This window comes from Periplaneta americana, chromosome 6, assembly GCF_040183065.1.
Source record: "Periplaneta americana isolate PAMFEO1 chromosome 6, P.americana_PAMFEO1_priV1, whole genome shotgun sequence".
In the NCBI taxonomy this organism is placed as follows: domain Eukaryota; kingdom Metazoa; phylum Arthropoda; class Insecta; order Blattodea; family Blattidae; genus Periplaneta; species Periplaneta americana.
In genome coordinates, this window is record NC_091122.1 from 142,899,354 (window position 1) to 143,043,532 (window position 144,179).

General features: G+C 35.1%; 1 protein-coding gene across 4 annotated transcripts; it reads left to right on the forward strand.

Annotated features, from left to right (window-relative positions):
- Positions 1 to 6,677: 6,677 nt before the first annotated feature.
- TBC1D16 (TBC1 domain family member 16) lies at positions 6,678 to 54,524 on the forward strand. Of its 4 annotated transcripts, none has more exons than XM_069829211.1 (13): positions 6,678 to 7,062; positions 9,013 to 9,156; positions 15,832 to 16,072; positions 19,954 to 20,552; positions 22,322 to 22,453; positions 24,252 to 24,474; positions 28,180 to 28,303; positions 30,627 to 30,766; positions 32,001 to 32,144; positions 35,444 to 35,630; positions 36,752 to 36,858; positions 36,953 to 37,169; positions 38,772 to 54,524. In XM_069829211.1, the coding sequence occupies exons 2-13, from the start codon at positions 9,054 to 9,056 to the stop codon at positions 38,946 to 38,948; spliced, it is 2,394 nt and encodes a 797-aa protein (XP_069685312.1). In that variant the 5' UTR covers positions 6,678 to 7,062; positions 9,013 to 9,053; the 3' UTR covers positions 38,949 to 54,524. The 4 variants fall into 4 exon arrangements, with proteins under 4 accessions (XP_069685312.1, XP_069685313.1, XP_069685310.1 ...); XM_069829212.1 differs by having other exon boundaries at positions 9,032 to 9,156; XM_069829209.1 differs by having other exon boundaries at positions 6,680 to 7,062; positions 8,928 to 9,156.
- The last annotated feature ends 89,655 nt before the right edge of the window (positions 54,525 to 144,179 follow it).

Consider the following 144,179-nt stretch of genomic DNA (forward strand, 5'->3'; position numbering starts at 1 on the left):
ATTTAAATTGGAAATACTTGTGAATACATAGTGTAAAATAAGTCCATTTTCTGCTCTGATATCCCTGTGAGATGTAAAATTAGAGTGCAAACACCAATGACAAAAAATGTAAACATTGCCGATTTTATAATATCAGTAAGCAATTTTTATTATTGGAGAATAAAGTTCACACTAACATTTTTCTTTTATCAGAAACTTTTTCTTCAATATATCCTTATGGAAACGTTGTCCAAGTATGTTGCAACATGTAGGCTAAGTACCAGTATGTAAGCAGATGGAATGCCAGTGCATCATGCAGTTCATTATATATATGGGTGAATTTGTGAGAGAAACATATCAAATTTGCGGTAATAATGAAGGTGAAATTATACAAGATCATCTACCTATAAGACTCACGATTTGAATGCCATTAGTAACTTTTCATGACAAGGGATCTTCGATATTCGCGAATAATTTTTTTTCACGAATTTATGCTAATTGAATCAAAAGAGTTAAATGTATGAAAGAGACCTGTTCTGCTACAGAATTGCTCAATCAGCAGAAATTCGTGAAAAAATCACTCACGAAAATTAGGTGTCCCTATTTATGACATATCGTAACTTACTTCTTGATAAAATATAATGTCGTTAGCACGTGTGAAAGGATGTAGCCTATTATAATGGCAGAAAACTTGACACTGTAAAACTCACTTTGTGACAGGAATTATATACATTCTCTGCGGCATCATCTGTACCTCCCCACCCTGGAATCATCAATGAATTGTCAAGGAATTTTCAAGATAATGAAAGTGTATTGCAAAGAATTGATCCATTTGCTCCTACTTCAACTAATTTCCTGAACTGTGAAAAAGTCCTGCTGTTCACCTCTTTCTACAAATCTGACTTAATGGCCCTAAAGGCAGAAATTCAATTGTTGCCAAAATGGTAGAGAGATACCACAGTCTAGATATACAGTCACGAAGCTCAATATGTAATAAAGATGCATCCAAAGGTAGTTGCTAACCATTAGGATCGCTACTATCGCCTCATTACAGACAATGCGAAATAGTACCTGCACAGTCTATTGTTCCTAGCAACCTCAACAAGCCAAGCTTCGTGACTGTATATACTAGACTGTGGAGAAGGTAACAATGTGAAGACACTTACTGATTTCGTAACAATGATCACGAAATTTAAAATTGGATTTAACGAAACATATGGCCATGATTTTATTGGCTCTCCCAGTTTCAGGTGCTGCCTGTGAAAGAACCCTTTACTGCCTCAAGAAAATCAAAACTTACCTGCAAACAACCAAGACATTGAACCCAAGATTGTCTCTTCTTGCTATTTTGGTAATTAAAAAAGAAGAATATCGTCGGTGAAGAAACAATACCGCGTAACTGACTTTTTGACGATTTTTTGGTTTTTGGTGCGTTGGCATCCCTAACACTGCGAGCACCATTTGATAGCGCGGGAAAGTGTAATTTCACCATGTAAATGTGAGAAAAAGGAGTTGAAACAATACTGCATATCTGAATCCCTGAAAATATTACTGAAATTCCGCGTAACTACATTACATGCAATACCACCTAACTGCATTCAGGGTACATTTGTTGGAAATACCGCGTAACTGAATAAGAAAAATTTCAACACAGAAGAATAAAATAATGCTGTAGGCTATTTTATGGACAAAGTGTGCGAGCTGTGTACCTCCAATTAGATATTTTCTTACAGTAATGCGTACGGCAGAAAATAGTTTAATATAACCAAACTGAATTAAAGGAGTTTTACATTTCTTTGAGTAACAAACTGAAATGTAATACATGCTCATTTAATATGGGTAAGTTGATATGGGTCATCGAAGGAAAAGACTGAATTTAATGTTTCTCAGTTTCTCAACAATGCTACGGATACACGCACGTCAATCTGTGTGCCGCAAAGCATCGTTTTTCCAGCCAATTCGAGCTGTATGCACTTATCTGACACATCAATACCGGTACTTCTGTACCTATTAGTTACTGAGTTTCGTTGTAATAAGTGTACACAATATTCTGTGAAAACTGCAAGAAAGGGAGAGCCTACGTTGGGTATAAAAGACTGAAAACTGGAAAAGTAACGCATGACACATACAGGGAAGCAAGGAAACTAGAGGCATCATGTAATTCCAAAATGTGTCAAAAATCAGAATTCAGACAATGCAATGTAATTGAGAATGTTGAAAGACAAGAGATTTTTTATATATCTTGGAATAAAATGACCTGGGATCAGAGAAAACAATATGTGAACGGTCTTGTGGATGTAATCCCGACAAAACATCCTGGAAAGAGTACTAGTGAATCAGAAGAAAAGGTACTTTGTTGTATCATTTCCATGTGGGCAATGAAAAGTTTCAAGTGTGCAAGAAACTGTTCTTGAATGCTCTTGCAATAAAAGATTGAAGTATCAGGTATTGGTTAGAAAATTCAAAGCATGGAATGTCCTTTTGTTCTACTATTTTCCACACTCATGCCAAAAAGGACAAAAAGGAAGAAGGTACACAATTTCTCTGGACATGTTTGACAGTCTCCCTAAACTACCTTACCATTATTATCGACAGTCATCAAGCAAACTTTATTTAGAGCCTACAGTTCATTCCAAAATTCAGTACACGATTTGTATAAACAGAGATGTGCACATGAAAATACTGACCCTCTGAGCAGAGATATTTCAACCTGCTTTTCCAGGAAAGTAACATCAGCATTTATAGCCCGAAGAAAGATCAATGTGACATCAGTTGTAGTTACAAAACCGGGAAAAAAAGGTGAAGCTGTATGGCTGCAACATGATGGAAAGAAGAAGGAACCTCGAAAAGAAAGAGAAAAGGATAAAGAGGATGCTGAAATGGAACTGGGCAATGTATTCACCATGGATCTCCAGGCAGTCAAAATAGTTCCATACATACAGGCAAGTTCTGTGTAATATAAGACTAAGTTATGTGTGCATAACTTTACAATTTACAACTTGAAAAATCATGATGTCGTATGTTACTGGTTCGACGAAACGCAGGGAGAACTGGTGGCATTGGTTTTCGCCAGTTGCGTCATAGATGCATTGACTGACTGCATAAAAGAAAATCCTCTGCCAGTAATTTTGTACTCTGATGGATGTACATACCAAAATAGAAATGTAGTCATGTTTAATGCCCTCCTTGGTCTAGCAATTTCTGTATTGATTACTCAAAAATATCTAGAAAAGGGTTGCACTCAGACGGAGTGTGACTCAGTTCACAGTGTAATTGAATGCAAGTTAAAATGTTTCAATAACAAGAGAAGCAAGAAAGAAACCCACACCTTACTATGTTAAGCATTTAGATTATTCTTTCTTCAGAAATTATGCTGACAAAATATTTTGGATTTATTATTCAATTCGCCCAGGAAGAGGAACTAATGAACCCACTGTAACTGATCCGAGGGCAATACAATATCGTCCTGATGGTACAATTTTTTTTTTTTTTTTTCAAGTTTCGTTTCACTTTAGAGTGGTATGTAATGCCAAGGCGTCCCAGAAAACAAAGTACGTATGTGACTACAAGAAAAAAAGTCAAAGTGAAATCACTTGCAGCAACTAAAAAGTGTTTTGCCAAAGTACTGTCATGCATTCTATGATAACATTGGTTATGTGTAATTTTGTTAATAAGCAAGGTGTATTTCCTTATGTCATAAATGACAATCTTAAAAGCAACACTATAATTCATTAACACGTCTCACAAAATAATAAACATAATTATAATTACATCATATTGATCTTTTTAAAGGTGATTGTTTTACAGGAAACCTTTCCAAATATTGTTTAACAAGTACAATATTTTTCTGTAAAAAACTTAAGCAATATCAAAAATAAAATTAAGAGTACCAAAACATTGCTTACTTCTTTTAATTATAACATTTCTTCACTTTAAAAATGTTCTATCATTGAAAATTAAGTGAAAACTAATTTAGTGGAATACCACGTAACTGACATAAATCTTCTAATACCACGTAACTAACATAAATAACTTAAAATTGGAATATAATTTCATTTTCGGATACCGTACACATTTCTAACGTTATTTACTAATGCCATGCCGAATTTCACATTGCGGAACTGATTAGTTTTCTTTTAAATTACGTTTTTTGTTTGCCCTGTAAAATTTGCATTTTGTTATTTACGCGGTATTGTTTCTTCACCGACGATATAGAAATATGAATGTTAAAAGTACTGGTAACACTATTTTCGCGTATAAATATGAATATATAAATTATTTTTTTCACTGATTAACTTTATAAATTTTTTACTGTGTTAACTAAATTAGGAATTTACCTGGCTGACTAGTTTTGAAGTGACATTCTTCATTGTCAGAAGCCTAGTGAAGGTCCTGCATTATCTTTTTTTTTTTTTCTCTATTTCTATCAAACATAGACTAATGTCCTTTGCATCGTGTGATAAACAAATGTTAGTAAGTTGTGAGCTGGCCACAGAAACAAATTATCTTTCATTGTTGTTTTAATACAGGAATGGTAGAAAGAGTATTGAAAAAATAATAATTTTTATTGTTCTAAATTCAGGAACCATTTACTGAGAAACTACTGATGTAAACTATATAGTTCTTCAAAACGAATGGATGACTGTTTTAAAATATCTAATTCAAGTAGTGAAACTGTGGAGAGGCATGTCATATTTTTAATATGCAAAATAAACGTATGGGGATTTGTCACATTGTGCTTGTGTAAGTAAAAAAGTAGCGTACTATTTTTATTCCACTCATTTTCTCAAATAATATGTTTTTGATATGGGAGGGAAATTAATATTAGAGGAGAAAAATTCGCTCCGGCGTCGGGGATCGAACCCGGGTCCTTGGTTCTACGTACCAAGCGCTCTGACCACTGAGCTACGCCAAATTCAATCCACAGCACCGGACCGAATTCCTCTCCTTCAGTGTTTCCCTTTGTGGCCTTACTTCTAGTTAGGCCAAATAAGTCACTCAGCTGAGTGTGCCCCTAGTATAATGGCAGTTGACATTGGACATAAACGTCAACATATATGCCTAACTTAGAGTAAGGCCACAAAGGGAAACACTGAAGGAGAGGAATTCGGTCCGGTGCTGTGGATTGAATTTGGCATAGCTCAGTGGTCAGAGCGCTTGATACGTAGAACCAAGGACCTGGGTTCGATCCCCGGTGCCGGAGCGAATTTTTCTCCTCTAATATTAATTGTCAATATCACAGATATTATTCTGTAGGAGAAATTAATAAATCCATAATATGGGAGGGAAAGTTCGAAAAGTGTGAGATTAGAACATTTTGTAATATGTGTTTCTAACTGTTGGCATTCACAAATTCAGTACACTTTTGTTTGTGCCATGCCTATATTAAAACAATGAAAGATGATTTCTTTCTGTGGCCATCTCACAACTCACCAACATTTGTTTATCAAACAGTGCATAGGACCATTAGTCTGTGTTTGTTAGAAACAGAGAAAAAAATAATTTATACTCGAAAATATTGTTACCAGCTCTACCCAGTAGCCTTAAGTGATGATGCGTTTGCAGCAGCTCACACAGTAGGATCATCTTCCAGTAAAGTAAGCAAATTAAGTCAGTATAGCAGACTTAAATTATTTTTGTCTCTTTTCTGTGATTCCGATTCAGTGTTCATTAGTTTTTGACATAAAAACTAATTTGTCCCTCCCCCCTCCGCGGCAAATGCTTGACCTCCTCCTTGCTTCCCTTCCTTATTGCAACTAGCAATGTCTCTGAAATAAAGGTACTACCCAATCTGTCCTTATATTTGATGGTGTTCTATTATACAATTCATCAGTTTTTGACAGTACATTATTCATTTTCAGAAAACCACAACTGATACAAGGACTGTTCTGTTCTGTATGGTAACACTTCTTCAGTTCTTGCTCATTAAAACATACAAATCAGCATTACCCACCACGTCTTCCCTAACCCTAATATTTTTATAAACCCTAAAAAAAATTTAGCATTGTAATTGTTTATGGAATTACTAGCTCATTTAGAAAGTTAACAGTGGTAATATTGTGAAAAAATTATGGATCATTTTGTAAAAGCTGTATGTACACAATTATTGTCTGGCAAACAGATTTGTTGAAATTGTGCTCCATTTAAATATCAAGTAGTTCAAATGAACTGAACATCACACTGCACCATTTTGGATAAATATTATTAAAATGATACTGGTAATGAATTCGAAGAGTGACAGTAGAGTGATGGAAGGAAATGGAACAAACTCTAAAAAACCTGTTAGAAACTTCGGCTTCATGTACCGTAGATACGACTCCAGTGCCGCCGAGATTCGAATTTGGGGGTTCCTACACTCATTGCAACTTAGTGCTCTGTCATCTGAGGTATCAAGGGGACTAAATGATTTCATTTAATAATAATTTCATAATGCTACTACAATTGAAGACTGGTAATAAAATAAGACTGTAAGTGGCAATATATTTGAAAATTAGTTTTTCCAAAAAAAAAAAAAGTCTATGGTCCAATCCACTAAGAAAAAGGATGTCCCATTGTAAATTGTAATTTTACTTAGAGCCTAGCTTCTCCTACTGATGTGCAAAACGTATGATATTACATTTTACGAGTTGCACAAGAAAGCTCTGTTTTCTACTGTTTGTCTCTTTGACATAGCCTTTTTACGTCCAGTCCGTGATCACATCAGGGTCCAGTCTTCAATTTTAGTTCTTGCGTTAAATGTTGGCTACACTTGTATCTAATAGTGACTTTTTAACCATTAAATTGTGTTGGTACCTTGTGTGCAACAGTTCCGGAAGTAACAACATTAATAAGCGAAAGGGAATTTTTCCCTCTACATTATTTCTTTTTGAAAATTAAAACATTTTGTGTATGTAATTTAAATTCTAGTACATACATTCTCATTTTATACTACTTTATCATATCTCTTGTTTGCATTTTTAGTAAGTGTTAGGTGTTTACTTTATTTCATGAGACATCATTGTACGCCTACGCAAATCTAAATTTCCCAAAAATTTTGCCAGTGTGAATGTACAGTACCATATGTTATAGGATGGGCGTTTGAATGTAAGTAAATTAATAACAAAGGAATTATTTTTAAGATTAATTTGACATTTTAATACGTACTGTGTTGTCACGAGACTGAGGTATAGTGATAGAATTTTTTTTTTATAAATGTTTAACCTCGGGTTCTTTCTTTATATTTGATGAGTGATTTCATTCAAAATAATTCTTAACGTGGTAGAGACCGAAAGCACAATGTAGCACTTGTAAGACCTGTAGAAAGCTTGGATTTATAGTTTCACAAGAACGAAACACAGTGTTTTTAATTATTCAAAGATTACTGTATGGGATTACCAGTGGAATAACTTGTGGTTTGATGAGCTTGTCACTTCGTATTAAAATAGGGGTTAATGTAGTGCCTAATTCATTGTTTTAAATTAATGTTACAAATATAATTTTAATCTTGGACCTAATCTATATTCCCCAAAATTTTATTTTTATCTATGATGCGAAAAAGACGAGCTCTTCATTCTTAATGAGTATATTTTCATTATAAAAATAATTGGTTAAATTTCGTTACCTTCCCCACACAGCACTCGGGAGAGAAAACTTACTTAAATTATTGAAACCTTTTCACATTCTTCGGCCTCACGTCTCTTATATATCCCCTCAACTAACCCACTAACCTTGTCACATACCTCGACCTATCGCCTCATTTAACCCATCTAACCCATAACGAAACGCAGATCAGACGTCAGTCTCATGTGTGGTGTGGAAGATATCGAAGATTCGCCAAATAATTATATACATAGGCCTTCATAAAATGTGGTGAAACTTGATATCTCCCCACACTACACTCTGGAGAGAGAACGTACTTGTCGTATATCATTAAACTTTTTCACATTCCTCGGCCTCATGCCACTTAAATATCTCCTCAACTAACCCTCTTACCTTGTCACATACTTCGGCCCATCGCCTCTAACCCATAACGAAATGCAAATCAGACAACATGAGAAGATATCATGTTCATGTGTGGTGAGAGAAGATATCAGAAATTGGCCTAAAAGATTTTTGGGGAAAATTTCAGCATACGGATTCCTCACTGACAATTATATCTTAAAATACTAAAAAGAGCAGATTTGTCTGAGTTTGTCGAATGCGCATCATCATGCTTACGAAAAGGCATTTTTCAGTGTCAATTTATTTTGTGTGCATAAGGTTGGAATTCTGAAGTAAGAGGGAAAAGAAGGAATCCATGTTCTGAAATTTATCCGATTTTTGTTCATAATTTTATTTTTCATAGCAAGGTCTGTTGAGTAGAGAAGCCTGTCGAGAAGCCATTGTATAGTTGTTTAGTCAACTGTTCGAAGATAGGTTCGAAACTCACAAGTGATACCCACCACTTATGAGGCAACTATGCCAGGAGATAACCCTCTGCGGTGGCTGAATGGTCAGACTGTCACGCAGGCGGCCCGGGTTCGATTCCCGGTTAGGTCTGGGATTTTTTTCATTGAAAAAATCCATAGTGACAATTGTGGTGGACAAGGTCGCAGTTGGGATTTTTCCCAGGGTTCTCCCGTTTTTCCCCAAATTAGGCATTTACATCATTCTGTCACCATTTTTCCATTTCGTTATCATTCTGTGGCATTCCCCGAATGCCCGCTGGCGGCTTATGGAGGGTGCTGGCCTAGAGACGAGTGGGGTTGCCTGCTCGAAATCTGGGCACACAGGGAACCTTAGTGTTGTCAGCCGGTGTGTGTTTGGGAATGCGTCACCAGAGGGTCAATGCAATATATCTTAACAAGTCGCAGTGCTGGGCCATAGTTACATATTACACTAATCAGATTTTAGATGTATGCTAATAATTGTTCCTCTGATGCATATCGTCAAGTGAGATGTACATGACAATGAATATTCATTTATTACAGGTTACTTAACTAGAGGACTGGTGATATGAACTGATTACATAAAGTGAAATAAATAATATTCTGAGCTCATTTGCTTAATTTAAAGGAAAATATTGTCACCATAGATTTACGAAGATAGCTGAGGAGATGCCACTCCCCAGCATCTTGAAGAAAGCTTCCACTTATATACTTGGAGTACAGACAGGCACTCCTTCACCACCACCATTTACTGATGGAGAAATTATATTTTGTAAGTTTATACATATTTTAGTAGGATATATAATTAAATCAGTTGTAATGTGTAACAGTTTCTGATATTCACTGTACCAGTAAGAAACTTGACATAAAGCTCAATTTAATTTGTAACTGTTATTTTATTACAAGGTCTGTATTGGTAACAGTTTCTGATATTCACTGTACCAGTAAGAAACTTGACATAAAACTCAATTTAATTTGTAACTGTTATTTTATTACAAGGTCTGTATTGGTAACAGTTTCTGATATTCACTGTACCAGTAAGAAACTTGACATAAAACTAAATTTAATTTGTAACTGTTATTTCATTACAAGGTCTGTATTGGTAACAGTTTCTGATATTCACTGTACCAGTAAGATTTGTAACTTATTTTATTACAAGGTCTGTATTGGTAACAGTTTCTGATATTCACTGTACCAGTAAGAAACTTGACATTAAGCTCAATTTAATTTGTAACTCTTATTTTATTACAAGGTCTGTATTGGTAACAGTTTCTGATATTCACTGTACCAGTAAGAAACTTGACATAAAACTCAATTTAATTTGTAACTGTTATTTTATTACTAGGTCTGTATTGGTAACAGTTCTGATATTCACTGTACCAGTAAGAAACTTAACATAAAGCTCAATTTAACTTAACATAAAGCTCAATTTAATTTGTAACTGTTATTTTATTACAAGGTCTGTATTGGCCATAGTTTCAGATATTCACTGTACCAGTAAGAAACTTAACATAAAGCTCAATTTAATTTGTAACTGTTATTTTATTACTATAGTCCCGTCGCTCTAATTTCCGGCAGCCAATCGCGTTGCAGGTCGGCTACATTTAAACGTGTGCGTCTTGTGATTTGCTGATTCATTTCTTAAGGCTCGATAAATGCTTAATATAATCGCCCGCCATTTTAGCTCTTTCGTTTGCGTTCGCAGAAAGCATACAAAGACGTTATTTGCCGCTCAATCATTTGCTGAATTACATTGCATTTGATTTATTATCATAGGAGCTACGACATGATAATGTTTAACGGTGTGGCAAATAGATTCCTCGTATGGTAGCTCGGCAACGTAAGAACAAAAATGGCGAACGATACTACCTACCTAGACTTTATAGAGCCTTCACGTTCTAAGACGTAAGCAAAGAGGCGGAGTCACGCCGGAAATAACAGCGTCGGGACTATAGGTCTGTATTGAGAAAAATTCACATTACAGAATTTATCTTGCAGAACTTCATTAAGTATTATGCAACATTCGCAATTAATAATATTTATATTTATTTGATACTGAATTTACCGTAAGCAAATATTACGCATCATTTGTAAAGTTATATAGCCATCACATTCAATAATTATTAACTTGAGTAACCATTATGGATAAAAATTAGGCCTACATACCGGTAATCATTTAGTTCCCAAGGCTAGTGGTAGGATTCTTATACACATGTCAATTAAAAGAAAAATAGTTATAATGGAACCATGATTTCAAGAGAGAGCTTCTCCGTGATGTCTGTTTCGTATTAAGCTACCCTTGGACTGACGCCAGTAACATTGCTCTGTAGCCTACTATGTTATACCCTAGATCATATATACCCAGATTGCTCGGCATTATAGGCTTTGACGGTAACAACTTTTGTCAGGTTTACTATGCTGCCATCTAGTTGTTACATAAGGAGTCACGTCATAACTCCCATTTGAATTGCATTAGTGACTATACTGCCATCTTGTGTTTGTTTACGGCGGACGGGTGGCGATCCTGGCGGTTGTTCTCTTCAAGAGCAACCGATTTTAACATAGGAATGAGCAATCTATATGTGATCTGGGATTATACTCATCAGTTTCTGTAACATAATTTAATATCTTAAGTTGGCACCCCATAATTTTCCTTGCGAACAAAAGGATAATAGATCACATTTAGGCTACTTGTAGCTCCTCCTTATCCTCCTGTGTGATAAATAGCCTCACTATGAGTGCAAATTGTATCAGCTTTTTTTGTTTCTGGCTAAGTGGAAGAGAAGGCCTGATGGTCTTAACTTCGCCAGAATAAATAAATATTATTATTAATTTATTATTAATCTTAGCATGCAGGCTTTCACGGCCGGTGTCTAGTTGAAACGGAGCTTTCGGGCTAAGATGCCATGGACTACTGGTGCAGATGTTACCAGACGTTTCGTCTACTACTGCGGCAGACATCTTCAGTGGTTAGGTATCCTCGGTCAAAGTCTTCTGCTCGGGATACCTGTAGCAACTGATAACCTGACTGGTTGCTTGTCCTTATTTATAGAGTTGGGGGTTGGACTTGGTGTTCCGTTGTCGCGGCGGTCCGCACCCGTCAGATCTCTGTGGCCTTGGACTGGCCGTGGTGTTGCATTGTCGCAGCAGTCCGCACCTGCTAGATCCCGGTGGCCTCAGGCTGGTCGTGGTGTGCCATTGTCGCGGCGGTCCTCGCTCGCTAGATTGCGGTGGCTTTGGACTGGTTGTTGTGTTCCATTGTCTTGGCGGACTGCACTCGCAGGATTTCGGTTTCCATCTGTCGTACCGTCACTGTGCACAGGTTTAGTACGAGTCCATTTCAGGACAGGATGCCAGCAGTTGTTAAGTTTCAGACCCTCTGCCGCGCGCCACGACCAGCACGAGGCCACCTGGATCTAGCAGGTGCGGACTGCCGCGACAATGCAACAACAAAACAACAGAGATCCGATGGGTGCAGACTGCCATGACAATGGAACACCAAGTCCAACTCCTGGCTCTATAAATAAGGACAAGCAACCAGTCAGGTTATCAGTTGCTACAGGTATCCTGAGCAGAAGACTTCGACCGAGGATACCTAACCACTGAAGATGTCTGCCGCAGTAATAGACGAAACGTCTGGTAACATCTGCACCAGTAGACCACAGCATCTTAGCCCAAAGCTCTGTTTCAACTAAATTATTATTATTATTATTATTATTATTATTATTATTATTATTATCAGTGATAATGTTAGATAGAGTTTGATGAGGAGATAGATTAGTGACAAGTAGCCCACTTTCAGTGGCAAGGTTAGGTAAGGTTTGGTGAGCAGATAAATTAGTGACAAGTAGTCCACTTTCAGTGAGAAGGTTAGGTAGGATTTGATGAACACTGTCAATGATAAGGTTTGATAAGGAGTTTAGTGACAAGCAGCCACCATTAGTGATGAGGTTAAGTAGGTTCAATAAGGAGATAGATTAGTGACAAGCAGTCACTGTTAGTGATGAGGTTAAGTAGGTTCAGTGAGGAAATAGATTAGTGACAAGCAGTCACTGTTAGTGATGAGGTTAAGTAGGTTCATGAGAAGATAGATTAGTGACAAGCAGTCACTGTTAGTGATGAGGTTAAGTAGGTTCAATGAGGAGATAGATTAGTGACAATCAGTCACTGTTAGTGATGAGGTTAAGTAGGTTCAGTGAGGAGATAGATTAGTGACAAGCAGTCACTGTTAGTGATGAGGTTAAGTAGGTTCATTGAGGAGATAGATTAGTGATGAGGTTAAATAGATTCAGTGAGGAGATAGATTAGTGACAAGCAGTCACTGTTAGTGATGAGGTTAAGTAGGTTCAGTGAGGAGATAGATTAGTGACAAGCAGTCACTGTTAGTGATGAGGTTAAGTAGGTTCAGTGAGGAGATAGATTAGTGATGAGGTTAAGTAGGTTCAATGAGGAGATAGATTAGTGACAAGCAGTCACTGTTAGTGATGAGGTTAAGTAGGTTCATGAGGAGATAGATTAGTGACAAGCAGTCACTGTTAGTGATGAGGTTAAGTAGGTTCATGAGGAGATAGATTAGTGAAAGCAGTCACTGTTAGTGATGAGGTTAAGTAGGTTCAATGAGGAGATAGATTAGTGACAAGCAGTCACTGTTAGTGATGAGGTTAAGTAGGTTCAGTGAGGAGATAGATTAGTGACAAGCAGTCACTGTTAGTGATGAGTTAAGTAGGTTCAGTGAGGAGATAGATTAGTGACAGTCACTGTTAGTGATGAGGTTAAGTAGGTTCAGTGAGGAGATAGATTAGTGACAAGCAGTCACTGTTAGTGATGAGGTTAAGTAGGTTCATGAGGAGATAGATTAGTGACAAGCAGTCACTGTTAGTGATGAGGTTAAGTAGGTTCAGTGAGGAGATAGATTAGTGACAAGCAGTCACTGTTAGTGATGAGGTTACGTAGGTTCAGTGAGGAGATAGATTAGTGACAAGCAGTCACTGTTAGTGATGAGGTTAAGTAGGTTCATGAGGAGATAGATTAGTGACAAGCAGTCACTGTTAGTGATGAGGTTAAGTAGGTTCATGAGGAGATAGATTAGTGACAAGCAGTCACTGTTAGTGATGAGGTTAAGTAGGTTCAGTGAGGAGATTGATTAGTGACAAGCAGTCACTGTTAGTGATGAAGTTACGTAGGTTCAGTGAGGAGATAGATTAGTGACAAGCAGTCACTGTTAGTGATGAGGTTAAGTAGGTTCATGAGGAGATAGATTAGTGACAAGCAGTCACTGTTAGTGATGAGGTTAAGTAGGTTCAGTGAGGAGATAGATTAGTGACAAGCAGTCACTGTTAGTGATGAGGTTAAGTAGGTTCAGTGAGGAGATAGATTAGTGACAAGCAGTCACTGTTAGTGATGAGGTTACGTAGGTTCAGTGAGGAGATAGATTAGTGACAAGCAGTCACTGTTAGTGATGAGGTTAAGTAGGTTCATGAGGAGATAGATTAGTGACAAGCAGTCACTGTTAGTGATGAGGTTAAGTAGGTTCATGAGGAGATAGATTAGTGACAAGCAGTCACTGTTAGTGATGAGGTTAAGTAGGTTCAGTGAGGAGATTGATTAGTGACAAGCAGTCACTGTTAGTGATGAGGTTACGTAGGTTCAGTGAGGAGATAGATTAGTGACAAGCAGTCACTGTTAGTGATGAGGTTAAGTAGGTTCATGAGGAGATAGATTAGTGACAAGCAGTCACTGTTAGTGATGAGGTTACGTAGGTTCAGTGAGGAGATAGATTAGTGACAAGCAGTCACTGTTAGTGATGAGGTTAAGTAGGTTCATGAGGAGATAGATTAGTGACAAGCAGTCACTGTTAGTGATGAGGTTACGTAGGTTCAGTGAGGAGATAGATTAGTGACAAGCAGTCACTGTTAGTGATGAGGTTAAGTAGGTTCATGAGGAGATAGATTAGTGACAAGCAGTCACTGTTAGTGATGAGGTTACGTAGGTTCAGTGAGGAGATAGATTAGTGACAAGCAGTCACTGTTAGTGATGAGGTTAAGTAGGTTCATGAGGAGATAGATTAGTGACAAGCAGTCACTGTTAGTGATGAGGTTACGTAGGTTCAGTGAGGAGATAGATTAGTGACAAGCAGTCACTGTTAGTGATGAGGTTAAGTAGGTTCATGAGGAGATAGATTAGTGACAAGCAGTCACTGTTAGTGATGAGGTTAAGTAGGTTCAGTGAGGAGATAGATTAGTGACAGTCACTGTTAGTGATGAGGTTAAGAGGTTCAATGAGGAGATAGATTAGTGACAAGCAGCCACCATTAGTGATGAGATTATGTAAAGTTTTATGAGGAGACATAAGTGACAAGTAGTCCCACTAATGGCAATAAGGTTTTTTTTTTTTTTTTTTTTTTTTTTTTTTTTTACGGAGAATGGCTCGAAAACTTACACTGCAACCTGAACCTTATTGTGATTATCTCCTTGATAGACATGGTTGTTTTATCTCCTTAGGACCACATTCCTGTAAGTGTTGTGAGTCGCTCTTTGGTGTCATCTATTGATTCAGCTACATAACATTCAGTTTCGACTGAGCTTGCATTGGCATCCATTTTCCAGGATCGTCCCTCCATGCCCTTGGGACTTATGCAGCTTCCTTAGATCGATGCCTTTTGTATGCAAGTCACGGTCTACACCCTGCTGCATCCTTGATCGACTTAAAGCTATTAAAAGACAATAGATGAAGTTGAAATTAATGAAGATGAAATGGATCCGAAGTCTAATGCCAAACGTTATCTAGCAATTCTGCTTCACTTGATTGAAGAGGAAAATTATTTTTATTTTATCTTATTTTATTGGGTTATTTTACGACGCTGTATCAACATCTAGGCTATTTAGCGTCTGAATAAAATGAAGCTGATAATGCCGGTGAAGTGAGTCCGGGGTCCAGCACCGAAAATTACCCAGCATTTGCTCATATTGGGTTGAGGGAAAACCCCGGAAAAAACCTCAACCAGGTAACTTGCCCCGACCGGGATTCGAACCTGGGCCACCTGGTTTCGTGGCCAGACGTGCTGACCGTCACTCCACAGGTGTGGACAAGAGGAAAATTATGGGGAAAAAAAAATCCAACTTAGTAACTTGTCCCAACCAGGATTTGAACCTGGGTCCACTCGATTCAAAGTCAGACAAGCTGTTACTCCACAGTGGTGGATGCCAGTGATAGTGTTAGTAGGGTTTGATGAAGAGATAGATTAGTAACAAGTAGTCCACTGTCAGTGATAAGTATGTTGTGGAGACAGATTAGTGATTGCTTCATGTAAAAACGACACAAATGAATGTCATTATCCCTCTGTTCCTGTTTGCTAGCAGATAAAGATAGTAGCCTATATTATTATACTTGTTTATCAAATTTAAAATCATCTTTAAGTTTAGCAGAATGCTTATTATTTTTCTTTTAGGTAAAAATAATGTATGTGTGCATCCACCAACACTCCTTCGCCAGGCTTGTGATATTGTTCACCATCCTGGCTACTTGACCATCATATGTCAACAGCAGCAGCAATCACAGCAGCAGCAGCATGGTGATGCAAATACGAGCCCTCGGCCCACATTGCAGCTAAGTTGGATACCAAACACTACTTTGCGACGTAATCCCTGGACAATCGAGAAAACCTGTCCATTGTTCTCATATTCTTCAAGGTAAGAAGAATATGTTTATATAACTTCTTTATAAGATAAAATTTACTAACGCAGGTAACATAATACATTACAGAGAAGAATATATGCTATTTATATTTAATGTTAATGTTCATCATAGCACGAAAAATTGAAGAATTTGTTATCCATTCATTTATTCGTACTTTTCTGCCCAAGGAGAGGTCTTTCACGGCAAATCCAGCATTCTCCAATCTTTACTATTTTCTGTTTCCCTCTTTGTCTCTCTCTGCATTTGATCATATATCTTAATGTCGTTATCATCTGATATCTTCTTCGCCCCCGAACTTTTCTCCTATTCGCCAAATTTATTATTAAATAGGCGTATATCAACAATGTACACCTATGTTGCTAGCCAAAAGTTTTGGACAAAATGCAAAAGTTGTATTTATTGCTTGACAAATTTTAGTTTTTCTGGCATGCTAGGACCAAAACTTAAGATATACATTTACGGACATGTGTTGATCAATTGACTCATGCTTGGATCTATGTGATTACAATATAAAAGAAAATCAGAACTCTTATGTCAGTCAATTGGTTTTGCTCTGTTTGTATAGTGGCAGTTTTTGTACTGTGTTTCAGTTAAATCCAAAAGCAATAAATTTCTTTGTCATTTGTTGTAAGGGAAGTATTCCACATACCAAAATTCCATACATGTTATAAGAAGATTTACAGGACACTATTTACCCATTGCTGTCTGTACTGATGTTATAAATGTTATTGGAATCTGAAGAAATAATGAAATTTCGATAAGAGAAACAGGACTTACCCTAGAAGACCTACCCAAAACACAGTTTACTTAATGTAGTAATCATATGGATTTGAACTAAAGCCCAGTATATAAACCACTCACCTAACAGTATACCATATTTTTATATATAGAGTGTTCAAAAAGTATGGAATATTACTCATAACTTCTTAAATTTTAATGTCTTTGTATCCACATCATCAGCAATACCATCAACTGTTACAATTATTTTATACTCTTGAGCTCTCTGAAACTTTTCACGAAAACTCTAGTCTCATTTACAGGACTGTAACTGTGGAATTGTTGAGTACTCTTTATTCTTTTGCTGATTGAAACCTACTCTTCAGGATTTTTTCCTCTTTTTCGTGGTATTCCTTGGTGGGATACAAAAAATTAATGTTTGTGATACTGTCTTTAGCCCAATCATACAGTTGGTGAGGGATCATAATTTGTTCATTTTAGATCATAGGAAGACTTGCCAGTGCTGCTAAATGTTTCATTGTCCCTCCGGCACCATCACACGCATTCTTCTCACTCAATAGTGATTAGTGTGACGAGTATACTAAAAACAAAGCACGTGCTGAACTGTGTTATCGCTATGTGTAAGTACATATATTCGCCCAAAAATGTTTACAAATGATCAGGTGAATCATTTGTGGAAGAATTTAGTGAGTGCAGTGTAGCTTCAGTATCAAAGAGTTGCCAACTTTAACCTTTCGAGTGGGACGATAATTAATTAGATCCCAGTTATGTTGTCCTTCAAGTTAATCTTCTGACATGCAATTGTCTGGACTCTGGGGCTATCCATATACAGTGAGACCTCTCCTTATGGACACCCCCAAGATACGGACACTCCTCATATACGGACTTATTTTTATGTCCCAGCTGAAATAATATAGAAATAATGATAAATTTAACTCTCGTTTACAGACACTCTCAGACATAGACAGCTGTTTCACAGTCCTAAAGCTTGCTTTATCTCTTGACTATGGACAGAACTTTGATTTCAAGACCTAATGTGTTACAAAAGTTGAAACAGAAATTTCTTAACATGAAAGAAGATAATAAGGGTCTTGTAGGCTACCACTAGCCCAGCTGGCTATTCCTTGTTAGCTGGAAGTGGGTGGATAAACAAAGTCATAAAATTTAACCTGTCTGATGGCTCCAAGGTTTCCGCGATCGTGAAATTGTATTTGACACATGATAGGGTTAGTAGGATTATTCTCTTCACTTCAATCAGTTGTTCTGTTTCCAGAGACTTGGCACCTGAACGTAAAGCATAAGTTGTAAACTGTAAATTGCAATACTGCATAACTGTAGACATAGAATAAAATTGCATGGCACAGTACTTTATTTTCCTTTTTCAGTCTTATCTACTGTAGTTCAAGGTTGCAAAGAATGTACTGTAGTATACTATATTTAGAATTAAACTACAGTAATACATTTCATTTAAAGCATGAAGGGATACATAATGCATATTATAAATTTACTGTTAGATTGGGGAGCCTCCCTCCCAATAAAGGACACCTCCCAGATGCGGACAGATTGTTCTGTCGCTTCGATGTCCGTAAATGAGAGGTTTCACTGTATATACATCAGTCACCATTGCTATGAGTCATATAATGGTCGAAGATGGCAATTTCTTGAAGCTATAGTCACAGTCTGAACCAGTGGCGAACTTGTCACAGTGACAAAATCACAGGTCTTCAAATCACACCCCACCACTAAAAGATGTATACACTACTACTTTCAGTTTATAATTAAAACTCATTTTCTTAAATTTTGTGACTTGACCGGTTTTGATATTAGACACTCAAATATTTAAATGGTAATAAAAATCTTAGTGTTGCTTCCTTTGGAAAGGAAAAAATGCTGGAGATCAGAGAGTGTGTGAAAGAACGTTGTCCCTGACTGAGAGAGCTACAAACACAATTTACTGGTTAGACGTTTCTTGCCTGCATTCACTGTTTTGCTGTTAGATATTTCTGGAAGTCAGCATCTAGACTGAGATTGCAGATGTTTTTGCAGAACATCTTGAGATACTGTAGAACTCTCTGTCAATCAAGCAGGAACAAGAATGTATGAGAACAGACACAGTAAGCCAGTAGGCCGCATTGTGTCCGAGGCTGAATAGCAATGTACACTTGAGAGGGGGGGGGGATATTCTTGATGTTGAAAATAGTAGAAAGTATTTTCATTATATGATAACGCCACAACACTAACACAATGTGCTTGCTAGATAGAATATATTCCATAGAACAAATAAATATGAAGAATTACTGCAGTCATCACTAACTCTTAGAATCGAACATGACATTTGAAGGAGAATGCAATATAATCCATGCTTTGTGTGATAAATTTATTTTAAATCCTCAATGAATATGATTGGTTTAAATTTAAAAATTTACATATGTGTTTTGAAGGACCTATGTAATGGTTGTGCCAAAGTAGGATTAAAGTCGAACTTAGTTATCTGTAAACTAAAATATGCGTAAATGTAGTTAATGGCGATTATTCAAATATTACTAGATGATGAATTTATCAGTAGGTATTATTAACTTGAAGAAAAGTTTATTGTTTTAAGAAATGTAATGTAATTATCGAAGTATTTGAAGTTGAACTTACGTATGTTTATGTCTCAGCGTGTGTTACGTGTTTTTGTTGCTGGTTTAATGAATACTGGAACAGAATGGTTGTGTGAGGTTTGGTGTTTACTGGCGTAGTGATTTAAAGGGGATTATTTTAGGTTGCGTAAAGTCGGAATTTTACGATTTTATGTGAGGATGCAAACGGAACTATTTTAAATTGTGTATAAAGGATTCCGGAAATTTAGTAAGTTTTCATTAATTATAGCTTTCTCTTTATTACTTTGTACAATATAATGGATTAAGTTTAGATTTCGTCAATTTTTAAATATCTGATGATGCCGAACAGGCGAAAACGTTCATATCTATTTGAGATGTAATAGCAAATAAAAAAAATTTTCAAATAGATAAACCATATTGATTGAGCATTTAAAGTAAATTTATCATATTCAATAGATTTATCTGAAAACCAAAATGAATTGTAAAATACATGTTTTGTGTGTTAAAACTATACTATGCTTTTTATATCACAGATCAGAGGACCAGGAAGTCACTCCAATAGCAACAATCCCCCATCGTGAGAACAATTGTGAAGATAGTCGTCTTGCACCAGACTATCAGCGACAGAGTTCAGCAGACAGCAGCAGTAGCAGTTGTAGTAATATGTTAGTGCAACATTCGCATGAGTCTAAACCAGATCCCAGTCCTGGACAGATATCTCCCTCCGAGCAACAGGAAGATCCTGTAACAAGCTCAAGTCATTGCTCAGAAAAATCTAGATGTCAGCACACAGAACAAAAATCACACACAACCACAGTATGTACCAGTGAGATTACATCAAATAGTGATAGCAGATGCAGGTCGACATGCAGTGGACAGCAGCCGAAAACAAGACCACATTCACTTGAATGCAAAAGGAGATGGAGTAGCCAAGAATCTAGTTTGCTTGAAGTGCCAGAAGTAGACAGTGAACAAAACAATGGTACAGTCGTCAGTCCTGTTATCAGTATAGAAGAGAGTCAGGAGGACGACACTGCAACCATTCACACCGTGAGTCAGATCAGTCGATCCCCATCACTCACATCTACATGCAGCTTGTCTATTCCTCCTATTGGTGCAGGCACAGGTGGAGGTAAAGTGTGTTGGTCATTTTTGGGTGTTGTGTATCTAAAAAGTTTTATTTTTGCTATTAACATTTCATAAAGAGGTATTAATTTTATTGCTGGTATATGTGTACTACTGTATTTACCTGCATAATGGACACACTCCAATTTTTTGCGTTAAAATTAAAAAAAAAAAATCCTCCGTCTAATAGATGCATAGAGGAGTGTGAATCTGTGACAAATGATAGCAATGATGCTGAACCTAATGAGGTAAGGCTAGTGTTAATAATAACAATAAAGTGTCTTGTCTTATTGTCCCAGTATTCATTGTTACAAGTTATCATCTGTTTATACAACTGCTGCTAACTCGATTGTCTTAAGTGTGACGCAATCGATATATAAATTAGTCGCAGCTTATATATTGTTACATATTCTATCGATTATTTCAGCATTTGAGCTGGCGCATCTTTAATACATGTTCCCCCCCCCCCCCACTAAAATTTTTTCCTCGCATGAAGGATGCACACTAGTTTTTTGTTATAAAAATCGAAAAAAAAGTGTATTTATTATGCAGGTAAATAGAGTAAATATGGATAATAGAATTTGTCTTTACCGGTACTGGAGACTTAATGTTAGTAACAAGATTGATCTTGATATTCAATATTCACTATTTAATACCGTATTGTCCACACCTGTGGAGTAACGGTTAGCGCGTCTAGCCGCGAAACCAGGTGGCCCGGGTTCGATTCCCAGTCGGGGAAAGTTACCTGGTTGAGGTTTTTTCCGAGGTTTTCCCTCAACCTAATATGAGCAAATGCTGGGTAACTTTTGGTGTCGGACCCCGTACTCATTTCACCGACATTATCACCTTCATCTCATTCAGACACTGAATAATCTAAGATGTTGATAAAGTGTCGTAAAATAACCTACTAAAAAAAAAATACCGTATTTACTCGATTATAATACGCACCTCAATTTTTTTATCCTTAAATCCAGAAAAAATTACTAATTGATAAAATAGGGCACCTGTACTAAAAACCACTCAAGATTAAAATTATATTATCAAGATAGGTTATAAAAACACCCTTTCATGAATAATTATTGCTGATTCTTTTGGTTTATTTAGAAGGAAGATAACTGAGTATTAGATACACACACATGGTTTGTTTAGAGACGTGTGTTTATTAAAGGTTGTATACATAAAATCTCAGAATAAAAGAAAGAGTGTCAGTTGTAGTTAAAAATAATATTCGTTTTAATAATGACTGTCAGAAATGGACATGAAATTACAAATGAAAAATGCTTAAAAGACTAGAAAACACGAATCTGCTATAGTCGTTTCCATCAGCAGTTTCCTAGTGAGTATCTCGTAGCATAAATAGAGCATTAATTTAAATTTGTTCGAGTCTGGGTGTTTGCATGTGAATGTAATATGCACCCCAGTTTTCAAGACTGTATTTTGTTAAAAAAAATTGCGTATTATAGTCATGTAAATATGGCATATATATCTTTTCTTTCGTTACACAAGTATAGAAAGTATATAGCGAATCCCTGCTATCCTTATCATCACTTTGACGTTAATGTATGTGCTTGAAAAAGAACATGCATTTCCTATTGTTTATAAAGTAATTAATTAATTTACATAGTCATGTTACTTTTCTTCTCATTTCTCATATTTGTAAATACACTTAATTGACTTCAAAATTTTAAGTGTTATGTTTGAACAATCTTGGTACAATTAATATTTTCTGTGACTTGTCTTCATCTTTATAACTTTTGTTTTAATTTCTTCTTGTAGATGAGATACCACCTTGGATGAGCTCACCTGAATTGTTGGCGCTTCAACATAATCTTACTTTTCCTGAAAGTGCAACAGCATCTCCCATTGTTCGTCGCACACATCGCTGCCGTCGTTTCTCTGTTGACCTCAGTATGGTTCAGTTTTATTGTAATATATTTATTAGCTTTTAAACAAATTTTAAAAAATGTTTTCAGTGTATTAAACACTTGTTAAAAAACTTTTGATTAATTAGAATATAGGTAATTGAATTTACAGCTATAACTATGTTACTTAAGGGCTCCATACACACAAAAACGTACCTGGAAGTAAAATAATCTATACAAGCAAATAATTATGCAAAAAACCTTCATTTCACTGCCATAGAAATGAAGGTTTTTTGCATAATTATTTGCTTGTTTATATTGACTCATCAGTTCAATATGTTCTCAAAAAAAAAAAGTCTGTACAAACTTAAATCCACAGGCAAATCCCCTTGTGTATGGGCGAAAAGTATTAAGACTTTCGGCTTTTCATAAATTGACCTACTTTATTCACGTATGATGTTATTCTTCTCTATGTTAATATTATATTATATAATTTCATTGCCGCTGTAATTTTAATTTTTGTTCCTATTTTATTTTATTTTCTATATTCCTCTTATATTAATATATATTATATAATTTCACTGTAGCTGTAATTTTAATTTTAGTTCCTATTTTATTTTATTTTGTATATTCTCTTATAGGCCTATTAATAATATATCTGAACTGCGACCGAACACGAGCGCTGCTCATTCAGTCCTCAAATTTTATTAATATTACTGTATCTCCTTTTTATATTGATTGTATTATTTTATTTCTGTTTCTCTTGTTGTAATTATATTCTGTATTCTGTATATTTAAATTTAAATAATGAATGAATAAATAAATCAATTAATAAAATAATAGTACATTATACAACGAGCCTATAATGATAGTAATTAAGAAAGCGAGTATGGATGTTTATGAAACGAGCGTAACTTGAAATTACCGGTATTCAGATGTATACATTTTATTTGTATCTGACAAGATCGGAAGTGACCTTGTTCTAGGTCGTGAATTGTGAGATGTGCGCAGACGCGAAAGTATTGATTTTTTCCGAGGAACAATAATGCCATTGACCTTGATGTATAATCCTGTTAAACTTGATAATATTATAACCTTGATTATTGAATTCGACATTGAAAAATGAGATGACAAATTGAATTTATTTGAATATTATTTACAATTAACGCTAATTATTATAGTAACAGAACATAACCTTCTGTGACAGTATTGGATTTCAGCCTCCGTGACTTTTCGCTAACTCTCTTTCGATTGCATATCCGAGAATAATCGATACTTGCGGTTTTATAACAGTACAAAGCTGACTTCTCATTGGCTGAACACATGTAAGCTGAGTTATCATTGGCTGAAGACCTGTACTTTAATGAGTAGGTGTACTTTAATGACATGCATTAAAGGACTGGTACCAGATGTATAATTAGTACATTTTGGCATGGTCGAGCATAAAATAAAATAAAATCTAGCTAGCACTGTTTTGTTGTCATTGACTGTAGAGATACAGATGTTTATTACTTAACGTCCTTTCACTCCAGATATGTAACCATAATCAGGTCCAATACAATAAATATGCCGGAATAAAAATATGGTAATTAATTGTATTAGACAAAATATTCCTGTCATTAATGAAACTTCATAAGAATTTTGTATATAGAACTAATCATAGAATGAAGTCCATATCATTATTTATATTTTGTGTAAATATTAGAATGTTAACAGATCTGTCTGAAATAATCATAATTACTGGAAAATTAACTTAGAGTATTATTAATTGCAGTTCTGATTTGTGCATGGAGTGCTACTGACTAGTATAATTCCATGAAGAAATGAAGAATTCTTTGTTACAGGTCAGATGAGATCACTGCGTCTTTTCTTCAATGATAGTGCATGTACATGTGGCCAGCTAGTTGTTGCATCCAGAGAGAGTCAGTACAAAATCCTGCATTTCCATCATGGAGGATTGGACCGGTTGGCCACAGTCCTCCAAGAATGGAATTTCTTACTCCACAGCCCACAACCTAGAGCAACTGACCAAACTCAGCTTCCATATCGACACTTCATGGTGTGCAGGTATTCATCTTACAGAACAAACTGAAGTATCTGCTGTATGATAACTGATAACCGAAGAGCTAAGGGTTAACATTGGTTACTTAGTGAATGTTGCACTTCCAGGTCTTTCTTCTTCACCAACCTGATCATTGCAAATACGTAATTAATATTGCTTTCGATCGTTCAAAATATTTAATCAACTAACTATTTGAATTTAATCGATTAATCGAGCTTTGATGGATTTGAAAAAAAGTTTTAATATACTGTAACATACAATTATTGTTAAATTTAATTTGTGTTTGGTGATAAGCATAAGTATAAAATGTAAAATGTTTCGTTGAATTACAGAACAATACTATTTTAGTCATTTACTAACATATATATTATGTAGGCTTACAATTCATTGTGTCAATTCTCTGGGGATTTTTGAGATAAACACAAATAAAGAAGTATGAAGACTCGCCTAGTTAATACTGCTTCATCCATGATTTTAAGCATGTGAGTGCATTCACATGGTCTGAATTAAGTGCTGCTCTTCATTTGGTAACTATGTTTCCTGCATCACTATGCACGATTTTTTTCTGTTAAGCACTTCTCCGTGATCGTTCAATTTAAATCCAAATGTTTCACCGAGTTTACTTCTCAAATTCTCATAGGCCTATGACATAATGGACTTTTCACTTCTTTCACAGACCAAAGAAATCTGATTTTTTTCTTTAGCAAACTAAATACACAAGCTTCGTCTAGATACTCAGTAAAGAAACTGCAACAGAACAGCAGACTGGCCCCTATTGTAATCAGGTTACAAAATTTTAGAAAGCAAAGAAGGTAGTTACTCTCTCACTTACACACAGTGTAGCCATGGCAAGGGATGAGGGGGGCGAATTCCAGAAAATATGTAGTTCATATGCGCCATTCAGAGCAGAAGTGGTGTAAGTCAAAAATAGGTAATGAGAATTAAAGTAAACATTCTGTAAAATACAGAGCAAAGTATCAATTAATATTCAATTTATTTAAACTATTAATAGTCAGTGGATAGCAAGAAGGCCATATTAATTGCTACTTTGCACTGTATTTTACAGAATTTTTACTTTAAATCTCATTACCCAATTTTGACTTACACCACTTTTGGTCTGAGCGGCTTATATGCTAGAAAGACGAACTGACAAACTTAATAAGGATTTCGCATTGTGTCTCAACTTTCAATAGGGGTAGACCAGGTCACTTCCTCATATCTTAATCTCTTTCTGAAGTGTTTGTGCAAAGATTTGCCCTATGCTACCTGCTTTGCAGTTACAAAAATAATGGAATTATCGTGTTTGAAGTAAGCAATTTCTGAGAGACGAATATTGTCGGAATTTTTACTCTGAGTTTGTATTAATAAAATAATAATTAATATCAAGTACAACCAATTAATTTTAACCGGCTCGAATATTCGATTAAATATTTTGATCTATTAATCTTAAAATAGAAATTGATCAATTAAGTCCCGCAACACTAGTAATTAGTGCTTCCTTTGCAGTCATTGCAAGCTGTAAATCAGCAATGATGACAAGTTATTGTTTGTTGTTAGAGTCAGTGCATATGCTTTTCTATGCAATACTCTACTTTAGTTCTTCTTATAAAAGAGAAATTACATTTTACAATTTGATTTTACTAATGTACGTAGACCTCTACTGTCTATCCAAAGGAGCACCTAAGGAATATGTGCATTGTTCAAGTAAGTGGGTTGCAGAAGAAAGTCCTAATGTGCAAGACTCATTTTCACATAGACGCCTTTTGCCTTACTTGCTACTTGTATGTTCTAAATGGGAGGCTTTGGAGTATTTACAGCATATTGTACAGATCTAAACTTACAGTTCGTCTTTGCAGGGTATGCACATAATGATTGCAGGGCTTTTATTTGTGTTCTCTTCCTTTTTCTCTTGTCAAATTTTTATACTTCAGAAAGTATTTCTTTATCTTTTTTTACATATATCATCAGAATCATATATTGAGTTGTAATAATAGGTTGAAAGCTGGGGAGAAAAAAGATCAGGATCACATAAAGTAAATTTTTTCAAGAGAGCAAATTGAAAGTTCAGCCATGATCATTCTTTCATACAGTGCTCAAATTTAAACTCTGTGTTTCTCGGACTCTAATCATTTATCCTCAGTAATTTTTGATATGATACACTCACATATTAGTTACCTATTATTATTTTTGTGTATGGGAGGATAATATTAAAATGAATTTGAGGGATGTGGGATATAATGATAGAGACTGGATTAATCTTGTACAGGGAAGGAACCGATGGCGGCAATGAACCTGCGGGTTCCTTAAAAGCCATTTGTAAGTAAGTTATTATTTGTGTGTGCGTGGGTGTGTTTTTTTTTTTAAATAAATAATACATTAAACACTATCCAAACTGAGAGCAACTCAATTCCTACATGAATACGTACAATTATTTCATATCTTAACTACTGAAGCTTTCCTGGTGACGTGATAACTTAAAATTTTCTCAGGTTTCCAGCCAGGTCATAAGTTGGTGATCCACCGACGTTTCGAGGATGTTCATCTTCCTCATCTTCAGGGTTAAATAATATCTAAGGGTACCCAGCATCAGATTAATGCAGCCCGAAAAATCCGGATTGGCTGAACATTCTATTGAAAAAAGCCATTGGGCTAATTTTAATAACACCGAGGTCCTGGCGAAGTGTTCGCGCTACTGGGATAGAAGAGTAAAGGAAACCCTGGCCATAGCGGCGGAATGCAGTAACCTGAATCGGGACTAGGGTCTCCAACTAAGCGCGGCGTGGGCACCGGCTATTAAATTTCTCAATGCCCAGACGACGGGCCGTCATTTACGGAGGATACATAAGAACTCGTCCGCCAAGCCCATTGTGAGACCCGCGGTCAATCAGCCGAACAGCACAAAGCAAGACAACACGTCGGCCACGTTCACGCCGCAGTCCGCACTAATAAGAGCCAATCAGCGCACAGTTCTTCAGCTGACTCCTCCCTCTGGCACTATAAATTAAGGAGCTGGGTACCCTTAGATATCATTTAACCCTGAAGATGAGGAAGATGAACATCCTCGAAACATCGGTGGATCACCAACTTATGACCTGGCTGGAAGCCCGAGAAAATTTTTAGATTTTATTTCTTGTTTATTATTATCACTTAGTGGTGAATCTTTTGGTTAGCTAGTAAGGAAAAGGCTCTACCTTTCGTTATACCCTAGATCATATATGTAACATAATTCACGCTATGTTAAAATTGGTAGCACTTTGAAGAGAACAACCACCAGGATTGCCACCCGTCCGCCGTAAATGAACACGAGATGGCAGTACAGTCGCTAATGCAATTCAAATGGGAATTATGACGTGACCCCTTATGTAACAACTAGATGGCAGCATAGTAAACCTGACAAAATTTGTTAATGTCAAAGCCTATAAGGCTGACCTATCTGGGTATATATGATCTAGGGTTATACTCTGGAAATGTGATAAATAACTGCATGTATATTGCTTTCACCATATAGTATGATCTACTAAAATTATGGCTAGTAACTAATCTTATGTTGGGTGCCATGTACAAACTGGTCTGTATTTTGTGCATTTCATTCTTTGCTGGCTTAGAAATACTGCACAGCTTGTTACAATTACACCATTCATCTCTCTTGTAAGTAACAGCTATTTCTTCACTATTAATAATTTTTTCTGGTGGTGATCATGGTGATCAAGACCAGAGGTGAGCCAGGAAGAGTTGCATCCTGAGGAAGGCTTGGTGCCCGCTGTTGGGCAAGAAACCTGGCTCAGCCTCCTCAATGAGGATGGGCAGCTGGAGGATGACTTGACCCTGAGGAAGGTACTGCTTATTTTAGAGGTTTGGTAGTGATGATAATCACATAATGCAAAGCTTGTAATTAACATTTGGCTTCATTCTAATGCACTAATAATTAATGCATGAAGAGTTGTATTTTTAGAGCTTATATTAGTTCATATTTATCTTCAAGATAAATATATGCTTTAATTTATATTCCTTTCTTTTAATAAAGTGGCATTGTTTAAACTAGCTAAGTTGATTGAATATTCAATTGAAAGTTGTTATTATTCTTTCATTAAGATTTACTTTCCATATTCGAACAGCTTTGTGGTGAAACATAATGAACTGTATGTTCAGCCATTGTACTTAGGAATATTGTAGTTGTACCTGTACATTTTTCCCCTTCAAAATAAATGTGCTTTCATTCCAAATGTGACCTATTATGCTGTACAGAAATTGAAGTAATACAAAAATGTGCTTTCTTAAGTGAATTATAACTTAAATCTCCAAATTATCAACAGAAGTAAAGAAAAGTTTTAAAAGTTGCAGTTCAGACATTGAACAGATGCATTAGTATTTTGTTACGTCGAATTTATGGCGTCATTATATGGGAGTTGCCCAATAAGCAATGCATCACATTTTTTCTCAAGCTACAAAAATGCTAGAAATGCGAAATTTTACACAGTTGTAATTTAAAAGTTTCCCGCGAAAATAATTCTAATATAGTACTGCTGGAAGATATCGGAATCTGTGAGTGATACACATTACAAACAATGTACCATGGTTGAGTTTCTTGTTGCTAAACAGGAAACTATGAGGAATATTCACAAACGTCTCTGTGAACTATATGGAACATTTGCAGTAAAGAGACATTCTACTGTCAGACACTGGTTTGATCTAGCAAAGACTTCAGGAACAGCAAAACTGTGATCCATTATTTTCCGACTTCTGGTTGCCCCATGATAACTCACAACTATAATGGCAGAAATGTTGCGTCATGCTGATGTTTTCATGAGTTGGGAATGACAAACCAGAAGCCAAGAACTGAAACTGGCCCTTTCAATCAGCTGAGAGAATGTAAACAAGATTTTGAAGTATATTAAGTACTGAAAGGTGTGTATGAAATATATTTTACAAAACATCACAATCAGTCATAAAATTCAAAGAAAACTAATTCTATGAAATTACGAAATGAAAGACGAAATAATGTCTGAATCTCCAATCAATCAATCAATCAGTCAATCAAAGGACATTATGGAGCATGTCGACTCCATGTCAGTTTCACAAAAAGCTTTCACTCTGTTCTGTCTTTTGCTAGTTCCTCCTAGTTGGTAATTCCCATTTGCATGCATTCCTTCTGAATTTCATCTTTCCATCTACTTCGAGGTCTTCTCAGTGGCCTTCTGTTGTTAAAGGTGTTCATATATATTTGTTTTACGCTGCTGCAGTCATCCATATGTATAACATGTCCTGCCCAATTTAATCTTCTGGTCTGTATTACATCTAAAATTGACAGTTGATTATAAAGTTTGTGAATATCATTATTATGTTGAATTTTCCACTTATTTTCAAGTGAGTCAAAAATCTGAATATCCTTAGAAGAAAAAATTCAAAACTGAATTAGCTGAAAAGATTGTGGGTACTATATTTTGAGATTGTGAAGGTGTGATTTTTATGAATGTAATGCATAAGGAAGGAGAAACTATCTATTCAGACGACATATACACACATTAAAACATTTGTGGCTAGTTTGACCACACAAGAAACTGACAGAAATTGTGCTTTACTATGTCAGTGCCCATCCTTACACAATTTTGAGGACTCGTGAAAAAATTATATTGACAGTTCTGTCTGTCCACCTCACAATCAGACTTTCATCTCCATGGGACCTTGAAGGATGACTTTTATCATACAACATTTTTAACTGGTGCATAAGTATGAGTTTTTAGGCTTTCAAATTGACAGGACATGATGGATTACACGGAAGCCTAATTCTAATGGTGTGGAAGTGATTTGTAAGTAAGAGCTAGGATAATTATTTAAGCAGTGCAAGAACTGTATTATCGGGACATATATCCTGTTGTTTCTTATTGACGCAAGGCCTTACAAAGTGACGGAAATGTTACAGAAAAATTATGTAAGTAAGTGTGGGAAACGAAGCTAACTCAGTTGTAATTTTCATATTTACTGTATATATGTGGTGCATTACTTATCAATCGGCATATTTATTGTTTCAGAACAGTGGAACTAAAATTGTACATACTTAGAAATTTTTATTGTAAATACCAGATTTTATTGTCATTTTATAGTTTGTTTGTTCATTAGAATAATACAAAGATATAACATGCAATATTTAATTGTGCAGGGCATCTTTTTTGGAGGTTTGGAGCGAAGCATGCGGCGCATTGTTTGGCCATTCCTTCTACACTGTTTTACTTTTCAATCAACTTATGAAGAACGTGAACAAATCCTCGAAATTCGTCATCAAGAATATCATGAAATTACGTAAGTAAACAAGCTATACTGGACCAGTATAATAATGATTGAGAGTACTCATTCATTTGATGTGGTTTCTGAAGTAAATAAAGCTTAATTATTTATGACGTGGTTATGAAATGTTTAAAAGTATAATTATCCATCCATGAAATGTATTCATGAACTTAGCCCAACAGATCCATGGTTCTCCCCCCCCCCCTAATTTTTTTTAAAATCCAATGACAGGTAGTTGATTTTGCGTAATTCATCTAAAGGTAAGCGTTCACTGCATCGTATCGCACTCCTTGTACGAATCGCACGCAACGGATATTTTAAGTTCAGTGCGTTCACTGTAACGGCTCCACCTCATCGCCTCATCGGATTCCCCTATCAGCTGTTTAAAACATGACGTCGTACGATATTGACATTGCTGAAAGCAGAGGAGTTGAGGTTAGGTCTATTAATTACGTCTGTTAGCGAATAAGAATTTGTAATTGCTTCATGCGTCTTAATTGAAGAGCAAGAAACGAAAGAAATATTGGTTACATAATATATTTGCAAGAAACGACTTGATTACTGTAATGGGAACGCCTCAAATTGCATAATTCTTCGCAATTTTCTACACGCGAAATAAGTTTTCCGTCTGCATTTTGGCGCGACACTGAACATGGCACGACATAATAGTAACAGTTGACCAATTAAAATTGATTTATTAAAGAAGGCCATGATCGCTCGCATTGGAAAAGTTGCCCATCCGAGAAACGTGGACGGATTTGCCGAGAGGCGATGCGTCCAATATGATGTAGTGAACGCGGTTACATAACAATTACAGCAAAGATAGTTTTTTTCCGATTCGTCCGATGCGTGCAATACGATGTAGTGAACGCTTACCTTAAGAGTGAGCAATGCACCAAAACTGTAGATCTTTTTGCTGCCACTGGTGTTGCCCACAGTACACCATGGAAGAACGAATTACATAGCACTACGTGATGATGTTGATTATTGAAATAATAGTGGAAAAAGTTGGTAGGTGAAATAGGAGTACCCCGCAAAAAACTACCACCAAGTACCATCTCTGTCCACTTGGACCTGCAGGGATTCAAATCCATATTATCAGCATGGAAAGCTGATGCTCTAGCCATTCAGCTAATGGTGCACCCTGTCTTAAGTCGAAAACTGGATTTATTATGGAATAATGTTGTGTTTATGTTAGATCTGTATAAAAATGTTAATAAGCTAGTTTTAAACTTTGTTTCTTTTACAGTCGCAGACGCTTGGAAATGGAGCCAGAACAGCAGCAAAATTTCTGGCGTAATGTACAGTGCATTGTAGAGAAAGATGTGGTGCGTACAGATAGAGGAAATCCATACTTTGCTGGCGAGGACAATCCCAACATTGATGTTATGAAGTAAGATATTTTTAAGAATTCAATTCCTCAAATTTGAAAAGTTCAATCATTTAAACGAAACCTTTTCACAAAAGTTCTATGAATCATTCCACAGTAAATGCGATGAGAAATTTAATGGAAAAAATTGTGGGGCAGATTTGACCCTACATTTTGATTTTCCCTGCAGTTCTTCATTTGATAACTAGTTCGTTATTACCATATCGTCGAACATATTTTGTGAAATGATGTTCTATATTAATTTTTGCATATTTGGAATCTGCATGAGATTTCGTGTATGAAAACATCAACATTTCATTCATCTCAATTATTATTCTTTTAAATAATATATTAATGAAATTTCGGCGCCCGGGTAGCTCAGTTGGTAGAGCAGCTGGCTACGGATTGGAAGGTCCGGGGTTCGATCCCAGATGGCGACAGGATTTTTTCTTGTTGCCAAACTTTCAGAATGGCCCCGAGGTTCACTCAGCCTCCTATAAAATTGAGTACCGGGTCTTTCCCGGGGGTAAAAGGCGGCCAGAGCGTGGTGCCGACCACACCACCTCATTCTAGTGCCGAGGTCATGGAAAGCATGGGGCTCTACCTCCATGCCCCCCAAGTGCCTTCATGGCATGTTACGGGGATACCTTTACCTTTTTTTTTATTATTAATGAAATTTCTTTCAGCAGACTTAAAACCTTACACAAAATAAATAAGTGTATTCATATAGAGTAGATCATGAAACTAAACAAAGCTACAACTGGTTATACTTCCAGATATGAAGGCAATTAAATTGAGCCGTCAGAAGCAGAGGGGTGTAAGTACAGAGAAAATATGGTTAAAAGTTACTAAACTTCATAAATTCCGTGAAGTTTTAATTTTAAATGTTAATATGTGATGTGGTTAAAAGATATATCCCCAGTGCCTGCTTGTGAACTTGTGGATTGGGGGAGCTGCAGTAGATTTTGGTAGTCTACATACAAATTTCACTTCTTGATATCATTACTAATAAGTATAGGACAAAATAAATGCACTACATATCGAAAAACCAAAACTTCTTGACTTAGTTGGGAGATGTCTGTGGCATCATTTGCCACAATCGCTAAAAAAAACTAATACCATCGATTTCAGTCTAAATTTCAGATCGGCAGACACTCAACATGCAATCTAACAGTTCATTCTGAATTGTTTTAGAATTACCTTTAAACAGTGGCATGTTCCAAATGATTTTAGAGAGGCTCGTTTAGATTACTTGCGAACTGTAGCAACCCACGACATACACCAGGCTTCTTCGAATCGTTTTTTCATCATGTCCCCTAAGGGGAAGTTCATATTGGCCACAAAATTTGATGCAATCAATATTTTTTTAAATAATTTCCCGATTTTTTCTCACTTCATTACGTTTGAGAATATTTGTTCTGTTCGCTTCACTTAATTGCGCAGCAATATTAGTTTTTCCTAACATAGCCAATGAAACAACATTTTTCAGGTGAGATTGCGAAGATTCGTGCTTTTTAATTTTTAGGAACAAATGTCCTAAATCTGTCACACCACCCCTAGTCCATGCAGTATCACCACCAAAGAGGAGACAAGGAAAACAAAATACAGCATTTTTTTGTTCAGATCCACGTAACCACAAATGCTTAGCGTAAATTTCATTGTTAAACTTCCTTACATATGAACTATTTCAGCTGGATGAGGCTTGAGTAAGATTTAAGTCGGGTAACGGACGACCCTTTAATTTCACATCAATCATCTCCGCAAGGGGAAGCTGAGAAAAATAAAATTAATATTCTGTAATTCACACACACTCATGCTTGCACATTTGCACTGGTTAAGTTATGGTACTGAGATATCACACCAAAGCAATACTCGGATATACTGATGGTCAACAATTTTCTGAAATTGGAAAAGTAGTCTCTCTTGTATTTTAAGCGCTATATCTTATTTATTTTATTGGGTTATTTTACGACGCTGTATCAACATCTCAGGTTATTTAGTATCTGAATGAAATGAAGATGATAATGCCGGTGAAATGAATCTGGGGTCCAGCACCGAAAGTTACCCAGTTTGCTAGTATTTGGTTGAGAGAAAACTCCGAAGAAAACCTCAACCAGGTAACTTGCCCCGACCGGAATTCGAACCCGGGCCAGACGCGCTGACCGTTACTCCACAGGTGTGGGCTATGTGCTATATCAAAAGGATTCTACTCATGCAATCATTTTAAGTTAAGGCAAATATTAGATTCTGCTGGAGGCTGGATATATACCTAATAATAAGGCAAAAGAGAATATTAATTTCATTATATTAACTCGATAAGATTCTACAACAATAAGTATGTGACGAGAAAATAAAAATTTTGCCATTTAGTTTCAAGGAAATACAGAATCCATTTGATGTAGCATTATAATAGCAGTGTGGGAGGGAAGGAAAGGTCTTCCCTTGTGGCCTGGCTCTGCAAGCCACTGCAACGAAATATGGGTTTTAAACAGCGGCATTTTACCTCTGCCTCCCTTCACCTCTCTACCCCCTGACAGTGCAAGACACACTCACTGTGAGTGTCTCACCCTGCAGATCCCAAGACGGCTGAATGCAGTGTCCACTCCAGTACAGTCGACGCACAAAAAGATTATGTACAAAATAATAGTACAAATTCCCGGCCAGATGAAATATAAAGCAATTTACCAACAAAAGTTGTAACAATTCTTTTACAAATTAAAATAAATATTATTTTTATTTTCCTGTCAAAGTAGGGAGTGCTGCAGCTCCACAGCTCTTATGGACAAGCCGCCCCTGTATATCCCTTTACCAATAAAATTTTAAATGCTTTAGTTTACCCTGGATGCTCTCAAATATTTTTTTTTAGAAATGTCACATACACCTGTTTACTTCTAACTGCCTCAATTGAAATAGGCTGAATTGAAACTTGTATTTTTAATATATACCTTAATTTTCGCAAAATTAGTAACAAGTGTATGAAATCAATGTCATTGACAGTGTCTCCAGGCACAACCATTTACATACTCTCTCTATTTCAAAGTAAAAATTTATGTTGAAATGCTGTCTGAAGGATGAAAGAGTAAGAAAAATAAAATTATTCGTTTTATTTATTTTCTTCTGTTTTTATTACAACGTTCTAATGTTACTTACCACATTCATGTATTCAAACAGCTCTTTTATGTTCTGCATCTTTTCTCTTTCACTGCACTCAATTAATAGTTAAATTGCTCTTTATCATAAAGCAAACATTCACTTATTGGTGCTTCTTACAGACATTCCAGTTTATAGCTGTTTATACATTTCGTCATTACTTCTTGTTGCAGGAACATCCTACTTAATTACGCAGTTTACAATCCAGGGTTTGGATATACGCAGGGTATGTCAGACCTTCTTGCTCCTGTGCTAGCTGAGATACAGAATGAATCTGATGCATTTTGGTGTTTTGTAGGCCTCATGCAGAAAGCCATATTTGTCTGCACACCCACTGATAATGATATGGATAAAAATTTGGTGAGCATTATGTCTACATTTATAATTATGTTGAAATTAAATCTTCAAGTATTGGCACTGGAATCTGTAATATCTTACAAAAAATGTTCGTCATATTGTAAATCTTGAATGGAACCCAGTAATTTCTAAATAAATCACACGAAATTTAAGTCCGTAGTGGGATAATTAGGAGCCAAACAAAGGAGACAGAAAATATGAAATTAAAATTGTGATCTTGCAAGGCATTTTGGTTCATAATTATTTTTTGTAGACGAATTATCTGACAGAGGGGCTTCATTGTGGTCAGTTTTGTAGATAATATGTATGTAAACATGCAAAAAAAAAAAAAACTTAATAAAATTCCCTTCAGTAGCTTCAGAATTATGATGTAAGTGAATTTTTAGAATGTAGTTAGCAGGAAAAAGTAGTTAAAAGTATAATATGCAATGCAGTACCATGTGCAGCATCTTACATTAAAGATCGTAACTTTAAAGGTATCGTAATACAGATATTGAAATAATTGTTTTACCAAAATAAGCTTCAATAATGTGTGCATATTTTAAAAATTATTTTGAAAAAAAAAATTTTTTTTTTTTAATTGTTACTCTGTACCTACTACGTACGAATTTCTGTTGATTAAACAATGTCCAACCAATGTTTAGTAAGACATCTTTAAAGTTACGTCATCAGCTGGGAAGAAGTAGTATGGAGTAACTTGCATTTAGATTCTTTGCCAATCAGCAATCACTATGGCTAAATGTGTAAGTAACTTCTCATCAGAAGAAAGTCTCGTGTTATCAGATATGGTGAAAAGTTATGATGTTGAGAGCAAAGCATACAACAGTGATACTGGTAGCCTAGTTTAGAGAAGGAGAAAGCAGCGAAAAATAACTATGTTTTCAACCCCACGTGATAGCAAGACTTTATTGAGTAAGTTATAAGTAATTTTGCTATTTTATTTACAAGAATGACAATTAGGCCGCTCAGCTGAAATACTGAAATAAACATAAACGCGTAAAATTGACTGTTAAATGAGTAGGTGTGTACTGAATGTCAGAGGAAGCTGTTGTATGATAGGTACATTATTATGCTCGTATAAACAGTTAATGTATTCATTTCTTACATATATGCATATGCTCCAGAGCTATTTGAGGGAACTAATTCGCTTGATGGTACCTCACTTCTACGCCCACCTAGAGAGCCATGCTGATGCTATGGAACTTCTTTTCTGTCATCGATGGATTCTCTTGTAAGTAACCTAATTCATTCATAGTGTTCTGCCCAAGAGCAGGTCTTTCACTACAAATCCTTCCAGTGTAAGTGTACTTTCTTTTCTATCACAGATGCTTCAAGAGGGAATTCCCAGAAGCTCAGGCTTTACGAATGTGGGAGGCATGTTGGGCAAACTACCTTACAGACTACTTCCATCTCTTTCTGTGCCTTGCCATTATCAGCATCTACTCAGATGATGTAATTGCGCAAGATCTCCGCACAGATGAAATGCTTCTCCACTTCAGTTCTCTGGCCATGTTCATGGATGGTGAACTCATTCTCAGAAAGGTAAAATTTTTAAGCTACATATCCTACAGTTTATGCTACATCAGTATCAAATTACAATGAAGTGGGTATTTTGATAGAATCTTTTTTGCATAGGGTACTATATTATTTCATATTCTTATGGCTTCTGCCTTATCAACAGTCTGCAACTTCACACTATTTCATATTCTTATGGCTTCTGCCTTATCAACAGTCTGCAACTTCACACACAAAGGTTAATAGTGCTTATTTTGACACAAGAAAATAATGTATACTCTGGGAGTTGGGCATATTCAGTAAAAGACATAACAGATCATTTAAAATTAAGATTTTTTAGCTATTCCATCTCAAATCGACCAAAATATGGAGAAAATTGACCTTACAATATCTAAATACAATGAAACTTTTTTTGTATGTAGAGAACTGTGACACAATGCTTTGTGCAAAGTTTGAGGCATCAGAACTTCATAGTGTTTAAATTAAAAATATTTAAATTTATCGTATTTTCATAAAATTAGCGACTTTAAACTGTTGTAGCTCCGAAACCCTTTCACCCAATGATCAAAATCATGGTTTATTTTGATGCTGAGAAATTAAAGTTTATATTGACATATAAACAGATTTTCTTACTTTTTATGGAAATGCAGAAATTTAGATTTTTCCTCATTAAGACGCCTTTGGCTAGGAAAAAATATTTTTTAAATATATAGTTAGATTCTGCATTGAAAGTACAAATAAACTCACATTTTTTACTGATGGTATGTTGATAAGAAAGTATTGAAAATATCAAATAAAGAAAATAAATAGTACGCACGTGAACTAACCAGCTGACTGTGAGACGGGAGCTAGCCGAGACAAGCAAGGCAGGAGACAAACACGTGAGTGTCGTCTAGCAGTCATGGCTGTGCTAGCTTTATCACAGGTTTTCATAAACACAGGAGTAAAATGACGCCCAGCGCTCGCTTATCTTCAGCTCTCGGCCAGTGCGTGCGGTACTGCGCCATTCAAGTCTAGGCATGTGAAAATAATCTATTTAATACCCTCGAAAGTTATTGCCGTATCTCTAAGCAAACAATGCCAAATCCCGCTTAATAATGCAATGTTTTTTCTCAATATTTTTGTACATTTTTACACAGTAAAATCAGATTATCTGTCTCTCTGTGTATAATAAAAATAAGGATTACTTCTTAACATAATCTACCAAATGTCAGCTTCAAAATAAGCTCTTGTTCAATGTTCTGCAGTAAATGCTTCCAGAGTTCTGAGCGCTGAAAGAGGCTTGTTTTCCTAAAATACGCTAAATTTGTCGCTCAATAATACGAAAACCGTTTGACTTTCGATAGTATATTTTTGAAAATGCACTCCCCTCAGCACCTTGTATAAGTAGGGAAAAAATTAGGGTATAAAAAAAATGCGAGGTTTTTACTGATCGATTTCATATGGAATAGCCCTTTATTTATCGTTCAGTTTCATAACTAAAGTAAATAGCATGAAAGATAAGCTTGTAATAAACATTCCCAATTTTATCTTAACATTTTAAAAGTAAATATTTGTAAATTATCTTGGAATAAAAATAGCAAAAGTTTCATAGCTGTGTACTATGTAAAATATGTATCTTTCTTTTAGGCTCGTGGTTTGTTGCATCAGTTCCGTCAAATGCCTCGTATTCCATGCACATTAGGCAGCCTATGTCAGCTGTGTGGTCCAGGAATGTGGGATTCAACACACGCACCTGTAGTGGAATGTTCTGGCCATCATACAGATGGAGAACTATGCCCACACCGAGGTTTGCAGCATCAATAGCAACTTGAGTGAGATATACAACAGAAATGGCGTATTTAAGTTCGGCCTATTTTAATGTACAGTATCTTCTCTATGGGAAGACATATAGTACAAGGACTGACCTTAATTGCATTTCCAGTCCTAGCTCAATCACCATCATTCCAGTACGTATCTTAAGTTCTAAGGAGTGGAACACATGCACTAGGAATTTCATTTACTAATATAATATATTGATTTAAAGTTCCAAAGTGTTTGAAATAATCATTTTTTAAAGCTTTGTGATTTATTTTTTAGCGTGTACTTCTTTCATGGGTATCTTACAGTGCCAATTAAGTTCGATAATTAACATTCTACCCTATATACTTATCAGAATGAGTATATATGTAACACAATATGCATAACTGGTCACAATACCCTATAGATTTTATTTTACACAAATAGATCACATACCGTACTCTTTTGGTCATAAATTTCGAGGATAGAGTAAACTCTCTATTTTTTATATCACTTTATGTATTAGCAATTTTGAAACATAGTTACATAAAGAGAACACAACAAGATTTTCAATTGTAATTGCATTAATTTTCTTTATATTTTAATTTTTTATTTAGAATAATATGTTTTTATTAATTTACCAAGGTACATAAAACATAAATAACTATTCTTTTAACTCAGTATTGGTTATGTGAGATATAATGTATTCTATCAGTGATTATTTGTGACTCACTATTTCAGAGCTAAGTTGTTTTTATTTTCTTAGTATGTATGAAATAAAGCTTCATAAACAGAAATGAAATATTTACAGTCACCAATATAAATAATGAATGCGAAACTTTTGTATTACCCAAAAGCTAGTACATGTGTTTTCAATGTTACTATTGATTTAATGTAGACTGTAATGAGGAAAACGGATAAAATATTATTGTCACAAGTATTTTTTTACCTTAATTTAATATTATATTAATTCTTTTAGATAGGCCTTGTCATTTCATTTTTTACTATAATAGTCAATGTTATACTGTTCTACTATATATACTGATCAGTAAGTGGAAGCTAGTAGCAATTTTTAAAAGGATATTATGACTTCTGTGAAGTACCCAATCAGTTTTGATGAACTGAAATTTTGTAATTTCCAGTGGAGACTGAAATTACTTTCCTAGAGTAGAACCTTCTACTGCTTACTATGTTCTTGACTTATGTTCAGTTAATATGGTCATAATTTTATTGTTAAGCGCAGCCTGTTTCATGACATTATTTTTATGAATACTTGCTGTACAGTTTGTGTATGTATTTCATTACATGGTGTTCCACCATTACCAGATCCTCCCTTGCAGGCAAGAATGCAACACAACTATGCATAAGGTTGAATGAACTCATGGTATGTTTATGATGCATTTGTGCTTACTGGAAGAGATCTGACAGCAGTGGAACACTGTAAAAACTCTCAGTGTGTATACATACACACACGTCATTATGTGTCATCATTATTGTGTATGTTCTCTATGAATTACTGAAATGAGCAAGTAAAGATTAATAAATAAATACCATGAAATTTGAGTAATTTGTAATTTTATTTTGGTGCCAATTGTGATATTTTTATATATATTCATGATGTCATGTGTCCCACTCCATTGTTCTAAAGGTAAGATGCAAAGTGAATATCGAAAGATAATGTTGAGAGAAACATTACACATACAGAAACAATGAAGCTTTAATTATTAATAGAAAGTATTTTGGTTTTCCTATATTCTGTTAATGTGAATATATAATTTTTAGAGGAATATCCAGAGTGAATACTAAATGCAGTCTTCGAAGACTAGAGTGTGACAGAGGATATTGGTGGTGATGAAATTCGAGATGGGAACCGTCATGGAGTGATAATTAGTATGGAGATATTAGAGGCAATACCCAGAAGTCAAATTGGGTAATAGTTACTTTTGATCCATAGCACAGTCCACACCTGTGGAGTAACAGTCAGCGCATGTGGCTGCGAAACCAGGTGGCCCGGGTTCGAATCCTGGTCAGGGCAAATTACCTGGTTGAGATTTTTTCCGGGGTTTTCCCTCAACCCAATACGAGCAAATGCTGGGTAACTTTCGGTGCTGGACCCCGGACTCATTTCACCGGCATTATCACCTTCATTTCATTCAGACGCTAAATAACCTAGATGTTGATACAGCGTCGTAAAATAACCCAATAAAATAAATAAATAATCCATAGCACATAGTAATTGGAGTTAAATGTCAAGAACACAACAACGATGTGATATGTGCGACATGTACCTGTCCCTGTCCCTGAAATGGATTTCTTGGTTTCAGCACAAGAACTGTAAAGAAAATAACTGTAGCTGGTTTGTTTTCAAGTGCTGTACTGTGAGTTCTCTGTGCAATGTCGCAGTTTAAACTGATGTTACAATATGTATCTGTTTTGCATTATGAAGTAAGGTAAGCACGTGATGTTTACATTGTGTATGTGAAACAAGCACTGGTTTTCAAAGCATGCTGCGCGACCCACCTGTTGTCCGGCATTGAAGTAAATTCTAGCAAACCTATGTGTGCGATGCTTGGAATGACAAAAGTGCAATTTGGAAGTGCGGAATGTTCGATGAGTACATGTGGGAGTTACAGTCCGACCTTAAACCTGTGCATACAGAAACATTTCCCACAGATGTAACATTTGCCCCATTAGACATTTGGAAAAAATTGCAAGATAGGGTATTGGTTTCTATCGTATTTATGCTTGTTTTAATGTGGTCTGTTACGCCCTGGTCTTCAGAGACTGCATTTAGTATTTACCCTCTATATTAACTCAAACTATATGATAAAAGAAGGCATTCTTACTGGAACGTATGAAAAATTATGTGCAAATTACATATTTGATAGCTCTACAGTGGCTGGGGGGGGGGGGGGGGCATTCAGTTGGATAGAATTTATTCTTTGTCACACAACGATTGAAATCATTAAGACATAGATCATTACTGATGAAGGTATCTCAATCGTCATTGTAGGTACTACAGCCTGTTGTAGGTCTTGGCTGCCCCTATAATGCACCTTCATTCATTTTTATCTTCCATTTCTACTCCAGTTTATGTCTCTAATATTAAATATTAATAATGATTGACATACCATTCATTTTCTATTTGTGGACCCTCTAAACATCAAACTAAAACAAAATCATTGAAGTTGATATGTAAAGCAAATTTATCAAATTAAAACAGGGAAAATTTTTTAATTTATATATTGTGATAAGTAGACATCGGATTTATATGCAAATGCATATTTAGTTTGTTTTTACTTGCGATATGAAATGTTTTTACTTGTGATATGGAATTAACTTTTGCAATATGTTTCATTTCTTCTGTTTTTGTATGTGAAGTTTTATAGTGCATATAATTGCATAGTTTCTATGTCGCTGCATATTTAATCATTTTTCCATGCTTCGAGCATATAATACATGTATTTTTTAATTTTAAAATTAATATTTAAACATATTAGTGACAAAATAATAAAGTATTTGTTATGCAGGCACCTATAAGGAACCTCTCCAAGTGCTACTGACAAAATCACGTGATGTTACTGGGGAATAACATTCCTGTTTACAGTTGAAAGCAGAAGTGTTTGCGAGCCCCATCCAGAGTTAATGTTAGAAAGAAAAATTTACAGACCTCCTATTACTCTCAGAGCCAATACTTACCCTCTGGGATACGTAGATTGAAGCTGCTCTCTTTATTCAGATAATTTCAATGCAGTTAAAGAATTCGTTGGTGTGCCAAATGCAGCTGAAGCTTTGTCAATTCAACTTTCACAGAATATTGTAATAGTGAATATTTGCAAAGGGACTTGGCTGTAATCAAGGCACATTTCAAAGTTATACCTAGCTGAAGCCACAAAAAAAGAACTCGAAAAATATGATTTGTCTTTACATGAATCTTTATCAATCTTCAGGGAAGTTTAGAGTAAACTTCAGAGTGCTCCTTTAAAGTATGCAGAAAAATTAAGTGGTAAATTGTGCACTGTTTTAGAGAGAAATCCTGACATTAAAGTTTTATATTTCTGTGGATAAATATCTTCAATGTGAAAACGTTGTGCTTCCAGAAGAAATTTCGCCAGAGCTAGTAAGTGCTTTCAAATTTTGCTCAATAACATCTGTAGACGTGGAAAGGTCCTTCTCAGCATACAAACTTGTGTTAAGTGATAAACGTCATAAACTTACCCCTGACCATTTGGAAAAAATAATCATTGTGTACTGAAAATCAAATTATAACGACCAGAATGATGTCTGAGGAAGACTGTACATTGTATGTACCAAAATGCATAAGCCAAAAATTAAAATTTTTAGTGCATGTTTAGTGCATATTTTCGAAATGATAGAGCACATTTTAAAAATTTTGACAGCATAAATACATGCACATTTTATATATTTTTAGAGCATTTAAATCCGATGTCTAGTGATAAGAGAATATGTGGAGTAATTGCAGAATAGAAGTTGTGAGCTAAATGTAAAAATAGTTACAGCAATGAATATGATGGTAATTGATTAAATGGCGATCTTACTCGTGTTAATTATGTAAGCATGTGCGGCTTACAGCTGTTTCAGTGCTACTTGACACCTTCCTCAGAGCCTACTAGATCTCGGTGCTATCTCAACTTTGCTGCCTGTTGTGTGGGTGTGTTCGTGTGATGAAGAGTTGTGTCAAATAGTGTGTGTGTTCTGAAATTGATCTGTGTGTTGAGAATTTGATTAGGGTGTGTTTCAGTGTGTCTGTATATTTCATATTGTTCTAGCGTGTTGAGTTTTTGGTTTTTGGGTTGTATGTGTAGAATTTCCATGTCTGTATTTATGTTATTGTATGTGTGGTTAGCATTAGTTATGTGTTCGGCATATGTAGATGTATTTTGTCCTCTGGTTATTGCTTTAATGTGTTCTGGGTATCGAGTTTGGAATGATCTGCCTGTCTGTCCAACGTAGAAGCACACAACTTATGCTAACCACACAGTAACATAAATACAGACATGGAAATTCTACACATACAACCCAAAAACCAAAAACTCAACACACTAAAACAATATGAAATATACAGACACACTATTTGACACAACTCTTCATCACACGAATGCACCCACACAACAGACAGCGAAGTTGAGATAGCGCTGAGATCTAGTAGTCTCTGAGGATGGTGTCAAGTAGCACCGAAACAGCTGTAAGCCGCACATGCTTACATAATTAACACGAGTAAGATCGCCATTTAATCAATTATTCATATTCAAGTGTTAAAAGTAGTGTACGAAAGATTCAACATAGAATATGTTGGGTTATGTTCAGAAATAAGTTTGACCTATACTTTCAATCTTAATATGAAATAGAGGACAAGCAGAAGGATGGTTGGGTACTAACGTACTAAAGCCTCCCCCCCCCCCCACTCCCCACTGGCACTGCCCCTGAGCATATGATTTATAGCAAGGACTTATGCTTTCAGTTGCTCCTCTGAAAAACAAAACTGTTCTTCAGTGTAATATCTCACAAGTCTCAAGTTATGAATAATTTCATTAATGCCTCAAATCTTGTAAGTTTTAAATTTTAATTGACGGTATGAGAGTAAGAGTATACTAAATTAAATCGTAAACTGTGATATATACCATATAGTCATATTTAACAATGTGATACACATTATTGCTGTTAATCACAAGATGTTTGAAACTAGTTTGAAGGTCAGTTTTCACACAGTAAATCTCATTTGTATAAATTGTGATCATTCGTGGCATTTTCCTGTAATGTATATAATATATATTATATTCTAGATATTGTGTCACAGATGTCTCTCCACTTGCAGTCAGTGTTCTGTATATATTATCTAGATGACCAGATTATGTGGCTCGTAGATATGTTAACATTGTACATATCCATATGACATAATGGGGAAAGTGTGGTATTGCCGAAGTAATATTCAACTTTAAAATTTTGAGCAAGTAATGATTTTCACCATGCTGCTGCCTGTCTGTGTGCCTACCTGGCCATCTAACTCGCCATCTTGTATGTCTCTCCAACTGTCTCTGTATCTGTTTGTCTATGGTGTAGTTACAATATAGTCATTCTTTTGGCATCGTGAGAATTTAATTGGGCCAGACTGTCCCATTCTGGCAATTGAATATTTCTCTTCAGACAATATTTAGGCTGTGTAATGCCAAAAAAAGGAAAGAATTCATAAAACTAAGGTACTTACATATTATAATCAAGTATCCCATCCAGGAAAAAAGAGACTGTAACAAAATTTCTGTGTAATTTTCACAGTTGGAAGTTCAGAAGTCCCAATAGACCACCATAAGCAACTTCACATCTCATATTCAACAGATCTGAAGTCAGTATCAAATATGATAATAATTATTAATCTTGAGAAGTGTAGAATGCATTTACATTAATTTAAAAACAGTTGAAAGTTCAGGAAAGTGAATTTAAAAAAATTGCTAAATATTTTATGCTCGACCATGCCGAAATGTAGTAATTATACACCTGGTAGTAGCCCTTTAATGCACCTCATTAAGGTACACCTATTCATTATAATTCAGTTGTTCAGCCAATGAGAAATCACCATTGTACCATTATAAAACTGCAAGTATCGATTATTCTCGGATATGCAATCGAAAGAAATTAGCAAAAAGTCACAGAGGCTGGAAATCCAATACTGTCGCAGAAGGTTATGTTCTGTTACTATAATAATTAGCGTTAATTGTAAATAATATTGAAATAAATTCAATTTGTCATCTCGTTTTTCAATTCTAAATCAATTTCCAGGTTATATCAATCCTAATGTTCATGTTATTCTCTAGATTATATCAAGGTCAATGACATTCGTGCCTCAGAAAAAATCAATACTTTCGCTCTGCGCACATCTCACAATTCAGGTCAGTTCCACTCCTCACTTACATAACCATAACATGAATACTTATGAATAATTTCAAGTTAGAAATATGGTCGAGCATAAAAAGTCGTATGGAACTTGCCTATAATGGTAATTAAGGTGCTCGTATGAAAATTATGAAACTCCCTTGTGCTCGTTTCATAAACAAACATACTCTCGTCTTAATTACTACCATTATAGGCTCATTGCATAATGTACTAATTCATCATTGTTTGTTGATTTCCAATGGTAGGTATATTTTTTTGTCTGTCTCACTTGACTGTAGTTCATTCTCGATTCTTGATCATTTTGTCTGCATTGTGCAGAATTGCATTGTCTTCCGTTGTGTGAAATTTTAAAGTTTTACGTATTTATATTATCTAAGTTCTCTGCAAGAAGTGACTGTAGTAGTTTTTCAACATTATATGAATTTTATGTAGGTATGCATTTTATTTACTTCATAACTTCTCAGTTTTACTTCCCTTCAGAAGAAAGTTGTACTCAGATTTTATTTCTAAAATCTTATTATTTCTCATATTTCATTATATTCATGCGATTTCTTGTCAATGTATTCTCATTTCCATTATATACATTAGAAGTACAGTAAAAGATTAAATGTATTCCATATACATGAAGTAGGAAAGACTGGAGAATGTTGGGTTTGCAGTGAAAGACCGGCCCTTGAGCAGAATACTATGAATGAAGATACCGAGGATTGCATATGAATAGATTTATCATGCTCTTGTATACCGTATATACGCGAATAATCCACATACCCTAATTTTAGGAGAGAAAATTTAGAAAGTGTTTGAGGCGAAATGGTACCAACCTTATTTCAAATAATGCGCGCACCCCAGTTTTTTTCGCTAAATTCTGGAAAAAGTATGCACTGAGTATTCACATATATAAGGTACTTCACCCTTCCTTATTTATGGGAGCTACAAAGTAAGTTGTTAAAAGAAACGAAGAAAGAAACAAACAAACAAAGAAGAAATAATAAGTTCTCTACATATCTTCACAAAATTGAAGCTATGACTTATTGGCATGAGATTAACTCTGCTTTCATCTTTATAGTAATAATATATAAGAAAGAAATTGTAAGTTGGTTGCATCCAGATGTCAATAAAATTAATACCTTCTTTAATTGTAATAATTGGACAGTGTTAAATTCTGTTTGTGAGGTGGGAGTACTTAAAACGCAGACTCCATTATTCCTAACAATAGCATGACCGACAGTTTCATATTGATGTAGTGAGAAACGACCACTAACTTTTATCTACAGCCCTCTTCTCATTCAGGGCAGGATTCTGAAATGTGTCGTAAATTTACGACCTACGACGTATGAAGATAGCCATGCTGAGAAATCCAGTTATCCTTAAAATCATCTCTTTGGTCCAGTTTGAACCCCCAAACTTCGGATGTAGTGATAAGCATATTAACCACAGACCATAAAGTTCTTTTCAATTAAATGAGAAAGCTTACACTCTATTAGAGTGTTACAATATCTTAACAGGAAATTGTAAATTATAGAAAGACCATCACAGCTCATTGGGCTTATAAGCCAGGGGGCCAGGGTTCAAATCCCACTTCACCCTGAATTTATAACCCTGCCTGTTGTGCAGACAGCAGAGAAGTTTTCTCCAGGTACTCCAGTTACCCTGTGACATCCCAATAATTCATCATCATCACCATTCATTGCGAGTGAAACATAGACCCACTATCTGTAATGAATAACTAAGGACCTTACCATAGGACAAAAAAACAATAGTAGTAATAATAATAATAATAATATAAAATAAAATATATAAATTACAATTTCGCATTTAACTACAAATGAGAGAGAAAGAAACAATTACAGGAAAGAAAACTGAAACCTACGTGCTGTGAGATCAAATGAAATACTTAAATTGTGTAATTTAAACAGTGCTATAGATAGAAGAAAATGGTCAGATCTTGTCAAAATAGACACTTGCATGTCTTTTGATATGTAATATGTCTTACAAAGGACATTTCTCATATATCGTATTTACCTGCATAATGGATTCACCTCAATTTTTCGCGTTAAAATAAAAAAAAAATAAATAAATTTCCCGCATAATAGACGCGTCTTATTTTAAACAAAGATCATTTTAATAATATCGAAAGTCGTAAGATTGGATATACTGTTTATGTTCAAATTCAAGTTTTTAAACAACAATGCATGGTACCAGTGAATGAGGTAAATATAGTGTTAATAACAGTGAAGTATCTTGTCTTATTGTCGTATTCATTGTTGCACCTTTAATACGTGTCCCCCCCCCCCCCTCCCCAGTAAAATTTTTTCCTTGCATAAAGGACGCATCCTAGTTTTTTTGTTATAAGAACCGAAAAAAAAAAAACTGCGTCTATTACGGGGGTAAATACGGTACTTACTTATTTAGTCGATATTCTTCTATTACACTAGAGGGTTACAGAGAGCTTTCCATCTTTCACTGTCGCTAGTTAGGACAGAGAGTACAGAGAGAGAGTCGGTGCATCTCCCCTAGAGCTAATGTTCAGGTGAATGACAAGCCAAATACCTGCCATTGGGAAAAAAATATATGAGATGCTCCCTTATGAATAATTCAACTGAGAAAAAACAAACTGCTTCAGTAGCTGATTATCTTCATTTTCGCTTTCTGTGATAAAAAAAAAAAAAGACAATTTAAATTCCTGGACAATGTTTCCTTAAGCTAATTTCAAATTCAGAGTGATTTTTGAGGCAGAAAGTGAAGAAGATGTATGCCAATACATTGTGAACATTAGTAATTGTGTTCTTCAGGATTTTGAGGATGTCACTTTTATGTTGTCACACCTATACACATATTCTCATATTGATTGATAATATGTAATGTGAAAAATATTAAAATAAGATTTTTATATGTGTTGGGGCTTCAGTTTAAAGTACGTCTGAAAGGAGATCCAAAATTAACCTGGAACAGATTTGTATTCAGAATACCAGTATTCAATAAAATTCGTGGAGTACCAGCGCGAACTTTATTTTATGTTATTTTATCGTCTAACTGTAAATTTATGTAGTTTCTTTGGTATAAAGTGATATTGACCTTCAAACATTGCATGAATATCTTGTATTTGTTGATTTGTTTGAAGAATGCACGTGCATTTATATGAAAGTATTATGTCGTCAGTTGTGAATCCATGATGTGCCATTAATAGAAACATATGCATGCATTGAACATATGAAGGAATACTAAGAGGCTCCAAGGTAACTTTGTCATAAAGAAACGTTTTAAGTTGTGCCATTACCTACGTCAGTTAAAAGATTTGTATTCAAAATAATTTCAGAAAAACACATTGAAAAAAAAAGAAGCTGAAAGAAAATTATGGTTTTGTTGCAGTTTATGTTCAATTTATGTCAATAATGAGGATATGACGTGATCATACAAACATTCATTCAGTGCGCCAGATAATTTATTTCTGGTGGCATTTGTTTTATTATTTTATTGTTTCTTTTTAGGATCTGAGAACTGCTCACTTTTATGTTTTTTATGCATCACCTTGTTGAAACTGCATTTGTGAACCTCGTTTTAACCATGACGACGCTCTAGTTATTTTAAGCATTCTGATTATTATATTGTGTTTCTGTTTTGTGAAGGATTTTAAATAAGGGCGCAAATAGCCATAGTAGCTGACGTGCCCTTTTTAAACCCCACTAACTAACTAACTAACTACAAATATTCAGATTAAAAGTACAGAATTCGGTTCCTTTATCTTCCTGAACCAAATTTTAGTCTTTGCATGTGTACTGTAACACCGGAAATACTAATGTATGAATTAATTTTATCTTTGTACTTCTCGAGTGTTCCAGCTACAGAGTGAACCAGCCAGGGTGGCACTCACAGCGGCTGATTCATATGTAATGATGCGACCATATGCAGAGGATTTGTTCTGCGCTTTTGAAGTTAGTATTGCGTAATGATGTACTTACCGAATTCAGAATTCATGTTCGAAATGATGTCCTTAAGATATCTGGGAGGCTGCACATCTGAAGACATGTCCAGCAACTCACCGCAGTTCGTTCTCCGAAATGGCTCGAATTTCGTGCCAGATATTTTGAGTTCCTCAAGTGAACGTAGGTTATTCGCATAAACATTACTTTTAACTTACTTTTCTGCTCTTTTGGGTTGGCAATGCCTAATGTAGCTCAAGTGTATAGTATTAAATAAATGAAATGAAACCACTGAGGTGGAATCACACTTTGTCACTATAAAAAATTAAGGTGGAGTCAAGTAATCCATCATACACTGACTGTTGGAACCACATGCAAAACCTAAGTCTGCTCTGATAATCGGGTTCTGTTAACCTCTGAACTACACGAATTTTGTAAGGTTTTAATTTTAATTGTTTCGTACCTCTTATCACTGAAGACTGTGACACCCCTACCTGCTGAGCTACACGGCAGGATGATGTCATAGGACTTCTCTCTAGTCAGAGGCCATTTTCATCTAACATCCCCTCAGTAAGAACATGCTTCACACATGTTCGTTTCTTATCCAATACTGATCCAGTTGTACGTAATTTCTTCACTAAATTGTAAATCATTGCTTTAGAACGCTCTGGTGAATCAGGGAATGACTGATGGAATTTTGTTACAACTGTTCTCCAAGATTCGTATTTCACAAAGTTGTCATAAATAAACACTCGTTCAAGGCTATATTTCATAATGGACATACTACTGCACTCTAAATGTACCGTATACAGCTGCATCCTCACTGTGTGAATGTGTTTATGTAACTAAAACGTACGTAAACGAGAGATCTGAACACTGCGATGGTGTAACAGTTACTATGCATATGACTTTCCGCTGCTGCCGGTCTAGCCCTGGCTGACGCACTCTATATTTATGGGGTGCAAAAAGCCTACAAAGGCTTCAGCACTTTTAGAGATCTAAAAGGAGGCCACTATAACTCAGTGCACTTTCTACTTTTGCAAACTACCAAACACTACCTTCGAGACTCAAACTATTGAAAGTTTCGGGAACTTCAGCTTTAAGAACTCTTCATCCTCAACTTCACTTCATGGATTAGGCTAAAGTCCGTTCCGACTTCACTCATTCTATTTTTTCCAGGGCCTTCCCTGATTTCGATTTTCTTTGAGATTGTAAGAATGGATCTGCTCAGGGATTCTTTCTTCTGGCATCCTTCCCGCATGTTCCAATATTTTTCTCTATTTTCATTAACTTTTTTGTGTATATTAATTACTGTTCTTGCTCATAACTCTGCTACCTTCCTTTGGACTGCCGTTTCTTTCCAAAATAATAAAAACACACCTCATACTGTTTCCCTCTTTACTAAGTTATGCTGTAGGAATGACTCATTAATATCCTCTGGAAAAAATCTTAACACATATTATTCACACCATTTTTCCAATTATTAAACTTCAATGCTCAGTTTGTCTTGTACCTTCATCTCTGGTAGTGCAGATTCAAAATGACATGGTTGGGGCAAAGCATCATTAAACGATACAAACACCACAGACTGCTTCTTCATATTCTTCTGCGTCACATACACGTTTTTAACTCGAAGCATTTTATAAGAACATTACCAAATCATTCACCTGGCTTTATTCACATATCCAAACTTTTCACCATATGTACAGTATACTAACATATCTTGAGGACAGGTGAATGGAACTGGTAATACACTACAGAATGGAACTTCATTATCAAAAAAAATCTATCATACAATTTTTTTGGAGTGTTCGCAGTTATAATTTTGTCCCAAATACCCTTACAACAATTTTGTATTGCCTGAAGAAGTGTACATCTAATGGCTGCACAAGTCTGAGTAGTCTTAGAGTAGAATGATATTTTTATTTAACACCATCTTTATTTCATCATCGTTAAAAACGTGTTTATCTATCTGTCCAAACTATGAATCCAATAATAGAAGCGTGTCATTTATTCATTTCAAGAATATATATATTTTTTAGCCATCTTCTCATATGGTTCTTCTTTGAGTTTGCTGGAAATACTAGCATCAATCAGAAGAAATGGAGTTTCTTTTTCTTTTGTTTTATTTTGGTTCTAAATTCCTCTTTAGGTTCTTAGAAGCAGATATAAAGTTGTGTGTCTAAGATACTTGCTGATGAAATTTTTATCTCGACTGTATAGGAATTAGGAATGTGTGACATGTCATGGAGTGTACCAATTGTAACATAGGTTTATGTTTTCCACATGTCTGTAATAATATCCACTCAGAAGTCATCTCATATTCAAAGCGCAATAATTGGTCATTATGAGGTTATGTGTCATTTTGTAGATTTTAAGCGTTCAGGGTTCACCACAAGGAGATGGAGCATCGCCACCATTTCGGTATTTATCAAAATCCAACCCATACCCTTTGTGACCTTCAAGAAGCGATGAATAGTGGTCATCTCCAATGCTGCCCACCTCTAAAATCACTGACAGAATGTGCCAGATACTGGAAAGCGAGAAACCTCATGCCTCTGTTTAGTTCTTAGTTTTTAGTTCCTAAAGGATTTTGTTTAGTCACTTTATTAGATTTAATTTTAAGTTGTATCACGTTATATTGTTTTAACCTTGAGGTTGTGTGTAGATCAAAGATAAGTTATCTGTGTATCTGTCATTCGAATAATTGGTCATTATTATATACACAGTTGGGACTATACAAAGTTTGTGTTGTAATTTTGTTTTTCCACTCCCACTGCTGTAAGTGTGCTGTTATTAGCTTGTTTTTAGGGAAGTAAATTGATTTTACCATGATAGTGTTGGTTGCTATTGACAACGTGATGTAAGTAACATCAGTTGTCTATGGAAGTAAGTGAAAATATGTTTCATTCAACTTGACATAGCAACAAATAAAAGAATACTCAAAACTCGATGACCCTTCCAGCCTTTTTTCACCAATATATCAACCCTCACATTCCCATTTATGTCGCAATGTGCAAGTATCCACTGAACAATTATGTGTTTATTTAGATTTTGAATTTGTTTAATCATAGAATGTATTTCTTTAATTTTATGCATTTTTGGATGATTTGTTGATACTATTGCCTGAATTGCTGTTCTGGACTCTGATAATATGACTATGTTCTTGCAATGGTGTATGCAGTTGAATAAATTTTGGAGTGATGTATAAATAGCATCTATCTCCCCATCAAAATTTGTAGTATGCTTGCCAACTTTTTTGTAGAAATAAAAGAACTGACAATTTCCTCCTGCTCCACCTCCTTCCTCATCCAATCATTTGGTGGATACATTGTGTGCAGGGTTCTAATGTGAGAGCTTTTGCTTCATATGGAGGTATATCTTTCTTATTGAAGGATTTGTTTAACTTTAGTCTGTACTGTACATTAACAGTCAAGTGGGTTGTTACTCTCCGCAGATTCTCTTTCTGTTTGGGGATTCTTAGGATTTCTTTTAATTTTATTACTTATTGTATGAATTCATTTTGGATTTTCAATGTATGTTTGGAATTTTGGTATTGGTTCCATTTATCAGAATTTTGGAGTCTTGCTAACTTTTTATAAGTTAACAGAGCTTGAGTTTCTGATTCTAGCATAATGGCTTTGTTAGAGGTGATGGCCTGTAATGCTGCAATTGGTGTAGTTTTGACTGCACTAGTTATTAAACGCAATGCTTAATTTTGAGTGCATTCAAGTAATTAAATTTATAAACGTCATTTTGTCTTAATTTTGAGATTTTACAGTAGGCCTATATCTTTTGTTTGTTATGCCGAAAACGAAAGTCCATGGTGTTATTTGGGTTAAATGATTTCACTTAAGTATGTCAGTATTACAGTAAAAGAAAATTAACTATAAACGGTAATATGATTCGCAACAATATAAAGGAACTGAATTGTTGCAAAATGCATAAAACAGATAATGAGAAAGTGTCACCTTCGTGACGCATTTTTCATTTTTCTGGTACACAACAAGCATTTTGGCAAACCCAACATATTTAACAAACGGTGTAGGCAGAATACTATCAATATCACTTCTGCTCAATTATAACATTTTTGCTTAACTTCTTTGACCTTCCCTTCATTATCTTCCACATTTACTTGGTGTTTATCTGAACAGCAAGGAAAAGTGATAATATTGTTCGCTTATGACAATATTAAGGTTTCTTGTTCCTCTGATTGAGGTTCTGGCTGACATGTACATCATTATCGGACAGTACATCTCATGTATTTGTCAGAGGAGGAACAATTGTTTGTATATAACTGAAGTCTGATTAGTGTAATATGTAACTAGTCAGTGATGTATGTAATGGAAGGGGAAAGGAACTGGCTACCCTACCCTCTTATCTCCTGGCTTAATTGCCTCACAAGTGTTGTCATGTTGGTATCGCTCTTGAGGTTCAAACCTGTCTTCGGACAGTTGACTAAATAACAAAAGGTTTCTTGAGTTTAAAGAAAGATGTTTGAAAACAGTGTGTTTAGTTGTATGAGTTACTAGAACTGTAAGAAAATATAAATTTCCACAAATTTTTACACCTTTTTAATAGTAAACATATAAAATAATATATTTATTAAAAAAAAAAAGGGAATCCTCTGTGTGACATTTAAATACATTTTGCATATTTATGCCAGACTAATAAAGAAATATAGGTGCAAATTGTGATATCGGTAATATTTTACCATTATACCAATGAAACATTAAATTCCCCAGTATTTTGAAAAAAAAAAAAAATGAAATAATTACAGTACTTCGAAGTATGCCAAATCACAGTTGAATTTCTTATTTAATATAATTCTATCTTTATATAGTGAAACTTTCCTTAATGGACACTTCCCAATAGCGGACTCCTCTCAATAGCGGACATTTTAAAATTCCCGTGCAAAATAACATTGGCCCTTATGGTAAAAATTTTCCAAATAGCGGACATTCTCAATAATGGACGTGGACACTGAAATGTATCTCCCAACAACAATTAAAACTTCCAAATAACGGACAGCGTGAAACAAAAAAAAAATAATAATAATAAAAGACTGTTGTAAATTGAACGGAATTCTAACGAAATTCTTTGCAACAATCATTATCGTACGTTTGAACGTTCTTGTATTTTATTGGAGGTAAGCAGTTGTTAGTTGTGATACTGTACGTGAGCAGTCCGTACTTTCATAGTTTGTGAAGTTGAGTGTTCGGAAGTATAGTCACATTAAAAATGCCACAAAAACGTAAACGTTTCTCACTAAAAGAGAAAGTGAATATTGTAAAGCATAGGGAAAAAGGAGAAATTAAGTGTTCGTGAGCTGGCCACAAAGTTTAATGTGGGAAAAAGTGAGGTTAGTGATGCTTATTTCATTTACAATACATTTACTGGTACCATTTCTCTCTGCATGAATACTGTAAACAATCTCACTGTTTACTGCACTGTACTATAAAATATAGTGTTGAATATGTATCAGAAATTTTAATGTACTGTATACATACTGACGATTTTCTAAATAGCGGACACTTCTCAATAATGGACATTAAATTTTTCCCCGGCAGTGTCCGCTATTGGGAAGTTTCACTGTATTTATAAAGGAAATTAAAATAAACAGAAATGGATTGAGTACAGTCATATTATTTTGTTTCTTACAAATTTTCACCTGCAGCTATGATTAGGCTATACTCGTATTTTCAATAAATTTGGGAATTTCTGAAATTACATGAGTTGAGTAACTGGTACAGTCATTATTTCTGTAAAGAGATTATGAAATTAAATGTATAGGCTGTTGAAGTACATTGGAGCCTCTTAGTAGTGAGTAAATTTTGAGACACTTTTGTGGTGAAACCAAATAACCTGACAGAATTGAAGTGCTTCATGTTTCATTACAGTGAAAATCACAAGCACCATTTCTCTAAATGTACTTGTGTTATCAATAAATTATCTTAACTGCATATATATTTTCAATTTTTCTCTGTTTTAAAGTATTGTATTATTAATGAAATCTTCCTAATTCATACCTTCAATTTCATTCCATTGTTTCCTGTTATTCACTTCTTTCTTCTCTATAAAAGTTTGACATGAATAAATTAACTTCCATATTGGAATAATGTTTCAATGTAAAAAAATCTGTTACAAATAGTACGGTATCATTATTATATCTTCAGATGATAAACATTGCAAAGAAATATTGTAGAGAAGTATTTTGTATTTGATTCATGGTAATTTGTAATAACGTGCCATTATCTTGTGGTAGTGTATAATTCTTTGTTCTGTGCTTCTGCTCTTAGAAAATATAATTAGAAATCGGAATTCAACATTACAAATATTTTAGGACAGACATAAAGCTAATAAGTCTACTACACTGTATTTTGTAAGACAGATCTTCGCTTTCTCGTGTTGAAAGATTGGTGGAACAAATTGTGTATGTCTTTTGTTGCTATTTAGGGTCGTTATTAATACTCGTGTTTTTTCAGACGCTCTCCATTTTAATGCTGATATTTATCTAGAATCAACAATAACATCCTGTATCTCCAATCTGTGGTGGTACACCATAACTGGTAGAAATGTTGATGGCAATAAGAATAAATAAAATAAATAAAGTATCGAATCACCATTATAGTTCAGGAGATGAAATAGGTTAAGAAAATAGAAAGGACATTGAAGTATGTATTTTAAAGACTATTGAAGTTCTAGGTTTACATTATGTAGTTCTGTATTAAAGACTAGATTATGAAAGTTAACATAAACAAATATCAGATGAAAGTTGAGTGACAGAAGCAGCAATGCTAGGACTCTTGTCGAACCCAAACTCTCGTTGGAAGTAGGAGAGAGTATACAGCAATGTAGGACATTAATTCAAACTTCTGTACCTCAAATATCAGACCTGAACCAATAGTGTCTGCTAAACTTAAATAAAGGGTGTGCTGTCCTGAAGATTCATAATTGGGTTTAGGTGTTTTTGTCACACTTTTTTTGACATAGGTACATTTCGTCACACTTTACACTTTCGTCACATCGTCTTTTGTCACGCATTACATTTTTGTCACAGGCCTACGATGTCACACATTAGTTTCTGACACACTTCATTTTAAGTTTCTTTACTTGAAGTATAATTGCAACAATTGGTAGGTAATTAATTACGATATATTGTTATATGTTACCAAGGAATAAATTTTTTAGGTGATAATCAAAATTTTTCACGTATGTAATACACGTTAACGTGTATGGACAGTGGCTTCCGGTCGTGTTAATTTTTATGGAAAGAAAATCAAGGAGATCTTATGAACTTATTTTTAATACGCTTAAAGAAGAGATAACAGATTACAAAAACAGTTGTTGCCGCACTTTATATCGACTGATTAAGAGGCAACCGTAATGGCCGTAATATCAAATACGTTTCCACAAGCAAAGCTGGCCGGTTGTTTATTTCATCTCGGGCAATGTTTCGCCACCACGTAAAAAGAAAAAAATATACTTATCTCGATACAAGATTATCACGAACTGTAGAAAGATATCAGGAATATAAATCCGATGAGGACGTCCTAGGTTACCTTCGAGCAATTGGGCACGGTATCGCTGGACACTTTGGTTCAATTACTTATTTTGAATATATGCACTAACTTCAGACAAAAATGTGTATAAAAATTGATGAGTATTCAATAAATAATAGTGAAAGTAATATTGTGTAGTACATTCAGTGCTGTGACGAAACATATCCATTGTGGCGCAAAGGTACGTATGACGAAATGCAATCTGTGACAAAACATGTCCATATGACGAAAAAGTCCGTGACGGAATGGCGTGACGAAACATACCGTTGACGAAAGCACCGGTTACAAATACGCCTTTTGTGATTGCAATTGCTTTTTTTTTTTTTCAACAAAATTAGGTCCGTCATTACTCCGGACGCACCTCAGTCTTAGGCTTATTGTGGTATCTATGTTAATTTAATACCGATTCATCAGCCCTGTTATCTTGATTAAGGTGTACAGTCCAGATATAGAACTAGGTTCAAAATCTTTTGGTTCTAGAGATTCTTTCGCAAAGATAAAGTATCTTCTGCAAGCCAATGCATTGCAGAAGCAAATGATGTGCTGGGCTGTTTCCGTCTCCTTCCCGCAGAATCTACAGTCTAGGTTACCTTGAAGCATACCCATTATATTAAGATGCTTTTTCGTAGGAGCATGACCAGTGAGAAAAGCTCTAATTGCTCTCAGCTGAAATCTATTACATTGAAGTAATATTTCAGCTCTTTTGTTGCATGGCCTAATAGTAAATTGTTTCCCATGATTGATACCTGGTGTCTTGATCCAGGTTTTGTAGTGTTGAACCTTGGACTACTTTTTAATCGCCTCTCGAACAGAGCATCTAGATATTCCGAGAGTCGACTCTGGTCCAATATATTTTGTAACCGCACCTTGTCTTGCAAGTTCGTCACCTTTTCGTTTCTCTCAATGCCACAATGCCCTGGTACCGGTACCCAGATGAGTTTAACCTCATTCTGTTCTGCCAGGGTCGAAAGTATATTGAGGCAATTAAGACCCAGTCCTGAAGTAACAATAAGGCTATTTAAAGCCATAAGGAAAGCCTGGCTGTCCGGGAATATAAGAATCTGCTACCCTGTATTTGCAAGTGTTAGTCTATAAATAAATAATAGTATTATATGTAGATATTAATTTTTCGGTCCTACAAATTATCTGTTATGTTTGCCATTGGCAGGGGCAAGTATTTATGGAGATTAATTTTATCATTTGTGTTTTTTAATATTGGTGTCGGCAGAGATTGTTGGAGATTGATTTGTACTCTTGGCGGAGATTAATGAAAGTTTTGGAAAATACAATTATTTTAGAATTGGAATATTAACTCAGTACAGTATGAATATTACTTTCCAAATAATTAACATTAAGGGTTCGTTAGATTCTGATAAAGGTGCGGTATGGCCAATAGACAATATTTGTTGAATTGAGACTGTATTTAACACACATTCATTAAAAACGAAAAAACAGCCTTCAAATTATTAGTGAAATGTTGAATTCTCCGTCTTTTGAGTTCACTAATGTAATCAGAACACCTGGAATACCATGTAATGTAGCCTACTTGGATATATAACAAATTAAAGTGAAAAAAAATCAGAAGAACTTAGAATATGAAATTCGCTATAAAACGACGCAATAGTAATAATTCGCGAATGTTTCATATTTCGCTATTAGAACTCTATTTCGCGATTGTTTTATCCGCATATTATTAATCAGAATCACTAAGGGTGCTATTCATAGACATTTCGCAGCACGCGCTACGAGCGTACTAAGCTACCCCCGGCTATCCACTGGTTACTAGCACAGAATTCAAATCATATCCTATCGCTAACACTGGTTTACGAATACGAAAAACGCTGATCATCCACCGGAAACTCGCGCTAAAAATGTCTATGAATACGGCCTTTAATGTGTAAAGATTAGTAAAAAGCTATTGTATATCTATTATGTCGTGATTTTCGCGATCTCCATAAATACCCAACCCAGACCATTGGTTATTAATGCAGAAAAATTCGCTCCGGCGCCGGGAATCGAATCTGGGTCCCCAGTTCTATGCACTGAGCTATGCTGAGGCTCAATCCACAACACCGGATCGATTCCCTTTCCTTTGGTATGTTCCCTTAATGTGTTATGCCATTACCCTTATACAGAATGTAGAAATGCAATATAATCAAAATCGATTACTTTAATTATTATTAAAGTTTAATACATTGAGTAATAATTTAATTACATAACATGTTATGCACATTGTAGTAAGCGAAAAGTGCAGTATTACTTGCTTTGATTTGAACTTTAGCTCCAGTCTTCTTTCCTGCATCACTAACTTCTCAAAGATATTATCATAAAATGACTCTCTGTGTTTCATTCTGTGCATATACTAGAGGTCTGCACGAGCTCGGGCTAGGGTTGAAATTCAGTTATGTTTGTCGGGTTCGAACCGGGCTCGGGCCTTAAATAAGCGAAATTCTTTTTTTCCCATGAATTATATATTGGGTAAGGATGGGGAAAATGGACAGTCTAAGCAAGTTTTTCGAAATAATACGACAACATTTCACATTTCAACCTTGTTTTTAATTTGCTAATATCTTTGAACCTTTAGTGCAGAAAAAATCCAATTATATGAAGGTGCATACACTCGTTTTAAAGAATATTGTTTATTGAAGAATGTACAAATGTATTGTTGGTATATTTCACGGAAATAGCGAAGGAATGCGAACCTTTATTTGAATGTTTTCCGGACCTATATGGTTACCTGCTATGACAGGCGGATTTTATTTATTTATTTATTATTATCATTATTATTATTATTACTATTATTATTATTATTATTATTATTATTATTATTATGACACTAACACTTCTTAAAAAATTATTCTATTTAGGAAAAATTAAACAAATATATGTCTGTTTGCCCCCGTAGTGTGAGGTAAATGCACATTTCCTTGGAGCAAACAGACACTTCATTGTCTAATCACTCTCATCACTATAGCAACTCTGACAAACGAAGTACGGATCATTTCCATTTTCCACACACACAACATGGAACCAGATGGAACAATTGAGACATTTCACCCTGTTTTCACCTTGTTTATATAGCTTTTTACACACTTTGCACATATCATCACTGTATTTAGCACGCGGATCAGATTTCGTTTTCTTTGTGTACCTAGCTGCTGTCTTGACTTTTTTGTCCTTGAGTTCGGCGATGAATGAGGGATGTCAAAATTTGAGATTCTCGTATTTTAAGTTTTCTTTGTCCTGTTCCTGAAGTTGATAGAATTGGGATAAGTTTCTCAATATTTCTTCCGTTTGGAATTTCTACTCTCAGCTGTGTCACAGTACTCTCCCTTAACTCCTCCACTTCATTATTTTAGTGGTAATGAAGAGCGGCCTACCGTTTGCACCTCTAGATCCTCTGCATGTGGAAGTGAGGAAGTTGTGAATTCGTGAATAGTTGCAGGAACAAATACATGGTCAGGGAAGCGATCCGGGTTGAATGGATGAATTCCGCAAACGTCGAAGCCATGTACAGCATTCCCGATTCCATGCTTCAGCAAAAATAAGATCCAAATGCCACTTTGTTGATCCTTTTTCCGGGATTTCTTCTTACGTAGCTCCTTCAGCCATCATTATAGAATGTCTTGAGAGGAGCAAAGAGAGCAACATCAAGTGGTTGTAATCTGTGAGAACTATGTGGAGGCAATCACAGCATATGCACATTGTTGTCTACAGCCTTCTCTAGGGTTGGGGGATCTGAGCAGTGAGAGCCATATCCATCCAAAATTGTATTACAGGTCCAAGAGGCTTCACATTAATGAAATGATCCAAGAACTGGGAAAACTGTTCCCATTTCATATACCCGCTCTCTGAAAGGACAATTTTTGTTCCGGATGCGTTCCTAATTCAAAGTTGACATTATATCTCTGTCCTTTCATGACCACGAAAGGAGGAACTTATTGTTCTGTCGCAGAAACACATGTCATCACACTGACCTTTCTCCCTTTTCACAGTTAGTTTGGCTAACCACGTCTCTTTTGCCACGCATGGAAATAACCTTCCTTGGTTTGTAAAGCAACTGTAGGCCCGTCTCGTCTTAGTTGTAAATAATTGTAATCTTCATCTTACGATGTTTGGGTGACGTATATACGTCCGTTGATGTGACATATTAATGAATTAAATACTATTATAGTCACAATCATGCCATGGTATGAAAGAAAAATTTCACAACCTCGAGCGGGAATCGAACCTGCGACTTCCAGGAAGTCGCAGGTTCGATTCCCGCTCGAGGTTGTGAAATTTTTCTTTCATACCATGGTATGATTGTGACTATAATAGTATTTAATTCATTGTAAATAATTATGTAAAGGTTTGTTCCATGGGCTCAGTTCATCCATCAGTTTTGACAGATTGCTGTAAAATACAGCGATTTTTTTCTTTGGTCATCCCTTTGGCTCGAGAGTACGACAGACCTTCAGCAACGCGTAAACAGAGATTTTTGTGACGACTGAGAAACCCTCGAATCCAGTCTTTTACCGCAGCTTGAAGATCGTTGTTAAAACTGTGTTTTATTCCATTCAAAAATGCATTATCTGTCAGCCAGGCTACGTAGTTCCTTGTACGATAACCGGTACCCAATGGAATCAAGTTTGAGAAAGTGTTCTACAAACTGCAATTCAGTATCTTTTGTAAATGTTTTGTGCTGTCCGAATTTTGGAATATTTTCATTGCTTATAGGCCTAACCCTTCTTCTTAGTGTATTTCGCGGAAATGGAAATGTTTTAGCCGCCGTGGATAGAAGCATTCTATCGACTTTAAACGCTCTCATCGCTAGCTGCATATTTTCTTCACTCCAAGAGCATGTGTCTGTTGTTGTTACACGATCTCGTACCATTCTGTAATTAAAATATCATCCACAAATAAGCAATAACGTTTAAAATTGTATTTAATTATATCAAATTAAAGATAAACTGATGTAGAATAAGGGTGCAAAATTTGAATAAAATCCATTAAGAAACAGTGAAGTTATTAATAGCATAAGGGCTTCACATAAAAAATAGAATGTGTCCGTCTGGCTCCACGTGCACGGTTTCTCTTAGTGTATGAAAAATCCAACAGATGGAAGAAGTATGTTATTCCGCCAATCTAGCTGGTAAAGCCGCCGATATACCGCTATCTCATGTTGATTCGGGATTCCAGAGAAATCTAAACAATCCTTATTTCCTAAAAATGTTCTTGTATAAAACCCATTTCTAAACAAAATATATTTCTTACCAATTCAAATTTTTAAGCAAGATGATGATCTAAAGTGGCGATTTCCAGCAGAATCTTTACACGCATATTTGCACACGTCTCACCAACGAGTTATAATAGGCCTACTAGTATAGTAATAATAGTATATTAACAGTAATAATAGTAATATAACTCGCTGCGTCTCATTGAAACAGCTTGACTCAGAGGAAGTGGTATTGCCAACTTTAACAATATTAAGGCGCTAATTTTCTTACCGAGTGTCCGTTTGCCCCCATGCCCCTTTGCCCCATCCTTAGGCCTACCCTTGATTAAAAAATAATACGAAGATTTTAATGCATTCACGATTAGATGTCCACCTGGTACCCATCCAAAACAGTAGACTGGGTGTACACATTGCGATTTTGCAGGATCCGTTTTATTACACTCCTGCCTGACGACATGCCAACGAGTTAGAAAGAGAGAGAGGATACTCTTCATTGGTCCACACATTTCCCGCAAAAACGCAAATCCGTCGCTTGGGTGATCATAAATTTGAGACTCAACCGAAGGTCCGTTATTGTAGTCTGACAGCTAGTCATTATAATGTTGTCAAAACTGCAAGATCTGTGTGTGAAGCTCCTAGTTTGCTTAAGGAACCAATTGAAAGAAGATCCTGAGTTCACTCTTTTTGTGTCAATGAAGGGTTTGCTAAATTTTACAATTACAAAACAGTATGAAAATAAGTTTTTTTTTTAAATTTTATCGAATGTCCAATTCCTTCGACGAACTCTAGAACATCATCTTTACAGCACTATGTTTCAGAATATCGATAATTCTGATCATCCTATTATCAGCAAAAGTCTCGAAGCACATTTTAATTTGGTTCACAGATTTTAAATTCTATAATGTTTGCAGATGAACAAGTAATATTTGCCAATTTAAGTTGATGAGTTACAGATAGCCGTTCAGTATGTATGTGACGTTACTGCGGAATATAGTTTAGGAAGCTCAGTTAAAAAGACAAAAGTTATGGCATTTTTAGTAAAGTATCCCATACGATCAAAGATAATAATTATTAACATAATAGTCAGTCATTTCAGTTATTTGGGCTGTAGTATAACATATATAATAAAGAAGATGTATAAAATAAACTGAATAAATTTCAATATAAATATGTTGTTGTTTAGTCAACTTGCCGAAGACAGATTGGAACTTCATAAGTGACACCAATAAGGCTTTACTCATGAGTAGAGTTCAATGTTTGGTCACATCTTCCACCTGAAGAAAAAATACTGAATCTGCTCTCGTCTGTAAATTTCGCATTGTTCCAGAACGGATTAGGGGTGTTTTCCATATATATAATTTTCTCCGCGAATTCTGATCTTTCTTCCTAATGATTTCTTCTGACTATTATGATATTCATTGTTTTTCAAATAATTACGAACTGTGCTGTCACTTACACTTAGTTGTAGTTCAAGACCACAGGCACATTTCGGTGCACTTCAACGGATTTTTTTTTTCTTAAAATTGCTTTTCCGCATGTTTTAGATATTTTTCTTGGGCGGCAAGTTATTTTCATGCTTTTCAATTTTTTTCTATGACCACTGGAGACAACCCCATTGTGATAAGAAGTTCCCATGATTAAACGCTTGGGAGTCACAGGTCTAATCGTTACTGGAGTTTGAACTTTCGAATACTTTTTAAGGGTTAAATTTACACAATTACACATCTCACGAAACTTAAACGTGTCTTTTTAAATATACATATTCTCAATTTTCTTTTCAATACTGAATATTTCCTACACTTCAGTATGTGCAGAAAAAAATGTTTCATGTAAACAAGTGCATTATTCTACAATATTATAATATTTGTTACAAGTTTGTCGGTGTTCGAATACTTCATTCACTGTAGAGTGCAGATCCACAAAAATACGGACGACAGAACTGCGCTGTGTGGACGCCTATATGCTTGATTTGTATAGGCATCCAACAAGGAAATCTCAGTGCGCAGAAACCAGCGGGCGTGACTGTCTCGCGCAGATGACGTATGCTCCCGTTTCCAGCATGCTCTCATGCCTACTGCAGGGGGGTAAGAGGGGTCACAAACTGCAATCCAGTATCTTTTGTAAATGTTGTGTGCTGTCCGAATTTTGGAATATTTTCATTGCTTATAACCCTTCTTCTTATTGTATTTCGCGGAAATGAAAATGTTTTAGCCACCGTGGTTAGAATCATTCCATCGACTTTAAACGCTCTCATTGCTAGCTGCATTTTTTCTTCAGTCCAAGAGCATCTGTCTGTTGTTCTTACACGATCTCGTACCATTCTGTAATTAAAATATCATCCACAAATAAGCAATAACGTTTAAAATTGTATTTAATCAGTAGCGGCTCGTAGTTAAAGGTTCTTAGGCGGAGCCGTCCCTACAAAAATCTTGACATTTGTTTGTGTTTAATAGTAGAATAAAGATTTTCAATAAAGGAGAAACATACAAATTTTACTCGACTCGTTCGTTAATAACGATCAATATATTTGGAATTGTTGGTACCGATAGATGATGTTTTTGAGATAGGTTATAAGTAATAAAGGTTCAACCTCAAACTTTCCCTTCCGCACAATAGAAACAGGAGGGGGTGGTTTTCTAGTGGAGTCTGGCTAATAAGGGTACAACTAGGCGTAGAAATCTACGCCTTGAGTCGTTGCCAACATTTTCTAGCTCTGAGTTTTAAAAAATCTCTCTTGGGGAAGAGAAAATGAACAATCTCTGGCACTCCATTCTTGAGGTTCCGTGTCTGCTCTCATTCATTTTACGGTAGGTCATAGACCTAATTGACATTTTAGGATAACATTGCGTTGATAAGATGAAGGAGTCGTTCAGTTATTCTTTGACACAATTGGTATCCCATAAAGTGGACCGTCAGCGACGGGAAAACATAACGGAAATTCAACCGCGCGAATTAGTTTTGGCTTGTCCTTTGTAGTACGAGTATCGGTATTGTATGCGGTTGTGAACTTGTGATTGTGAGAACCGTTTGCGAGTGTTTATTTGAGAACAATGAATCCTGTGTGTAATATATCGGGAAAAAGTTTGGACCATGAAACTAGATTAAAAGTGAAGGAACTTGGCGCGCCTCGTCCTGATCTTAAAATTGTTCAAGAACAAAAACAGTGCAAATCACGTGGGGGGTTATACTCATAATTTTAACAGAGCATTGTATAATGCAGATGAGTGGGTGTGTGGATGTGAAATGAAAAATGCATTCTTTTGTTTCACGTGCCTTGTCACAAATTCTAATGACAGCCATTGGACCGAGACTCGGATACAGACTTCAAAATGTTTCATGCGAAAGTAAAGAAACATAATTCAAGTGAAAAACAACTAAATGGTTTTATTGAATTTTCGATACTGGGAAAGGTAGACATTATACCTTGACCGAAACTACTTCCGACTTGACAGTTTACAGAGAAGGGGGAGCAGTGTTGTCATGTTGCCCATCTTTCGTGTAAGCGAGCGCGCTGCCGATAGACTGCAGTAATGAACAGCTGACATGAACGTATACAATTCTAACCAATTTGTTGAACACTAGGCATTAAAATTGGTGTACATATTACTTTTATTAGTCTGTTATTATTATTATTATTATTATTATTATACTTTTATTAGTCTATTATTATTTTATTAGTAGTAGTAGTAGTAGTAGTAGTAGTAGTAGTAGTAGTATTCTTCAATGTAATGTTGTTAGAAAGACGTCGAAAAAATAGTAAACTAAAAAATATTTATGATTAAAATCTCCACGGCCTTTTTCTTTTCGAATATCGATACCAGTGCTCTTATTAATTTTAACAGAAGCAGCAGTTCTAATTACGACTTGCGCCAAAGGTAAAAGAGGCTTGACTCTTTAACGAGGCACCTTGTACAATATTCTTTGTTCTCCGCCTGCCTTTCCTTCCTTCAGACATTGCACAAGTCACGTGTTTAGAAACTCTCGCAGAAACTAGAAAACGCACACTAGCCACACACTCCACCAATGTCAACGAAGATAATACGTGTAATATAATTTAAACACAATAATTATCGATACACTAAAACAATAATACAACTAAATAATATTTTTAATTCACACAAAGCACGCGTTAACCAGCCAACTCAGTCATTCCGGGCACTGCATTCGCCGCTAGGCCGTGGTATTCACGTGCAGCTTGTAAACATAGACACGGCAACACCGTCCCGTTACCATGGTTACGCGTCTCTCGTGATTGGTTGATTTGAATGGTTGCCATGGTAACATGCTAAAGGCGCCATTTGTCAGATCGGAAGTTGTTTTGGACAGACTATAGGTGTCAGCTAGATAGTGCTTACAGCTTAAGTGTAAAAAAAAAAAAAAATACAATGAAAATATATCTAAGAACCGGTACATACTAGGGAAACTGATAGATTGCATTAAGTTCTGTGGCAAGTTTGAGCTCGCCTTAAGGGGGCATGACGAAACTGAAAATTTCAACAATCCTGGAATTTTTCGTGGGCTTGTTAGTCTCATGTCCAGGGTGCGAATTAATGGAGGGATGGAGGAATTTCCCCCCTGTTGGAAAGTTATCCCCCTCTCATAAATTCATATTAACATCCTTGCCAGGGATAAATACTATCCCTCCTCACAAAATATAATTGTTTTCATTCGAGTATATTTTATGAAGTATAGTATAAAGTAAGCAAAGGAAATAATATTGATGTACTATCATCACCGGCAAGCTGACAACAATCAATAACTTAGGAATTACACATCTTATCTTAAGCCTGTTCATGAATATAATAATTAAGGAGCGGATTCCTATGTAATTAAATATTCTTTTTGCGTGTGATAAAACACAATTAACAAAGTTAAGAATTCCGAACATGAAGTTTCAAGTTTAAAACCCGAATTTTATTTCACATAAAAACACATAGGCCTATTTTCACAAAAAAAATTATGTAAATACATATTTTCAGGAAATCTATTATGAACACATAAATATTGGAGTTTTTTTTACTTAAATAACTTTTTTATAAGAACTTTTAAATATTTTAAAACTAAATCAATTATATCACTCAGAAATACGTTATCTTTTTTTAAGAATTCTTGGTTGCTTCGTGTTTCTAAGCGTTGTGTTGTGTATCCATTTTCGTAATAGTATCACCTCAAGTTCTGAGAACTGCTAGGAAGCATATCAGTGTTATTATTAGAGAATAAATTAACATGGACAAGGAGGAAAAATGTTTATTGTTGCTGAAGATGATTTCATTCCACGCCTTGTTTGTTAAACACAATAGATAAGAGAGCTCCTGTATAAATATTAGGCTACTTAATTTAAATAAATCTCTCGTCTTTCGCTCATGCGTATCAAGTAAAGCAATACATCTTGTTGTGATTCCGTTATCGGGCTTCGTCAATCCATATCATTCAAGATATACTGAAAGATGGTTATTTAAAAAAACGATTTGGCTTTCCTATTAGCAAATTTAAGCTTTTTGTGTGACACCATAAAAAAAATCGAAACATCCAAAAACCTGTTGTCTGAAACAGGGAGGTGCATGCCGTGGAAATTAAACTAGACTCGCTACCAGGTTCAGAAGCACAATTACTAAGGGACAAATTCCAGAATGTGTTTGAGAAAAACAGTGGATATAAAACAATGTTAAGTTGCTCAAGTATTGAAGGATGTGCCTGTAGGTGAAATTGACGGTGTATGTGTTTATGACATTCCTCTCTTAAATATGCACATCTGTCGTCCTGTGATGTGGAAAGATCGTTTTCACAGTATAAGTCGTTATTCAGAGATAATCGGCATTTGTGATGGAGAATTTGGAGATGACCTTTGTTGTTCACTGCAATTCTAGGCCAAATACTTGCACTCAAGTGTGGTTGGTGAGTACCTAGTAACATTTTTTTTCAAGCTAAGTAAGGTATTTTTGTCACAATAAAAAAAATATTTTTTTTTATTTTTAGCATATATTTACGTACCACTAAATTAAACTACATTAATTTAATTATAAGAAATTAAAATAAATCCCACTAAATTAAATTACATTAAATTTCATTAAATGAAATTAAATAAAGTCCACTAAATTAAATTAAACATAATTTAAATAAATGGAATTAAATTAATTTGCCTAAACTTAAATTAAATTACGCAATTTTAAATTAAATTAAATTACGCAATTTTAAATTAAATTAAATTAAATTCTGCTAAATTAAGTTCAAGTACATTATACCAGTTTAAATCAAAATAAAATATTTACCTCAATTAAATTTAATTAAACTGATTATGATTAATTATATACCTTTTAATCTTAACTGTGATTCAAGTTTGTTTGCTGCTGATACGTCTCTGTTTTCCTCTATGCGTGACATTGATGATTTAAACATTTTCATGGAAACCTCTTTACGTACTACTAAGATTTAAAATCATCCGTCCTCAAGTGAGGTTGACCACTGGGATCCGGAATTAACAAACATAAAAGATAATGGGAAATGAAACGGGCAAAATATGGATTAGATTTGTACATTAAAACAAAAATTTGCGAGTTAATATATAGATGATAGTGTAAAATTTGAAGAGAGGCCTTCAGAATTTCCATTACAATCTTCTGAACCTCATAAAAGGGAATTTTAAAGGATTTAAGAATATTACATGTAAATTTTGGTAAACAACCCCTCGCTCCAAATAGTAAGCCTGCAACATCCCAGTTGTAAAGCGAAATGCCATATTTTTCACTGAGGTATGGAAGACAAGGTACATATTTAGCTCGCTTGTCATCATTAATCTGCAGTGCTTGATTTGTGTCTCGTTCAAAGCAAATCGTAGGGTCTAAGACCATCGCTTTCTGGTTCTTCTATCGATGGCAATTATATCGACTCTTCTGTGAGAATCATCTTCAGACATGCAATGAATCTCCTCATATACTTCCCATCCTCTGTTTCTTAGCAGGTTGGTAATTGCTGTACGGACACGATGGTGTCTGTTGTTACGCAGTAGCTCTCCCTTCTTACAGAACCCCAGTACGTGGCCAAGTGTTTCAGTCTCGCTGCAGCCGGGATGGCGACAACGGGTAGTACTGAAGGTTCTGCGAGGGACAGATCTCACTGCGGTGACGTTGCAAGACATCTTGATGACATTGATGTATTCCGAGGACGAAAGACACTTTTTAGAGGAGATCCAGGAGTTGACTTTGGGGCATTCTTCAAATGTACAAACACTTTTGCCTTTATGTGGGAGCTGGCACCATGACTGGAATGATTGTTTTCTGAGAATTTCTCTGAGATGTTTTCCTTTAGTTTGAGGAGTGACGCTGTGTGGAGCAATCTTCAGGCGCGTGAGAGATGTTTTCTTCTCCTCTTCTAGATTTCTCAGGTGATGTAGATGTGCATCATTCGCGTGTTCCAGTCGCGTACAGATGTTATAGTGTTGAATACTGGCTTCCCATTCAGCTCTCAGAATTCCAAGACCTCTTACGTTCTTCGATGCATACAGCATGGCATTCGGAGTATCATCTGGGAGGGACAATATCTGGTTTCAGTCTAATGGATTTAAACTTAATAGTAATAAAACTCAACATTTATTATTTACTTTGTTGAATTTGTGACAGAAGTTAAGCTTCTTGGAATTATTCTGGACACTAAACTGACCTGGGATGGCCATGTCAATTATGTGTGTAGTAGATTATCTCGTGTTTAATAGTTATTATATCATCTGAAATCTAAAGTATCAAAAGAATATCTTAGACAATGTTACTTTCGTTTCTTCTATATTATAACTTATGGTATACACATTTGGGGCAATGGTGCCAACGTTGACAAAATGCTTGTTCTCCAAAAGAAGGCCTTACGTAATTTTTCCGGTTCCTCTTATGTAGCTCATTGTCGCTCTTTATTCAAAGATCTATAATATTCTCTCCGTTGTTAATCAGTACATATTTAATTGTAAAATTAATTTACACAAGTTGGATTTTCAGTCTCAATTTCATAGTTATCCATAATCACCTTTTAGTTCCTCCCCATGTTAGACTAAGTAAAGGTAAAAAGTATTTTTTTATCGATGCAATTTATGTGTTCAATAAATTACCAAAGATGTCAGTACTACGAAGCTAAGTAAATTTAAATCTGTTCTTAAAATATTGCTTCTTGATAATCCGTTTTACATTATTAATCAGTTTGTAAATTCTGATGTAAATCTTGTCTTACAACTTCAGGCGTCTGAAGTTTTCGACAATAAACTGATTCAAACTATATTAACTATGTTGTTTGGTCAACTTTTCGAAGACAGGTCTGAACCTCACAAGTGATGCCAACAAGGCACCACTTATGAAGCAACAAGACCAGGAGATAATATGATAGGGTGGCCAGTTCATTTCCCCCTCCATTGCATACATCGCCGATTAGCTACATATTATTCTAATCAGACTTCAGATGTATACAAACAGTTGTTCTTCCTCTAACACATATCGTCAAGTCAGATGTACTGCCTAATAAAAGATGTACATATCAGTCAGAACCTCAGTCTGAAGATTACATTAACTACATTGAACTAAGTTATTGTAAGCTGAATAGAATTAAATTATGCTTAATTGTATAACTTTACATTACGAGAAATAAAATTAAATTGCGCAAAATTAAATGTAATTGAATTACATAAATGTAAATGTTATTAAATTCTCAAAATTAATCAATTTGGAATACGCAAAATTAAATTGGAATAAATTAAATTACGCCAAATTAAAGTAATTGTGCTAAGTTACATTATTTATTGCAAATAATACTACGCTAGATTAATTTACGCTTTTCTAAATTGTAGTAAAGTAAAAATACGCTGTATCAAATTTCGCAAAATTAAATTATGCAAAATGAAATTGCGTCATACTAAATGAAATTAAGTTATGTACTTAATCTGGTCCACTTGTACCTTTCGATGCCGAGATAAATTATATTAAAATACTGTAAATTAAATTAAATTAAATTAAATTAAATTCTCCTAAATTGCATTAAATTTCCCAAAGTAATTGGATTAATTGACGCTAAATTAGATTAAATTAAATTCCGGTACATTACTTTAATGTACTTAACGTAAGACAAATTTATTATATTGTATTAATAAAATTCATACATAAAAATCGAAATGATTTTGAATTGTATTCTCATGGTTATGAAACAAAAGGTATGAATTCTTTAAGATTGTTTGAACCAAAATGCAACACTGTTACAGTATTTAATCATAGTAGTAATTTAGGCCCAAGAATATATAACAAATTTATATTTAAATATCCTAATCTTGTCAATTCGAATAGTTCTAGTATTAAATTTAAAAAGTTATGTATAGATTTTATAAAAATTTAAACATTGTAAATTTAAATTTATATACTATAATTGCAAATTGTACTGTATAATTATTAATTATAATTGTATTGTATAATTATTAATTTCAATTCAGGAATCCGCCCTTGAGCACGAGTTCTACTCTTTCAGGGGCGAGCTAAAGTTTATCTGTATATTTTATATTTTATGTTACAATTATTAGCAAAATAATAAATAAATAAATTAGATAAAATTAAATTACGCTAGATTATTAACATTCATTTATTCAACATTAAATTAAATCAAATTAAATTGTGCACAATAAATTAAGTTACGAAAATTACATTTAAAAAAGTGACGCGAAATTAAATTAAATTACGTTAATTCAAATTAAATAAAATTGTGCTAAATTATGTTAAAGTGCGTTAAATTAAATTAAATTAGGCTAAACAGCATTGAAGTTGAACTACGCTAAAGTAAATTACGTTTCATTGCATTACATTACGCAAGAGTTAGTTAAATTACGCTACCTAGATACTCCCATAGCAACGACAGGCAGTTCATATTCTGATCTGTACTGTTTTAATCGCGATACTCTTTTAATATTTCAATTAATATTGATAATGTCCATCGTCCAAAAACAGTATGCAGTACACATGCGTTAAGTACGTAACAGAATCTCGGAAACTGAAAAAACTCGGCTTCTCCTCGATTCTGTTATAATGCACTTGCCACACTTGTATCACAATATAATATTACGAAATTCGTTAAAAGTGACGTAAAAATTAATGAAAAAGTACATCAAATAATAACGACGGTTTTCCGCATAGTACTTTTAAGTTTACGATCCGACGCTGGCTAGCTACCCCTCAACCCCTCCATAGTAATTCTGAGCTTATTCCGGACTGCTTGCTGTGGTGGGAGGTAATTTTTTCCGAGACTGAGGACCTCAGAGCATAAATGGTATAACTCCATATGGGACAGTTCTGAGTAACATGAGTGATTCTACAAGTGAATACGTCTAGGGAACATTCAGTAAATAATTAAAGTCTGAAATCTGAGTACTGTGATGACTTGTATGTGCATTTCCTTGCATCATTGAAAAATATGGATATTCTTGCTACAAAACACGTTAGCAACTTCAGTCTCATGAAAACTGGAGATACACCATTTGTGCTCTGAGCCCATGGTAGAGGGGATCTGTCCGGTGGAAGAAATTGGTTTCTGCGCATATTTCAGTGCTAGCTCCCAGACTATAAATTAACCGGGTGTTCAAGATTTTGTTATCAGTTTTCTGGTGGTGATACAGTAGCAAGAACTTGAGGTGGACGTAGATCTTCGGGTGTCACCAAGTGATCAAGATTCATAGTGTGCATTCTAGGAAAGTGTTTATTAATTATTAGGCGATAGATAAGTGACATGAGGCCGAGAAATGTGACAAGTTTATGGGTTAGTTTAGGACATTTTAAGTAACGTGTGGTTGTGCATCAAGTCAAAGTGGCCACTAGACTAATCAACAATAACAAACAACATCTGATAAGTAAGTACAACACGTGAACATTAATTACATAATTATGATTTGTTCATAAACTAGAAATTAATACATTTTTGTTCGTTTTCTATGTTTTTATTTTGTGACATTTCCTGTTTTTTTCTGTAATTTCAATTTTATTTTCACTCTTTTTACTATGCTTATTCTATTCTGTTATCTTTACTGTTCTTAATTTTAGTTTTTGTTCCTTTCCTCTGTTTTTATTTTGTAGTCTTTTCTGTTTTTTTCTATAGTTTCAATTTTATTTTCACTCTGTTTACTATGCTTATTCTATTCTGTTATCTTTACTCTTCTTAATTTTAGTTTTTTGTTCCTTTCCTCTGTTTTTATTTTGTAGTCTTTTCTGTTTTTTACTATAATTTCAATTTTATTTTCACTCTGTTTACTATGCTTATTCTATTCTATTATCTTTACTGTTCTTAATTTTAGTCGTTAAATCATAAGTATGGTCAGAAGTTGTATACTATTTTACGATACAAAAGCGTATAATTAAGATTTGCTTGAACAAGTCAACTGATTACTCAATATATTTGATTTATTCTGATTTCAATATTTTTCAAATTGAACGAATATAAGTATGTATTATTGAAATGTATCATAAAATTTGTCTGAATACAAAGAAGAACAACATGTTTATACTACTAGACGATATTTGACAGGTCCTTTAGCTGAACCTAAATGTTACACAACCACTGGGATAAATCATAGCCAGAGTTACAAGCCAAGGTTATACAACTCTATTTTGATAATAAATCCTGACCTAGGTTATTTTTGAGTTTTATGAATTTAAGAAAAAATTAAGCAAATTATTTAGTCCCAATTTCCTATTTTATTTTTCTTAAATTTAATTTACTGTTTATTCATTCCAACTCATATTCTGTTCTTGACTTGATTCTCTACTTTTATCTTTGTAATTATCCCTATTTTATTATAATTGTATTGGTTTTGTAATGTTATTGAATCTTTTTTATGTACCATTTAGTAAAAAAATAGTTATTTGTAGGAACCGACCCCGAACACGAGCTTGCTCATACGGGTGTACGCTATGTAAATAATATGTATTTATTTTGTATCTTATTTTATTTTATTTTATTTTATTAGCTTCCTCAAATTAGAGGCTGCCATTAGACAAAGCATATTAATACATGAGACTGGAAATAGTATAATAGTATAAGCATTTACATAATATATAAAGCAGAACATATCACATGTTCTTTAGATTCTTAACTGCGCTTAACTAATTACATATAAGATACATGTGGATATATCGTACGTCGATAGGAAGATTGAGCCAAAATCACCCAACTTAAAATCTGATGGAACACCTTTGAAGTTGCTGAACAATACTTTTCGGTTGTGATATGATGGTTACAAACCATACATTTCGATTATGATAGGATGGTTATAAACCATATTTTTTGGTTGTGATATGTTGATTATAAAATATCCTTTTAAAATCAGGTCATTTCACTATAAAAACGTCAGTTTCTTTGAAGCTGTTATGTAATTTTCGCAGATACTCCGCACTTTAACAATTCCGAATTTAAAATGGGATATCATGAGGTACATCATATAATAATAACATATTAACTGTAAGTGTAAATTATATAAGTACATAAGCTAAATATGATCATTTCTATGACTTTGACATGTTCTCAATAATTTTACTTAATCACATTAGTTTTTTATCTTGTTTACATTTGCATATTTCATGTCGGAAATTACATTCATGATCTTATTTACATAACATAGCTGTCTATATTAGATAAAACTGGTTAATATCACACAGATTAACGATGATTTTAGTATATAATGTGCGTCAAAATTAGTTATTTAAGTCACCAGATTGTTTGCAATAGTCATACAATTCGTAAAGAAATGATTACATTACATACTATAGATTTAAGATTCAGATACTATTTTATTTAGATTTGATCACAAGAAGCTTGTGGGAAATTGTGATATTTTATTATATAACTATGATGATTTAGATAATATACTTGTAGTGTGAAGATGCCGTAAGGCGAAAAAGTTCACTAATGTAATAATATGTGTAAGCAAATAATAAAACGTAACACGTTATTTGGCTAACATTTTTGTATACATTTAAGTGTATGATTACTCAAATTGTTGATGTCCAAAGGAATACAGCTTTAGAGGACTATAATTAATACACACTTTAGTTAAGGAGTAAAATCACATTTTTCATGTTTATGTTGGACTCTGACAATAATTACACAAAAATAATTATAAATTCAGTAACATTGAAGAATAATGTCGCATAACAATAATTATTATATTCTTCCACGAGATTTCACGGAATTATCTTAAAATAAGCCAAGTTTGAACTTTAGATATACGGACAAAACAATATCCACTCGAAAACCCCTTCGAATTCGTGTCAATTTTTAATGTTTTAGCTTTTGTAGTGTATTATTATCCTTATAAGAGTAAAATTTTATTGTTGTAGACAAAAAATAACCCATATAGAACCATTTTTATATAGTAAATAAATGTCACTAAAACTACGATTTTTTTATTTGATTCCAATGGATAAAGCGACTCAATATGCATATTTTATTTTTAAAATATGAACACCTACAGAAAATAGTTCTATTAAAATATTTATCCACTTTTGTCAATGTCGGCTTGCTTTTGTATTATAATAACCATTTTCTCTACGAGAAAAAAAAACTCACAACACTTTCAATAACTCGTTAATGCTATTCTTTCATATTCTAAAATGTAACAACAGTGGAAATATAAATCTTACAAGGAGTGTTGACACTTGTTAGTTTAAATATAGGGGCATAAAAACCTTAAGTGATCAAAATAACATAATATAGTGATGATACTAAGGGCATCTGTCGACATAAACCGCTAATACCGACAAAATGTTAGAAAATAAGACTTAAGGCAAATTGTTAATTTTACTTTATTAAGGGGAGATGATGGTATTTTTGATGAAAAATGACTAGATTAAAAAAAAATCTTTAAAGTACTCTGTGATATGTGTGGATCGCCATTTTTAAACTTCCTCCATTATGGATTTTTAAATCACTCGCCCACTTTTATTGTTGTTTCCGGTAAGTTAAATTAAATTTTTTTTTTCCTTTAAAATACCCCTTCATGTGTGTGGGATGTATTGCATAACATTTTGTGGGTATTTGTGCCCTTATCGGATGTTGAGACGTCATTTTTAAACTTCCTGCGCTATGGATTTTTAACTCACACGCCCGCTTTTATCGGTTTCCACTAACTTCATTTTTTTTTTTTTTTTTTTGCTACTTTGCCAGACAAAATGGATATAATTTCTGAACTATTAAAGATACATGCAAGAAATTTAGAACACACATTCTTTAGACTATTAGGAAACTTTTCTCTGTAACAGAATTTTGTTAATTGATTTCATTTAAAAAATATGTCTGTTTGTTTGCAAGAAAGGAAATCAGAAAATTGTTATTAAATTTTAATTGTTTATTTTACAAACGTAGGGACTAATATCAAAATTCTGTTACAGACAGTTTGTAGAACATACTTTTGCAAATACATTGCAAAAACTGTTTGAATCTATCTTTAAAAACGGTTTAGATATATCGGTTTTAGTACAATCCTACATTGGGTATATATTTTTTTTTTTCAAATTTGGGCCCCCAAATAATTTTTCTTTTTTCAAAATATTTTTATTTGGTTGAGTTGCCACAGCTATGAGCTCTCTACATACAAAAAATTAATAATTTACACCAAATAGGAAAAAAGTTAAAAAAAAAATACCATCCTCTCCCCTTAAGACTTGTTTTCCGCCCTGACCAAGGGCGCCCGCAGGATCCAAGCTCAATGGTAGCAAGATGGTTCGAAAATAAGAGGAAATGGATGGACGAGGAGAGAGAAAATTGAACATGAAAAATAGCCATTTCTGAAATCTGAATTACCTTGCACACGCATTCATAGTTTAAGATACCCGCTTTTGTTGAATTGTTTACCGAGGGTTTGAGAAAACGTGTATCGAGCACGTAGAGAAAAATAAAACGTGTAAAAAAATATCAATCTCTGTACTAGCAATTAAGAGTCCACTGCAAGAATGATGGATGTCATTTGGAATATATTTCGCAGGAGAAGCAATTGGAATTTTGAAATGCTTAGCGCTCAAAGCTTGACTGTGATTTTTCGATCATTACTGGTCAATGACTATCAGTGTTAATGCCATGTAACTCTGTATGTACATTCCATATGTCTTAAGCCAGCGTTTCTCAAACTATGGTCCGCGGACCACCTGTGGTCCTCGAGGTCTGCCCTTGTGGTCCTTCAAAAAAGGCAGAAAAAAAAATTCAAACGAATTGCGTATCACTTAATAGCTGAAAATCTCAGAGTTTGGAAATGAACATGGCAATCGCCTTTCACTTTTTCTCTCAGTACTGACATTTTATGAAATTTATTACCCTATTCGTCTACTGACTTCCTACTCTACTCTCAGCAACAAAAGAGGGATTTAAAGCACTATGAACGTGGTGCTTCTCGCCATTTTTCCCCTGTACATATGTCGCCGTCCCTGTAACCCAGCCAGGGACCACCAAATTCATGACAGAGGACCGAACCTTTTCATATATTTATCACTTTCTTAATAGTTTTGCTGACATCCAGTCTGCACATTGAAATGGTCACGTAGTGTACGTCGTACACCAATAATACAACTCTGAGGTCACAATTTGAAACTTATTTTCCAAGTTAATATGACGAATTTTCATGGGTTCGTGATCACTTTCATAGCGATATTGAAACTAACAAACTTTTACGATGTAAGAGTAATGGAATGGAGAAAAATTCTCTCCGGCGCCGGGATTTGAACCCGGGTTTTCAGCTCTACGTGCTGATGCTTTATCCACTAAGCCACACCGGATACCACCCCGGCGTCGGACAGAATCGTCTCAGATTAAGCTCCAACTCTTGGGTTCCCTCTAGTGGCCGCCCTCTGCACTACGTCATAGATGTCTATGAACGTAGGACCGAAGTCCACACATGTGCTGAGGTGCACTCGTTATGAGAGACTAGTTGGCCGGGATCCGACGGAATAAGCGCCATCTTAAATCACGAAGTGATTTACGCATATCATATATATTATTTTAATGTACCGTTCCATTATTCTTACATCGTATGATAACGCAAAATATCTGCATGGAAATATCATATGTACTTCGGTACATTAAAATAATATATATAACAAACTTTTATTGAGTGAAAGAGAACAGTTAATTGGAATGAGACCGGACTTAAAATGAAATTCCAAGCGGAAGGTATGGTTAATTTCTGGACAGCATCACAAGTGGAAAGAGAATACATTGAACTGTACAATGGTGCTTTAGAGATTATAATTCAGTTTGCTAATACGTATCTGTGTGAGAAAGGGTTTTCATCACTAACTCTAATAAAAACGAAGTAGGCTACCGAAATCGACTCGATGTATGTGAAGATCCCCGACTTGAGCTTACCAGCATACATTCAATCATAGAGTAACTGTGCAAGAATCGGCAGGCTCATCCTTCTCATTAATGCGAGCACCAACATTTATTTTTTTTAGTTAATAAGTTAAAGATTATCCAAACTCTAATAGCCTTGAATTATTAAAGAAACAAAACTGAATTTTCTTGTGTTAACATTAGCTTAATTAGTTAATACTAACATAAAATTAATTTAATTTAAATAATTTTAATCAATTAATTCTATTTTATGCTCGACCATGCCGAAATGTAGTAATTATACACCTGGTAGCAGTCCTTTAATGCATGTCTTTAAAGTACACCTATTCATTAAAGTTCAGGTTTTCGATTATTCTCGGATATGCAATCGAAAAACAACAAGGGAAACGTCACGGAAGCTGGAAATCCAATAGTGTCGCAGAAGGTTATGATCTGTTACTATAATAATTAGCGTTAATTATAAACAATATTCAAAAAATTCAATTTGTCATCTCGTTTTTCAATCCTAAATCAATTTCCAAGTTATATCAAAAGTAGTTCATGTTATTCTCTAAATTATACCAAGGTCAATGACATTATTGTTCCTCGGAAAAAATCAATACTTTCGCGTCTGCGCACATCTCACAATTAACGAGCTATGCACAAGGTCACTTCCGATCTTCTGTCAGATGCGAATAAAATGAATACTTCTGAATAATTTCAAGTTAGAAATATGGTCGAGCATAAAAAGTCGTATGGAACTTGCCTATAATGGTAATTAAGACGTTCGTATGAAAATTATGAAACTCGCTTGCGCACGTTTCATAAACAAACATACTCGCGTCTTAATTACTATCATTATAGGCTCGTTGCATAATGTACTATTAAAATATAAGTATATTGATATTAAAATATACTACAAAAATGATAAATTTTCTTTCGAAGGGAACAAGAGTAAGGTGGTCCGCGGAACTGTTCTGACTTAAAAAAGTGGTCCCCACTTCAAAAAAAGTTTGAGAAACGCTGTCTTAAGCTATGCATTGGCAGTCTTGGTTCATTTTCGACAAGAAAGTGACATCCATCATTCTTGCAGTGGACTCTTCAATTGCTATCACTGGCTAACCCTTGTGGGCGTCCTTGGCCCAGACACAAGTCCGTAAAGCCAAATGAAAACTGAAGTTTTTCTTTCTAACAGCTTATCAGAAACTAGGAATTGTAAAAACAAAGTGATTTAAGCTCTTTGACCATGCACCAACGAATTATGAATATAAAAAAATAAATACAAATTTTAATAATAATAATAATAATTTATTTATTTAATCTGACAGGATTAAGGCCATAAGGCCTTCTCTTCCATCCTACCAGATAGCACATATAAATACAAAAAAGAAATACAAACACTGATGAAAATAATACAAAATAAGTTAAAGCCGTATAGAGGGTCAACAGAGTCAAAAGAACACTATAGAGCTCTCATCGAGCTAATACAAGAAAAAAGAAAGAAAACAGAGATAGCAATGATGATATTGATAACTGTTAATAATGATAATAATAATAATAATAATAATAATAATAATAAATACATTACATATTAATTTTCAATTTTACAACAGCATAGTTACAATATTTACTATATGTCTTCGGTTAAGGTGAAGTTGCGCAACCTGACATATGTCCAACAAGCAATTCCACAAACTAGAATGTGATTTTTTAATTTAAATTTGAATTTTGATATTGTCCGACAGTCTCTGACATGGTCAGGGAGAGAACTCCAAAGGCGTGGAATAGATATGCTGAAAGATGATGAGTAGAAGGATTTCTGTGCAGAGGAATAGAGAGAAGGTACATGTTCCGGATTCGAGGTAGTGAAAGGTAAACGAAACGAGATGCTAGGTAAGAGGGTGTGGAGGTGTGGATGATTTTAAATAGTAATAAGAGAGAGTTGAAGAATCTTCTTTCTTTAAGTGGACTCCAAGACAACAATTCTAGTGACGGTGTTACATGATCGAATTTTCTAATGTTACAAACGAAACGAACGCAGATATTGTGAACACGCTGTAGTCTATGGGCTTTACTTGATACGCTGATCTTTAGACCTCCTGCGGCTGGTTAAAAAATTTAATTAAGACCTGGTTCTTTTTACTGCATATAGTGTAGGCCACAAGACAGCTTTTGCACACTGTTAAGTTTTGAATTTCTCATCTTTTTTAGGTGTAACAAACAGAATCAACTGGTGTCAACATGGACGTCAGCCTGCCGTGCCCCAGATTCTCCGTACAAGAATTCGACTGCCTGCCCAACGCTGTGCATTACTTCACGAGGACCCGTTTGTGACTGAGACTGGAGGGGTTCATCATAGCGCACAATGCTGTGAGTATTACAATGTCTTACCAGAAACTTGCTTCTTTGTTCTAATGAAATCTTCGTCGTAACTGCCCAAGTACAGTGCACCGCATAGATATAAACCGGTTGACTGATTAATGTATTGATTCAGACGATGCTTTTGAGTAAAGAAACATTAATTTCTAATACGCGGATCTCTGAAGTAGTTTGGCTCTCAGCTAGAGTGATAGGTTCTATGAACATTTCGACTACCTGTGAGGGTTCTATCTCCAGTTCTTTTCGTACTCTTTAATGTCTAACTCCGATAGCACTTGATTGTAGGAGGTTCTATTAATACTACTTTAAAACGTAAATACGTAATCGATTGAACATCTTATGAACCAAAATGTTCCACAGCAGTAGCCGTAAAAACTTGGATACTGCCTTCATTAATCATTCACGGTTCGAAACTCTGAAATTCGTGACAGCAAAAGCGAATGATAGCGCCAGAATAATTAAATACGTATAAGATATTCCAACAATCAGTAGGCTATACGTCGACATGATCCAGCTTCATGCATGGTTGTCATTGATCTCGTATGTCGTAGACCATTTAGCATGTCATAGTCTGAGCCCAATGTCTTTCTTGGTCTACCCAGGTTGTGACGTTCTCGTGGTTGTGATGCTAGAAGTGACATACTTACTTATGGCTTTTAAGAAACCTAGAGGTTCATTGCCGCCCTCACATAAACCTGCCATCGGTCCCTATCCTGAGCAACTTTTATCCAGTGTCTGTCATCATATTCCACTTCCCTCAAATTAATTTTAATACTATCCTCCCGTCTACGTCTCTGCCTCTCGAAAGGTCTTTCTTCCTCCAGCCTCCAAACTAACACTCTACATGCATTTCTGGTTTCGCTCATACGTGCTACATGCCCTGCCAATCTCAAAAGTCTGGATTTAATGTTCCTAATTACGTCAGGTGAAGAATACAATACGTGCGGTTCTGTGTTGTTTAACTTTCTTCATTCTCCTGTAACTTCATCCCTCTTAGTCCCAAATATTTTCCTAAGAACCTTATTCTCAAATATCCTTAATCTATGTTCCTCTCTCAAAGTGAGAGTACAAGTTACACAACTATACATAACAACCGGAAATATAACTTGTAACTTTCAGGCTTTTTGAGAGCAGATGGATGACAAAAGCTTCTCAGACGAATAATAACAGGCATTTTCCATATTTATTCTGCGTGTAATTTCTTACCGAGTATCATTTATATTTGTTACTGTTGCTAAAAGGTATTTGAATTTTTCTACCTCTTCGAAGGATAAATTTCAAATTTTTATATTTTCATTTCGTGCAATATTCTGGTCACAAGACATAATAATATAATTCATTTTTTGGGGATTTACTTCCAAACCTATCTCTTTACTTGCTTCAAGTAAAATTTCCGTGTTTTTCCTAATAGTTTGTGGATCTTATCCTAACAGTGATATACTCAAAATATATCTAAATAAATAAATAACTTATGTTAAAAATCTAGGCTCCCTGTTCTTTACAGATTCCTTCTTATTATGTTCGTTATTTTTCCGAATGAAACAAAACTAAATTACTAATTTAAGGGATTGGAGATTACTTGTGCATTAAGAAATAATATGAGAGGAGGAAATAACTCGATAAAACACTATCCAATTAAAAACACGAATATAAGAGACGTTAGGAAGCCGAAAGAAAATAAATAATTAACATAACAGATCGACTGCACATGTTCAACATAATACTATCACAGGAAAAACAAGATTCGTAACATTCACGTGATGATGTCAATGGACGTTATACACTCCCGTAATTCCGCCCGCGAAACCGTTAAATACTTCCCACATGTCTGGACTGATATTTGGTCTGCCTAAGCAAAAACGATCTGCTTCAACCAGACACCTTGTACAACATGGACGAAGTTTTCTATAGCACGCGACACTGAAGTTTTTGTTTAACAAAGCTAATAGGGAAAAGGTCTAATTTTCAGAGGAAAGCTTGTTTGTAATGTGAAGAATTCATGTAGAGCGACAGATGACTTGAGAACAAATAAGAAAATAGAGAATAATTAGAAAGAAGTGACCGGAGTACGGAAGCTAAAAGTGATTATTTTACACGTGAAATAAAGAAGTAGAATCCTTCAACATGAACGCGCAACGCACATTTCACTTCACTTAGTACATGCAAGACATATTAAAAGACTAAACTAACCTAACATTTCTGTCACAGATTCGTATATGTAAGACTTATAAAAAAAAAACATGGGTAGATATAACGGCTCGGTTAGAGACGTCAACGTACTATGGGAGGAACGATCATGATTTTAAAATCAAATGTAGGAACTGTAGTTACGCACAGGGTTGCCAGGTGATGAGTGATATTATGGTAACATGATACTAAAATTACCCTTTTCTACCAAAGATTATTAAACTAATTCACCTTAAAGAAAGTATTAAAACTAAAAACCCTCTGCGACATAAAATCTTTATACTAAAAGAAAATAGGTATAATGCAATGTGAAAAAGTAGCAAAACGTTTAAAGTACTTATTTGTCAAACATTATGACTTGTGAAGATGCTTCGAAAATATTTTTAATGCATATTACATAAATTGTGGGTGATTGTTTTTCCTGAGCATCAGAAATTACGCACAAAAAAGCTTCAAAACTATATAACGAGGATACTTGCCTTCTTCCACATATAGTCTATCTTTGTGTCAAGGCATTTTGAAATCCAATTACAAAAAGAACTAGTGTAGGAGTCGGTACGATGATGATCGATATTTGAGATTGAAAGTAGAAAATATTAAACCGGGGGTAGAGAAGAATATTGATGCAAATAGGGGAATGATTTCTCTCATAATTAGGTTGAGTATATGCAGGACCTGTTACATTGTATTCACTTGTAATATAAGTTAGTGAAATTAAATTTATCTCTCTTTTCCTAATTTACATTTTCCCCAACAAACTGTTCGTCTCGAGTAACTAGCATAGAGATACCAACATTTAAAAAAGCAGGGACTGATTGGTTTGCTTTTTAAAAATGGCGGGTCTGCAGTTTTAGCTATTCATATAGGGCTAATTGATACCATAGCAAAAAAAGTCAGGTTAATCTGATACGAACTTTAAAATGATCACAGACTCGGTTTAAAAACGTTTCAAACTGCTGTTATTGGAGTACATATTATGCTCTTCAAGGGCCAATATTGGACAGAGTTTAAAAAAATCATTATCTGCCCCATAAATGTATTAAAAGAAAAGGCAGTTTTGTTTCTTGAAAAAACTTTGATATGATACTCGGTTACCTTCGTTATTGCTCTTGAACGAATGGAGATAGCACAATTTTTTTTAATTTTATTTTTATTCAGAGTAGTGCCAGTTTTATTTTTCTATAAAGAAAACCTGTGAATGTTGAGCAGGTTACCAATAAATAGTGTGTTAATGAGAAGGCCCATTGTGATACGTCAGAAGGACCATTACAATGTTATGTTTACAATGAAAAGATTTGACCAGGTTGACCAATTTTCTGAGGTAAAGTAATGTATCATTTCTTGAGGGAAGTTAAAAAAGATTATAAATGTACACTTAATTGTACTTATTTGCCTAACATTTTTAGTTTATTAGTCATTCTTTTCACTGCTAAAATTTAATGTAATTTTGGAAAATACATTCACAGTTATTTCACATCTTACTTTAACATATTTTAGCATTACAAAATGTATCACAAAATTCTTAATCTAGTTCCTTACACACAAAAAATTTTTTGACATAAAGCAATTTCCTAGCAAATGCAGCAAGTGTTAAAATTTCAGTAAACTCTGTAAATTGTTATAGGAAAATGATTTCATTGCAGAAGTTGTTAAATTTTACAAAGGAAACCGTCCCACTTTGATGTGAAGAGTCAGGTTGGGAAAATTTTGGGTGAAATTATGACCAAATCCATAATACACGTGTCTCGGCTTTTGTTCCATAGCCTATAGGCGTGGATTCAAGAGAAAAAAAGGAATTATAAATTACAAGTCAAACGACTGTAGACATAGCGGACCGGATACAAAGCGCCAATATACCGTGTTTACAATTAATAACTGATATGTTGTAATGTGAAACATCTGAAGGAATTCTTTGTTTCGATGCAATATAATACGACGCAATATAAGATGGAAATTTATTCTTTATACGACAGTTTAGCCGCAGTCGCTTTTGTCACATTTCGCTACTCGACTTCTAAAAATGTAACAATCTTTGAAAGTCAATGTGCAAAAATGCCATAACCATATTCGACTTCAGAAACGAAGATGGTAATGGAGAAAATGAAATCAGAGATGTGTTTCAACTAATTTGAATTTAAATGAAATGCTAATGGCATGGGCAGTGTTCGAAAATTTAGTGAGCATTAGATGTTCAGGAATTGATTTCAAAGTGTTGGTGCAATTCCTATAAGTGAAGTGAACAGTTTCTTCTAATTGATTTATATAATTCCATCGCATATTGTAAAATGTGAGTGAGGATTTAGTTGCATGAATCTTGTAAAAACTGTAATTGGAAACCGCCTTTCAGTGAAAAGAGTCGGCATTCTGCTGACAAAAAATCTTGAAGAACTTACTAGTAAAGTATTTCAGTGTTTAGAGTTTCCATAAAATAACGTACTTTAATATGATGTAAATTCAGCAGTACAGTAGAACCCCGATTATCCGTTACCCTATTAACCGATTAGTGGATTATCCGACTGTCTTTCTCTTACGCTCTTTTTTTATGCTGCAGAAAATTATGAAGTACTGTACATTTTATTAGTACGAAAATTTTTTTTCTATAGAGTGTCTTTTACAAACTTTTATACAGTACAGTATTGTCTACTCTTCGAGGGGCCTAAATTCTATGCAAAATGCCTTCTACAGATGTCAAAGAAAAAGAATTATGCTACGGAAAATAATACAAGTAATTGAGAGGTTTCAGAAAAGAGAAACTGTGGTTCATCTCGCATCAGAATACGAAATAGGAATTACAATTGTACACGATTTAATTAAAAACAAATATATAGTGTAATAAGTATGTAAATCTACAACATGAGACCTGTACTATTCCTATCTTTCCAAGACAGCCGTCATAAAGTGTTGCCTTGGCTCTTAAAAACCCGTCATTGAAAACCATAGGTCTACTTAAATTAGTGAACGTCTGATCCACTATCTGGCATGCTAGTATTTTTTTTTTTTAGTATTTATTTATTTAACCTGGTAGAGATAAGGCCGTCAGGCCTTCTCTGCCTCTCTACCAGGGGATTACAACTATAATATGAAGAATAAAATTACAATTAATATTAAATTTACAATTACAATTACAATACAAATTGAAGTACGGCAAGATTACCTGATCAATGAAAGCTAGACATTTTATTATAGAAGTTAAGAACAAAGAATATTTTTGTATTTACTGAATTACAAATTGAACCTAGAATAACAGAATTCTATAGTGATGAAATTACCATATATTGAAATATTTTGTGATAGATTAAGATAACTATTTAAAACACAAGACCACGGACGAAATTAGGAAACTGTATTATGCACTTAATTTATGAAAATATTATATGGTACGGATTATCCGATTTTTTCGATTAACCTTTCACTCCACACTCTTCATTACCACGGATAATAGAGGTTCTACTGTAATTGATTCTGAACATACCTAGTATAATGATTTACTTACATAAGTATATCTAGAGTGAAATAAGATGGATTGAAAGCGATAAAACTCCAAGATTCAAATTACATAAACGTTTGTTTCAGCATACTTTATTAATTTTATCTTTCTGCACAATTATTTATAATATTGTAGAATCATTTCGCAATTTGTAGAAATTTAATTTTACTTTGTACATTTTTGCCAGAGTTATTTACTTTCTAGCTTAAACCCTGACTTCAAAACAATTTATTTTCGCAAGCATTGCAAAAAGATATAACCATAGGAAGCTACGAATGTGTCTATTAAAAAATAAAATAAAATAAAAAATTAGGTGGAAAACGGATTCGAACCCGAACCCCAGACCCTTCCTACACTCTGAGCCAGTGCGCTACTGCCTGAGCCATGCTGCTACGACTCTTCAGCTTGCATCAGTGGATGGCTACGGTGCAGTCGTTTCACTCGTAATTTTCCAATTATTTTTCTCTTGAACCCAGGCCTATCTGAAAAAATGCAGGGACATGGGTCTTATGGATTTGATCATATTTTCATCCAAAATATTCTTTACCCGAAATTTGCCATCAAAGTCTCCTTGTTAGTTGATTTCATTGCGAGTTCGACCAAACTTTTACGGCTGATATATTAAGTATCTGTTTGTATGACAATAGCCTTACTTCATTGCTCTGTAAAATGTGGCCAGATTTAAAGCACTGAATCATAATAGCCCTCTATCCATATCACAATAGCTCATGGTTTTGTTTTAATCTTATCCGTTATTAAAAATTATTTAACTTCAGATCCTTCATATATACGTAAACGTTAATTTTTTGTCCTACGAAACCATTACCTTAATATACGTCTAAAGCAGTAAATAACTTAATTTTTTTTCAAATTTATATATACCTTGACAGAAAAATTATACGAAAATATTGATTCCTTGTATCATAATAGTCATACTTGACTCTACAACATATGACGAGGGATATAGACGTTTGTTTGCCATGTAACTCAATGTTTTCGAAGTTACAAGAAATTTTGCATTGTCACTACATAGCCTAGCAAACTGGGATGTTAGTGAAGCGCATTCAGTGTTGCTATTACTGTTATTTATATATTTCCGTTGTTTAATTATTTTTATATTAAAAATTAATTTGCACTAATGTACATTATTAATGATACTCTCCTCGATGTTGCAATGAAGAGAAACCGCGTGGTCGAGGAGAGAGGAAGCAGAAAAAGCGTACCATACTTCGCCATCGAGACTAGAGAATCGTGTTAGTTCATGATTAGGGGAAAATTATCGATTTAGACTACTTGCAATTTTATTTGGCTACTGATTTTTAGAGTTGGTTATTCGCGACATTTTGGGCTACTAGAAATATTGCTAGGCTATTTTTTTTTTTTCAGAAAATCTTTTTTAAAGGAATCTAAAAGCTATAAAAGGATAATTTTATATATTATCAGCTACCACTACCGCCATCTAGGTAAACATATACAGTGTTTTAATTATTTCTCGTCACCGCCTACAAGAAATGCTAAATTCAAACTGAGTTAAAGACTTTGCAGAGATCAATTCACACATGCACCGCGTCGCTTGCTCAATTTCGAATCACTGTCCTGTAACAATTACTCGTCATTTTTTATGTGTAAACGCAGGCAATGTCCTTATCAATTTGTTTCCTAAGTTAACTTCAATGAAGATCATGAAGCTCTTGCCACAGACATAGACCTGTGTGATCCGCGACAGCACTCACAAAAAGCTGTTTTAATGAAGATAATGGAGCTCTTGTCGCAGACAGATCTGTATGATCAGGGACAACATTCACAAAAATCTGTTTTAATGAAGATAATGGAGCTCTTGTCGCAGACAGATCTGTGTGATCAGGGACAACACTCACAAAAATCTGTTTTAATGACGATAATGGAGCTCTTGTCGCAGACAGATCTGTGTGATCAGGGACAACACTCACAAAAATCTGTTTTAATGAAGATAATTGAGCTCTTGTCGCAGACAGATCTGTGTGATCAGGGACAACACTCACAAAAATCTGTTTTAATGAAGATAATGGAGCTCTTGTCGCAGACAGATCTGTATGATAAGGGACAACACTCACAAAAATCTGTTTTAATGAAGATAATGGAGCTCTTGTCGCAGACAGATCTGTATGATCAGGGACAACACTCACAAAAATCTGTTTAATGAAAATAATGGAGCTCTTGTCGCAGACAGATCTGTATGATCAGGGACAACACTAACAAAAATCTGTTTAATGAAGATAATGGAGCTCTTGTCGCAGATAGATCTGTATGATCAGGGACAACACTCACAAAAATCTGTTTAATGAAGATAATGGAGCTCTTGTCGCAGACAGATCTGTGTGATCAGGGACAACACTCACAAAAATCTGTTTTAATGAAGATAATGCAGGTCTTGTCACAGAAAGATCTGTGTGATCAGGGACAACTATTTTATTACAATCTAAAAAATTGGCTCGAAATTATCGTATTGTAGAAAAGATTTTTAATACCATTATGTTATAACGTTTGTTCAATGACCTGATTTTAAATAGCCTCTCCCCACAAACCATATTTCTGGGTGCGCCTCTGGTGCATGTGGGCGCAGCATAAACTGTATTACAGTTTGTTTTAGTTGGGGGGTTCTATTTAGTCCAATGAGGAATTCTGTTTCATTCAAACTGTAATTATAAATAATGACACATTAAAGTTTCGTTACTGTATGTATTACAGTCAGTTTAAAAAAAAAAAATCAACCCCTCCCCTCGAGAGCGAAATTCTGGCTGCGCCACTGCTGTATAGCATAAAAGATATATTAAATGAATTACTGAAAATCATTTCTCTGATGTGTTTATGCACTCTGCATACCTATAACTTGCTAGCCGCTACTGTTGCGCCAGCTTTTTTTTTTTTTTTTTTTTTTTTTTTTTTACCTTGGGGATTTATTGAAGTGAATTTTTAATGGCAGGCAGAGTAACTATCTCATGCCCCCATGTTTTAGATTGCTACCAGTGCACTTCATTAGAACCAGGTACCCAGCTTCGAAGCCGTTAGCTCTGTGAACTTACAATATATTTATGTTCCCCTATTGTCATAATTCAGGGTTGGTATCTAAGAAATTAGCAAGTTCTTTGTGATAGTAGAAGAGAAAGAGTGGGGGAAGGGAAGTGGTCCGTGGCCCATTTCTTTTAGGGCTCATCCCGACATTTGTCTTATTGCTCAAGGGAAACCACGGAAAAACCTAGAGCAGGATGAGATGTCGTGCTGACGACAAGCCAATTGGCTATAGTGTGGTGGGAATATGTTCGGGTGGGAGGTTTTAATTTAATCATTATTCAAAATACACATACATTAAAGGTCCATAAAAGTGTTAACAATTGGAATTATGCATCTAAGCTGCCAATAACGTGATGACCCTGAAACAGAGAAATAACATTATTAGTGCATTAATAGCCTTGTCTGGGTTTAGAGTCAAGTGGTTATTTATTGTTCAAGTTGGTATTCGTCTTGTACGTTGTCGTTCCAAGCTAGAGGGTGGAGTACGCTCTTAGGTCTTTTATGTTTGTCTAACGCAGGGTTGTAATTTCCTAGTGAAGAAATTAGTGGGTTTGTGCTGCTGTACGACTTTGTGTACGTGCAGTAGGCTTGATGTGAAATATATTCTTGAATTGTCGAAATTTCTAGTTCTTCATGAATCAATCTAACAGGAGTTACTCTAGGAAGTCCTGTGATGAATCTTAAAATTTTGTTTTGTTTTGTTTGCGCCAGCTGTCAAGCGTCAGCATATTTATACGTATGGAGTTTTTATACTAGCGACAGACTACAGTCACTAGGCCTAATCGCGATCGTGGTTCTAGTGTGTCCACGTCCCGATCACAGACCTATAGTTCTTCTACTTGAAAGATTTTATGTATCGCGTGCCATCAGTAGTAGTTCACGAATCACGGTCATAGGATTGCCTGGTTGAACTATCGCCAAACCAGGAGATTTACGATGTCTATAATAATAATAATAATAATAATAATAATAATAATAATAATAATAATAATAATAATAATAATAATTTATTATTATTATTATCATTATTATTTTTTATAATATACCCATTATAATTAATTATTGGTATATTTCATTTTGTATTACAAGTTAAAGGATCGGTTAAAAATTAAAAAATATCGGGTTTGATTTGTCGGATAAATTAATATTTGAAATCGTGGGAAAAAAAATGCGTTTTCAACAAGTTTCCTAATTTTAGTGCCAGATTTGCAGGTTTTAGTAATTCATTTCTCCGTCAAATAAAATCGAATCGTGGTGAAATTTTTAGGCATGGCACAGAAATATATTCTGTCTTAAATGCATATTAGTTAATTTTTTCAGAGCCTCACATAAAAAAAGTTGTAACATTGTTAAAAATTCAACAATAATTAAATCTTTACTTTATTAAGAATAGACGTAGGCCTATATTTAATAATATATTTGTAATTTTTTTGGAGAGAAGTCTGCTTTCCAAGGCTATTTTGTAGAATTCCTGACAGCTTACACTTCATTTTAATACAAATTTCCGCTCTCACTAGTTCTGTTGACATTCTGTTCCTGTTATTTGTCCACAAACAATTCATGACACTGAACTCCCTTTTCACTTGCGCGTTACTTAATAGAACTGCTAGCACATGTCGCATTATTATTATTAACATATTAGGGGCCGTAACTTTTTCGGAAAAGATACCCAAAGTTTGCAACACTGATTTTTATCTTTCTCTTGGCATCAGTGTTGTTATCACTTCCTTTAAAATTGACCACTCATTGTAGAGTTCATTTCCGTCGAACTCTAAAGTAATTTGCAATTTCTTTGTTACGCGAACTAAGTCATTAAATGAGAACAGTGATGGGCTAGATAGATCAAGAACAGATATAACTGAAAATATGTTGTCACTAAAATCGTACACTTGGCTAGATACTGCAATAATCTGTCATACACAGTGCCTCTGTGAGATTTTCAAGCGACATATTCACTTCAAAACCGAAAAATGAGTCGTTTTTACGACTTTCTACTTGAGTTTTTACTCCCAACATGATTTTGTGCACCTCGGTTAAAAGCGTATTTTCACATTCAAATATTTTAATCGCCTTACAGAAAATTGGAAGCGTAGAATTAACAAAATACAGAAAACATTCTGCCACTGACAATGAATGTTCATTTACTTCATCTTCTTGTGAACATTTAATTTGCAAATTAAAGGATACGTTTCTTCTTCACCTTTTACCAAATAATACATTTTCAAAGCGCGCCACATTTTTGCAAGGGTTCAACAGCTATCTCAAGGGACAACCATCGAACTAGAATATGACGCAAAATCTGAAAATAGTCCTGTTGAGCAAATTCATCAGAAGTTCCTCGACATTCTTACATGATGACGAGAAGTCGGAATATATTTTCAAGACTAATGCCTCAACATCATACTTGTGGAATTTAAGACCAAATTTGGCCCAGTTCTGCAGTACGTGGCAACAACAGTTAGCCTTTACTATATTATGATTTTTGTCTTTCGTTTTCCTGAACACTGATTTGGATTTACCATTCTTAAAAGATGCATTGTCAGCCGAATAAGCTACAGTGTTACTTAAACTAAGTCCAATTGATATAATTTTATTTGAAATGTCCTCAGCATTACTGTCTTCATAGAATTTTACAATATCGCTAGGTTTTCCATGTTTTACAAAAAAATGGGAAATGCTTCTTGTTACCTTTATTTGACGCATCTGAACCAATTGAGAATGGAGTATTTTTTAAGTCGTTCGTAAGTCTTTCCTGTGAGAAAAGTAAAAGAAGCCTGCAACTGGGACTTTTGTGGTTCGCACACAACTTACTTTTTTTCGCCACTGAAAGTCATTGAAAACACGAGTAAAGTTTATTCCCACAATCTTGTGAACTGTACGCATAGGCGGAGTTATGGGGAGGCATGGGGTGGCATTGCTCCCCACCAAACTTGGCCGAACTTTCTTTTTCTATTAACGTTAGAAAATATTGAATTCACAACATTTTTGTTGCTTTTGTTTCTGATTAAGTTTCTGTGCTTAAATTGACGAATTAATGTCTTCAGACCATGTGTCTGGACTATAATATTTATTTTAAATTTCTGAATGTAAGCTATAAGAATTTCTATACCTCATTTGAGGTATGGAAGCACTGTAATGTTTTTTTTTGTAATAGCTTATAACAGTGGCGGCTATTCAGGTGAAGAGAGTGAAGTGGCACTTCAACTATTTCACAAAAAAAGAAATAAAAATAATAAAAAGCAATACATTAATTTTTCTTAAATAGTCGAAAACCTAGTTTGTGTATACGTAAACCTTACCGTCAGTAAGCAGCGAGGCTGCTTGGCTAACGTGCCATTAATTGTACTCGCCGTTGCTAAATGGTACTATTGTCGCCATACAAATTATTTATTGAAACTCTACATTTTCGCCCTAAACAATAATGTTTTAACATTTATATATGGCTATATGGAATCACCGGAATGGATATGGTACTGGTATTTGTCCCTTCACATGATTTTTCATCCACGAGCCGCCACTGGCTTATAAATAGGCTACTTATGTGTTAGAACTCTGCAGATGTTCAAGCAGCAACTTGAAGAAATCTGAATAACACTGCACAACAATGCAGAAAAAAGAAAAGTGATCTCGGTATAATGTGTAAACATAAAGACGAGATTAAATAAAATAATTAGAATTTACATTTCATACGATATCTTGCTTTTTTAAATGAACAGATATAAATTAAATGTAAAATTGGTTCTCCACTGTGGACTCATGGCTAGCACGTCTGGCCATGAAAAGAGCGGGGTTAGGTTCAAATCCTAGTTGGGACAAGTTACTTTGTTGGGGGTTTCCCTCAACCAATTGAAGCAGAATTGCTGAGTAATTTTCGGTGTTGAAGGTCGGAATCATTTCGCCATCATTAATTCACACATCATTCATACAATAGTCAGGGTTAAGTTCACGGTGCGGCATGCTGTACTTGTACAAGAGCGCGGCCGTTCGGCTACCCAATCATTCACAGAATAGGCGTGGTAAACAATAATACTTAGGCTGCAGTGCAAGCCTTCGGGTCCCTCCTCCGTATAAGAGGAAAAAAAAAGTAAAATTGTCTTTTCATTTTGTTACAGTTTTACTTTATTTTAAAACTAGCCGTACTCGTACGCTCCGCTGCACCTGTTACAAATAAATATAAAGTAATTACATAATTAAAATAGGACGTTTGATCCAGGGAACATTCGTGTTTTATAGAAGGATAAATCGTTTAATATATTACTTAATTTAAATTACATTTACATAATTAAAATGCGGTCATTTTGGTCCGGAGAGCACTCATTTGGTGCAATGACAATTCCTTTAACATGTTTCTTAATTGTTATTACATGCAACCATAGTTTAATGAAGATTGACATATCATTTAGTTTTAATGTGTATACTTTATATTACTTGCTATATGCTTCAGAAGTTACTGTAATAACATTGTAGAATTATGTCCATGTAGAGAAACTACACTTTCCAATGGTGAAATAATAATTAAACAATTAATTAGCTTCCGATATTACTTCATACAAACACAGAAACATTCTCTGTAGGCTATGTTTTAGCTTTCGATTGTTGTTGTCCAAGGCCCCTTATAGACAAAGTCATTTGTTTTTATTTCAGTACAGCACCCTAGATGGCATTGTTATTGTAATTTTAAAACTCATTTATCTCATTAAATATCAGTGCTATCAAAATTTTGTACAGAATAACACTTATCGAAAATTATTTTTAAAGAAACTTTTGTTATGTAATATTTTTCACGAAAATCAATAATAAGCTAGATATTTCGATTTATTTAATTAAGGCCCCCTTATAACCCCCCTTTTAAATAAAGTATTTTGAATGCCATTTAGCCTAAAATCTAAGTTACAACGAACTTAATTTATATTCCAATTTTCATGTAAATCGGTTCAGCCATTATCGCGTGAAAAGGTAACAAACATCCAGACAGACAGACATACAAACAAAAATGTCAAAAAAGCGATTTTGGGTTTCAGGATGGTTAATTATACATGTTAACACCAATTACTTTTGGAAAATCGAAAATTACCAGAAAAATTTTGGCTACAGATTTATTATTAGTATAGATACCTTTATTAAATGATCACATTAAAATGTTCTTCGTTTGTTTTGTTTCCATAACTCGTAGGTTATTTTAACAATACTCCCGTTCTCGTTCTCATTGTCGTTTCCGTTCCTGGTTTATTGTGACCCAGCCTTAAGGACTGTTTATGTATCTCGTAGCGAGCGCGATGGAGGAATGAGTGTACTGAGGAAGGGTTGAACAATTATTATTGGAAAAAATCGCAATAAATAAACAAATAAAATTGTATCCCATCTGATTTATTTGTAAAGTCGTAGTAGTAGAAGTAAACCTGTGTGTACGAGTACGAGGAATTTATTCTTGGAAACATACACAGTATCTAAAGCATGTTACTTAAGGAAATTAATTGAATCTTCTTTGAAGCAATAAACTACAAAAACTTAGTTTTTTCCACCAGAATACAACAGGATCAGTCAGACAGGCTAGCTGTCTGTAACGATCCCCACAAAAGGTTTTCACAGAAGACGAAGAGAGATCCACTCTTCGAAACGTTGTGTTATAATTTTGACAATTAACAATGGAAAAAGTCGAAACAGTTCAACCATTGAAAATATAACAAGACCAATAATTCTTATTCCATCACAGTAAATAGATATTTAATTTGGCTTTCACACTGCCTAATTCTAAATGTACTAAAACAGTAGGATAAAAAATAATATTTATTTCATTAAAATAATTAGTGAACTTTTTTTTTTTTCGTTTCGATTTTCGCTGGCTCTAATTTAATGGACACTTAAAACATTAGTACTCCATTACAAAACAATTCTTTGTGTCTTCGAACAGTAAAACATCAAGGTCTGTGTGTCTTCAGAACTAATTTCTGGAAGAATGGGCTTTCTTTGTTTCTTAATTTATTTTTGTAATATTTGGATTAAGATATTTTAATACTGCAAACCGCAAAACAGCTTTTAATTTTATATCCTTCACGTCCGCTCTCCGTCTTGGCTTCATTGTAAAGCATAATTCTTCACAAACATATGTACTACCAAACGTGGAAAGTACATAGCCTGCAAATTTACATAGTGTTGTTTTAAATTATGTTTTCTGCAAATCACGTGCTTATTGCATAATATACATTGGGCATTTCCCCATTTTGTATTCCTGAAAGGAATGTCACCAACCAGTAGGGTTTAAAACGGTTTGAAGATATACCTACGCTTCTCTCCTTCCTCAGTATACTCTCACTCGTGCGGTGCGGTTGGTATCAGTGGAGCGCCTACGCGCGAATTACGGAGTACTACTAACTCCTATCGTCCAACTTGCTCATACGCACGTCTGCCGTTTCTGGTGCAGGTAATATTATATAACGTATTTAGCAAGACACACCAAAAGCCTCAACTAACCTAACGTAAATTCTCACAAATTTCCATACATCAGAATTAAGAAAATTGTAATTGTGTCCTGTAGAAACGTTGCTATACGTTAGCATCCCGTATCACAGATGCCAAACACTACACCAGTGCATCACGTGGACCCAAAGGCGGAGTTATAGGAGGTATGGGGAGCACTGTCCTCCCAAACTTGGCCCAAACGGTTCTCTCTCCGCCTATGCGCGGACCCAGGCCTGTGGCTTTACTGGTGGAGTTCTGCATCATAACTAACAATGCTGTCAGTATTGCACTGTCTGACCGGTATATTACTTCTTTGTAGTGTTGGAATATTTGTTTTGTTACCCCTTAGGTAGAAAAGCAGAATCAACTAGTGTACCGCCTGGACGGTGCTTTCTATAGCACGCAACAGCGAAGCCTTTATTGACGAAGGTACGGAAACTGTCTCCTTGCTCACCTGATTCCAATCCCATTGAAAATGTACGGCCAGAGGTGAAGAAAGAAATGATGTCGAAGTGGCCTGCAAATCAACGCGGGACAAAGGCCTCCTTGTGGCTCAAATTCAAGAAGCCTGGGCTACAATATCGACATTTGATTTCATCCATGCCTCGAAGGTTCAGGGAAGTAATTCGGCCTGGCAGGTCACATACTCTCTATTAAAAGAATGTTTTTTTGGTTGTTTTTCATATAAGACTATTTATTTTCGTTGGGATTTGTTCCTTCATTATTTATTTTCATTAGTATTAGATGGAAAGAAAGAAAAAGCTTATATTTCGTTTTTGTGTGTGCATATTAGGGTGTATCGAAAAAATTAAATTATGAATTTAAAAAAGATGTAGTGCGGTAAAGTTGTCATTATACCTAACAATTGTGCACAAAAAGTTAGAGCTCTAGATTAAATTTTCACCGGGGTGCAGAGTCTTCCAAGTTTTATAGGCCTAGTACTCACCAAAAACTTGAAAAAATTACATTCTGTAATACTGAATATTAAGGACGTTCAGATATTATAAATGTGTGTGTAAATGGCAACGCAATGTACTTCAAATCAGGGTGCGTATTGTGTAGAGGGAGGGAGCGGGTAAAAATTAGGGGTGGTTATCATTTCTGCTTTCTGTTCGTCAGTTTCTCTTGAGCCTCTTTGCTTGTAGTGCATTGTATGTGTGTTTTGAGTGTTGCGTATTATTTTTAATGGCGAAATCTTCACCAGTAAAAATAAGAAAGAAGAATCTGTCAGAGCGGAGGATATTTTTGGTGCCCCAAAATAATTGGATAACAAAACACTGCCTACTTAGCGAGATGTAATAAGCAGGCGCGGCTCCTTAAGGTTGTAGCAAGTTTGCGCTACACCTAAAAAAAATTACTGATATTTTTTGTTTAAAATACAAGTTAAATGATTGTGGTCTAACAAGTAAGTACACGATTGGTATGATCAGCTGTAGTAAGTTTCTCACGGCGCTTCAAGGCGCGTGGTTTGGCAAATCTCGAGTGGACCACTTCTCCATTGATTTACATTTTTATTTTTGAAGTAGTTATTCGTAGATACTGTAACAACATTTGCATAATTTAATGTCTACTTCCTTGTCACTGTCCGATTCATAAACTTTATTCATTTTTATGCTCGACCATGCCGAAATGTAGTAATTATACACCTGGTAGCAGTCCTTTAATGCATGTCATTAAAGTACACCTACTCATTAAAGTTCAGGTGTTTTCAGCCAATGACAACTCAGCTTACAGGTGTTCAGCCAATAACAAGTCAGCTTTGTACCGTTATAAAACCGCAAGTATCGATTATTCTCGGATATGCAATCGAAAGAGAATTAGCGAAAAGTCACGGAGGCTGGAAATCCAATACTGTCGCAGAAGGTTATGTTCTGTTACTATAATAATTAGCGTTAATTGTAAATAATATTCAAATAAATTCAATTTGTCATCTCGTTTTTCAATGTCGAATTCAATAATCAAAGTTATACCAAGTTTAACGGATTACATAAGGTCAATGACATTATTGTTCCTCGGAAAAAATCAATACTTTCGCGTCTGCGCACATCTCACAATTCACGACCTAGAACAAGGTCACTTCCGATCTTGTCGGATACAAATAAAATGTATACATCTGAATACCGGTAATTTCAAATTAGAAATATGGTCGAGCATAAAAAGTCGTATGAAACTCGCCTATAATGGTAATTAAGAAGCTCGTATGAAAATTATGAAACCCGCTTGCGCTCGTTTCATAAATATCCATACTCGATTCTTAATTACTATCATTATAGGCTCGTTGCATAATGTACTATTATTGAATATTATTTCCATTAACCAAAAAAGAATTAAAATTAAAGAACAACGAAACAAAGGAAACTGAAGAACATCTGGCAGAACATCTTAAGCGCCACTTTAAAAAAAATGCGTTTTTTATGTAATGAAGAGGGAAAACCATGATGCACAGGCTGACAAAACGGCGTAAGCGAGTCTTTAATATCGAATGAGAAAACAAGAAGTACATTTTATCTTAACTGTTTAAGAATTATTTTAGTGGCCAACAAATAGTCTTAAGACATGCCCAGTTCCCAAATAATTATTGTATCTTTTGTTACCAAGTGGCTCATAAGATAAATTTCGGCTCTTAAGATAAAATTTATGGTTGTTAAGATATTTATTTCGGATCCTATTCCTAGCAATAGACGATAAGATAATCAACTTTTTTTTCTGTTTACAGTTCACAGTAATTCATTGCCGGTACAGAAATTATCAATCATTGTGAATTTAGTGCAATTTTACGTACAAGCACAATGGTATTAAAACAGCGATAGAAATTATACAATAATGATTATTTAAACCCTTTTGCGCTTTTTCTCTTAACTAATTATTCAGTGCAGATGTTCTTGTCGTAATCACTGAGCGTCTATTGTTGTAACATACTGCGCACGAATAAAATCAGAACAATAATTTTAATTTGCTTACTATGCTGTTGAAATCAGTATAATTTGTGACTAAAATGAGTAAATAATTAACTTTCCTAAGTAGAGGAAAATTCCTCGTCACTTTGTCTTGACAGAACAAGACAACAAAACAGCAGACGATCAAAGTCATTTGAATATGTGATAATTATCTTCAAAGATGTGGAAATTAAAGTTTGTCAGAAATTTTTGCTGGCCACACAAAAAATTTCCCAGATGACTCTTCGCTACACCAGAGTTCAGTCAAATGATTTTAATTTTTTGCGGATAGGATGTTTTAACAAATAACCATCGATATATAAAAACCTGTTTCGTCTTTCCACATCATCAATAAGAACTATTACGAGTATTTAATAAGAAATGATCGTAAGCGCTTCTTACCCCTTGGTGTGTAAACAGTGTGCAAAAATAATGTCATTTTATCGTACGCGAACCATTCTGGCTTGTATAATTCGATAGTTCCAGCCCCACTTCTTGTACTGTTTTTGACTTTCATCGCCAATTTCCTGTAAGTAGCCATCAGATGTTCCTTCTTTGGTTTTAGCTCTTTCAATGCTTGCTTAAATTACTCTGAATTCGTTTCCAAGCACCATAAACATAGTTCCTATCTTTATGGTGTTGATTTTGTGGATTCCATATTTGCTACACAATCTACAACAGGCCGACGAACGGGTGCACGAGCCGCACTCAGGCTTGTCGTCCGTCGATCCACAAGCCTTTGATGTCCGAGCATTTACCGACATTTCACGGGAAAGGTCGAGCCACTTCGCGCAATAACGCGTCTTTACGTTCCCACGGCGCGAGGATTGACAAACTTCAGACCAGGTTCGACAAGCCACGCGCCGTGAGAACAGGGCTTTATGGAGACTGGCTTGATCCTCGATAGGGGGGAAGAGAGGGGTGTTGTCCACTGTGAAGTTTAAGTTGTTATTAAACGAACAGGAAGATAAAGGAGCTTCGAAGATGGAAACAGATGGCAGTAGCTGATGAGTGACAATGAATGAGGCAGAGACAGAACATGCCCGCCCTGCGACTGCAGTTAGGCGCGAAAACAAGTTTTTTTAAAGGGTAGATGGTGACCTTATATTTTATTGGTGTTTTGCTTTCCGTTTCACTGCAGTTACTTGAGTCGAGTTGGTTGAGAGCACGTGGTGGCGCATAAGAAGAATAAATTGTGTTGTTTGTGTTATTCTACTATATTAAATAGACCCTACTTAAGATGAATACAATTAAATCTTTAATAGAACATTCATTTTCATCGTGCAGCTTGGAAGAGAAGTGCGAGATTAGATCGACTCCGAACCTTGAAATATCGCAGTGCGTGAAAACCAAAACCAGGTCGTTTAACAGAAAATTCAATTCTGACGCGTACGAGAAGTTTCAGTGGTTATGTGGCTGTGAAATAAGAAAATCTTTGTCCTGTTTTCCTTGTGTTTTGTTCAGAGGAGAGTAGGAAAACACCTTTCAGCCTTTGAAGTCGTCATAGGGATTGTTAGTAAAATTCCTAGTAATTTTGTACACTCGCCGAAAGTTGTCTCTGAAAAATTCCATTAGAGACAGAGCCTGAAATGTTTCTGAACTCGTCAGTGTCATAAATAACTGAAAGTTCAGTGCGAATATTCGGTAAAAACGTAATACTGCGAACGCTAAGTTCCGCCCACGATCCCTTTCCACTTTTCCCCTACAAGCTCACCACACACTCTACGTGATAGGCTAGTGTGCATGTCGAATGCACATTTCATGTGGGTGGGGATACCTTCCCCTACTGGCGTTCGCCGTATTACGTTTTCGCCGGAAATCTAATGAATCTAAACTGGATTGTATTAGACGTAACACCCTAAGACTATTTGATATTGCAACATGCAAATGCCTTGACCTTGCGAACTGGAAATGCGAAAAATACCAGAAAAAAAAAAAAGAAAGAAATTTCCTGGTCAAACAGACATGTAGAAAAATGGCGATTGGAAGTCTGGTCAATGTAGTAACAAAAAGAACCCCTAAAAACAGGAGGAAAAAAGATCCATGAAATGTAAAGAAAAGAAGAGCTGCATCTATTTCTCCAGAGTGTGTCATACAACAGAACAGCTCATCGCGAGAAAATAATTATTCTAATTTCACTTGGAAATACTCACTTAAATCTATATCAAGATCTGAAAATTGAAAATGCATTTCGCAGTTGAGAATTCCTCTGCCAGAAGTTTTTAAAATTACCGATAAAACGGTTTATTAGTAAGAAAAGTAGCGGCAATTGCCTCTGGAGTGTTAGAAGATCTTAAACTAGTATCTAAAGAGGACGAAAGCAAATTAATACACAAAAGGAAAATCCAACGAGAGGTAAAGGCAAATTGTAGTGCTGTCCTTAAGTACGAATTAGAAGAAACAAAATTTTCCCAGGGTATTTATTTTTACGGAAAGAAAGAACGTAAAAGCAGCCACTTCCCCGTGGTGAGTTATTGGTTGTTGCAGTCTGTAAATATTGTTAAGAGTTCTGTTCAGTTATCTGGGTACTTAAGTAATATTAGCATTCTTAAAATACGTAACAGAAAATTAAAAAACATATATATATATATATATATATATATATATATATATACAGGGTGATTTCGTTCAAAGTGTACAAACTGCAGGAGATGATTCCTGAAAGGATAAGGAACAAAAATTGTATAATGAACATACGTCCGGAAATGCATAGGTTCTGTGCTATAAGCATTTATTTATTCATCCCTTCAACTATACTAAGTGACTACCACGGGCCTCAAGGCATGCGTGTACGCGCCGTAGCAGAGACTGTCGCACACGTTCAAATATTCCAGGCTGCATCCTGATGGCGTCACAGGCAGCGCGAATGTGTTGTTCCAGTGTCTGCACGTCCGGGATGGGTTCAGCATACACGACTGATTTGAGATGCCCCCACAGGTAAAATCTAATGGGTTGAGGTCAGGTGACCTAGGAGGCCATGGAATTGGCCCTCCTTGTCCGATCCATCGACCCGCCCATTGCCATGTGCTTATCCATATGTAAATACCATGTCAGCCTGTTCGCGATTGGTGTATCTGAGAATCATAACTTAGCGCTGCACTACCTACACAAACACGTCCACGTTAGGTTTAGTCGGCACTACCACTGAAGCGGATGTCTACGTAATACAAATGCTCGTTACCGTCATGGGGAACAGTACCACTCTCTAGTGAGGAAAGCATGCATTTCCCGACCTACGTTCATTATACAATTTTTGTTCCTTATCCTTTCAGGAATCATCTCCTGCAGTTTGTACGCTTTGAAAGAAATCACTCTGTATATTAATGTTACAGTCTGTAGCAAGCAAAGAACTGCGAAATTATTTAAATATAGATTTAGATAAAATTCATAAACATTAAAGCTAAAGTGCATCGGCTAGAAGTTTTCGTATGAGCACAAAATTTGGTAGAGACAATAATTAACCCATAAGACAACTTTTTAAACTCCAACTTTTTTTAATTTCTCAAAAAAAACTTCAACCACCAATTTCGATACACCCTAGTGCACGTCAATGCCACAACTTCAATGATTTAAATGTTAAAAAAATACAATAACCGGCATGCTAAAGGTGTTTTGTTAAACAAAAAATAGAAGCAAGATAGACACACCAAAAGCCTAAACTAACCTTATCTAACTTTCCACAAATTTCTATATATCAGAACTAAGAAAAATGCAAGTTGGAAGTTTCAGTGTCGTGTCCTGTAGAAAAGTCCGTGTACGTCAGCATGCCATGCCACAGATGCCCAACACTGTACCAGTGCATCACGTGGACCCATAGACAGAGTTATGGGCGGCGGCAGGGGGGGCACTGTCTTCCAAAACTTGGTCGAAATGGTTCTCTCTCCGCCTATGCGTGGATCCAGGCCTGTGGCTGTAACTGGTGGAGTTCTGCTAACAATGCTGTGAGTATTGCATTGTCTGCCCGAAATTTGTAGTATTGAAATATTTGTCATAACCGGCCAATGAACCGGATTTGTTTTGTTACCCCTTAGGTAGAACAGCAGAATCAACTGGTGTACTGCCTAGACAGTGCTTTCTATAGCACCCAACAGCAAAGCCTTTTTTTGACGAAAATGTGGAAACTGTCTCCTTGCTCACCCAATTCCAATCCCATTGAAAATATACTGCCAGCCAGATGTGAAGAAAAAAAATGATGTTGAAGTGGCCTGCAAATTAATGCAAGACAAAGGACGCCTTGTGGCTCAAATTCAAGAAGTCTGGGATACAGTATCGACATTTGATTTCATCCATGCCACGAAGATTCAGGGAAGTAATTCGGCCTGGCAGGTCACATACTCTCTATTAGAAGAATGTTTTTGGTTTTTTTTTCATACAAGACTACTTATTTTTGTTGTGATTTGTGCTTTCATTATTTATTTTCATTAGTATTAGGTGGAAAAAAAGAAAAGAAAAAGCTTATCTTTCGTGTTTGTGTGTGCACATCAGTGCCACAACTTCAATGATTTAATTGTTAAAAAATATAATAACCGGCATGTTAACAAAAAATGAAGTAAGATGGACACACCAAAAGCCTAAACTAACCTAATCTAACTTTTGACAAATTTCCATATATAGGGAACTAAGAAACATGCAAGTTGGAAGTTTCAGTGTCGTGTCCTGTAGAAAAGTCCGTGTACGTCAGCATGCCGTGCCACAGATGCCCAACACTGTACCAGTGCATCACGTGGACCCATAGATAGAGTTATGGGTGGCGGCATGGGGTGGGCACTGTCCTCCAAAACTTGGTCGAAACGGTTCTCTCTCCGCCTATGTGTGGACCCAGGCCTGTGGCTGTAACTGGTGGAGTTCTGTACCATAGCTAACAATGCTGTGAGTATTGCATTTCTGACCGGAATATTACTTCTTTGTAGTGTTGGAATATTTGTAATAACCGGCCAATGCACCGGATTTGTTTTGTTACCCCTTAGGTAGAACAGCAGAATCAACTGGTGTACCGCCTGGACTGTGCTTTCTATAGCACGCACGGAAGCCTTTTTTGACGAAAATGTGGAAACTGTCTCCTTGCTCACCCGATTCCAATCCCATTGAAAATGTACAGCCAGAGCTGAAGAAGGAAATGATGTCGAAGTGGCCTGCAAATCAACGCAGGACAAAGGATGCCTTGTGGCTCAAATTCAAGAAGCCTGGGATACAGTATCGACATTTGATTTCATCCATGCCTCGAAGATTCAGGGAAGTATTCGGCCTGGCAGGTCATATACTCTCTATAAGAAGAATGTTTTATTTTTGTTGTTTTTAATAAGACTATTTATTTTTGTTGTGATTTGTGCTTTCATTATTTATTTTCACTAGTATTAGATGGAAGAAAAAAAAAAAAGAAAAAACTTATCTTTCGTGTTTGTGTGTGCACATCAGTGCCACAACTTCAATAATTGAAATGTTACTAACCTCATCTAACGCTTTACAAATTTCCATATATCAGAACTAAGTAAAATGCAAGTTGGAAGTTTCAGTGTCGTGTCCTGTAGAAAAGTCCGTGTACGTCAGCATGCCGTGCCACAGATGCCCAACACTGTACCAGTGCATCACGTGGACCCATAGACGGAGTTATGGGCGGGGACATGGGGGGCACTGTCCTCACAAACTTCGCCAAAACGGTTCTCTCTCCACCTATGCGAGGACCCAGGCCTGTGGCTGTAACTGGTGGAGTTCTGCATCATAGCTAACAATGCTGTATTGCATTGTCTGACCGGAATATTACTTCTTTGTAGTGTTGGAATATTTGTCACAACCGGTCAGTGCACCAGATTTGTTTTGTTACCCCTTAGGTAGAACACCAGAATCAACTGGTGTACCTCCTGGGCGGTGCTTTCTATAGCACTCAACAGTGAAGCCTTTTTTGACGGAAATGTGGAAATTGTCTTCTAGCTCACCCGATTCCAATCCCATTGAAAATGTACGGCCAGAGGTGAAGAAAGAAATGATGTCGAAGTGGCCTGCAAATCAACGCAGGACAAAGGACGCCTCGTGGCTCAAATTCAAGAAGCCTGAGATACAGTATCGACATTTGATTTCATTCATGCCTCAAAGGTTCAGGCAAGTATTTCGGCCTGGCAGGTCACATAATCTCTATAAGAAGAATGTTTTTGGTTTTGTTGTTTTTTTATATAAGACTATTTATTTTTTCTGAATATGTATGGTAAGACTTTCCTGTGTTAAATGTCAACGTACCTCGTTTACATGTTTCGACCTATTTATGGGTCATCTTCAGAACTGGTCGTTATTGGTCTTGGCGTCACTTGTTCTGTTTCCTGTGAGGGTTTGTTTCTGTGGTATAGTGTAGAGTGAAAGAATATGTGTGTTTTGAAGTTGAGTTGTGTGTTCAGAATTTGATTGGGGTGTTAAAAGTTGTGTAATCAATATGTATATTTATTTTTGTTGTGATTGTTCCTTCATTATTTATTTTCATTATTATTAGATGGAGAAAAAAAGGAAAAAGCTTATCTTTCGTGTTTGTGTGTGCACATCAATGCTACAACTTCAATGATTTAAATGTTACAAAAATACTATAACCCTCATGTTAAACAAAAATAGAAGTAAGATGGACACACCAAAACTTTAAACTAACCTCACCTAACTTTTCACAAATTTCCATATATCAGAACTAAGAAAAATGCTAGTTGGAAGTTTCAGTGTCATGTCCTGTAGAAAAGTCCGTGTACGTCAGCATGCCCAACACTGCACCAGTGCGTCACATGGACCCATAGACGGAGTTTTGGGCGGAGGCATGGGGGGACACAATCCCCCAAAACTTGGCCGAAACGGTTCTCTCTCCGCCTATGCGTGGACCCAACCCTGTGGCTGTAACTGGTGGATTTCTGCATCATAGTTAACAATGCTGTGAGTATTGCATTGTCTGACTGGAATATTACTTCTTTGTAGTGTTGGAATATTTGTCACAACCGGCCAATACACCAGATTTGTTTTTTTACCCCTTAGGTAGAACACCAGAATCAACTGGTATAGCGCCTGGACTGTGCTTTCTATAGCACGCAACAGTGAAGCCTTTATTGACGAAAATGTGGAAACTGTCTCCTTGCTCACCCGATTCCAATCCCATTGAAAATGTACGGCTGAAAATGTACAGTCAGAGCTGAAGAAAGAAATGATGTCGAAGTGGCCTACAAATCAATGCAGGACAAAGGACGCCTTATGGCTCAGATTCAAGAAGCCTGGGATACAGTATCGATATTTGATTTCATCCATGCTTCGAAGGTTCAGGCAAGTAATTCGGCCTGGCAGGTCACATAGTCTCTATTAGAAGAATGTTTGATTTTTTTTTTTTTTTTTTTTTTTTTTTTTTTTTTTTTTTTTTTTTTTTTTTTTTTCCCACATAAGGTTATTTATTTTTGTCGTAATTTGTTCCTTCATTATTTATTTTCATTAGTATTAGATGGAAAAAAAAAAGAAAAAAGTTTATCTTTCGTTTTTGTGTGTGCACATCAATGCCACACCTTAATTGATTTAAATGTTAAAAAAAAAACATAGTAACCGGCATGCTGAAGGTGTTTTGTTAAACAAAAAATAGAAGTGAAATATAGGCACAATTGTATCCTACGACCTTACAATTAGTACACTAGTACTTCAGCAGTTTAAACCCCTCAGCCACGGGAACACATTGGTCGAGTGTTACTTTATAGCTTTATTACACGTACTGTTGGTGTATAAGAGAGACCGCAAAGGATCGAAGGAAAACATAAAACTTTATAGTATGAATGCAGTTTTATACGAATGCTTCCAAAGTTTGCTGATCGCTCATTAGTTTCTCGAACCTTAGCATATTCTTTGCCATGGAAATTAGAAAAATTGAAGTTGGAATTTCAGTGTCACATGCTATAGAAAACCCCTTGGACGTTTATTTACCCAGATTCTCTGTACAAGAATAGTTTTAATAATGATTGAAAGCAGCTGTAATAATAATGAGATATAAACGGGTTGAATAATTAATACATTGGTTTATAGGATGCGTTTGAGCAAAGAAGCATTAATTTCTAATACGTGGGTCTCTGAAGGTAATTAATGGCTCTCAGTTACAGTAATGGGGTCTAGGAGTAGTTCGACTGCATGTGAGGGTTCGATCACTGGTTTTTCTTTCCGTACTCTTTCTTAATGCTGTAGTCCGATAGTAGTGATTGTAGAAGGTTCTAGTTAGTACTGCTTTAAAACAGAGATAGGTAAGCGATAAAACATACTAGGTAGATCGGAAAGTAACACACTACAATTTCTTTACGGTATACTATTTTGGTTAGGAGTTCAAAGTTGGCAGATAGTTAGTTTGAATCTTGCACTACAGACAACAATAGCTCGATCGGATGTCATCCTGGCTGAAACTACTGCGTGAAGATAGAATGTCTGCTATTGGAGGTGTATGGTGCTTGATCGTCTGGACCGTAGCAACATCTCCAGGTTCTTTATGGTGCTTGATCGTCTGGACCGTAGCAACATCTCCAGGTTCTTTATGGCACTTGATCGTCTGGACCGTAGCAACATCTCCAGGTTCTTTATGGTGCTTGATCGTCTGGACCATAGCAACATCTCCAGGTTCTTTATGGTGCTTGATCGTCTGGACTGTAGCAACATCTCCAGGTTCTTTATGGTGCTTGATCGTCTGGACTGTAGCAACATCTCCAGGTTCTTTATGGCGCTTGATCATCTGGACAGTAGCAACATCTCCAGGTTCTTTATGGTGCTTGATCGTCTGGACCGTAGCAACATCTCCAGGTTCTTTATGGCGCTTGATCGTCTGGACCGTAGCAACATCTCCAGGTTCTTTATGGCGCTTGATCATCTGGACAGTAGCAACATCTCCAGGTTCTTTATGGTGCTTGATCGTCTGGACCGTAGCAACATCTCCAGGTTCTTTATGGCGCTTGATCGTCTGGACCGTAGCAACATCTCCAGGTTCTTCGAAGAAGACCGCGGACGAAGCACGTTCCGGCCGACCAGTCATCACTGCAACATCACCCAGTATCACAGGCATAAAGACAGCAATCATTCACCCTACAGCTCAGACTTCACACCGTCTGACTTTCATCACCTCGGACCAATGAAGAAATTCCTAGGAGACAAACACTTCGGTTCGGATGAAGAAGTGAAATCAGTCGTGCGGAGGTGGCTATACCACAGTCTAGTATATACAGTTGCGAAGCTCAATACGCAGTAAATATGCAAACATTAGGTAGTTGCTCACCACTAGAATCGCTAATATCGCCTCATTACAGGCAATGCAAAATAGTACTGTCACAGTCTATTGTTTCTAGCACCCTTAAAACTCAAGCTTCGTGACTGCATATAGTAGACTGTGGCTATACGTTGCCACAAAAAATTGTTGTGCGTTACTTTTCGATCGACCCTTGTATTATGAACCAAAACGTTCCACAGCAATAGCTATAAAAACTTAAATCCTGCCTTCGTAATCATTCACGGTTCGAAACTCTGAAACTCGTGGCAGCAAAAGTGTTGATAGACTAATTGAATACAAAATATTCCAGTAATCAGTTTACTTCGATATGATATAGCTCCATGATTGATCTCATATATCGTAGATTATTCGGTATGTCATAGTCTGAATCCAATGTTCTTCATTGACTACTTAGGTTGTGAAGTTCTCATGGTTATGTCGCTAAAAATGACATACTTAAAAATAAAAATAAAATTCGTAACATTCACGTGACGATGTCAGTCTACGTTATCTTGATTCCGCCTGCAAAAGCATTAAATACCTCCCACATGTCTGGAATGATATTTAGGCTGGCTAACCAAAAATGAACGGCTTAAAGCAGAGACCTTATACAACCTGGACGGGGTTTTCTGTAGCGACACTGAAGTTTTTTTACGAAAAATGTTGGAAAATGGTCTAATTTTCAGAGGAAAGTTTGTTTGAAATGTAAAGAATTCATATAGGACGACAGATGACTTGAAAACAAATCAGAAAATAGGTAATAATTGGAAAGAATTGATCGGTGTACAGAAGCTAAACGTGATTATTTTATACGTGAAATAAAGAAATAGAATCCTTCAACATTAACATGAAACACACATTTCACTTCATTTAGTATATGCAAGACGTACCAAAAGCCTAAACTAACCTAACATAATCTGTCACAGATTCGTATATGCAAGACTTATCAAAGCATAGGTAGACATAACGGCTCGGTGAGAGAAGTCGACATGTGTGTGTGTGTGTGTGTGTGTGTGTGTGTATGTGTGTATTCACACTGCAAATGAGTAAATACCCGATGGCAGTGGTAACTAATTACACCCAATAATGACAATAATAATGGTAGGAACGATCATGATTTTAAAATAAAATGTAGGAAACAAAAAACGGATTTCGACTTGTCGATGATTATTAACACGTGAAGTACATATTATAATGTGGTCGGGACCTAGAAAATTCGAACGGACGTAGATAAATTCGATATCTAGAAGCAAAATTTTGATCCCAATATTTTGAATTCTATAGTGCCTGAGATGAACAGATATTCGCTTTGACGATAGTAGTTTGGTTTTCAGTACTGATATGTCTTGCTGAATGATAAGTACTGTACTATGTTACAATTACTGTTGGGCTACTTTGCGAAGAGGCAAAAGAATTTGGTTACGAAACTTTTCAGAAAGTTACGTCCGGGGAAGGTGCTGCAGTGTCGGAGGTGAAGAGGATGAAGAGGATGAAGATGATGAAGAGGATGAAGAGTAGCTAACCAATGAGTTAAATTTTGTTAAAAATCGGATGTCTGCGAAAACATTACGTTTCAAAGATTTTATAAGAGTATTCATGAATATGTTCTATTAGAACATAGTATAATATGAATGTATGTATATATATATGTATGTATGTATATGTATGTATGTATGTATATGTATGTATGTATGTATATGTATGTATATGTATGTATGTAATGTAATGTAATGTAATGTTATGTATGTATGTATGTATGTGTATATGTATGTATGTATTTAATGCTCAACCAGATTGACTCAACATCATTTGATTATTGGCAGACTAGTACAGAGTCCCCATAGAAGATTTAAAATTTACAGGTTTTTACAAACATTTAAATCTTCCCAATTCATAATAGAATTTTTCTCATTACAAATGACGCACTGAGGTGATGGTAAAATACCCAGCTTATATAAATATTCCGCCAGGCAGTCTTGTCCTATCGAATCAGTGACCTTCCGGCTTTGTAGCATTATGTCCTAACCGCGACACTACCACACGCCCCTCATTAACAATGTGTGTGTCATATTTGCAGGTTGTAATTAAAATTAGGTTATTTAACTATTAATTATAATGAAGTTACTACTGCCAGCGGGTATTTGGTCATTTGCAGCGTAAATAAATACATACAGACTTAAACCCTAAAGTAACCTCTCATAAATGCAATTTGGAAGTTTCAGTGTCGAGTGCTATAGAAAAGTCCCTGGACATCAGCCTGCCCCAGATGCTTCATACAAGAATTTGACTGCCTTGCCCAATGCTGTGCAGATGCACCACATTGACCCAGAGCTGTGGCCCCAGATGCTCCGCAGAAGAATACCTCTGCAGAAGAATACCTCTGCAGAAGAATACCTCCGCAGAAGAATATCTCCGCAGAAGAATACCTCCGCAGAAGAATATCTCCGCAGAAGAATACCTCCGCAGAAGAATATCTGTCCGACGCTGTGCAGATGCGTCACGTCGACCCAATGCTGTGGCTGTAATTCATGGAGTTCTGCATCATAACAAAGCTGTGAGTATTGCAGTGTCTTACCAGAATTTACTTCTGTGTACTACTGAAATTCTTGTTGCAACTGGTCAACTACATTGCACCCGTTTTATTTTGTTGCCTCTAAGAAAGAACTGCAGAATCAACTGGTGTACCACCTGGACGTCAGACTGCCGTGCCCCAGATTCTCCGCAGAAGAATACCTCTGCAGAAGAAAGAAGAATACCTCCGCAGAAGAAAGAAGAATACCTCTGCAGGAAGAATACCTGCCCAACGCTATGCAGATGCGTCATGTCGACCCAATGCTGTAGCTGTAATTGATGGAGTTCTGCATCACAACTAACGAAGCTGTGAGTATTGCAGTGTCTTACCAGAATTTACTTCTGTGTACTATTGTAATCCTTGTTGTAACTGTTCAACTACATTTCACCCGTTTTGTTTTGTTATTTCTAAGGAAGAACTGCAGAATCACTTGAACGTCATGCCCCAGATGCTCTGTAGAGGAAAGAAGAATACCACCGCAGAAGAAAGAAGAATACCACCGCAGAAGAAAGAAGAATACCACCACAGAAGAAAGAAGAATACCACTGCAGAAAGAATGCCTGCCCAACGCTATGCAGATGCGTCACGTCGACCCAATGCTGTAGCTATAATTGATGGAGTTCTTCATCATAACTAACGAAGCTGTGAGTATTGCAGTGTCTTACCAGAATTTACTTCTGTGTACTACTGAAATTCTTGATGTAACTGGTCCATTACATTGCACCCGTTTTGTTTTATTGTTTCTAGAAAAGAACTGCAGAATCACTTGAACGTCAGGCTGCCATGCCCCAGATACTACGTAGAAGAATGAAGAATACCACCGCAGAAGAAAGAAGAATACCACCGCAGAAGAAAGAAGAATACCACCGCAGGAAGAATGCCTGCCCAACGCTATGCAGATGCGTCACGTCGACCCAATGCTGTAGCTATAATTGATGGAGTTCTGCATCATAACTAACGAAGCTGTGAGTATTGCAGTGTCTTACCAGAATTTACTTCTGTGTACTACTGAAATTCTTGATGTAACTGGTCCATTACATTGCACCCGTTTTGTTTTGTTGTTTCTAGAAAAGAACTGCAGAATCACTTGAACGTCAGGCTGCCATGCCCCAGATACTACGTAGAAGAATGAAGAATACCACCGCAGAAGAAAGAAGAATACCACCGCAGGAAGAATGCCTGCCCAACGCTATGCAGATGCGTCACGTCGACCCAATGCTGTAGCTATAATTGATGGAGTTCTGCATCATAACTAACGAAGCTGTGAGTATTGCAGTGTCTTACCAGAATTTACTTCTGTGTATTACTGAAATTCTTGATGTAACTGGTCCATTACATTGCATCTGTTTTGTTTTGTTGTTTCTAGAAAAGAACTACAGAATCACTTGAACGTCAGGCTGCCATGCCCCAGATACTACGTAGAAGAAAGAAGAATACCACCGCAGAAGAAAGAAGAATACCACCGCAGAAGAAAGAAGAATACCACTGCAGGAAGAATGCCTGCCCAACGCTATGCAAATGCGTCACGTCGACCCAATGCTGTAGCTATAATTGATGGAGTTCTGCAACATAACTAACGAAGCTGTGAGTATTGCAATGTCTTACCAGAATTTACTTCTGTGTACTACTGAAATTCTTGATGTAACTGGTCAATTACATTGCACCCATTTTGTTTTGTTGTTTCTAAGGAAGAACTGCAGAAACACTTGAACATCAGGCTGCCACGCCCCAGATGACCTGCAGAAGAAAGAAGAATATCTCCGCAGAAGAAAGAAGAATATCTCCGCAGAAGAAAGAAGACTGCCTCCGCAGAAGAAAGAAGAATATCCACAGAAGAATAACAAAGCTGTGAGTATTGCAATGTCTTACCAGAATTTACTTCTGTGTACTACTGAAATTCTTGATGTAACTGGTCAACTACATTGCATCCGTTTTGTTTTGTTGCCTCTAAGGAAGAACTGCAGAATCAACCACCTGGACATCAGGCTGCCATGCCCCAGATGCGCTGCAGAGGAATATCTCCGTAGAAGACCTGTGAGTATTGCAGTGCCTTTCTACAGTATTATGCCTGTGTACTATAGGGGTATGTGTTGTTACAGTCCAAGTACAGTGCACCTATTTTTTGTTTTCCTTCCAGATAGAACCGCAGAATCAACCGGAGTAGAACCTGTACGGGGTTTCTATAGTATGCGGCACTGAAGGACTTTTTTGACGAAAACAGTGGAAGAATTGACTACTTTTGAGAGAGAACGTACTTTGAAATGTGAAGAATTCATACAGGACGTCAATTGACTTAAAACCATATCAGAAGTTGGGTGAAATTTCGAAAGAATAAAGAGGTAGAATTGGCCATTCTACCCTTTATTTAGTTGCCTCGTAAGTGATATCTTATTGGTCTCACTTATGAGGTTGAAACCTTTCTTCGGACAGTTGACTAAACAACAACACTTTAGAATGATTGCCAAACGGACATTTCACTTCGCTTAGCATATGCAAGACATACCAAAAGACTTACTTACTTACTTACTTACTTACTTACTTACTTACTTACTTACTTACTTACTTACTTACTGGCTTTTAAGGAACCTGGAGGTTCATTGCCGCCCTCACATAAGCCCACCATTGATCCCTATCCTGAGCAAAACTAATCCATTCTCTATCATCATATCCCTCAAATCCATTTTAATATTATCTTTCCATCTACTTCTCGGCCTCCCTAAAGGTCTTTTTCCCTCCGGCCTTCCAACTAACACACTATATGCATTTCTGGATTTGCCCATACATACATGCTACATGCCCTGCCCATCTCAAACGTCTGGATTTAATGTTCCTAATTATGTCAGGTGAAGAATACAATGCGTGCAGTTCTGTGTTGTGTAACTTTCTCCATTCTCCTGTAACTTCATCCCTCTTAGCCCCAAATATTTTCCTAAGAACCTTATTCTCAAATATCCTTAATCTCTGTTCCTCTCTCAAAGTGAGAGTCCAAGTTTCACAGCCATACAGAACAACCGGTAATATAACTGTTTTATAAATTCTAACTTTCAGATTTTTTGACAGCAGACTGGATGATAAAATCTTCTCAACCGAATAATAACAGACATTTTCCATATTATTTATTCTGTGTTTAATTTCTTCCCAAGTATCTTTTATATTTGTTACTGTTGCTCCAAGATATTTGAACTTCTCCACCTCTTCAAAAGATAAATTTCCAATTTTTATATTTCCATTTCGTACAATATTCTCGTCACGAGACATAATCATATACTTTGTCTTTTCGGGATTTACTTCCAAACCTATCTCTTTACTTGCTTCCAGTAAAATTCTCGTGTTTTTCCTAATCGTTTGTGTATTTTCTCCTAACATATTCACGTCATCCGCATAGACAAGCAGCTGATGTAACCCGTTCAATTCCAAACCCTCACTGTTATCCTGGATTTTCCTAATGGTATACTCTAGAGTAAAGTTAAAAAAGTAAAGGTGATAGTGCATCTCCTTGCTTTAGCCCACAGTGAATTGGAAAAGCATCTGACAGAAACTGACCTATACGAACACCAAAAGACTAAACTCAACTAACCTAATCAGTCGTAGATTAGTATATGAAAGGAAACCTGAACCCTAACCTAACCTAATGCAGTATATCACAGATTCGTATATGCAAGATATATGAAAAGCCTAAACTAACCTCTCCTAGACTGTCACAAATTTCAGGACTTAGACAATTTAGACTTGGACGTTCAGTGCCGCATGCTGCAGCCTTTCGGTGTCGGGCTGCCGTGTCCCAGATGATCCGCACAGATGCCTGGCCAATGCATAGTGCTGTGAGTATTACAATGTCTTACGAGAATGTTACTTCTGTGTACTATTGGAATATTTGTTGTAACTGACTAAACCTCTATGAAACATCTGCGAGCTACATAGTATTGGGACATGGGTATATTCCTAGGGGAAGAGATTTGAGAATATTCTGGATGTTTTTGGGAATATTCTCAAACTGAGATTTTTTTCACTCCTATTAATTTTTTTTTTACTTTGGCAAATGTAAATTAAAACCGAAGGCAGCATAGAATGTAGCGAGTAATAACAGTAAACACAATAATTCCCGCATTTCACCAGGAAGGTTTTGAACCTGTTCACTTGTTAAGGAATAAATGAGTCAGTTATGTGGAAGAAGCGAATTTACAGACTGACACGTTTGAAAACACAATGCAATTGTTGGACTTATATTTATTTAAAATAATACTTCTGAAAGCAAAATATCTATCCCTTTTCTTTATTTGCTGCCAAGATAGTAGCTATGTTTGCATTTGGGAACATTTTTTAAAATTAAAATTGTAAAATAATAATAATAAAATAATAATAATAATAATAATAATAATAATAATAATAATAATAATAATAATAATGATCCCTTAAAAAGACTAAAACTTCCTTGATAAGAGAGGAATATTAGCCAATTATTATAATCTCACTATATGTTTTCGACACAGTAAAAATTAAGATAAAATGGAAGAATATAAATTTTAAACTTAAATACTCAGAGTATATAGGTAAATTATAAACAGTTTAGTGAAACCTGAAGAACCCTAAATTTTTGTACACCATCATTGATAGATAAATGCCCCCCCCCTTTTTTTTTATGCTCCCTTTGTTTAGCGGGTTGTATTCAATACTGTCACAACTCTCATCGGCATGATGACCAGTTTGCAGACCTCGTTTTGAGGTGTCTTTTAGACTGACATTATATTATCTTTTATGTATTATTGTGTATTTTAACTCCAATCTGAAATAGCAATGTTTTCTGTCAAAAGATTCAAATTTAGTTTATGGGTGACGAACTAAGTTTCGTGTAGGATCGCACCCCCAGTAAAATACTGTCGTATGCTGAAAATCACATATTTAATATTTTCGTAAATCATTATTTATAACGCTGTTTTAGTAGTTGGAGGTATGAAATTCTAATAATAAAATAGTAAATTATCAAAGGTTTTGGTGTCCCAGGTTCGATTCCTGGGATCGGCTCTCAGTGAATTTTTCTTGAGGAAGAAAAATTGCCTGGTTGTCTAGACTGTCAGGGGTCTTTGTGCATTCATATTATACCCGATCATCTTTGAGTTTGTAGGGAGAAAATAATGGTGATGTAAAGAAATTAATTTTGAGGTGCGTGTTTTTTTATTCTTCGAAAAATGTTTGGACGCTACATTTCTTCCAATGTATCATCATAGTACAAAATTTGCACATCGAAATATGAAGGAGAGTCAAAAAGTAACCTTAATAATTGTTTTATTAATTGAATATGTACAATAAGACTATAAACACTTCATCACTTTTCAACATAGTATAACAGGAACACTTGATTTGGAAGTAGTGATGAAGTGTTTGGAGTCTTATTGTACTGTACATATTCAATTAATAAAACAATTATTAAGGTTACTTTTTTTACGCTCCCTTGTATTTGTGGCTTATCAGTTATGTAAATACCTTCACTCATGTCTCCCTGACTTTTGGTATGAGTAGGGATTCTGTTTCGCGGTGAACAAAAATGTTAAATTTCAGTTCAAAATTTGTGGTGTTATCTCGCACAAAAAGTATAAATTCGTTGTTATTTCGTATTAAGAAAATGTAGCTTTTAATTTTTGTGCAAAATATATTACTGAATATTTCTACAAAAACAACAATGTGTAAGGACCTTTGTGCATTTTAACAATGCTTATAGTTTCTATTGGTACTTAAGCTTATCTGTTGTGTAAATAAATTTGTTTAACAATACTGTGTGTATATAAAGTAATAAACACCACAAAACATTCAGGCTATTTCTACGTTATATTTATATATATTTGTACTGTGGGAGATCTCTGGATGTATGTGGCATGGGATGATAATAACCTATTTCTTACTTTTGTAGTGAGGTAGCTCCTAGTGAGTATGTGACGCATCTGTTGCTAGTATGGTCACTTAAAATCAGGGTAATTACTTTGGAATAGGTCATTAAAAAGAGTTTGTCAATGCCTCAAATTAGATTACACTTTGCTGGAGTTCATTACAATCAATCGGGTTATCTTTCTTTGTAAGATCATTTAAATATATGAGGTAGCAACGTAAGAAGTGTATGAGAATAGTATCCGAATAAACCAAGAAAGAATTAGAGCTGCAGGGTTCCTTGTCGTGGATTAGAGTCCGTGTTAAAACTGTGTCTGAAGGAGAGGACTCCAAAATTTTCTGGCCATTATCGTCTATGTCAAAACTTTAAATTTGCACAATGGGCGCATCCATTTCAGTGGCCAAAGTGGATTTGGTTTGGTCCATATTCCACATTCACACCTTGACAGGATATGAAGTGCTGTGGATATTAGGAGTCAAATTGACAAAGAGTGCTGAAACGTGTATTTTGCGTATCGATCCTAATATTTGCAGTGTCTCGTATCTCCTCCATCTTCTCTTTTATAGTATCAGTCCCTTATTGTTTGTATCTTTTAACATGTCTGTGACTTTTTATTGTTGAGTGTGGTGTTGTAATAGAACATTGTTCTGTTTATTTTTCAGAGAGATGCTGTCATCACCTGGACTGGATTTGGTAAAGTGTTACACTTTGAAATATTAGTATCATTGTCTTGTATTGTTTTGTATTTATTTACATTCAACGACATGCGAACATAGCTTCACAGATAGATAGGAACATGTCAAGAAATCGTAATAGTACTACAAAGTCGTAATTCATAGTCGCAGTCTAGTTGAAATATACTAAAGCGTTAGTATCAGTTCTATAGGTCGCATTAGGAATCGATTCTATAGGTCATATTCAGCATAAAATGTCATATGAACATGGGTTCGATTATTATTAGTTTGAAAATTATTTGTAAAAATCCGAACGTAATAATGTGAATCAGGCTTTGGAGTTGCATCATAATAGAAACAATGGAAAGTGAGCTAAACGGAGGGTTGCGCATTGACGTGAAGTACGGAGGAAAAGGGGAAGATAGGTCAGGTGATTTTCAGCTGTTCTTTTCAGGTACAACCGTACCAAGGTACGGAATGCTACATGCACGCCATTCACATGCGTGCAGCCAAGTGCATCGAAATGGAAGGAGAAACATTTGCTTCCAAACTGTGGTATGTTTATTTTGTGTTCCAAACTGAGGTATATTTATTTTGTGCTCTAAACTGAAATATGTTTATTTTGTGATTACAGTAGTACAGTAGTTTGAATTAATATTTCTGTGTATTTTAAGTGCATAACTCTTAGTTCTACTCAAGGCTACTGCTGCATTCGTAGGATTAGTGGGTTATTTTACGACGCTGTATCAACATGTTAGGTTATTTAGCGTCTGAATGAAGTGAAGGTGATAATGCTGGTGAAATGAGTTCAGGGTCGAGCACCCATTCGTAGGATTCAGTCAGCTGTAACTTCTTAACTGTTCATATGACATTTTATGCCAAGAAGACCTGTAGAACTGATTCCTAAAGCGCGGGTCATTAGACATGAATCATCTGGTATAGGCTACAGAAGTTTTAAATTCGATTTTTATAGGGAGGCTATTAAACATTGTTACTGCCATATAACTCACTCCTTTTTGATAGTACGATAGACTTGCTGATAAAGTAATTTTTGACGAGTATTTATACTATGAACTGTTGAATTAGTTACAAGTGATACACGTGACTATTATTTAAAACTAAATTGCTTTCAATTTTCCATTATAGAAAGAACAGAAAAAGAGAATGTATTGTTATGCTGCCAAACAACTATTTCTAGATTTTCATAGAAACGCACAATTAAGCTCCCATAATGTCTCTCCTGTTTGTATGCACATGGACAGCTGCAATAGGAACTCTAGTCCTGCATTATAGTTGCTAAATTCATGCCAGGACTTATACAATACTGACAGAGATTTTAATTAGTGATTTTCCAAAATAAATTACTTTATGCTCATATCTATACATAAGGAATGATGTATGGATGTATTATAAATATTTTCCAAATTCCATTCAAGTTTTCTTACATTCTTATGTTTGTGTAGGTGTAGTGGTACTGAATATCCTTTGACGACTTCATACTGACACATGGACAGCTGTAGTATGGATTCAAATCCTAGATAGTGGTTGCTAAATTGATGGCAATACTTACACAACACTGACAGTGTTTTGTTTGCTGATTTTACATAAAAAAAGACCCAATCTACAACTCATAAAGCTGCATTACCGACTGATCTCTTGCATAAATATCTACACTAGGAAAGCATTTATAATTTTTATTTTTCTATATACACTTTTAACACTTGTATATCACTGATTAAATTTCCAACTTCTTTACTGTGTTAACATTCAGGATTTACCTTAGCCGACTAGTTTCGACCTCTTGTGCTTCATTGTCCAAAGCCTAGTGGAGGTCCCGTGCTATCTTCTTAGATAGTGCGGGATCTCCACAAAGATAGCACAGGATCTCCACTAGGCTTTGGACAATGAAGCACAAGAGTTCGAAACTAGTAACTCCTAAATATTAACACAGTAAAGGAGTTGGAAATTTAATCATTAACTTTATTTATAATTGTATGTCTCCCATTTTTTTTATGTTGTTATTTTGAAAAGTTATTCACGACTTCATACTCGTATTTGGATAGGAGCAGAAAGGACTCTAACATTACAAAAATTAGGGCACAGTCTATACAACGCTGGCAGTATTTTTTAAAATAGTTTTACTTGGGAAATTACTTTCCAGTCATTCCTATAGGGCAGGAAAAGTTGTAATTGGGTCTGTTGGATAATAATTGCTAAATACAAGCCAGGATTTATACAACACTGACTTTGATTTAGGTTAGTAATTTTTCATAATAACATACTTTATGTTCATAATTACAGGGCAGGAATGACGACTTAAATGTAGCATAAATATTTTCCAAATTTCATGCAAGATTTATTACATTCTCATGTTTGCATATGTGTAGTGTTGTTGAATAATGTTTGACGACTTCATACTGACACATGGACAGCTGTAATAGGGATTCTAGTCTTGTATAGGGATTGCTAAATTCAAGGCGGGACTTGCACAACACTGACAGTGCATTTGTTTGCAGATTTTACATAAAAAATGACAGTCTACAACTCATAAAGCTGCATTACCGACTGAGCTCAATTTCTACAATAGGAAAGAATGCGAAATTGTATGTTTCCCATGCTTCTTTTTCTTTTTTGGTGTTGTTGCTTTCAATAGTAATTCATGACTTCATACTCACACTTAGACAGCTGCAATGTGGACTCCAGTGTTGCATAATTTAAGCTAGGCTTTTAGAAGACTGACACTGATTTTTAAGCAATTTTTGAATAATGACTTTGCACGCAATAATGTATGGCAGGAATGACAAGTTACTTGTTAATACGTGTGTCCAGCTATAAGCTGATTACATGATGTCCACTGTCAATCAAATAAGCAATTTTCGAGGGCTGTCGGTTGGTGAGAATTTCATGTAACGAGTGGTTCATTATTTCCTACAATTTATTGTTGGTGTTATTACACTGAAGTAGGATGTGTTCTATTGGGCAGGAATGACAAGTGTAGTGTAGAATAAATTTTTTCCCAAATTCATAAAAAGATTTATTAGAATTGCAATGTTTGCTTGAGTGTGCTGGTGTTCAATAGTGCTTCACGATTTCCTACATATAATTGAAGATTTGAAATAGGGTCTCTTGTCATGCATAATAATTGCTAAATATATGCCTAGGACTATAAAACACTGACAGTCATATTGCTTAGTGACTTTTCACAATACTGTGACTTATTTTACACTCTTAATTACTGGGCAGGAATGACGACTTTAGTGTAGTATGAATATTATTCAAATTCCATGCCAGATTTAATACATTCTAATGTTTGTATAGGTGTAGTGTTGTTGAATAATCGTTGACGACTTCATACTGACTCGTGGACAGCTACAATAAGGACTCTAGTCTTGTATAGTGGTTGCTAAATTCATGCCAGGTCTCATACAAACTGACAGTGGTTTTTGATTGCTGATTTCACATTAAAAGTATCTTAATATATTAATATAGAAGACATAAAGCTGCATTACCAAAAGAGCTCATGCATAAATATTTACAAATAGAAAATTTGGAATTGTAGGCTGCCCATCTTGTTTTTTTTTTTTTTTTTTTTTTTTTTTTTAATTGTTGCTTTGAAAAGTACAGTAGCGTGCAAATTAATCCGAAGAACGTAATTACTTATGCAAAAACACTCAAACGGGATAAAAAAAGGATCTAAGACATACCTCAGTAATCTATGTGGCCTCCCTTGTTCCTAATAACAGCTCTGAGACGATTTGGCATGGATTCCACTAATTTCCCACAAATATTCTTCATTTCTTCATCGCAAAACCATACACCAATGAGGGCAGAAATCATCTTCTCCTTTGTAGAACAATCCATTTTTTGCATTCTTCTTTTGCAAATTGACCACAAGTTCTCAATGGGGTTGATGTCGGGTGAGTTGCCTGGCCAGGGGAGTACCTGAATATTCTTCTTGTTGAAGAATTATGTAGTTTTTCGAGACGTATGGCATGGTGCCAGGTCTTGTTGGAACACACCTCTGCCATCCGGAAATGATTTTTGCAGCTGGGGTACGATTCTGGTTTCCAATAAGTGAATATATTTGTCAGAATTCATCATTCCCTTGATAGGTATTAATGCTCCAGGCCCTTCATGTGTAAAACAACCCCAAAACATTACTTTGGGGGGTATTTGGGTGCTTGTTGGAGATGAGCTGCTGTTACTTTTTCGGATCCTTTCCGTACGTAAGAAACATGGTGACCGCGGACCTCAAAATGAGACTCATCGGAAAAAAGTACATTCTTCCAGTCATTCACTGTCCAGTGTTGATGTAATTTTGCCCATATTAAGCGTTTTTTGCACATAACAGGGGTTAGCAGTTGCTTCTTAATAGGCTTACGAGCCCTTCGTCCAGCTTCCAAAAGCCTACACCACACTGTTGTGACGTGAATATTCGCCCCAGTGGTAGCCATTAACTCGCGAGTTAAGTCGACAGCAGTTAGTCTAGGATTTAATTTACTTTTTCTGACAATTACACGATCATCTGCAGGTGAAATCTTCCTTTTCCGGCCACAGTTTCCTTTTTTCTGGGGTATGATGGATCCAGTCTCCCTGTATCATTTTATGATCGAATTAACAATAGCCAAACCGATGTGACATTCTGCAGCAATTTGCCTCTGTGTCGTAGAAGAATGCTCTGCTAATGTTATAATTTTAGACCATTTTCGTGGAGTTGTATCCATTTGTGAAGACGACAGAATGTACACAGGATTGCAGTATTAAGTCTTCAACACAACTGAAATGCTTATAAGTACAAAACGACAGGCAAGATGTCACGTATTATAAAAAAAATAATAACGACAGACCTTCAACAATGGAATTACACGTACTACAGATGTCAATTAAAGCAGTATGAGCAGCTGTGAGGCCAACAATGACAGAAAATGTAAAAATATGTCGTGTTCGGATTAATTTGCACGCTACTGTAATTCACGACTTCTTCCTGATACTTGGACGATGGTAATAAGGAATGTGGTGTTGCAATAATTAAGTCAGCATTTATACAGCACTGACAGCGAGACAAGTGAACAGTTAGACCAATTTTTTCTAAATTCATTGCTATATTCATTACTTACCTGTGCTCAGTTAAGCATACTGTTTGACGACAGATAATTGAAGAGTAGCAATAGGGGCTCTTGTCTTGCATAATAATTGTGCCAAATTCATGCCAGGACTTGCACAACACTGACAGTTATTTAGCAACGTGATTTACTTGACAATCATACTTATAGGCAGGAATAAAGACTTAAATATAGTACAAATATTTTCCAAAACCCATGAAATATTTATCACTTTCTCAAGTTTGTATAGGTGTAGTGGTGTTGAATAATCTTTGATGACTCCATACTGACATATGAGCAGCTGCAATAGGGACTCTAGTCCTGATAATTTCATGCAGGTCTAGTAGAGCACTGAGAGTTTTCTTTTTGTTTCCTGATCTTGCATGAAAAGTGGCTTAATCTACAACTCAAAGCTCCATTACTGACTGAGCTCATGCATAAATATTTAGATTTGGAAAACAATTAGAATTGTTGGCCTGCCATGTTCTTTATGTTGTTGTTGTTGCTTTGGAAAGAAATTAACGACTTGATAGGTACCGGTACTCATATTTGGACAGCTGAAATAAGGACTAGTGTTGATACTGATAATTGGACAGTTGCAGTAGGGTTTCTAGTCTTGCATAATGATTGCTAAATCCATGCCAGGACTTATACAACACTGACAGTATTTTGTTAGTTTATTTTACACAAGTAATAAAATGTCTTAATCTATAACTCGTAAAGCTGCATTACCGACTGAGCTAGTGTATAAATTTCTACAGTAGGAAAGAATTTAGAATTGTATGTCTCACATGCTTTTCTTTGTGTTGTTGCTGTGAAACGTAATTCACCACTTCATACTCATACCTGGTCAGTTGAGCAAAGGATTCCATTGTTGCACAAATTTGCAAAATTTAAGCCAGAGTGTATACACACTGCCAGTGATTCTTTAAGTACCTAGTTTTATATGAGCACTGACTTTACACTAAATCCTATAGGGCAGGAATGGCAACTGAAGTGTAGAATACATTTCTTTCAAACTCATAACATGGTTTAGTATATTTCAATTGTTGTTTAGTTGTACTGGTGTTGAATAATGTTTCACGACTTCATACAGATAATTGAATCTTTCCTTGTATATTGATTTCTAAATTAATGTGAGGAGTCGTACGAGACTGACAGTGCTTAGGATAATAGTTTTTCATTACAAATTATTTTATATCCCTAGTGATAGAACAGAAAATGCAACTGAAATATTGTACAAAATTTCTTTGAAGTTCTTTGTAAGAATTACAGTATTATATTCCCATGTTTGTTTAAATTTACTGTGTGGAATAATGTTTGACGACTTTATATAGATAATTGGACACCTGAAATAGGGACTCTATCCTTGTACTATAATTGCTAAATTCATGTCAGGTCTCATGCATGATTGACATTGCTTTTTCTGATGGTTTTTCATAATAAATTACTTTTCAATCATACTTAGAGGAGAGGAATGACAACTGAAAAGTAAAATAATTGTTTTAAAATTTGAAGTAAGAAATTTTACATTGCAATGCTTGCTAGATTAAGTGGGTTGAGCAATGTTTGACGACTTCAAACTGACACTTGGTAAACTGCAATAGGGTGTCTAGTTTTGCACAGTGATTGTTAAATTCATGAAAGGGTTTATAGAAAACTGACAGTGCTTTTGCTAATGGTTTTTCTTAATAAATTACTTTACATTTATACTTGAAGTACAGGTATGAGAATTGAAATGTGGGATAGTCTCTTTTTTTCTTTTTCAAATTCATTACAGGATTTATTAGATTCCCGAGCTTGCTTACGTTTTCTGTTGTAGCTACAATAATTTTGACGACTTTATACATGTCACTGGACAACTGCTATAGGGACTGCAGTCTTGCATAATGTTTTCTAAATTTATTTCAGGACTTGTACTACACTGAAAGTGCTTTGATTACTGATATTACATAAAAATTGACTTAATTTACAACTCATAAAGCTGCATTATCAACGGAGCTGATCCATAAATATTTACAAGTAGAAAACTTTAGAATTGTAGGCCTTCCATATTTTTTTTGGTGTTGTTGCTTTGAAAAGTAATTCACGACTTCATACTCATAGATTTCACTACATAATCGACATTTAAATTTCTAAATTATGAGGATCTTTTTCATTAGTAACTTTTATTTTATTTTCATTTAAAATTACAAAATTTTTATCTTCTATGCGGATCTCACCCTTAAAAGGACCATGACAGCTGCAATGAGGACTCTAGTGTTGCACAAATTTGCAAAAATTAAGGCAGATTTTATACAATACTGACAGTGCTTTTTTAAATAGTTTAACATGGGAAATGACTTTACACTGATTCCTACAGAGAAGGAATGGCTATTGAATTGTAGAATATTTTTCTTTTCCAAATTTATAAATTCCAATAGTTACTTATGTGTACCGTGACTATTAATGTTGGTGACTGTTAACAGATAATAGAAGAGGTGCATTAGGATCTTGTATTGCATAATGATAGCTAAATACATAACAGGACGTATACAGCACTGCTAGTCATTTAGGTTAGTGATTTTTCATAATTTCTTACTTTACACTACTACTTACAGGGCAGGAATGCTGAACTAATGTAGTGTAATTTTTTTTCAAAATTCCATGCAAGATTAAGTAGGCCTACATTCTCATGTTTGAATAAGGTGTAGTGGTGTTGAATAATCTTCCACAACTTCATAGTGACAATGGACAGATGCAATAGGGATTCTAGCCATGCATAGTTGTTGCTAAATTCATGCCGTATTTATACAACACTGATAGTGCTTTTGTTTGCTGATTTCACATAAAAATTGACTGAATCTACAAGCCATAAAGCTGTATTATCAACTGAGTTCATGCATACATATTTATAAGTAGAAAAATTTAGAATTGTAGGCCTCACGTGCATTCTTTGATGTTGTTGCTTTGAAAAGTAATTCACAACTTCATACTCGTGCTTGAACATCTGCAATAAGGACTCTAGTGTTGCAAAAATATGGAAAATTTAAGTTAGGATTTAGCCTATATAAGATTGAAAATTATTTTTTAAGTAATTTTACATGAGAAATGACTTTATACTTAATCGTACGGTGTAGGAATGACAATGTAAGTGTAGAATAAACTTTTTTCCCGAATTCATATCCAGATTTATTAGATTCTAATATTTGCTTAAGTGTACTAGTGTTCAACAGTGGTTCACGACTTCCTACAGATAACACTGCATAATAAATTTAAACTTTTTTTTTTGCGTTGGATGTGATACATGTTTTCTAGATAATTTGAGCCTCCTGAATACGAATATGACAATAAAAACTGTTGTTGGTTACGGTTTTTTTTGAGAAATTTTCGAATTTATATCTATTCAAAATACTGCTTTATATAATGACAAAAATGTTAAATATTCACTGTTCAGAAGACTACAGCTTTTTTTGCTGCATTTTTTTCATACTGGGCATCAGGTAATTCACGTGATAAAGTTCAGCAATAGTCTGCTAGCATATTGGTACCGGTACTCGACTGTCCTTGATATCTTTTTTCCATAGTTGAAATTTCTTGATGAAAGCTGTAACCATGCTCATCAGTGAAATCGTCACAATTCTCGGGGAAAAAGTCAAGATGGACGTGAAGGAAGTGAATTTTCAAGCACATGTTACAACCCATAGCTTCATATGCCAACAATAAATTTTTCACTGGTTCTTCATAGTTCTCACTTCTATGGTTACCCAGAAAATTTAGTACAACCTCCTTGAATGCAATCCAGGAGGCTTTCTCTGTTCCTTCCAACAAAGATTCGACTTGATTATCCTTCATTATTTCCCTAATTTGTGGTCCATTGAAAACTCCCTCTTTTATTTTCGAGTCACTAATAGCAGGAAATTTTTCCTGGATATGTTTAAATGCTTCAGTTTTATGATTCATCCCTTTAACAAAATTCTTTATTAACCCTAACTTAATGTGTGAAGGGAGTAAAATATTGCTTTACTTTGAGATACAAGGGGTTGATTTATAATACTTTTCTTCTCTGGCCCTAGTGATTCTCGTTTTATTCCATAATGATTATCTCGAGCGTGATTGTCCCATTTGCACAGAAAGCAGTAAAATTTTGTGTACCCTAATCGCATTCCGAGAAGCAATGCTACAACATTCAAATCCGCACATACAAACCATTCGTAATTTGAATATTATCATTAAAGCACACTGTAAAGAAATACACATCTTACACAGAATACTAACATCATGGAAATCTCCTGGTAAACTGAAGCAATTTCATATAGCGAATCTGTTTCTGCTTCTAGAAGTCGTTTTGACAAAGTGGTCTATTGCAAAATATAAACTACAGTAATGTCATTAAAGCTTATAGTGAAAGAAATGCACATCTCAAGTAAAATCAGATAAACTCAAGCGAATTCATATCGCGAACTTGTTTCCCCCCTCCAAATAGACTCATAAAAGGGTAATAAAATAATTTCGGTTTCTACGAGACAGTGCTTGTAACATGATAGCCTACTTATACTAATAATGTTTTCACATAATGGGTTGTAACATTTGTAAAACAAAGTAGTTACACACGAAATATGGTGATTTTTTTAATAGAATGCATATAAAATGAATTATATTGTGCATCTCGAAAACCCTAACTGATGGAATATTTTGATTGTTATTTTTGAATTCAGGAGGTCGAAATTAGTAAGAATTCGTTAGTTTTATGTCTGACGCAAAATGGCTGTTTACCAGTGCAGTTGAAGAGCTACAATAGGCATTATAGTCTTGCATAATGATTGCTAAATTCATGCCAGAACTAATACAACACTGACAGAGAGTTTGATTCGTGATTTTCCATAATGAATTACTTTATGCTCATACTTATAAAGCAGGAATCATATATGGAGTATAGTATAAATATTTTACAAATTTCATATCAGATTTCTTACATTCTCATGTTTGTATAGGTGTAATGATGTGGAATAATTTTTTGACGATTTTATACAGACACGACGGACAGCTGGGTAATTCCATGCAAAACAGTATGACGAAAAACATTTATATCTCCAAATTTGTTAAAAATTGTACGAGTACATTCAACTCTTTATGTCGTATAACGTGCTCATAATTTGTGTGTACGTTTTGTAAGCAATGTTCGTAAATATGATCATATTACCCCATCCCTGGAAGCAATAGGTTGGCTTAAACCAGATAAGAAAAGAAATTTACATTCACTTCTCTTTCTCTTCGAAATCTTGAACTCTTCTATTCCTTCGTATCTGTCATCTCGCTTCACTTACCTTTCTTCCCACCACAATCTGAACACACGCTCTCGCCATGAAACAATACTAACAATACCATCCCATCGCACCTCCTCATACTCATCCTCTTTCACAATAGCCCTGCCAAGACTCTGGAATTCGTTACCTGCTAGCATCAGGGACTGTCGAAATAAAATTGAATTCAAACGCAAACTTACTAGGCACTTGGTCAGTAATTGAGACTCGTTCAGACATGGTTTCTTGTAAATAGTTCTTTTAATCTACCACAAAATATCTCAATATCCGGTAATTTCATCACTATAGAATTTTGTTATTCTAGGTTTAATTTGTAATTTAGTAAATACAAAAATATTCTTTGTTCTTAACTTCTATGATAAAATGTCTAGCTTTCATTAATCAGGTATTCTTGTCGCACTTTAATTTTTATTGTAATTGTAATTGTAAATTTAATATTAATTGTAATCTTATTGTTCATGTTATAGTTGTAATCCCCTGGTAGAGGGGCAGAGAAGGCCTGACGGCCTTATCTCTACCAGGTTAAATAAATAAATCTAATCTAATCTAATCTAATCTATAATCTTGTACAAAATTATGTTTGCGACACCTACTGTTTAAATGTAATGGGCAGTTAAAATATTTTTATTTGAGCACAAGCTCTATTTTCAATTTGTTTTCTGACCATAAGAATAATTACAAAAAAATTTTTAGAGATATCATTAGGTAGCTTACAAAATAGATTATTAAGATACCATATTTCAGTGCAGCTCTGAAAATTGTGTTTAAAGAAATTCAAAAATATATTTTAAAAAATACCATTACATAAAATCGAATACTTCAATTCACATAAAAAAATAAATAACAATTTACTGAGAATTTTCATTAGGCTGTCAAATTTTCATAATGGATCTTCAAAAATAAGGAAGTTATAAATTAAAACAACTCGCCATGTAAAGGATGATCTATGCCGCTGTGCCATGTGCCATCACTGCTGCTGGTCACTGCGAGAAGCGTTTCCGCATTAATGACCAGTGAGCGTTACACTTCTAATTTCAACTAGTTTCGGTACTTCTGATGAAGCAGAAATAGGTTTTTATTGGTAACTTTCCATTAACTGGAATCACACAGTGAACACTTCTTGTTCTGGGAGCAGTCTTGAGGCTGGCAAATCTTTGAAGATTTAGGTTTGTAACCACTTCTTCATGTTTTTCAATGGATATGAATGACACAATAATTCCCTGTATATTGCATTTTGACCAATCATACAGTTCTTTCGGAGTTGAAATTAGAGTTCCTTGCAGGCTGGCTTTTACAGTGAGTCACTTGATTGTATCCCTTACACTGTCACTGGGCCCTTTACTGTGACTAGTTCCAAAGAAATGGCACTCTGCAGGTATTTGAAAATCGTGTTCATGATTGAGTAGATTAACGGAGTTTTTTCGTTCTTGTATTGGCTAGCTGCTCCATCACTGAAATCATATATTTTAGATATTTCGGTATGTCTTTGTTTCAGATGTTCTATCATTTTCCTTTAAAAAAACAAGAACTGTTGCACTGTCGTGAACTAAGCATTCCGAAATTATTGAAAAACAAAGGTTCTCTAAATTACCACCAACTGAATTTCTGTAATATACTGTGAATGGGTATATTGTTGCTTGAGAAGTACTACAGTGATGACCTTGTGTAGCATCCTGAATAATTGAACTATAATTATCTGAAAAATCACCAATGATAATGAACTCATCGGGCTTTATTTCATTTTTCAGCTACTTTAAATAATTTGCTTGGGACTTTGCAATGAGTTGTGTACAGTATTTTGAATTTTTTAAGCCAACCATTGAAGTTATTAATGAAATTTACACAGTCACTTTTCACTAAAATCATATTGGCTCTGTCAGTTGTCGTCCATTCCTTGTACTAAATTTCTACCAAATTTCTCTGTAACAATAACGTCAATATTTCTGATATATACATTTATAGTTCCTTACATTCAGGAGCATATTCTTCTTCACTTGTTGACCTTCCCGCCTCTGTTTGTAAACCTTCTTCACTTGTTGATTTGTCGACCTGACTTTCAGTCCCAGCAACTTCACTAATTATTTCAATTTTTGAAATCTTATGGCAAAAGCGTTCGCAAATAGCATCACCTACCACTAAATGCGGGACCTTTTCACACATGCTACTTGCCACTTTTCTTTTACAGACTTGTGACGAATGTTTTTAAAGTCCGAAAGTGTTGTAACACTACAGATGACTCCAACTTTTCGTGTATAATTTAGGCATATTCAACACTTAACAACTTACAATGACAGAACAGATCAAAATCTCTGTCTAAACTGAAGGGAAAAAGTTGTGCTGAAATTGTAACAGGAAAAAACAAACTCTCACGTGAAATCTATTACCGTACCATTGAGTGGATGTCGTAATATCTGGCATTTGTCGTATCGATCGCTAAGCACGTGTGATGTAATACAGATCCTTAATGGCAACATTTGCAATTCTTTTTTATTTAATATTTCCCAAAGTATTAGAGATCCCATCATAAAATTTTTTGTAATCGATTAAGAAATTGTTTATCTCACCATAAAAAATAGAGCATAGTAAAAAAAATATTCGATTTGAAAATATTAACATTTATTTATTTTACTCTAAATTTTAATACATGCTCGAAGTAAAAATCCATAATAACTCAGAAGTAAGTTTAAATATAAAGAGTCATTATATTGGCACAATTTTTACGTTGATACAATGAAGCATATCATTTTAATAATATTTTTAACAATAGTCTACATATCAACTCCCCGAATATTTCACCCTTCATTACTTTTCAACCATTGGTGATATGAAGTTCATATTAGGCCATTTAACTATTTATTATTATGACATTCATTTACTAGAATATTGAGAAAATCCAGAACTTGACGTTACAGATTTTAAAATTTTGTATGGAATGACCCAGCTGCAATAAGAACTCTAGTCTGCATAGTGATTGGTAAATTCTTACCAGAAATATACAACAGTGAGTGCATTTGTTTGCTGATTTCACATAGAAAGTGACTTATTTCTCAAGTCTCCAATCTGCCTTACCAACTGAGCTCATGCATAAATATCTACAAGTAGGAAAGTTTAAATTGTATCCTCCTGTGATTTTTTTTTTTTTTTTTTTTTTCTTTTTTGTTGCATTGAAAAGTAATTCACAACTTCATACTCATTCTTTGACAGCTGAAATAAGGACTGTAGTGGTGCATAAAGTTTCAAAATTTAAGTGAGGGTTTATACAAAACTGACAGTAATTTTTTAAGTGATTTTATCAGAGAAATGACTTTACACTCAATCCTATAGAGCAGGAATGGCAACTGAATTTCAGAATAAATTTTTTCCGAAATTCATAGCAAGATTATTAGATTCGAATGTTTGCTTAAGTGTATTGGTATTCAATAGTATTTCACGACTTCATATAGATAATTTTATAGCTGCCATAGAGTTTCTAGTAATGCATACTTACTTACCTACTTATTCCATGATGATTACGTTCCTTGAGGGAACAGAGCCTGTCTAGCAATAGAAGCTCATTCTCTTCTGTCCTGAGTTCTTCTTCTCCATGCCCTTGTACCCATCTGCTTTATATCTTCTTCAATGCCTTCTATCCATTTCTTTCTAGGTCTCCCAACACATCTTCTACCATCCGGCTCTCTTCTATAAATCATTTTCAGTAAGGATCCCTCTTCACTTCTTTCAACATGGTCGGCCCATCTCAACCTTGCACTTCTAATTACTTCCATTATATGCGGTTCACCATATATCTCGTATAATTCCTTGATGGTTCTAATTTTCCATTCTCCATTCTCCATTTTGGGCCCATATAGTCTTCTCAGAATTTTTCTTTCCCTTGCCGCAATTTTCCTTTCCTCATTTACTAGTAAAGAGCAGGTTTTGAAGGCATATGTAACCACCAGCCTTATTATTGTTCTATATATTTTCTTTTTCCCAGTTCTTGAGAGATCCCTAGATCGTAACAAAGGAAGTAAGGCCCAATAGCATCTGTTTCCCGCCTGTAATCTTTCTTTAACCTCTGTCAATACTATATTATTATCAGTAATCACACTCCCGAGATATTTAAAGCTCTGTACTCTTTCAAAATTGTTCCTGCCAATTGTTATGTTATTACAGTATATCTATCTACCTTCCTTTCTTGTAGTCAGGCATAATGATTATTAAATTCATGCGAGAACTTATACAAGACTGACAGACTTCTTGATTATTGATTTTCCATAAAGAATTACCTTATGCTCATACTTAAGGAGTAAGAATGATGTGTGAAGTGTAGTATAAATATTTTCCAAATTCCATTCAAGATTTGTTACAGTTTCATGGTTTTTGAGGTGTAGTGGTGTTGAATAATCTTTGAGTTCCTACCGACAAATGGTGGGCTGTAATAAATACTTAAGTCTTGCGTAGTGGTTACTAAATTCACTGAGAATGTTTTGTTTGCTGATTTTATATTAACGGGAGAGGATGGTATTTTTTGGTGAAAAATGAGTAAATTAAAAAAAAAAAATCTTTAAAATACTCTGTGATATGTGTGGAATGCATAGCATAACATTTTGTGGGTATTTGTGCCCTTATCGGATGTTGAGTCGCCATTTTTAAACTACCTGCGTTATGGATTTTTAAATCACTCGCCCACTTTTATTGTTGTTTCCAGTAAATTAAATTTTCACAATTTTTTTTTTTTTTTCTGTAAAATACCCTTTGATATGCGTGGAATGCATTGCATAACTTTTTGTGGGTATTTGTGCCCTTATCGGATGTTGAGACGTCATTTGTAAACTTCCTGCGCTATGGATTTTAAATCACACGCCCGCTTTTATCGGTTTCCGGTAACTTCATTTTTTTTTTGCTACATTGCCAGACAAAAATAATTTCTGAACTATTAAAGATACGTGCATGAAATTTAGAACACACATTCTTTAGACTATTAGGAAACTTTTCTCTGTAACAGAATTTTGTTAATTGATTTCATTTTAAAAATGTTTGCAAGAAAGGAAATCAGAAAATTGTTATTAAATTTTAATTGTTTATTTTACAAACATAGGGACTAATATCAAAATTCTGTTACAGACAGTTTGTAGAACATGCTTTTTCAAATACACTGCAAAGAACTGTTTGAATCTATCTTTAAAAACGGTTTAGATATATCTGTTGTAGTACAATCCTGCATTGGGTATATTTTTTTCAAATTTGGGCCCCCAAATAATTTTTTTCAAAATATTTTTATTTGGTTGAGTTGCCACAGCTATGAGCTCCCTACATACAAAAAAATTAATATTTTACACCAAATAGGAAAAAAGTTTTAAAAAATACCATCCTCTTCCCTTAAAAATAACTTAATCTAAAACTCATACAGCTGCATTACCGACAACTCGAGCATAAATTTCTACAATAGGGAAAAATGTAGAATTGTATCTGTCCCATGCTTTTTTATGTTGTAACTTAGACACTCATTTCATTCCTTCATACTCATAGTTGGTCTTATGCACAAACGACTCTATTGTTGCGTAAATCTGCAAAATTTAAGCTGGATTTTATACAAAATTGCCAGTATTCTTTAAGTTCCTAGTTTTACATGTATTTTACATACAAAATAAAAAAATCTACAATTTATGAAGGTGCATTACCGACTTAGCTCTTACATTGGAAAGAATTTAGAATTGTAATTTAGGTGTTTTTGCCTGGAAAAGTTTTTGATGACTTTATTCCCATAGTTGGACACCTGCAATAAGGACTCTAGTGTTGGAAAATTTTTTAGAATATAAGCCAAAGTTTAGACAACACTGACAGTGCTTTATTAAATAGTTTTACATTACAGTCATACTGACAGCGCTGGAATGACAACTGAAGTGTAGATTAATTCTTTTGATATTCATAGAGAGATGAAATAAGATTCCCATGCTTGTGTACATTTACTGGTGTTGAATAATATTTAGGGCCTTCATACAGAGACTTGGCCAGCTGTAACAGGGTTTCTATTCCTGTAGAATTATTTCTAGATTAATACCATTATGCATACAAGACTGATAATGGTTTTCTAAGTGGTATTTCTTATTGAATTACTTATATTCATAGTTAGAGGGTAGGAAAATCGCTTGAACTGGTGGTGAAAATATGCTTTCCAAAATCGTTACAAGATTTATTAGATTATCATGCTTGATTTCCTTGAGTGGTGTTCAATAATGTTTGAAGACTTCATACTGATACTTGGTAAACTGCAATGGTTAGGATCTTGTCTTGCATAATGATTGACAAATTTGTGCCAGGACTTGCACAGCACTGACAGTTTTTATTTATTGATTCTTGATAATAAATTACTTTATGCTCCTGCTTACAGAGCAGGAATAAAGACTTGAGTGTAGTATAAATATTCCCCAAATTTGATACAAGACTTGTTGCAATCTCTTGTCTATATAGACAGACAGACAGATAGACAGACAGATATTTATTAGCCTTAGGAAATACAATGATTTCATGGCATCGTCAGAGTGAATACATAATAAATATGCGGTTACATACATGTTATTCCGACATACAAGATGTCTACAATAATATACAAATAATATGCAATCAACACATTCTGTAATGAAGTCAATTCTCCACAGTTTTCTTCAGACCATTACTTGTACAAGGTTCTTGGTTTCCTTATCTTCTTGGGCAGTCTCACCCCAGACATGAATCAGACAGAAAAGAAGAGCAGTAAACACAAAAGGAGATACTAACTACTGTAAGCTAAATTTGGAGTGCTAAACTAAGATACTCATTGACAGTAAAAGACATGTGGAAAAGTAAAATATGTTTCACTGACTTTTTGAATCTAGCATAGTTAAGGGCTTTAGTTTCAACAGGGAGTTTGTTGTAAAGTCTTATCCCTGTATGTGATAAGCTATTGAGACTTTTGGATAACCTATGATGATTAAAATGTAAATTATTGCATGTTCTTGTGCTGTAGTTGCGATAATCAGAGTTTATTTTAAAACTATCATAATTTTGGTGGATGAAACAGACTGTTTCAAGAATGTAAATACAAGGTAGGGGCAAAATATCAAACTCTTTGAATATTTTTTTACTATCAGAGCGAATAGGTACCTTCTTTATAATTTTCAATATTCTCTTTTGCAGTCTAAACACTTGTGCAAGTTTTGATGACGACCCCCAGATAATTATCCCATATGATAATACAGAGTGAACATAGCCAAAGTAAACCGATCTAAGTAGTTCCTTGGGAGTTATATTGGTTAGGACACGGAAAGCATAACACAAACGACTTAGTTTATCAGTTAAGAATTGAATATGACTTTCCCACGTGAGGTTGGAATCAATCCATATCCCTAAAAATTTTGTACAATCGACGTCCTTTATTCCAGTATTATTAAGTAGTATTTCAATGGAGTCATGTAGTTGTTTCTGACTGGAATACATACAAACGGTTTTACTGACATTCAGTTTTAGTCTATTGCTAGCTAACCACTGTTCTAGTTGTCTTGAGGTTTAATTTATTTTCTCCTGTAAATTATTTTTATCAAGAGCGTTGAAAACAATATTAGTGTCATCTGCGAAGAGAATGGTTTTAGCTTGCGTTATCCTTGAGGGAAGGTCATTTATATATAGGAGAAATATAATTGGACAAGTATGGAACCCTGGGGCACCCCGCATTTCATGATAGTGGGATATGATTTCATTGAGCCTATTTCAACAAATTGTTGCCTTGCACTTAGATAAAAAACAAACCAACTTTTTGCTAACCCCCTTAGGTGAAATGGTGTTGAAAAATCTTTGACTACATATTAGTGACACATGGACAGCTGCAATAGGGATTGTAGTTCTCTTGCCAGGACTTATATAATGCTGCCAGTGCCTTTTTCTGCTGATTTTACATAAAAATGACTTGATCTACAATTCATGAAGCTGCATTACCGACTGAGCTCGTTCATAAAAATTTACAATTGAAAAAATTAGATTTGTAATTCAGAAATGCTTCGTTAAGTGTGTTTGCTTTGGAAAGTTGTTGTTATTGTACATAGGTATGGCTCTTTATATCGAATTTAATTTATTATAAATGACATCTCATTACATAATGAACATTAAAATATGGTAAAATAAACACAAACACAAAATGAAACATTAATAAGATACAGATCATCAAATTGGAATATAAATCTTAAGAATTCAAGTGAAAAATTAATTCGTTTTGCTGCTGGCAGTCCAGTAAAGAGCTGATACATTTCCTGGGTTTTGCAGGGCTGGGTCGAGTCCTGTACAATGAAGGTGGTCCAAGTCCATTACCGATCCAGACTGCTTACAGATGGTGTACTCTTCTATCTCAGATATTTTTATTTTACCAAGATGTGCAGCTAGTCGTGTCCCATAGCTAGTTTAAAGGCTACCACTGCTTCTTTCCTTGGTTTATTTTTATTTTTTTCCCACAGTTCTGTTATTTTCTCCCATTTCTTCTCTTTTGCAAATTGAGAGAATTATTGTTCCCATGTTTTGAGGTTTTCACTTCTGATGAATTTTCTGACTGAGTTGATCGTTGGGGGTTCATTTCCTATGCAAACTTTAGTGCCTCGTTTAGCTAACCCAGCTGCCTTCTCATTGCCTTCAATCCCGACGTTGGCAGGAATCCACTGGAATACAATAATTTTCTTTAATTTTTTTAGTTGTTGTAAATTATGTTCAATATCCTTAATTCTCGTAGAGTGAGGATATTGGTTGAATGGCAGCCTTCGAGTCTACAAGTATAACTGCTTTTTCGAATTTATGTGATCTGTAAATGAAGTTTTGTAGAGCTACATAAATGGCTTCTATTTTTCCATCATAATTGCTATGGTATCTACCTACTAAAGTGTAGTGTGAGAAAAGTCTGCAAAATATTCCAGCGCCTACACTTATGTCTGCTATTTTAGATACAGTGAATACGTGTAACCATTGATCTTCCGAATATTTTTCATTCTGCATGCTAAGAGTATAGCATTTTAACATTGTTAAATTTGAGTCAGTCTTTTTAAGATTGTCTGGAATAGTTAGATTGATATTGATAGGGATGAAATGTAGTGGGTTTGAAGGTTTAACAATACTTTCATTTCATTTTGAACATTTTGTGTTTTCAAGATACTGTATTACTGATTGTAGTTATTGGTGTTATTTGAGTTTACAACCGTTCATTAGAACATATTGGGGGTATCCAGCTTGTTCATTGTGAGGCTTCCATCTTGACCAAGTTCACCGCAGCTTGTTTTTGAATTTCTTTTGGAAAGTAATTGACGACATTATTCTCACACTTGCACAGCACTGACAGTTTTTATCTTACTAATTTCTTTACACTCCTACTTACAGGGCAGGAATGACGACTTGAGTGTAATATAAATATTTTCCAAATTTGATGCCAGACTTATTGCATTCTCATGTCTGTCTAGGTGAAGTGGTGTTGAAAATCTTTGACGACATGTTAATGAACATGTACAGCTGCAATAGGGGTTGTAGTTCTTTATAGTGATTGCCAGGATTTATCAACATTGACAGTGCCTTTTTCTGCTGATTTTATATAAAAAATGACTTCATCTACAACTCATAAAGCTTCCTTACTGACTGAGCTGATACATAGAATTTTGCAATTAAAAAAAATAGAATTCTAGGTGAGAAGTGTTTTGTTAGGTGTTTTTGCTTTGGAAAATAATTGACGACTTTATTCTCACATTTGCACAGCTGCAAAAAGGACATTACTGATGCATTAAAGTTGAAAAACCTGAGCCGGGCTTTATACAACATTAACGGTGCTTTTCTAAAGAGCGTTACATGAGAAATGAATTTCCACTCCTTCCTATAGGGCGGGAATTACAACTGAAATGTAGAATATTTTTTTTCCAATTTCATAGCAAAGTCTATTAGATTCACATACTTGCTTATGCTTACTGGTGTTCAATAAAGTTTGACGACTTCATACAGAGCATAAGGAAACCTGGAACTTGGTTCCTGTTTTATATAATGGTTTCTAAATTAATACCAGGATGCATACAAGTCTGATAGTGCTCTGCTTAGTGGTCTTTCATAATAAATTTCTTGTGCTGATACATAGAAGGCAGGAAAAAGACATGTATTATAGGATAAAGCTAATATCCTAATTTTTTAAAGATTTATTAGATTCCCATGCTTGGTTATGTGTACTTGTGTTGAATAATGTTTGACGACTTCATATAGATCATTGGACAGCTGCTATAGGAATTCTAGACTTCCATATGAATAGCTAAATGCATGGCAGGTCTAATTAAAGAATGACAGTGCTTATACTGCTTGTTTGTCATAATAAATTATGTTACAGTTCTTCTTATAGGGTAGGAATTAGATCTGAGGAGTAGGATAATTTTCTCCACATTGAAAGTAAAGCTAATCACATTGTAATGCTTGTTAGCTTAGGTGGTGCTGAGCAATTTTTGACGACTTTTTACTGAGACTTGGTAAACTGCAGTAGGTGTCTAGTCTTGCATTATGATTGCTAAATTCATGCGAGGACATACACAACAACGACAGTTATTAAGCTTATTGGTTCTTCATAATAATTTATTTTAGCCTGATATTTACAGAGCAGTAATGGTAACTTGAGTGTAGTATAAATTTTCTCCAAATTTCATGCAAGATTTATTATATTCTCATGTGCGTATAGGTGTAGTGGTGTTGAAAAATGTTTGACGACGTCATAGTGACACATGGACAGGTGCAATAGGGATTTTAGTTCTGTATAGTGATTGCTAATTTTTTGCCAGGATTTATACAACACTGACAGTACTTCTGTTTGCTGATTTTACACAAAATATGACTTATACTAGAACCCATAAAACTGTTTTACCGACTGAGCTATTTCATAAATGTTTAAAATTATAAAAACATAGAACAGTAGGTCTGAAATGCTTAGTTAGATGTTTTTGCTTTGGAAGGTAATTGACGACTTTATTCTCATAGTTGGACATCTACAATAAGGACTCTAGTGTTGCATTAAAGTGAAAAAAACTAAGCCGGACTTCATACAATATTGACAGTGCTTTTTTAAAGAGCATTACATGAGAAATGAATTTCCACTCCTTCCTATAGGGCGGGAATTACAACTGAAATGTAGAATTTTTTTTTTCCAATTTCATAGCAAAGTCTATTAGATTCGCATACTTGCTTATGCTTACTGGTGTTCAATAATATTTGAAGACTTCATACTGACACTTGGTAAACTGCAATATTAGGATCTTGTCTTGCATAATGATTGATAAATTCATGCCAAGACTCGCACAGCAGTGACAGTTTTTAGCTTACCGATTTTTGTTAATAACTCACTTTACGCTCCTACTTGCTGGGCAGGAATGAAGAGTTGAGTGTAGTTTAAATATTCTCAAAATTTGGTACAAGACCTGATGCATTCTCATGTCTATATAGGTGAAGTGGTGTTGAAAAATCTTTGATGACATGTTAGTGGCATGACAGCAGCAATAGGAATTCTAGTTCTGTATAGCGATTGCTCAGTTCTTGCCAGGACTAACACACACCGACACTGCCTTTTTCTGCTGATTTTAAATGAGAATGACTTGATCTGCAAGTAATAAAGCTGCATTACCGACTGAGCTCATTCATAATGAATTGCAATTGAAAAATTTTAGAATTGTGGGTCAGAAATGCTTTCTTAGGTGTTTTTGATTTGGAAAGTAATTGACGGCTTTATTCTCACACTTACATGACTGCAATATGGACTCTAGTATTGCATTACTGTGGAATAAATTAAGCCAGGCTTTATACAACATTGACAGTGCTTTTATATAGAGCTTTACATCAGAAATGAGTTTCCACTCTTTGCTATGGAGCAGGAATGACAAGTGAAATGTAGAATATTTTTTTTTCAAACTTCATAGCAAAATCTATTAGATTCCCATGAATCTAATGAATAATCTTTGTTTTTTTTTTTTTTTTTTTTTTTTTTTTTTGAAAAGGAATTATTCACAACTTCATACTCATACGTCAGCAGTTGCAATGGGGACTCTAGTGCTGCATAAATTTGCAAAATATTAGCCAGGGTTTATACAAGACTGACAGTGATTTTTTAAGTAACTTTATATGAGAAATGATATTACACTCAATCCTATAGGGCAGAAATGGCAACTGAAGTGTAGAATTATTTTTTTTTCTCAAGTTCATAGAAAGATTTATTAGATTCTAATGATTGCTTAAGTGTACTGGTGTTCAGCAGTCCTTCATGAATTCATACAACTAATTGGACAGCTTCAATAGGGTTTCTAGTGTTGCATAACGATTGCTAAATTCATGCCAGGATTTACACAACACTGACAGAGATTTCGATTAGTGATTAATTATCCATAAGGAATTACTTTATGCTCATATCTACAGATCAGGACTGATGTATGGAATATAGTACAAATATTTTCGAAATACCATTAAAGATTTCTTACATTCTCATGTTTGTATAGGTGTAGTGGTAGAGTATTGAATATTCTTTCACGACTTCATAATGACACATAGACAGTTGTAATATGGACTCAAATTCTGGGTAGTTGTTGCTGAATTCATGCCAGTATTTAAACAACAATGAAAATTAAAAATAATGGAGATAATTATTACAGTTGTCTGAACACTATTTATTGATAAAATAAATAAAATAATAAAACTGGTTAGAAACCATACATGTTTCGGGGGCTATGCTCCCCCATCTTCAGTGGTTGTACCACGACTACGGTGTAGATGTTCTACCGCGTGTCGTATCTTAAAAGCCCCCGAAACATGTATGGTTTCTAACCAGTTTTATTATTTTATTTATTTTATCAATAAATAGTGTTCAGACAACTGTAATAATTATCTCCATTATTTTTAATCTTCACTTATGAACACTGTTGTATTTTGACCTTTTACGTATTTAATCAACAATGACAATGTTTAGTTTCTTGATTTTACATAAAGAAAAGACCCAATCTACAACTTATAAACCTGCATTACCGACTCAGCTCTTGCATAAATATTTACAATAGGATAGAATTTATAATTTTCACTTTTTATCCTACTTTTAACATTTATTACATCACTGATTAAATACCAAGCTCATGCATACATATTTACAAGTAGAAAAATTTGGAATTGCAGGTCTCTCCTGCCATTGTTTCTGTTGTTGCTTTGAAAAGTAATTCACGATGTCGTACTAACACTTGGACGATTGCAATAAGGCCTCTAGTATTCAGTGGCATAACGTCAATGTAAGCTAAAAAGCTTGGCTTCCCCAGTTAATAATAATTTCATAATAAACCTGCCGTTTATGGAGAAAATTATTTATTAATTTTAATAGAATTTATATTTACACGTTAAATATTGTGATGCAGGAGCTCAGGATGATTTGTCATGCAGCAGTAAACAAGAAGCCTGCACACACCAAGCAGACTGGTTTCTTCTGTGTAATCCACCCCGCAGATTTTCCATCCCTTTCTAACTAAACTACCCTAGTCGCAAGGCTCGCAAGAAGCTAGCTTTAACATTTAAAATAAGTAGTTTCCGAGTTATCCCTTTTCGTCAGTTGTGTTCAGTTGAAGTGTTAGTGTGCATTGTGGCTGATATAATAAATAATGAGCGAAATAACAGTTTCTGACACTAATTTACTTGAATTTTTTTTAGGACAATTGTATTATCAAGACTGACTTACGAACAAAAGTGTGATTTAAAAAAAAATGACCGACTCCCTTGCTGTCAATGAAGGACACAACCAAAAGACAGACGCACACTTACGTAATGATACTAATATTGTGATTTCTCTAAGTATGACAGGGAGTGAGCTAATGTTATACGTGTACGTATCTATTTGTTAAGAGATATGTGTAAACCGTGAAATCATATTTTACTACATATCATTTGAGGTCATGCCTTATTGGTGTTACATACGATGTTCCAACCAATCTTCGACTGCTGACTTGAAATTGACTACTATTTATTTTAAGACTGTATTTTTGTAATACGTTTTCTCATACTGCATGAAAGACAACTTAAGTTAGCTTCCCCTGCTCAAAATTTCATGCTACGCCACTGCTAGTATTGCATTAATTTCCAAAATTAAGTCAGGGTTTATAGAAGACTGGTAGTGATTTTTTAAGTAATTTTACTTGGGAACTGACTTCATACTCAATCCTATAGGGCAGGAATAAGAACTGAAGGGTTGAATAAATTTCTTTTCAAATTCATAGCAAGATTTATTAGATTCCCATGTTTGCTTAAGTGTACTAGTGTTCAATAGTGTTTCACGACTTACTACATATAATTGGACAGCTACAATAGGGATTGGAGAAATGATTGCTAAATTCATGCGAGTAGGCTACTTACTGACAGAGATTTTAATTTTCCATAATGAATAATTTTACGCTCATATTTTTTGAGCTGGAATGATGTATGCAATGTAACATAAACAGTTTTCAAATTCCATGCAAGTTTCATTACATTCTCATGTTTGTATATGTATAATGTTGTTGAATAATCTTTGACGACTTCTTACTGACACATGGACAGCTGCAATAGGGACTCTGGTCTTGCATAGGGATTGCCGAATTCAAGACAGGACTTATACAACATTAACAGTGCATCTGTTTGTAGATTTTATATAAAAATAACAATCTACTACTCGTAAAGCTGCATTACCGACTGAGCATGGATTTCTACGAAAGGAAAGAATTTGGAATTGTATGTCTTCCGTGCTTTTTATCTTTTTTTCTGTTGCTTTGAAAAGTAATTATTCACGACTTCATACTCACACTTCGACAGCTGTAATGTGGACTCTAGTGTTGCATAAATTTGCAAAATTTTTGCCTGGGTTTATACAAGACTGACAGTGATTTTTTAAGTAAGTTTGTATGGAAAATGATATTACTCTCAATCTTATAGGGCAGAAATGGCAACTGAAGTGAGGAATAAATTTTTTTCTCGAATTCATAGAGAGATTTATTAGATTCTAATGTTTGCTTAAGTGTACTGGTGTTCAGCAGTCCTTCATGAATTCATACAACTAATTGGACAGCTTTAATAGGGTTTCTAGTGTTGCATAACGATTGCTAAATTCATGCCAGGACTTACACAACACTGACAGAGATTTTGATTAGTGATTTTCCATCATTAAATGCTTCACGCTCATATCTATAGATCAAGAATGATGTATGGAATGTAGTATAAATATTTTCGAAATACCATTAAAGATGCCTTACATTCTCATGTTTGAATAGGTGTAGTGGTACAGTATTGAATATTCTTTGACGGCTTCATAATGACACATGGACTGGTGTAGTATGGACTCAAATCCTGAATAGTGGTTGCTAAATTCATGCCTGTATTTAAACAGCAATGACAGTGTTTAGTTTGTTGATTTTACATAAAGAAAAGATCCAATCTACAACTTACAAAGCTTCATTACGGTCTGAGCTCTTGCATAAATATCTACAATAGGAAAGAATTTATAATTCTCATTTTTTTATCCTACTTTTAACACTTATTATATCACTGATTAAATACTAAGCTCATGCATACATATTTACAAGTAGAAAAATTCGGAATTGTAGGTCTCTCTTGCTTTTTTTCTGTTGTTGTTGTTGCTTTGAAAAGTAATTCACGACTTCGTTCTAACACTTGGATGATTGCAATAAGACCTCTAGTATTGCATAAATTTCGTAAATTAAGCCAGGGTTTATAGAAGACTGGCAGTGATTTTTTAAGTAATTTTACTTTAAAACTGACTTCATACTCAATCCTATAGGGCAGGAATAAGAACTGAAGGTTTGAATAAATTTCTTTTCAAATTCACAGCAAGATTTACTAGATTCCCATGTTTGCATAAGTGTACTAGTGTTCAATAGTGTTTCACGACTTATTACAGATAAGCTTACTTGGACAGCTACAATAGGGATTGGAGCTTTCCATAATGATTGCTAAATTCATGCAAGTAGGCTACTTATACAACACTGACAGAGATTTTGATTTTCCATAATGCATTTTTTTATGATCATACTTA

Bases quoted from the DNA above. Each gene is read 5' to 3' on its own strand.
- TBC1D16 (XM_069829211.1), top strand. From the start codon at position 9,054: ATGCCACTCCCCAGCATCTTGAAGAAAGCTTCCACTTATATACTTGGA. The intron at 16,073-19,953 runs GTAAGAAGAATA...TTTATATCACAG, and splicing joins TTGTTCTCATATTCTTCAAG to ATCAGAGGACCAGGAAGTCA. The intron at 37,170-38,771 runs GTAAAATTTTTA...TCTTTCTTTTAG, and splicing joins GTGAACTCATTCTCAGAAAG to GCTCGTGGTTTGTTGCATCA.